The sequence below is a fragment of the Phaseolus vulgaris genome, chromosome 6 (assembly GCF_051622355.1).
Source record: "Phaseolus vulgaris cultivar YP4 chromosome 6, ASM5162235v1, whole genome shotgun sequence".
Taxonomy (NCBI): Eukaryota; Viridiplantae; Streptophyta; class Magnoliopsida; order Fabales; family Fabaceae; genus Phaseolus; species Phaseolus vulgaris.
The window spans coordinates 30828872-30971360 of NC_143503.1; the positions used below are offsets into that span (position 1 = coordinate 30828872).

Genomic DNA, 142489 nt, shown 5'->3' on the forward strand with positions numbered 1-142489 from the left:
CTTTTGTTTGAGTACCAAAAATACATTGTTTTTTCACTTCGTTTCTTGTTTGTGTAAAAATACACTGAAAGTAGAAAGCAATACAAAATGTTTTTCTTGTTTCATATATAAACATTTAGAAACTAAAAAACAAAACAGAAGTCATGGTAACATCTTTGAAATAAGTAAAAACAACGGTTTCTTCCTTAAATCAAACTGCTAATAAACTTCACTTAACCATAATTGTGTTGTAGAAACTACTGAAGGTCGAACAAGGTATAACAAACAAAAGGAAGACTACTACTTAGAAGACAAGATGTTTTGAAAAAGGAAGCACAAAAGAGAAAAAAAAACTAACCTCTTCATTTCATTTACAAGTACAGTACAGTTAGCATTCTCTGCAGGTTTTTGAGTCCAAAAAATACCAATGTAAAATGGGAACACGTATACAGAAAGAATTGTAAAGCTTTAAAAAATAGAAGCTCTACAGAGATGGAATTGTAGACCTAAAAGGTGCACTTCAACTTTGCTGAGAAAACTTCTATGGTCAAGCAACTAAAAGAACACTCTCTCTATGGATTTATGTTGCATTCTCGCAAATACACATGATTGTAGTCCACATACTTTGTCCAATAACTTCGGAACTTCGGAATACTTATCTCAAGCCATGGTTTCATGTTCCCATTATAGTGTACAACAGCAGACTGCTCGATATCTTTTTGGCCAACATTGGGGTTGTAGCCAAGACCTAAGACATGCCAAGATCGGTTCAGCGGGAAAGTACGTTTCCAGAATGTTATGAGACCAGGCGGCAGCGTTCCTAACTTCCATAGTTGTCTATCACGATTCTGTAATTCAGTTTAATTAGAAAAGAAAAATCAGTTCAAATTTAAATCAGTAAGAAACACAATACATTGCAAAAACAACATGGACTAGAATGGAGATGTAAATGCAATTTGAATGGATGGATAATGAAATATTCACACTTTTCACAAACCAAATACAAATCAGGAACAAGCCAAAGCACACAAAATGAGTAGGCATATGACCAAATTATAATATATAAACGAGTGTAAACATTACCCTATAAGTCGTTTCACTTTTATAAAATAATACGAGAGCCTATCCTAACAAAGTTTAATGAGCCCATCATGCAAAGATCCCATATTAGCTAGAAATATGACCAAATCTCACTTTTAAAGTTAATACAAATCTCACATTACAAGTCAGTTTTGTGAGGTTAAGTTAGACTTAAAACTCTCTTTCTAAGACTTACTTAAGTAGTAACTCAATTTTAAAAGACAAAATATATGTTCCTAATACAACATGATTAATGCTACTGTCAATCACATGGGATACTCGCTGAAATGTAAATCAAAGTGTTACATACCAGATGCTGCCAGTTGTGGTACACCTCTGTGATTTTTTGCCTTTTCCATTGCACTAAATCAAATATATTCATTCCATATGCCCACCCGCAAGCATGTGGGTCAAAATTCTTTGCAATGAGAGGATGTGAGAAGTTGAGATATCGGTCAAATCGGTGAAAACTTTCACCACAAGTTTCTACTGCACCGTTTACATTGCCTTTCAAATCAATCGACCACAGATCAGTCAGATCCTTCTGCACAACTATGTCATCATCCAAAAACAGCACTTTGTTGAGCTTTGGAAAGATCTCAGGCAGATAGAATCGGAGGTGGTTCAAGATTGATAAATACTTTGGATTCCGAAACTTCAGATTTGAATCAGAGGTTGCTCGATGAGCCTTGAAGTAATAATCAATCATGGATTGAGAACCCAGCTGCTTAAGAACAGGACTGTAACTTGAATTCAACCATGTAAAGTCTTCAATGTTTTGTACTTGAATGGTTGCCTTGCCGGGTGGATTCACCAAAAACCACATTCTCATCGCTGCGTAATTGAGTCTATCAGTAACAACATGGAAAACATGTTTTGAGGCGTCCTGCAAATTCATTAAAATAATATCAATGTGAACAACTGCTTTCAATAGGAAATATAAGTAACATTGGCTTCAATGATATTAGAACTTCTAGTCTATTTATTTTGTTTGAATTCTTTATTTCATAAACTCGGGTCTAAAATGAAACCGAGACCAGTTTTTATTACTCAAACCATATAAAGTGTAGTTACACCACAGTACAGTTAGACCAAATTTCTTCGACGTTTCTCAATGATCTCGGCAGCAAATAGAATGTCAAGAGTATTCTAAAAGTGTAAAGAATTTACCTTAGCATTGGAAACAGTTGAGTTCACAACAACAGTTGTTGCTAATATGTTGTCCGAAAATATGGCATAATGGTATAACTGAGGGTCTTCTATATTCTCTTGATTGGGGAACTGTTGCTGAGAAGAATTCATGTTATAATACTCAGTTGTAAGACGCAAGGGAAGACAATGAAGACCTTTAGGCAGTGTTTTTGCTGTCAATTGTGTTAAGAACAAGGTCTGCTTCTTGAGAATGTGAAGCTGCTCCTCTGTCGAGTGGAGCATGGCCCTAAGTTTCTTCACAACAGCAGCACAATCATCTTGAGCTTGCTTTCCTTTCATCAGTGTCTGTTCCATCGCTTTCATTCTCTCATTTGCACTGCCATTATTACAAATTTAGATTAAGACAGCACGCATATGCAGCTTAGAGCAGAATATTCATCATGTTTATACCAGTAGCATAAGAAATTTAAAGAGGAAGTACACGGTCGAGAGTCATAACATAACAGGGAAACATGAAGGCAGATAACAGCATTCTTAAGGGTGAACTTACTTCCTAGGTAAATCAGAATCTTTGCTTGCATCCCCAAGTGTTCGTGTTACGTCTTTTACCCGTAATCGAAGCTCTCGAGTGAGATGAGGATTGCTTTTTACAACTGGAAGGGAAAGAAAGACCTTAGCTTGGATAAGCTGATCTTTTAGCTGCTTTACTCGATAATCAGATGGTGTTTGATCATTATGCTTATTGGTTTCAGACACTCTAGAACCTTTATGGTTGACTTTCCTAGAAGCTTCTGTTGCTTGTTCCTGCTTGGCAACATGAAAACAGATACATCAAATGTGAAAAAAAAACTCAAGATGCATTGAGGTTGGTTTTCCTAAATTAGAATGATGCAACTTTCTGAAAAAAAAAAACAGTTGGAAAAATATAATTATGAGTCTTGACAGGTAACACTATACTAGTAACTTGCTTGTTCCCTTTCATTGACTGTAAAAACAAAATTGCACTAATTGGACATGACTATGCAATTGTATTTGCAGCACAGGGTTGCGTTGCATTGGACCCTGCAAAAAATAGTTTCATGTCCTCTGCTACAAATGCACACAGTCTGATCTAAACAGATGCCTAAATCATGAAGACATAAACCTGTCTATATTTAAATTAACATGAATTCTGTTTATCAAACTACCAATTTGCCAGTTCCTTTTTGAAATTCAGAAGAAATTATGTCGAGCTACCAACGTATATAATAGAGGGTGAGCCTTGGCACAACAGTGAGGATGTTGCCTCGTGCAATGAACAACCCTTTTTCATCAGTGTACCTATTCAGTCTTAGACTTAAACACTTGATAAGATTACCAAATTCAGGCATCAGAAGCACTGAATATACAAAGTACTTTATTTGACAGATGATGGGCAACCCTCTACGGATATAAATATGCAAAACCTTTTTCAGCAAGACCAGAAGCCAAGATGAATTTTCTTACACAATTATCACTATTTATAACTTCGGAAAGAATGGGGCAGCAATACACAGAAAAAATGAACACAGAAGCATATAAAACAACAAAAGCACAATTTATCACCGACCTTAATTTCAGGATCTTGAGTAGAAACGCTGGTTGATGTAGCAAGTTTCCCATCATTGTCATCAACATCAATAGCAGCTTCCCCATTTACATTTTCACCAGTAGCACCTTTATCCAAGGACCCGCCCACTTGATTTCCTTGTCTAATTCCACCAGTAACCAATTTAATGGGGTTCTCCTTTTTAGTCTGATCTTCATCGGTTGTAGTTGACAGCACCCTGGCAGATAAATGCTCCATTGATTTCACTAATTGCAAGCCTAGCTCAACATGACAGTGAATGTCATTAATTAGATATGACAAAAAATATACAAGACCCAGAAAAGAAGGGGAAAAGGACCCAAAACCTCACTCAAGAACAGAGAAGCCCCAAAAAAAATACCTGGAGTGAAATCCCTTCTGTTAGTAGAATCCTCCTCAGTATACACAACCCTAACAGGTTCTTTAACGGTCGTTGAAGTTTCCTGTTTGTAAAATGAGATATTTCATCAATAAATAACAAATCACCACAGATTCAACACCAAAGAGAAGAAAAACAAGAACGGCACTATTAACAATACCTGCGGCAGCAGATTCAAGTGGCTAGAGTCTGCGGCACTGAAAGCCTGACACAACAAAATAAAACAAGATTCAGAAACTCAAAGATCTCTATCTCTCTGACCCTGACTAAAATAACTGAAGAATCTTTTTCAAGAACATCACTTACAAAAGCAGTAACATCTTCAACAAACTCCTGTTTGTCTGCATAATGAATAAAACCCAACCCAAAGAAACCAAAACCATTAGCAAATAGCCAAAGCAAACGAATTCAGAGGAAGAAAATCAATTGAAACTCACTCGAAGGAGGCTCAAACGTGCCAAGGCGATCAGTGTAGAGCACAATCGGAGCAACAACAGTGATGCACAGCAACAACAGCACAATGTTTCTCACTGCCACCATTTTTTTCTCTAGAGAGAGGAAATAAAAAGCAACGAGACCCTTTGGAGACAGAGATGAAGAAAACGAGGAGACAGGAAGCAAGAAGGAAACTTTCCGAGAGGAAAAGAAAACCCACTTTCCCTTTTCTTCCGGGTTTGTTGGAAATAGCCTCTGAGCGTTAAGGAAGAAATCAGTTACATTGAGCGAAGAAAAGAAGAAAAAAACGCGTTATGAAAGACTGCGATTTATCTTTGAATAGCTTATACGCATGGTGTGAATGTATAGAGAAATAGAGAAACGGTGTTAGAAGAAGATGAAGATGAGATAAAGAAGAAGAGCAAAGCAATGGAGGAGAAAGGAGAAAAGGGAAGAGAGAGAAGAAGAACAGTGAACGAGCGTACACCTTTCTTCTTTCTTCGCCAAGCCTATTATCACTATTTCTTAACGGAAACTTTTTCTCTTACAAACAATCTTAATCTAATGTAACCATTATTACAAAATATTATAAATAAAATATTACAAATTCATATAAAATTTCGTAATCATATAATAACATCCCCTTTTTTTAGCAAAAATGGTCAAGATTATGAAATGGAAAATATTTTTAAGTAGTCACAGTTTTACAAATAGCCACATTTATTCATTTTTAGTAATAAAATATTTTAGTCAAACAATATAATAGGATGTATCTTAAAATAGTTACAGAAAATGGATTAACACTAAAGTTCAATTTAAAAATTTAGAAATAATTACTATAAAAACAAATAAATTAATCATACAATATGATTTGTCAATAGTAAATTAATTAATTAATTATTATACGCGTGAGGTTGTGCAGCATGTGATGCTTGGTTGGCCACTCGGACGCGCCTATTTTAATATCAAAAAGTTTATTAATTATTTATTTTATTTTATTGCTTAAACTAATTAAACTTTATTATATTGTAGCAGATAAATCTGAATCATTATTAAGTTATGATATTCATTTCTTCTATTCAGACATGGTAGAAAAGTGGGTTTTAATAAGTTTTTCTATTTATATATGCAAATTTTCTTCTATAAACATTAAGTCGATCTTATAGTAAAGTTCCGAATTTAAGTTTTATAATAAATATTAAAATTTTGTTACTAAAAATATTAGTCAAAAAATATTTTTTAATAAAATTAATAAATACTTTCTTTATGACCTTAAATTTCTTCAGTATTAATTATTATGGTTCCTGTCAAAGTTTAGAACTTCACCGCATCCTTGAAAAATGTGTCAAAAAAAATAAGAAAGAACATATATTTAAATTATTTTTAGTTTTAATTTTCTGACGATGTACTTACCAAAATAAATTACATAAAAAAACTGGAAATAGTATTCTTTATATAATGTAATGATAAAAGAAAGAAAAACATTTAATTATATTTTTGCAGGCTATTTGTCAACACGAACCTCAAAATATTTAATTAAGTAGTTTTTAAACATTTTTACAATATGGTTGAAAATATTTTATACCTAACGTGCAGTCACTAGGTCGGTTTTCTTAATAAATAAATAAAAAGTAAACATAAATGTCGCAATAACAATTTAGTTTGAATCCAATTTGAAAAAAAATGCATTAAACCAAATAACTTTTATTAATTTATATTGATTCGCTTTATTTTTAAATTTACATAATCTAAATCAAACTGAGTCTATTAAAATTCCTTTCGGTTCAATAAGTATCTCACCTACAATTGTGCAGATATTTATTTTAGAATAATATTTTATTTAACAATTCTTACATAAGGTTATCATTAAAATATGCAACTTACTTATTTTATTATAATATTAGCTTATAGAACAAAAATTATATAATAAAACTTCGTGTATAATGCTTAGAATAAAAATTTAGGTTAAATATATTTTTCGTATTTAAACTATAATAATTTTTTTTATTACAGATTTTAGATCTATTAAATACTTATAGTATTTTTGTTACGTATAATATGAACTCTACTATAATAGATCTCTTCATACTTGTAGTATTTTTGTTATATATAATATGAATTGTGATGAGTGAAGTGAAATATTTTTGTTACTTTAGAAATTCATTTTAATAATTTTTTACTATATATACATATATTGTCATTGAATTTATTAGACTAAAAATTTAATATAACCTGATTTAAATTCCATCTTGCATCCTACTACTACAATGGTGAGATACTACTTTGAATATGGAAACATAAATACACTTAAATACAACAAAATCATGTATGTAGGTAATTTTATTACCAAGTATATTCCATAATTGAAACATTTTAGTGACACTGAAATAACAATATATGGATTTATTTCAAGAACATTTTGATTGTTGTGGGAATATGAAAACCACAAATTATTGCTCTATGAATAATAATGGAAACCCTAAGTGTCGGCACAATGAAAGATTGCAACTATTCACCAAAGTAACCCTTTTCAATTATTGATGCTCTTTTATTTTATTTTTCTTTCATTTTTTAGTTTTGAATTTGTGATGCATTTTAGTCTAAGAATAGGAAATGGGACCAAACAGAGTCATTCATAGAATATATCAAATGAAAAGGATTTAGTAATATAGTAACTTTGTGTTCTTTTTCTGTATTTTTCTTTGTCCTTACGACATGGCTGCAGCCACAAGTAAGTTTTCCAACATTATTTTCTTATAAGTTCAACCTTTCCTTTGTTGCCACATTTGAGATTTCAACTACCGTTTGCTAGAAATTGGTTTTAAAATATTGCAGGTATTGAATTTGGATGGTAACATCATCACAATAGAAAAAAAACAAACATGTTACATTATTATATACAAAACTTCCTCTTCAAGTCACATCTTTAACTTTCAACAAACACAAAGAATCATGCTTCTAAACCATAGTGCTAATTTTTTATCTTAAACTATGCAGCACTTTTTGTTTCTATCTTCTACTAAAAAATTATAGTATAAAATGTTATTTTTACTTCACATCTTTTTGTTAAGATATTCTCATAGTTTTATTATTAAAAATACTCATACTTTAATTTTTAAAATTTAAAATGAGTTTTTTTTTTTAATTTTTATAATACAAAGTGTTAAATTCCAATAAGATATATATAACTTAAATATCGTCATGGTCCAATACAAATATATTATAAACTCGGATCTTAGGTTTACGATTATGTATTAATAAAAAAATTTATCAAAAGATATGTTTTCCATTGTGACAACCAAAGTGCAATTCACCTAGTTAAAAATCCTACATTTCATTCTCGGACAAAGCACATTGATTATCGTTATCATTGGATACGAAATGCTTTGGAGGATGAAAGTTACAACTAGAGAAGGTTCATACAAATGACAACTGGTTTGACATGATGACCAAGGCAATTTCAGCTAAGAACCTAACAAACTGTTGTGGGGGAGCTGAAGATACCCCTCAAATAAGTAAGTCAGGAAGGGAAAGAATTGTTAGGGATCCCTCCTTAATTTAATGGGAGACTGTGACCAATGAATATTGATAACATTGTTGTGGGGGAGCTAAATTATTTATACCCCTCAATTAAGTCAGGAAGGGGGAGAATTGGAGGGATCCCTCCTTAGTTTAATGGGAGACCATGATCAATGAATATTGGTAACTGCTCCATTGAATATATTCAATGATGGTCATTCTAAAAGTTTTTTGAAATTGTAACTCTCTCTTGAGAATGTAATGAGCATTAATCTCTTTATAAAGAAGTCTTCATCTATTATCTGTATAAAGGGAACTTCCAAGGAAGAGAAAAACAAGCAAGTGAGAAGAGCAACATAGAGAGAAATGAGAGAATAGATAATCACCATAATGGTGAGATAAGAAATCCTAGTGAGATGTTAGAGAGACTTTGTATTTCATCATTCTTGGGTGAGATTAGAGTTCCTAGTAAGATACTAGAGAGACTTTGTATTCCATCATTCTTGGGTGAGATTAGAGAGTAAATGAGAGAATAGATATTCACCATAGTGTGAGAGTAGAAATCTTAGGCTGTGTTTGGATGAGAGAGTGGAAATGAGGGAGTGGATTTGAGATGATTTGAAGAGAAAGTGTAAAGAAAGTTATGGTGTTTGGATTAAGGTAAATAGAGTGGAAAGTGTGAGGAAAGTTTATGAAAGTTTGTGAGTGATGTGATGGATGTGATTGAAAATATATTTTTTTTAATTAATAAAAATGTAAATTTACTAATTTATCCTTATATTTAGAAATTTTTAATTAAATATTATTTAAATATTTATAATTATAAATATATAATAAAAACTTATTTTTCTATTAAATAATAATATTATTTTATTTTTACTCTTTTGTAATTAATATAATTATTATATAAATTTATTTTTTTATTATTAAAAAATATATTTATTTTTACTATTTTTTATATTTATAATTTATTATATATAAAATATAATTAATTATTTTTATTTTATAATAATAATTTTTTATAATTTTGATTATATTTTTAATATTTAAATTGTAATTTTATTTTAAATAAAATAATGATAATTTAAATATAAATAAAAAGGGTAAAAAAGTAAAATAAAATAAAATAATTAAATAAATATATATGTAGACAACTTTCAAAGTTTTGAAAGTAAAAATTGTCTCGATTTTTGTGTTTTTCAAAAAAAAAATTATTGATTTTCCAACTTTCTGCGCTGCCCATTAAATCTTCGTCTTTCCATCATGAGAAACAAACACAGCCTTAGTGAGATATTAGAGAGACTTTTTTTATTCCATTATTTTTTGGATGAGATTGAGTGTTATCCTCATAGGGTGGGAGAAACAAATATTGTAATCTTATTTTCATAGTGGAGACATTTTCTAGATTAAGTCTCGTGGGTTTTACATTTCAAGTTTTCCCACGTTAAAAATTCTCAATGTCATTATTCTATTTGCTCTATTTTTTATTATTTGTTTATTACTTCCGCAAGTGTCCATTTTGTATTTACAGCAGCAAATGGAAGAATTAGTTTTGAATTTTTCCCAACAATTTCTTATTTCTTACTTTAAATTAGTCATTCTTGATCTCTTTTGCCTCTTTTAAATGTACAATATTAGCAAAAAAAATAAAAATATTTGAACCATCTCAAATTACTTGTTAATTTTATTTTTATTTGATTTTCTAGAACATGTAAATGCTGTTTCAAATTTGCAAACCTTATCTGTTTACGTCGCATACAAGACCTTAGGCCGATTTTTTCATTAATTGTACTTTAATTTATATGGGTTTTTCAAATATCATTTTTCTTAAATAAGGAAAATAAAGCAGTGCATCAAATTTATCATCTTTTATTTCTATTTTTAAATTGAATTTCATTGGTGTTTTTTAAGAATTATCAATAATTAAAACTAACCCTATGTCATGATTTAATTTATTTAAGATATACTTTACATTAACATGTATTCAATTTCTCAAATCTCCCCACTTGATGAACAAAATCAGAAGTCTTAAACTCTGCTAAGAAATACCTTGTCCAAGGAAAGGTAGTGGTAGTGAGCTATTAATAGTTGAGTGTATAATTGGTGGTTAAAGTTGATATTTTCTAAAATGAAGAGTTTATCCACACATTTATGATTTCCATTTTCAAAATGTCTAAGCAAATTGTTCCACTTAAAAGGATCAGTGGTTTGCATAAATGAAAATCTACAGCAAGCCCCACTCAATCTTTTTTCACATAAATGCCTTTATAAACCACACAACAAATCAAACCAACATATTATGTCCACCACTAAACATATAATGGAAAACCAAGCAAGTTGTATATGTCATAATCATCAACCATTTTTCTTTCAAAATTTCACACAATCATGAAGTCATCAATTTCATATCCTCTCGGTCTTACATAACTAAGCAATCTTGATTAAATGATAACTACAAGTAATATCATAACATTAACCATGAAAATCATTACTATAAATATAGTTCCAAAAGATATAAAATTTTAATTCATCCCTATAATTAGGTTGATGTTAAAGTACACATTTATTAAGCATTTATTACTGAACACTAACTTGAGAGTCAGATATCTTTTTGTAGGTACCGACATTTTAACTGAAAACCAAAATCCCTGAACCAACAACACCACCGGCAATTACAAAAACAAACATGAAATTAACTTCTTTATAAAAAAAATTAACTTAAAGAAATTCCTAAAGAATGTTTAATATTAACTTTTTTTTTTTTCTAAATTTATCTTTTTATTCATATATAAACTAGTTTTATCACAGAGAAACTACATTAATTTTTTTCTTAGTACTTTTTTTTAAGATGTTTTTCCAAAGAAACCTATATAAAATATGAGTGTCTGATCTCCATGGTCTCAATCCTTTGGACACGTGAATGGATGAAAATCTCACTCTAGAACACACTTATGTGATCAAAAGACATAAAGAAGACAAATATTGCTTTTGATGATTCTAAAAAATGTTAACACAATCTTTGTGCCTCTATAACAGTCATTACACGTATTTTAATATAGAAACTCCTCAAAACTATAAATTTACTCTGTAATGAATATCACATTCACAAAATTCCCTTTTTTTTAACTGAATATGAAGTGTTTTTTCTCCCATGCTTAATTTGGACTGTAGTGTTTTCAGGACCATGTTATATGTTGTACCATCAACTGATCTACATACATCACTATGAGATTCTAAGTTTAAATTTTAATATTTTATATCAGAATACGTGGGTGGAATGCAAAGAATATGGAAGGTATACATGAATTCCACATATAAGGTATACATGCACAGACCAAATAGTACATGCATCTCATACTCATCAATGTTGCATAAATTCAATTTTCTGTAACAAAACGTTTTATAATTGATAACAATACAACTCTAGGTAATTTTATTTGGACAATCAAAAAAGGATGTAACAAAAATTGGTTTGGGACTGTAATTGATCAATAGGCACTACCATCTATGATGAATATTATAACTGTGAAGGAAGATATCCAATGTTGTTTGTCAATGGCAATCTAGCTTTGGGATTTGTTGACATTTTCAGATCATCAAAATGTGAGTTTTTCTACCATTGAATAGAACATATCTACAACATTTCTTATTCTAAATCTTGAGCATCAATCCCAATAACTTTTTGAATTATGGATACAAGATTCTGAATTCTGTCAAAGAGGCTTATTGAGAAGAGAACTCCAGATATAATCTCCATCTTCTGCTTCTAACTCTAACCAATTACTCTCAAATGGTTGCCACATATCATCTATCAACTTGGCTTCTTCAATATGAACCATTGGTAAATCTGGAGTTATGCATAAGCCATATTCCTCTGAGAAATCAACACTATGTTTGAATAAAGTGTCTTGGTGTTCTAGAGATGATGAGAAACTGTCTTCAAAATCCAAACATTGATCTAATTTGGACATGACACCATCTTTCAGCCAAGGGAAATCAAACACTCCCATAGCCAAGTGGGAATCCCATGCCCCAAAATAATCTTCCTCTTCCATTTCCTTCTTCTCCTTCGTGAAGCTTATGCCATATACATTTCTCTTCTTTACACTGTCGTTACTTTCAGCAGAAGATTCAATCTCAATCTCGTCATCTTCTCGTGCTCTCTTATTCTTCTCCCATTCCATTTATATATTTTCTGTAGAACCAAGATTTACCAAAAATCATTATCCAATACCCCTTTGTCACACTTGTAAATAATCAAACAAAAAGTGTAAAAAGACATCCAAAGGTTGTACTACTGAGATCAAAATTGTAATAAACAAAGGAAAACATGTTAAAAAAGTCGCAATAAACATAAACCAGAAGAAAAAACAGTTTAGTACCTGAGTGGATCGAGGGCTAAGGACGAATGAAAAGGTAGGTATATCTATGTTTCAATTTGAAAGATGGTAAGGTAATGCTGCAGAGAAAACTGATATAGACATGTTATGCTATTTTTAAGGTAAAAGTAAAACTGTATCTTCTAACTCATGGAATAGAACACCACACTCACAACACAATATTAATCAATCACACACTTGCACACATGCATGTACATTTGTTTCACCCTTAACTTGCGGTCCTATCTACAACACCAACAATATCAAGTGAGATAGAAGGTAATTCCCCATTTAGCGTTCCTAATTTTGGAAAAGGAAAGATCACAAACTCAATCAAACCAAATAAAAAAATGTGCATCTTGGTACCTTTCTTATTTCTCCCAGGACCACAACTAAACATGGGTAATGGTAATATGTTGCAACTTTAAACCCTAACAGCTACATGTTTCATGGTTTTGTGGTGGTGATTTCAAGCATGGCAAATGATTGGATCCATTATCATGAGTTTTGGTTTGAGTATAATTTTACACGATAAATTAAGTAAACAACATATCAAGTTTTAAAAAACTATTTCAGAGAAAGTTAATTAATCTTAGCATACATGACAGTATAAATGAAAAGTCACTGACTTATTTTATCTATTGCCACTGTAATAAAAAGTTTTATTCATGGTGAGATCTTGGAGGTGACTCTAAAATTAAAGCTTAGTTAAAAATTAATTTAACTACATACTCTTAATAAGGTATCAAGAAAACATTGTTACCAGAATATAACATTCCAACTATGTTGAGACAATTAGATGCTCTTCTAATAATATATGTAACCTATAAATTAAGAAAATGTATATTCTAAACCAAACCAATTTCTAAAAAAAGAAAAACTTATACAAGAAGAAAGAATAGTCAATCACACCAGCTTAATTTAAGACTCTACCACCAACTTAACAAGTTTATGACAAATTTATTTATCCCTTTATAAATGTGAGAAACTTTCAAATTAAATATATATATATATATATATATATATATATATTCTCAGACAACACTTTTATCTTTCATTTATGCACCAAAGAACCATAGAAGTGAACACCCAAATTTTTGTTGTCTTTGCTACACATCACATTGATAGTGCACTTTAAGTTAAAAAAATTGTTTTTCTCTGGATTCCCCCCCCCCCCCCCCCCCCCCCCCCCCTGAGGGGACCATTAACTCAAATGAGTTACGTTAACATTATAACATGGTATTTGGATTGGGGAAGAGCTAAAAATAACATAAAATGGGTGAAAAATCTGGCAGCAACAATGAGCTGCTTTGCTTTCAATGGAAAAATTAATTGATTCAACTTCCCCGTGCCACTATTCCAAACACACATCGAGACAATTGATATATTTGCGGTGCTAGCATGAGCAAGTTAAGCACATTTACACTTTGTAGCTAATGCTAAATATAGTAAGTTAACTCAAATTTAGAAGCTGAATTAAATACAAATCTTTAGTTAAATTGATTGCGACCCATTACAAGCTTAGTCCAAAACACCTATAAAAGTTCTATAATCCGAAAGTTCTATAAGCCTGCAACCTAATTAACATTGGGCCAGATAACTCGCTTTGCTAACTCACTACAGAATACAGAACAGTGCATCACTCAATAAAATGCTATTCTAAATGATAAAAAAAATAACCTTCTATAACACGTGTGTTTCTCTAAAAGCACTATACCAACTTTTCTTTTGAAAACGATAACCTGAAGCAACCCACATGAAATATCTTAGCAAAACAATGCAAGCTATGAAGCCACTCCCATGTTCTCAACTACTAAGAGGCTCAATCTTTTGCAAGGCCAACCCTGCTGTAGCAGGATGTAATGACCAGTCAGACCTTGCTACAGCCACTTCCAGCCTCAACTGCTACCTACCCTGGAGTTTGTTTACACTCCAATGGCAGCTTGGAAATTACAGTTATTGCAATGTTGACTTCTTTGCATGGGGATGTCAAAATTTTCCTTGTCCATCATGGTAAGGCTATAATGTCTCTAAAAATGATAAAGACGCCTGAAGGAGCCAGAGCAAAATGTAAAACAATAAGCATACAAAAATGTGAAACTATGTCACACAAATCAATTGTACCAAAACTCTAAGTACAGTAGTTCATTTAATTCCTTCCAAGCTATCTAAATATCTATACAGTTACAAACCAAAGTTGATACTTAACACTTTCTGCACATATGATAAAATAAAATACAACAATGTCATTTACAGCTCAACAACACCGAGTTTATGACATGCATGAGAAGGCGGATTGTGCTCGCTTCTGAAGGGGAGTTAGTTGGTAAATTCCGATGATGGCCTAGTGTGTGGGACACTTGATCCAATATTCGCCGCACATGTGCAGCAATCCTTGGATCTGCCGGGTTTATAGCAGCTGCCACATCTGTCATCCATGCCAATTTTCTGGGTGTGTCTGTACTGATGTCACAGGACAACTGCTGTAGAAGAGACAGAAGTACTCCTTGGCTTAATGGCAACGGCACCATTGCCAAAATGCCAGATAAATCAACCTGGATAGGAAAAGGTACAAAATTGATCATTAGATACATTGTCGTGGACTTTGTCTGATATAATCATGCACACTATAAAAGGTGTTTACCAATAATGATATGCAGAGGTCTGATTTGATTTTGCTTAGGGATATTTGGAGTGATCGGACTGGGTTTATGAGATGTGAATTCACTCTTAACTTAGTGTGTGCTTGGTTTGGTGCTTTAAGAATGTGAAAAATTGAAGTTATTCAAAGTAGTTTCTAGAGAGATGCCTTTTATTAAAAATAAAGTAGTTTCAATTTGAATGTATATCATGGAGCTACATTTGACTTGACCCAATGTCAAATCAATGCTTGAGGGTCCCACCTAATGCATGGTGGGAAAGAAAACGCTCAGTACATTTCCCTCTCAAGGAAAGGGCTATTTTCAAGATTTGAAGCCATGAGCTTTAGGTCACAAGGCAGCAATCTTTCCATCATGCCAAGGCTTATCCTCTTAAGGTTAGACAGAAAGTTGGACCCAAATTATTATAGGAACTGCAAATCCATTTCACATTTAAAATTTTGTTCTTATTTACTTTAGTAGGGACCCCCATCAAAATTTATTATCCTTTTCACCTTAGGGAAAACTCAAAAATGTCTACAGGTTAACAATGTTTCCCCAGAATCACTTAATATTGCTTGAAATATACAGAAGTTATCCTTTCCTCAGTTGAATTTAAGGGAGAAAAAAAAGGAAAAAGCTCCCCTTTTCACTTTGTTTCATTTTGACTAGTTCCTACACACCATTTCCAACAGAATGTAATTCTGAGTAGCAACTTAAGTCAACAGAAGAAAGATATCTCTATCATACCTGAGAACATAACCAAGAAACTATTGAAACGTCACTTCTATGAAGAGCTCCTGTAAATGCTTCCTCAAATTTTCTCTCACTAATCAACCTTGATAGTTCTTTGGTAGGATCCTCAGTCTGTCAAAACGAAAGTAATCTCAAAGTATTAAATAGAGTGAACACTCGTCAAAATAGAAAGATAAAGGAAATGACGAACTAACATACCATCTCATGCAAGCCATTGTTAATTTGTGCTACAAAGGGATCCACTGTTACTTTGGAGTTAGCTGCAATTTCTAACAGTTTACGTTGGCCATCAGCCAATTGTCCACTCAAAGTTTGAGTGATTGATGATGCTGAATTAATTGTATCCTGTGTAATCATAACACTACACATTTGAGTATTCAAACATGACAAACCAGACAATCAAAACATAGAGAGAGGAAAGGCCACTAATATATTTGACAAGGTAGTGAAGATCACCCACTGCATGACAGAATCTTGGTTTATAATTAATTAGCTTCTCATTCCCAAAAATGAGACAAGATTCAAACATCTTGTGGACATGTATACGTAACTTGAGAGAGAAATATGGAAAAAATGCTTAAGAGATATTATTTCATCTCTTTGCTAATTCATTCATTTATAGGAACCCTTAGATCAAAGATATACAAAAAGATAATGATCAACGGGGGGATTATATGGCAGGAAAAAGTCATTAAACGTAAAAAGTCGTAATAGCTGTTTTCAAAAATAACCATCCTACACATACCCTCAACGTCATGGCTAGAGGAGAATGAGTAGAATCAAATTGCTGTTGAATAGCAGTTGTGTGCTTCACAAGTCCATTTTGAAATGCGATATCAATTTGCTCAAACATAGACTTGCAAGACATCTCAAATGCCGGAACGACTGAAGCTTCCAAACTAGTCTTAAGTCCCTCCTACAAAGTGCAAACAAAACCGTAAGAAATTGATTAACCAAATCCACCTACAAGGACAGCAAATCCCAGACTTTTTTGAAGGCAAACATAAAAATAAACCAAAAATATGAAGAAGAAAAAAACAATTGTACTACCACGTGAAATTTTACCTACAGAATCTTCAGATTCATATTTTGTGACTATTAGTATTCCGAGGAGTTACATTTCACTACACTATCTAAGACATTGTTTCTCTTCCACTATCCTAGACATCAATTCTAAGATATAAACAGTTTCCATCAGACCATGATAGGGACTTGGATGTTATGGAGTTGTCTAGCCCACCACATTGAGTAATATAGAAGCTCGGTGGAGTATTTAAGTGTTTGGTTTTCTCCTTTTAACAACTAGATTCTAAGGATGGGTTCCCCAAAAGTGATGGGTATTTATCAATTGGTATTACGTACAGTTGGTTGTCCGTGTCTCAAAAAGGATTACCCATGGAAAATTGTCGCTAGTGGAGGATTCTAATTAACAAGTTGACTGAAATGTCATTGAATAAAGTGTTGAAGAATGAAAGCTACCAAGAAGTCAGCTCTCAAGGACAGTGCAATCATAGGGACTGGGGTATTATGGGTACCTAAGTCCCAAATCAAGTAACATGGGATGCTCAGTGGAGTATTTAAGTGATTGGACTCTTCCCCTTAACAGCTAGTTTTTAAGGGTGGGTTCCCAGAGTGCTTGCAAACTTATGACATATGCAGCAATGATAAGACACAGGAACCACAGGCAGACAGAAGTTCACACTCATCATGATAAAAATAAATCATGCAAAAAAAAAGCTTTAATAGATATTGTTGATGTTGGCCACAAACTGCTTACCTGAAGAGCTTGCTTGCCAGTTGTTTGAAATTGTGTCTGTATCTGCCTAGCCACAGTAGCTTCAAGTTTTGAACCAACTGATTTTTCTAGTTGATTCAATGCCTTGTCTCCCACCCCCTTCTGCAGAATTCATGGCACAACCTTAGTCAAACATATTCAAGCAAAAATGAGCAATTTTTTTTATTTAACATATGGGTTTTGGTCTAATCTCCCCATGTTTTTGTATTTTCTTTTAGCAACAGAAAAATTTGGATGGGAAATACCAATTGAAGAACTATAACTGGCACATAGATTTCTGAAAACATTTCAGTTTACCACATGACATGGCATCCAACTACTTGATAATGTAGTGTCCGAAAAGTTGCAAATTAACAAGAAAAAAACAAGCTAACATAAGCACAAACACATTTACCATTTGAGCAGTAGAACTTTCAAATGTTGAAATTGATTAACTTGAATTTGGGTTGGGCCTAACTCAAATCCAAAAGGTAGATCATGAGGTGAGGATAAATAAACCCAAGTCTTTATAAGCTCTACTTTTGTCATATTTATAGTTAATGTGTATCTCAAAACACACTTCACATGTCAAGGATTGGACTTCTAGAATATGGAGATTGTAGGATTGTGTTTTTCTTTTTTCATATTGCACTAGTAAAGTTGTATGACCAAGCACATTGCACTGGACAATCCGAGGGGCCAGATAGATTCATTGTATATTGCACTTCGAAAGGTGCAGTGTCAAGTGGATTTTTGAACAGTTGAAGGTGGCCCAATATGATATCTACGATAAGCTTTAATACTATCTTGAATTTGGGTTGGGCCTAGCTCAACCTCAAAAGCTAACACATGAGGTGAGAATTGTCCAAGACTTTAGTTCTACTTTAACCATATCTATAGTCAATGTGGGGTTACAACAAATACAAACCTGGAATGATTCTGTAATAGCTGAAGATATTGTTTTCTCTATAACTTGACTTAATGAACGAGTAATGGTTGTTCCAATCGAAGATATTTCCTTCTTAATGATTTTCTCCAATACAGACACCATATCTTTGTTTACATAATTGGAGATCAAATTTGTTATTTGCTGTGTGCGGTCTCGCTCTAACTTCTCTTGCTTTGCATTTTCTTCCTGCAATCGAGCCCACAAAGCATCAGTGTGAGCCTTGACAACTTTCTCCACGTTTCGACCCAAGGATCCTTCTAATCTTTTGCCTTCCTTAGTGACTGGAACAGAAACCATTGCATTCATCTGCTTTTGCATTTCTTTATGCATGCTTAACAACTGTAAAATAGGAAATGAAGGAGAATAAGAAACTGAGAAAACCTAAAAATATCTCATTTTGTGACATGAATATATGAGAAGCAAAACCATATTAAACACATAAAGATCCCCTCCTAGGAATGATATAGTTTCTATAAATGTTCTTTTGGATGGGTGTAAGGGGGAGTGGCATCATTACAAGAACTAGCAGTTCAAAATAAAACAACCTCATGCTATGATTATATTATATCATGAAGTCATAAAAAAGGTGGAGCATATAGTGCATGTATTGCTAATCAATCTTTCAGAATAAATCGAATGGAATAAAGCCAGGCGAGTTACATAAAAGGAAAATGACAAAAACAATCAGGGTTCACTACAGGACATGTATATATTCCACTAATCCATTCTACGGCTGCACATGCCACACATTACCTTTATCCCAAAAAAGATGTTTCACATTGTAGCTAAACTATATGCATATAGACACTTCCACAAAGTTTGATAGAAAAAATATTCTCTCCCAAATTTGATGATGATAAAGATAGTTAACAAAAATACCATGAGGTTACAATAGGAACAGACTATTAATCCAGTAAACAATTAAGTGTGATCTATTTGTAGCATACTGAATCCATACCACGCTACACACAATACTATAAAAATCATGAGTAAGATACAACTATAGAAAAATATAGTTCAAATGCAAATTACTAACCTGACCCATCATCTCCTGCATAGTAGATAACTGTGGTAAGACAACTTCCACGGATGGTCCTCCTGAATTTCCACCTTGATCATTTGATGAATCTGTTGAATTAAAAGGACTAGGAGAAGTGGAAGATGCACCAGACACGTGTGAAGCTTTCCCTTTTTGTCTTTTACCTTTCACAGAAGGTGCAGGTGATTGCACAGCAGTAGCCATGGTTTCTGATTCACTGATGTTTGCAGGTACATCCTTACTTGTGTCTTGAACTTCTTCCTCAACAGAGTTACAACTTTGATCAGGTGCATCAATGGTCTTAATATTATCAGCTTGACGAGCTGCCTCAATGTTATAAGTCTCTCTAGCCACCTGAATGCCTAGATCAGAGGCCTGAGAATAGAATAACTTCTCTTTCTTCTCAGCAACATTGGTGTGAGAGTCTCTGTCTCTTTCACACTCGGTACTTTCTTGATTAGAACCCATCTCCCCTATAACTTTAACATCTACTTCAAAGTTTTCTGTATCACTACGGGCAACCACATCTTGAACATTCATACCTTGAGAAGTATGGGAATTATCAGAAGATAAAGCAGTTTTAGAGAATATCTCAGATGGAGTTACCAAATGGGTTGGGTGTTTATAGGTTGCTGGGTTATTAGAAACCACAGAAACATCATTTGGAACAACTTTATCATCCTTTCTCAAATTGTCACCTGATCCAGGCACATCTGCCATATCTTTTTCAGACTCCGTTCTCCGTTCAGCTGAAGAATCAAGATTAGTCTGCTCACTGCTATGGTCAGCAGTTGTTGAACTAGTCTCTAAACTATTTGATGAATTTTTGAAACCAGATAACTTCTGGGACAATCTTGGACTCTGAGGAAGTGGAGGTGGAGCAGTTTGAATATGTTCAAAACCATTACGAGAAGGTAAATCGTTAGACTTGGGCTCTGCTTCTGATATAGAAGATATAGAAGCTTCAGGTAGAACTGAAATATCTGATGAAGGCAAATTTACAGAAAGGCTCACAACAGGAGCACTTTCAGAGCTGCTAGAATGAACTTGTGGCATATTTCCAGTTTCCAGATTTGTGGATCCATCCATAGCATCAAAAGAACGTGATAAATTGGATTCTGTTTTCTCAAGTTCAACATTGTCCATGGGTGGAGGCAAACATTGTGACAAATTGAGTCCATACTGTTGAATAGCTTGTGTTTGGACGCAATATATCTGCACAATATGCTCTCCATCTGGTAAATTATCACTGGTTCCCGTAAGACTTAATATAGGCATTGTGACTGTGAACTCGGCAATGTAATCCATGCGGGTAGCAGTTGGATTGGATCCATACTCTATGTGCACAGCATATATTGTATTTTTCTTGGCATTTGCAAGCAGAAACAGACCAGCACGGGGCAATGCTACAACTTGATTAAAGAATGCATCCTCTGGGTTGGATTCAGACGAACTTCTTATGTCTAAAGTCTGAATACAATGCCATGACTCAGAATCACTAGGCAATAGCCAGCCCTCCTCATTATCAGAGACCCATATCTTCACTTCCTGATTAAGTGGCCCCTGTGGAAAAAAAATAAATAAATACACACGCACACAGACAAAAGGAAATTGGTTTTGAAAGATGTGAGGGGAACCTAACGCGACTTCAAGCTGACAAGGCTGATCAGGGAAGGATCCACATTAAATAAATATTTTTTTGTAGTCTTTAACATAGAGAGAATTGCATTAATTCATCTTTCTAGACAAAATATTGAATACCATTTTAATAGTGCTTTCCTTATACAGTTCATTATTATTTTAAGGACTATAAATGATAGAATTTGCTATCAAATAACTTTATTAGTTTTCTTTTTGTACTAATTAGATTACAATTGATTGGACAATTAAAAGTTATTTATTAACTTTTAGTTACAGGGCAAACTTATTATGAACATAATATATAATGATTGACAACTTGACAAGAGATCCCGATAATTATTCTCTTTTCCTAACACAGTTATTGATGTATCAAAATAACACTTGTTATACTTATTCTTGTTTAGAAAAATAATTATTCTGCAAATAAATTTATTTAAAAGTTTAATTTAAATTCAATTATAAAGGATCTTTGCTAAGTGCAAGAGATATATTTCAAATCAAGGTTAAGACTAGAAGCATATACCGCTGTGATAAGACCAATGTGCTCAGGACGGTGAGGGGCAGTCAAGAACGTCACAGAATTTACTGGTTTACCATCATGTGGTCTTAAAACAGCAAGTGGTGTTGCCTTTCGTTCTTCCCATATCTTCACCTGTTGGCAAAAACAAGTTATTTAGAATTTCAAAATAGAAGAATGATTATAAATATTTCTTCATTCCCAACTTCAAGACTTAAAATAATGTCAACCATTCAGCATCTCCTCCCCTGTCCTATATAAAGCCAGGGAATTTGGGACTCCAAACTTTTCACTGACAAAACAACTCTAACATGGGATGAAAAACTAAAGGAAGCAACAAAACAAGGCAAGGACAGAGACAAATGCAGACCGTGCCATCAGCTGAAGCTGAAGCTAATCGACTCTTCATCCATTGGCACATTGACAACTCAGTCACATTGCCATCATGCTTACCAACAAGTTGCACCCCATCAATCAACTTATCAATGGAACATTTGAGAGGCTCCTCTGCAGAAAAAGTTTCACCTTTTCCAGCTTTCATATTATCAATTTTGAGGATACGGTTTCCAATAGCAACCATTAAAATCTCCTGTAAATCAAATTCCAAATGATAAAATAATTTTTTTAAAGGAGTTAACACCAATGGAATATAATAAACTTAAAGGCCAAAGTTATAAAGTCACTGTTACTTGTTTGTGGGGATGCCAGCATACTCTTGGATGAACAGACTCACTCTCTCCTAATATTTGAAGTGCTAGGATAACTTTTCCAGTAATTTGAGGCTTGTCATCCTCATCAGGGCCCTCATTGATTTTCCATACAAATATTCTTCCATCAGTGCTAGCACTGTGAACACAAGTATATTCAGGGGTAAAATAATCAATAAACTTAAAAATGAAATAATGACACTAGAAAATCAGACTTGAATATTCAGAAATGCCTGAACAGAAATACCCCTCAGCAACATCAGTTATGATGATGCAGTAATAAAAATTAAAAATTGCAAGATCCATTGATTGAAGGGATGGGAGATAAATCAGATACGAACCAAACAAGAACGAAAACATGGATATTATAATGGAGGAAACCAGGTAAGTAAATCAATCCCAACAATGACAAACAAGAAACAGAAAAGGTACATTTACCTAGCCAACAGGTGAAGATCCTCAGCAAAGAATGCCATGTCTGTCACTCTCTACATAAAAAGGAGATATGCATAAAATGGAGACCGGTACAAAGAGGAAATTGAATAAAAGGAAAAAAAACAGCATCTCAAATGTGAGTAACAACAGTGAATTCGCTATAACTTTTAAGAGGTAGTGCATGCTTTGCAAGTAGAAAGTTGCAATTATAAGAGTATTATCAACCCAATGGAACAGTTACCAAGAGTATGCACATCATATGATTCTAGATATCAATAAGTATATGATCCAAACCAATAAAAAGTAAAGACAAAGTCAAAAACAAAACTCCAAAACAGTCTTTCTCAGACATGAAGAAAGCTCACGTGTCATGTTTTCAGACAATATATCGCCATTCTCATAATCAGCTATTTAAAATTGGCATTATAAACTTACAGTCTTTTGCATTTTTTAGGTACACATTCCTAACAAATTTGAGGTAAAAACATAATCTCGTTCATTTATTTTCATGTGGCCACAGACAACAAAGGTGGATTATATGCAATCAGTGCTCAGTGCAAAAAGAATATAACTTCGTCATATAAAACCGAAGTTTATATTACCCAGCTGAAAGCACTAACAGACATCAAGCTTATTCAGTGTTAATGTCAAACAGGAAAAGGGCAAGCAACCCAATCAATCACAGAGCCAATTCATCAACTCCTTGCACCAAGAAGCCACATTTGACTAAACAAATACCAGAAGTACTGCATATTAATCATTACATAAACCCAAAAATTAGCATCGCATTCGCAATCAGGCCAAAAGTAACTGCAACACAACCCACCTGAGTATGACCTCGAAGCAAGTATCTCAATGCAGTATTGATATTAAGCACCCGGATGGCCCCAAGTTTGAGACCATAGCATATGTAAGACTTATTCACCGCGATTTGGCGTCCGAGTACAAGGCCAGGATCAGAGGCATACTTGGTGATTGGAGTGACTTCAAGCTGAGGCTGCACCTCACCAGGCATCCTAACATCAATGTCATACACAGCATGCTCTCCAATCAAATGGCGCCCCTTGGGCAGCTTGCTGCTGAGCATCCTGGTAGGAGTGGACTGAACACTAGCCAGATTCACAGGAGAGCCTGAGGGCTGTGTGGAGGGCAACCCTGAAGGGTTTGGTGGCACTGAAAAATCAGAAACCATAGGTGATGAAGATGTGCCAGAAGGAGATGAGTACACAACCGATGGTTCCTGATTGGAGGGAGGGTTTTGGGTGCCCAACAAGGCCATGAGGCGTGCACCAGTGGTGGGATTGGGGGATGAAGGAAGGTGTGGTGAGGAGGGAGAAGGAGAAGGGGGTTGGAAAATAGGTCTTTGAGGGGCGTGCATTTGAGGGAGGTGGTGAAGGATAAGAGGGTGTTCTTGGTGTTGTTGATGGTGGTGAAGGGCTGGATAGGGGAGAAAGTGAGGGTGGTGATAAGGGTATGTGCCAGTCGGTGGGGGGTAGGAGGAAGAAGGGGTAGGGTAGGAAGAAGGAGGGGGTGTGGAAGGAGAAGGAGCAGGGAATGATGGAGAAGAGTTCAAATTTGAAGGATTAGGGATAGGGAGTGATGCTGCTGATACTGCTGCTGCTGGTGTCTTGAAAAGCTTATTGAAATCAAAATGGGTTGTTTGTTGTTGTTGAGGTTGCTGCTGCTGCTGTTGATTTGGATTCCCAGATGAAGCCATAAACTTTGACCAAAAATTAAGGCAAAAAATCCAAACTTTTGAATGAACAAACAATCAGATGGGATCTGGGAGGAGCTGATTGTGAGATCTGAGATTGATTTATGTGCCTCCTCTTTCTTCCTCACACTGCTACTTTGTCCTCTGTGTTTCCTCGTACCAGCTTAGTATTCCCAGAGAAATAAATAAATTTAGGAAAAAAAATGAGAGAGAGAAACAGAAAATGGTGGTTTTTAACACAGACCTGCTTCTCGGTTTTGCTATGTTTTTCTGTGTTTTTTTTTTTCTGGTTTTCGTGTGTTGTTCTTGTCCTGGTCTCCTCTTCTCCTCTGGTGTGACCAGAATTGGACGAGTGCTAGAGGAAATTGGTGTGAAGAGAAGAAGGTTTAATCAACAATTTGCGTTTTTGCATCGTCCAATTTAAAAAATAGCAGCCAAAGGATGGGGATTTGGGAACAATGGCAAGCATCACAGCACTACAAAGATGGTAAAAATGGTGATGATAGGGAGCAAAATCTAATAAAAAAAAGGTTTTTTGCTATCTAGAATTTAGTATATGAATTGTTTATTGCGCATAAAATCAGTGAAAAAAAATGTAGTTTATCATTATTCATTATTTTATTCTATACGCAGCTCATACTAAATTCCAGATACATCAACTTATTTTTTACCTCAACCCCAGTTATTTTAATCATTTTTCAAATAATGTAATTTTTAGTACTTTTAAGATTAAGTAGTATATAATTAATGGTGCAAACCAATTTATTGCATTTTTTGTTCATTTTTCAGTAATGTTCAAAGAACATATATTATAACAAACTTGAGAAAAAATGATACAAGTATACATATATATTCTGCAATTATTTATACAAGTATACATAATAATTTAAAAATATTGCAGTGATAACAAAATAATTTCTAACTTTAGATATATCATTTGGTCTTAAGAGATACATATTCTTCCCCTCTACATATACATTATAAATAAAGTTGCTGATTAAGAGTCTCATTATCATATATTATACTACAATTTCAACCATATAAATTAAACAGTGTGTACCTCAACTTTTAGCAAACTCCATGTCCTAAAAGACAAAAGACTAAATAGAAAATTTATGACTAGTTTTTGGCTTTTTAAATTTAAGTGTGTAGACTCTATTGGTGTGGGTACTATTCTAGTTATTTAAAAAGAAATTAAACAGCAAGTGTGCAAGATTTTTACATCTCATTACTGTAAAAAGGCAGCAAGAAATTGGAAGATCATTAACTATGTGCATAAACAAATGATGAACCTCAGACATGTATGATCACCAGTTCTGGTTTTTTGAAATTGATTACTGCATGTTAGGTTCTGTAAACTCCTTTGATCAACCTCAAAAAATATAGTTGCAGAGGTTCTCTGGTGTTGTGCAGAGGAAATGGTACTCTGAAGGTCTTTCAGCACATGCATTGGAAAGAAACATTAGAAGCTAATGGAACATTGTGATGGCACTATCAAAAGTCCCCTTCCCTTATGGCATTGTCATAGGTTGTCTTTGTCATACAGTTTCATGCATAAAGGATTGACGGCTAGGGCATTACCAACCATGACCCACATTTGTTTCTCACAGGATTTCATGGATCCATCTTTTCTTCGGTTTAAAACCCAGAATAGTGATACTTCATTGTTTCCGACTAATTATTCAAACTTTCATTGTGTGAGTATTTTTTAAACAAAATGTCACTGCATTATTAGTTTGCTAGTTATCTACTTATTTGAGGTGTACAAAATAATTTCAAATATAGTTTTTTATGAAGCATAAGTTTTAAATATTTTTTTATTTTTATTTTTAGACGACTTTAGATCTCAACACCTATCAACTTGTGCGTGATAACTATATATTATTATCTGATAACAAATGAATTGATAAATCTAATAAATTTTTCCTCTAAATAAATTTAATATTATAATAAAAAAATTTAAACATAATTTAACTACTGATTTATAATGTAAGATTTGCACTCACGTATTCATATTCTTATATTAAATAAATATTCTTATCCCTAATAGATCTGACATTTTAAATGATAATTTTTTCTTTAGACTCCCAACAACATAATCACTTTTCTTTATATTTATTGGAATTTTTACTTTTTTTTGTAGGTTTTAACTTTTGTGTATTCTATTTCACTTTAAAGTCAACTAGTCATTAATTTTAATCAAATAGATGATCTCTTAATATAAAAATTTTCACCGTTTAAAATAATTTTAATGAAATTAATTATCTCACAACGTATCGTCTCTCGCCAGATTTAAAGAATATTAGTCATTAATTTCAATGAAATAAATTTTTTTTAATATATCAATTCTCATGTATTTTAAAATCATTTAGTTATTACTTTGAATTATATAAATTTAAAAATAAATAAACTATCCTCGTTATTGAACTAATAAGTCTTCTTTTTTTCCTTTAAAATATGAGATGTTTGTCAAACCTTAGGAAAAGATGCAGACAGACAAATGCCAACAAAATGACAGAGTTATACCAACAAAATATAAAATGTTAAGCATGTTAATAGAATTAGGAATGCCAAGGCCATCCATATATTTTATCGTGGATATAGTTGTTCTTATTTCTTTACTATTTTTTACAATAATAAATATAATACATCATCTCAACAAAGTTATATAAAGACAAATTATTAATTGTTTTATTTAATATTTATAAAGTTCACTCAGATTTATAAAGTTATTTTTTCTCTTAAACCTTAAGTTTTTTTTTTGTGATTTTATTTAAATGATGTACTGCATTTGAGAAATACAAACTTTAATTTGATTAAATCAAATAAACATTTATAAATTTGATTATTTATATCATTTTTTTAATTTATTGTTTATTGTTTCACATAAAAATATTCCAATGACAAGTGTTTAATCTTGTAAACTTCTACCGTGTATTTTTTTAATATTGAATCATTAATAATATTATATATATATTTTAAATTATTTAGTTAATATTTAAAATAATAAGATAAGAAATATATCTAAATTGAATAAAGATGAAAGAAAGAATCATAGGAGTTGAAGATGGCGGTTGAGTATGAAAATGAAAATGAGGTTTTACTTTAAAATACTGATGAGATAGTTACCATCCCTGGGAGCAAATCTAGTTTTACACTCCTCTCAGTTTTAAAATTATATATTTTGTTTATACTTGAGTCCAGAGATAGAAAAGAGTGTCTATATAAATTTAGATTGCAGATTTAGCAGCTTGAAATTGGCCCCTGGTGACTCTTTAATTTATCTTACAACTTTTACACTCAAAAGTTTTATAAAATTCATATTTTAATACTTTTATTTTTACTTTTATGATTCGGAATTTTAAAGTTCATATTATATTTCTCTAATGAAAAATGAAAATTCTTATAAAACTTATATCTCACCCTCCGTTAGATAATATTCCGTTTTACCTTCAATGTGACGTGACACGCAACATCTGAAGCAATATATACTAGATTTTGCGTGTTAGACGTGGTAATTAATAAGTATATCAAAAACAGATCCAAACAAACCAAGAAGAATGAAACAACAGATCAATTAACTATGCACACAAATATAGACAAATAATCAATTCAAGTCAAAGAACACAGACAAGATTAAAAAGAAAACATTATACAATTATCTGATTTTATCAATGGACAGAACATTTAATCTTTCATATCCAAACCCAAAATATAGAAAAGAAGAGAATACATAAAGGACTATATTGATGCAAATTGGTTCTGATATGTTCCATTCAACTGCAGCAACCTCCAGCAGCAGCAGAAGGGCCGTCCCTACCTCCAGAAGGTCCAGGAATTCCACCATATCCTACTTTAATTCCATAAGACTGAAACCAAACAAAAATTTCACTGCCGTAAGTAGTTGCTCTTTGAATAAAAAAGAATGTTTTTCGTTTTAGAATAGTTCCCCCTAAATGCATTCGCAGATTGTAAAAACACAAGATAGACAGTAATTAAATACCCCAGTGGCTCTTCACATTCCATTGGTGAGAATTTGATATAAAAGTGATAAACAGATGAAGTAAAGAATGACATAAAGCTGGAGAGAGATAAACTAACCTCATTCGATACATCAAACACTCCATCTTGAATCTTTTTGTATATGGTTGCAGCTGTTTTGATGAATGCCTGCAGAAGAATGGCTATATATTAAAACTTCCATCTAGATGATAAATTTTCAATATATTTTTGGTTTGTTTGGATATACGTCCCCGTTTCATGATAATTTTGAAAAAAAAAACACACAGAAGCAAACTCTCTGTAGCTTCTTCAACTGGATGGAAGTGGATTCATTATTAAACGAGTTACCAAACACGCAGTTAACATACGAGCTTAGATATGTTGAAAATCAGACTTTTCTCTTGAGAGTGGGGCTGGGAGGGATAGGTGAACAAAATTCAAGATGCTATATGATGTGATTTTTTACCTCTTCAACATTCTGAGCAGTTTTTGCTGAGGCCTCCATGAATATCAACCCATGCTCCTTCGCAAATTGCTCGCCTTCCTCTGTGCTTACTGCCCGTCTATGAGCAAGATCACACTTGTTGCCAATCAGCATAATTGTCATATTTGCATTTGCATGCTGCCTTGCATCTTCCAACCAGCTAGCCAAGTGATTAAATGTCTCCCTCCTATTGGTAAACACAGTTCAACATCATTTATTTCTTTATTCAAGATAAAAAAAAACTCCTTATACAACAAAGCATGGATGTACCAAATTGTCACGCATATTTTGTTGCCCAATCATATCGAATAAGCACAAAACATTCTCCTAAGCAAATAACTACTCATAAAATACTGTTTTCTATCAATATATAGATATTTGTTCATATCTCCATATAACTATGTTTAAACTTCACTTAAATTGTGTTTAATTTATAGAAATGAAAAGAACTCACTTTGATTAAAATGATTTACAAATCATCTGAGGTGACGGGATACATAATATACAGTTTCTTTTTAAAGACTACAGATTCCTAAAACAAAGTAATTACTTTACAAATGAAACAATTATTTAATTTTACGATTTCAAACATATATTGTAAAAGTGAAAATTAGAGGATACCTGGTTATATCATAAACAAGAAGTGCACCAGCAGCCCCTCTATAATAAGACCTTGTAATAGACCTGAATGATTCTTGACCAGCCTGCAATATTACAAGGAAACTCAGTGTCTTGAGGACAAATTATATAACTCAAAAACTAACGCAAAATATTTTCCACCAGCAAAATCTGAATAATGAACCTAAGCTGAAGATATATAAAATGAAATCCAAATTTTAAGCTTGCAGGATGATTATAACGGCCAGCCAAAGGCCATGTCCTACCCACCACTCCCCACTAGCCGCTAAAAGTGTTTTCGTTCCACCCATATCTCATATCATAAGTCATAATTTGTCACCACTAGATAAAAAGCATTCAACCTCCTAAACCAAAAATATTATTATCTCATGCATAAACTAACATGGAAGGTTTCTCACTATGAAAAGATATGAGGGAGGGTTATTGTACACAGCCTTAACCACTTGCATATGAAAAGAGTTGTTCCCGGATTTGAACCCATGAGCAACAGGTAACCAAAGGCAACTTTCCTGCTAGGCCAAGGCTCAGCCTCATGAATATAGGAACTTTTTTCTTAATTGGATAAGCTCATGAATAAAAAAGGCTTTAACCCCAAATTTATTAGGTTTTCCAAGTTCAAGAATAGCAATGTGTCAGTATGCGAGTACACTCCATACCATGCTCAGCAAAATGTTCTTTGGAACAAAGAAGGCATGGATTTGTATGATATTATCATCTTCAAACATGTAAAACTATTTTGAGTGGACACACAAGCTAAGGGTGAACTGCACCCAAAAATAAAAGGCCGTGGAGCGCGAACAATTACCAGCTCCCACAAATTAGACAATAATTGTCGTATTTTACTAAGTCAATTTGGATACATGCATCATAAAAAAAATTGTTTCACAAATTCCAAAAATTTAAACTGATTGGATAAATAGCAAAGCTCTGTGGAAGTGAGGTATAACAAACCGTATCCCATATTTGCAACTTGATTGGCTTGTTATCAATTGTGATCATCCTGGCACCGAATTCAACACCGATGGTCAAGTCATGGACAGGTTGAAAGCGCTTGTCTGTGAATTGAAGTAGAAGACAAGACTTTCCAACTCCTACAGAAACCAAAGTTAAATAATTAAGCCACAGACCCAGTCAGTCCTCTCCACACAAACAGCTACTACTGTTTAATACATGGTAAACAAAATACACAGATAAAACTAAAGAAGACACGAACATTTAATATTTCATATTTTCAGTTAAAAAGACGCGAGTAGCAACGAAGAGTAAATAAATCACAAAAACCTCTTTCCAAATTAAAAAACGTAGCTCCAACACAGAGCCCACTATAGTTAAAGCAGGTGAAGCAGAGGAGTGTTAGAAGCAGGTACAACACAACCACACATAATAAAAAGTATCAACAGTTTCATAATTCTTTCAAAAGTTAACTCAATTGAATACAGTAATAAACATATTTTGCGAAAAATATAACTGCGAGCACACGAAATAAAAATATTAGAATCAGAATCCCTTCATCAAATCCACTATCCTATTACGCATAAATTCATCCATCAAAACATTGTCACAAAACCCCAAATAGGTAAATCCGATCATAAATTGAGCGCAGAATCGAGATCAGAGAGGGCAATTGAGATTACCAGTGTCGCCGATGATGATGTATTTGAAGAGGTAAGCGTAAGACATTACGAGGAGTTAAGGTTGGAATCTGTAAGGAGAATTGTTGTGAAAGGAAACAGAAGAGAAGAGAAGAAGAAGATGATGATGATTAAGAAGCAATCACGGAGAGAGAAAATAAGAGAGAGAAAGAGAGAGTCAAATGAAATTAATAACAGTTCTGTTGTGTTCTGTTCAGTTCCAGCGATGCGATCCAATGCAATGCAAGATAATAACGTTTGGTTCTTCTACACTATACCTTCCTTCTCCCTTCTCACTTTCTTTCTTCTCTCTTAAGATTATACCATAACTATACGCGTGCGATACGTATTTATGGCCCAAGCTATTGGGCCTTCTAGGCCCATCTGTTATCGTGGAGTAAGAGATAAAGAATTCGATAAGAGAAAAATCCGATTCTGTTTTATTGTTTACTCATATTTCATTATGGGTCTGAAAGACCTAATCTTTTAGATTATATAATATATTTATTAATTAGATAACAACAACATCATATGATATAAAGGTTAAATATTACAGAGTCTGTTTTTTATTTTTTTTAAATTTTGATAATTTATCTGTTAAATTTGAATCAATTTCATATTGTTGTGATACTGATTATTTTATATTTTGAAACGTAATTTAAATTTTTTTTTGCCTACTTAAAACGTGTATCATTGAATTTATTCATGTGAGAAATTTCCCAACCAATGTTGGAATTAAAATTGTGAAAATCTTATAAAAAATGAATCCATTGAGTAACGAGAATATTAAATAACTTAACGTCACACTCTTTTTATTCTTTGTATGCCTATTTTTTTACACAAATTTCAATGTGTTTAATCTGTTTTTTTTTTGTGTTTGTTTAAATACGAGTTGAGTGTCATCTTTTGTATATATGCGAATCTAATTGTGAAAATTTAACATTTTTAATGAATTAGAGGCAAATATTAAAATAAAATATAGTTATGGTTCATGAATATTAAATTAATTTAAAATGAAAACAAAAAATTTAAATATCAAATATAAAATCAAATCTCATAATAAATAAGATAAATAACAAAAGAAAATATAGTATATAGCTATTTATAGTATACAAGAAAATAATTAAATTGAAACTAATTTTAAAGATAAAAAATAATTAGTTATTATATAGAATAAAAATAATTAGTTATTATATTGATTAAATTAGATAATATTTTATAAATAAAAAATAAATAATATCTAAAATAGTTATGAAGATTTTAGCTATCAAATGTTTATATTAGTTGATTAAATATTAATTTTGAAACTGATTTATAAATTTAAAAACTAGTATAGATAGCAATATTTTTTTAATATATAAAGTAATATCAAATTTAGTCAAGTAACTAATTATTTTTTATCTCTAAAATTAGTTTTTATTTAATGATTCTAATGTAGTGATATAGAGAGAAAAAATATATAAAAAAAATCATTAAATATAAGCTAATTTTAGAGAAAAATAATAATTAGTTACTATAATAACTAAATTGGATACTATTTTATAAACTAAAAATGATTGATATCTAAAATAATTTCTACTATTAATAAAAAAAATTAAATTAATTTCTAAATTGGTATTTAATAATTTATCAAGATTTTAGCTTCAAACTTTATAATCTAAAGTAATTGATAGCTAAAATTTTAGTAGTTAATTAAATATCAGTTTAGAATTGAATAATAACAAATTATTTTTTTAAAATTATATGATTTTTTTAATAATATTATTTTGATATAAAGAATTTATATGTTTAATTTTTTATAATTAGTTTTTTCACATTCTCTAAATTACTTATATCCATAGATAATATACTATACAATAAATCATCCACTATTTATTATTAATTATTATTATTAAAAATATAGAGACTTTATTAATTTTTATTTTCGAGTAGTTTAACATGATTTTAAAAAATTACATAATTTTTTTTATAATTTTATCATCAAGTAATTACATGGTGCAATAAAAAAAATTGGTTTGAGAAGTTTGATGGTGATGGACACATAGAAACGCTCTTAATATTCAAATCAATAATAAAATATAGAGAATGAATTATGAGATTTATATAGTTGCATTCTTATTCTTATGATTGATGTCATAACATATTTGTGATAGGAAGATGGGTAGATTGAAATGCAACGATAAAGAATGCAAAATAATTCATGAATGCTCATCAAAAAAGGGATTGTGCCTTGTCATGAAAAACAAGGCCTCAGTAGCTGATGGTGATGTCCCATGAAGTGGTTTTAGCTGGAATTGTTACTACAAAAAGTTTATCTTCCTCTCTAAATTTGAACTCCAAATCTTCAGAATTTACACAGCAAGACTTTGGTCTTAAGTTGGAGTAAGCTCCAAAGTCACCTCCTCCTCTACCCCTTATGTGTATTTTAGATTCAGAAGAATCACTGGATTCAACTGCTTCAACAGCTCCACCAGAGTTATACATATTTGTTAGTCCTATTGGTGCAAATTGGATTGCTTGATCATAAACCTGTGTATATGACATAAAAAGATGCAGTTCAGTTTTGGTAGATTTTAAACAGAATGAACGATGTGTAGGTCCTACCTTTATAGGAGATACTGTGAATACTTCACACTGCAATACTTTTAATGTGACATCAAATGATTCTTCCTTTGATAGTCGTGTAAGAGATCCTGAAATTGCAAACCGAAACATGTAGTCCATTAACCATTCCTAAGTGGTTAACATGAAACATAGTTGTTGGTGATCTCTCTACAAAATTGCAAAAGGAACACCATATCATGTTGCATCTGCGACTGTGAAAACTATATGATCCAAACCTGTATTGAAGCGAAAAACTGCACAATCTTGAGTCCATGGCCCTCCTGAAACCTCTTCAAAATACTCAATATCCGAGGGAGATACCTTGCCAGATAGCTCAAAAGTGTCTTCCTCAGACTTAGTTTCAAGACCAGGCCAGGAACCTGCTCCTTGGCAATTAAAGATGCCTATGACTCCCCCACATTTGTTCAAGTTCCAAATCTTGAGAAGGCTGTGATTGGAAATCATAAAATGTGACAAGAAGAACTTAAATGTTTCAAACTCTATTGCAGCATAAATTTAGTACATATATACCTCTTCTTATCCATGACTGGATCAGTAAATAAGCAATCACGCGATGGTCTCCCAGGATATCTGGCTCTGAGAACTGATCCATCAGGAAGTACAAGCTTTTTCAATACATTGAAATCATGTTGGCCAGGTTTGTCACTGTTTGTCACAGTGCCATGTTGTGGTTAGTTGATGCTAAAACACTACAGAAAATGGATAATAGAGATAACAAGTATACTTCTGCAGTGAACTAGACCAAACTGACTGAGTAATGATTCAACTGCTGCATTCTCATTTCTTTAACATATCCAACCCATTTGATCAGTAGTCAGTATTATAAGCCATCCATGAATATAGCAAAATGAGCAAATATATAATCTTCACATTCTATATTTCTTTCTCTTGAAGTGAAACAAGATTTCGTGTCATTATTATACTTTGACTACTATCTGTCATTTGAGAGATTCTATACTTACATATTACATTTTTTTTTACCTTACATATACTCCACATCCTCCAACCGCTCTAGCAGCTGCATGGAACTCAGCTGCATCGTGGAGACTCTAGACAATGAAGTTAAAGAATTTAATCAGATTCTGGATACAAGTTTATAAACTGGGTAAAATAATTGAGGATTCCATAGCATACATAGAACATGTCCCAGTCCGGTACAACAATTTCACCAAGGAATATGCTGTTGAAAGCTACAGCAGCTATATGAAGAGACTGAGTTGTGGGGTTTTGAGGATAATAATCATCAGATGCTCGCGTAATTGCACTTTGTTTTGAGCTGTCAAACTCAAGACGGGGCAACATTATTATCTAGGGGAATAATGCATTAATGTATTAGAAATTGAGATAATACTGAAAAAGTATGCCAGAGGATTCCCACCCAAAGTACTAAAGGCCAAATTTCTTGAACTTGTGCTACCTTTTTTTCTCTTTTTTACCCCATTTCAATGAACAATATTTAAGCACTTACTAGAACACTTGACATGAAAAAATGCATGCTCACAAAAAGTGGTTCTTAGAAGTGCTATAGTTCCTGATAAAATTACAACAGAAGTAGTATGGAGATGCAACTTTTAAGAATAATAGATAGTGCAAATTCAAATACTGCCAGCATAAAAATATGCATAATTCATTTCTTAGTATGCAAAGCAGATTCTGAATTCCTAATTATTGATATAATTTGTCAGAAGACAAATTAGTATGCAAAGCAGTGTTTAATGTATGTACTGGTAAATGGAGTCTGTGTTATGACCCATGCAGCAGATTATGCTATTGTCCTGAAAATTGGTTGATATGGACTTTTCAAGCTCCTGTTGAAAATGTCTAGTGAGAAAAACACGTCCTCCTTGATCACTTGAAATTGTTTCCAGTATGTTCTGAACATCAACCTTAACTCCATCAATGTTTTGAGAGACAAGATAACTGTGTAGATCATCGTAAAACTCTGAAATTTTTGCTGGATCAATGACACCAATACCATACTTCTCCATGGCATCAATAGATAAATCCCTTGTATTTGCTAAATTCCCTGGTGACTGTACTGGGTATCTAAGTTTTGGATCATACTTCTTAGTTCCAGATGCATTTGGATCTAACCCTCCCCAGTAACCCAATAGGGCATGCCATACGTAGACGTATCTGAAGATTAACAAAAGGAAAAGGAAGGTCAATTTTCCTAATTGGAAGGATAAATCCTAACAAAAGGAAAAGGATAATTGATGTGTTTTTTTGTTAAATATCACCAGGGTCAGTTTGGATAGAAGTATTTAGAGTTTTTCGACTGGAAAACTCTCAAAAAAACTTAAGCTTTGTATACAAACAGCTCATGTATGTTAAAAAAAACATCTAAGTACAGGAACCTGACTTGAGACCAAAAGTGCTCTTGATTTCTGAAACAAAATCCCTTAGACTAATTGGTGCCCCATTTTCAGTTACATTTCCTACTGCTCGGAATTTATTGTTTTCTTTGATGCTGATTAATCTGCCACCAAATCTACAGTTTCAAAGAAATCAGAAAGTAAGTGTTCGATTTCCTCAAGGAATAAAGATAATGAACAGAAACTCACTGTGATCCTTCAATAAATGGCTCCCCATCTTTTTGAAACTCATTCACAGTGTCTTGCCATCCATCATCTATTATCAAGAATTTTGCTGGTGTGCTTCCTTCAGATAAACTGTGATTCAGATTTAATTTAGAAGGTTTTCCACAAACAGAAAGAACTCAAAGAAGTAATGAAACAGGATGACGGGTAGAATAGGAGTGCATTTAAGCTATATAATATGATAAACAAAAATTGAATGGACAATAACTCTCTTGTTACTCAAATATCACTTCTTCCCTAGAGTTATATTTAAGATACTTCATGGTGTGAGCCTGTAAGAGAAATTTAGTTTATTAACTATCTTAAATTTCATTTACAACGAACAGATGAAAAGTAGCTGAAGTAACCTCTTGAGTCCATCCCTGATTCCCTGAGGATTAACACTGTGATAAAAAGCATCCCAAGTGCACCAACCAAAGCAATCTAACATGCCTGGCATCTGCACCAAAAAAGTGGTTTGAAATAAGTCTGTGAAAGAGTTCCAGGTTTTCACTTTACTGTCTTTACGGCAACAGACTAACCTGTTTGGTTTCCCTCTGTGAAAAGGTACCACTGTGTTCTGATAAGAACCTGCATATTGTTTGAAACACGTAGATGAAGTATAAATTCACTGGTGTAGCAATGGTATTTGTAGGTGTAAATTTGTTGTCTCGTATATATATTTCAATTGCTGACCTACTTGATAGATTCCTTCACTAGATCAAATGGGTGGTCTCCATAATTTATGAAAACAGCATTTAGGGATTGGGATGTTACTACTGCTGGGTCTCCTACAAAATTCAAAGAGCACTCTATTTGATAGACAAAGAATATGAATAATAAAGAAAGCATAACTAATTTTCTCAGGTACAATTGGGTTCATGTTTTCTTTTTATTTCATTTCTATTTCTTGGCTGAGTTGATTTATATATAGAGAGAGAGGTTTTGCTACATACTATTCAGTGCAATCATTTGACCTGACACTTCACCTCACTTATATCAGAAAATGGTAGAAAAGAAAAATCACTTTATCACTTCCATTGAAGAGTTTTTAAGGAAAAAAAAAAAGATGATATTTAAATATACTGAAATCTTTACCACTTTCAACACAAAGCTCAAGTTCATTAAGTGAATTTCCTTGCAAACTGCTTCTAAATTCACCATCTAGAACTGGCAGGAAAATGATGTATGAATTCTGTTCCTTGGATGATTGTGAATCCCTTCCACCTCTTGCTTCCAAGAGCAACATCTGAGTTTCAATAGGAATGTCCCTCCCCGAGTTCCCCACACGTGGTATCATCCACCAAATTTTGAATCTGTACAGGCACAATAATCTGACATCCCTGCATCACTCAAGACGAATTATGATTACTTTTTTCTTCGCATTATAAGAATTTTCATAGGCAGACTTAGCAGAATAATTTATCAAGAATTCTGGCTGACGTACAAATTGCCAGAGATTATAGTGATTATTGGATTCATCATACAATGTAGCTGAACAGTTTTAAGATAGACATTGATTTTTTTTCATTTACTGTCAGAAACAACAGAAGAGAAAAATGAATACTGGATAACTCCAAGCTTGAACACAAGGCGTGAACTAGCATCAGCACAAGAGGCCCCTATGAAAGCAGATGAAGCAGTGAATGGCGTGACCACCACATTTTCAGGCACACCCCTTAATGCATCCTTGCCATCAACACTGAGAGTTCCATCTTTGAGAAAGGGTTTTGCATTCACAGACATGGAATGCCTCCATTGTCTGCACCCTTTTGAGAGGAGCCTCTGGGGTGGCGCAAGGAACGTGGGAAATGGTGGAAAAGTGAGTTGTGGAGTTTTCGTAGGTGAAGAGAACATTCTGGTTTGGAACAAAGTGATGTCGTTGACAGTTAAAGAAACGTTATAACTGTTTACCTTCCTCCACTATATGAGAGAGAGACTTTGAGATCAGACTACTGTTCCTGCTCACCACATGTTGATTTTTTTTTCTTATATATTTTCATTAGTAAAATTAATTTATTTTAATTCATGTTAATTTAATTCGTACTGTTCCTTTGAATACTTGCATATGAAGTGATCAAAATTAATCATATGAAAATAAGTATAGTGCATTAAGAATATAGATAACAAAAATAAAAAAAACTAAAAAATAATTAAAATATTGCGATAAGAAAATTAATAAAAAACAATTCGCTAGAAGGAGGGGTTGAACCTCCGACCTTGTGGTTAACAGCCACACACTTTAACCAACTGAGCTATTCCAGCTTGATGACAATTATTTCTACCATGTATTAATTAATATTATAATAATAAAAAAATTCCTTTTATAACAAGTACTATATTATTGGGTAAGTTTAACAATTTCAAAATTTAAATGCGATACTTAACGAAATTATGTAAAAATTAGTTACACAACACAAAATTTTTATATACACAACACATTTACCTTCTATTTTGAAGAGAAATTTCATAAGATATTTAAATAGATTTCATTTTAATATATTTTATTCAAATTAAAAAATTATTTATTAATTTTTATTTTTTGGTTTAGAAAGAGTATTTTAATCACTGTCAATTTTTTTACAAAAAATAAATAAATAATTAGTAATAATTCAAAAACATCCATATTAATGACATTTTGAATATTTTTTTATTGATATTATTTTTCAGTAAACATTTGTCAAAAATAATTCAATTGAAATTGATAAAACTTTTTCTCGATGTTGGCTATAATTATTTAAGTGAAATCCATCAGATTTATTTTTGTGACATTGTTAATTGGGATAGTTTTATCTTTTTTATTGATGTCGACGACAAAATTTATTCAAATAACATAAGAAAAAATAATTATTACAGACATTGACAAAAAGATCATTACAAAACAGACATCAATGGAAAATTATAGATTGCATATGAAAAAAAAGAGTTTTTACAACATTTTTTTTTTATCAGCGAGTTTTTACAACATTAATTTAGAAAATTCTAACAAATAATAATGATCTAAAATAACAATAAAATAATTCTAAAAAAGAAAATAAAAATAAATCCTATTAAGATCAATAAAAAATATATAACTTGAAATCACTCAAAAAAAATACTTCTTCCAATATTAGCTAGAATTTTGTTAATTAACATTGATAGAAAAAAACATCGACATATGTTGTTTAGGGTTTTTTAATTACATTAAATATCAATTACATTAAATAATTAAAAGAAATATTTTATTACTTATGATAATGCTAACTTGAAAATTTTCTACAATTTAGAATTGTTATCATATTATCTGGCTAAAAAAAATTAGAACCTAATTTAAACTGATCACTTTTTTGTCGGCCGTTGTAAACAGAATCGACATGTAGGTTTTAGAATTAGTTCTCTTTTAAAATAATTGGAAACAATATTTTATTAATATATACGTATATATTACAATTTAAATATTAAATTACTATGTTTAAAAATTGATCATATTTACATTATTTAAATTTTAAAATTACATATTTTAATTTTTAATTTTTCACATTTATAATTACTTTTTTTTTATGTAATGAAGAGTTTAACTTATTTCATTTACTTTTTTTTTCTATTTGAACTGTTAAGTCATTATATAATATTTTAATTGATTTTTTGTTTAGCCCCATAAATTGTTATACCTTATTCATAATTTTTACTAACTTTAATTAATATGTAATTATTAATAATTTTATGATTTAAAAATATTTTTCTTATTATAATTTAAAGTCTTAAATTTTATGTTATATCAATCTGTTATAATATATTTTATAAGATAATATCTTAAATTGTATATATCTTTATAATAAATATACTCTTAAACATTACTAAATTAAACTAAATTAAAGGAGTAGACGAGTCAATAAAAATTAAGATTTAGTTAATTAAAATTTTCATAAGTATTTCTAATAGAAAAAAATTAGTCCATGGTGTAAAGTTTTTATAAATTATCCTAATTTTTTTTAGTTTATAACAAATAATTTTATTTTTATTTTTGATATTCTAAAATTATTTAAGAAAAACACCATGTATCTCTTCAACTGAATTAATAATATGAAATAAAGTTGGTAATGTTAAAGTAGTATGAGTGGTAGGAGTAGATATAAATGATTTTTTTTTTTACCTAAAAGTATGTCTTTTACATCTTACTTTTCATTTGGGTTAATTTAACAACCCATATTATTATTATTTTAATAATTTTTATATATTTTTTTTTATTGTTTCAGTTATAAGAGATTTCTTATTATAACATACACTTAATTATAAAGAATATTCATCTTTTTCTGTTTCTTTTATTTTTTTTTATTTTTTTTTCAATCTTCATAATTAATGTTCTTTATTCTCTATGAGAAATAAAGAAGATTCTATTCATTAATTCGAGAAATTGACATCATCATCACCTCACAATTATAAATATATATATATATATATATATATTAAACAATAATATCAGAGATTTTTCTCCTTGTTGTCAATATATTTTTTTCACCTAAGATGATTTTTTTCCGCACCTAATTAATAATTTATTGATTTATGTGTTCATACCATAGAAAAAATATTATCTGGGACGTTCTGGAGACGTCGTCTTGGTCAAAGCGATCACACCTTATCCTACATTTTCTTCCATCAATTTGACTGAAATGAAATTTAAAAAAATTATAAAACAATTCTCCATTATTATCGAATTACAGAACACCATCCATTAATACATTTATTGGATCCTAGAATAATTATCTTAATTATCGTACTAATATTTTATTTATTTATTTATTTTACAATATAATACTTTATGTTGATGATAGAGTCACCAATAGAATTGATGAAAATATTTTTTAATGTTTTAACACGCGTTCAATCCATTCCAACGACTGACATAAACATCAACGTGACAACATCAAAATTTCAACTCATTTTGTTTTATATGAAAATATTCACTTCAAATGTTTTTAAAAAGAACATGTTTAAAATCCCGTCATTCTTTAATTAAAATAATAAAAAATATTTTATAAAAAACTTATTCAGTTATAGAAAAAAATAAATATATATATATATATATATATATATATAACTTAAAAGTAGCAACGCACAAATACAATTTCTCTGATTTTTTTTTAAATTTTATACATTATTATTATTTTTAATTAAAAATGTATATTTCATATAGAAACCGTATATGAAATATTCGAATTTTAATTTTTTTAATTGGAAATATTATTATATTTTTAAATTGAAAACGTATATTTCATATATGATTTTAGACTGAAATATACGAGTTTTTTTTTAAAGTAAACTAGATTGACCATTTTGTTTTGAATAAATTGTATATATACAATTTATTCATATATGGATTTTTTTTCATTTCAATAATTTGCTTTTAAAATTGCACTATATTGAGAAAAAAAATCGAGAAAAAAAAGAGAAAACATACGAAAGTCGAAAGATGATATAGTACTCCTGCAAATGTAAGAGAGTAAGACAATCCAATACATGTTATAATACACTATATATAACATCCCAGTTAAATTTATGTTTTGGTTAAAAACAATGATAAGTTTATGTTCGAAGTAAGATAAAAAGCTCTAGAAATGGTGTTTTTTTGCAACATCAAACTTAAATTTTAAAATTAGTTTATATTTAATAATTTTCTTATTCCGTTTTAAAGAGAAAACATGTAGAAAAAATATTAAACGTAAAACAAAACACATGTTATATACATGCTACTTAACATAAGTAGAATGAATAGAGTAATATATATATATATATATATATATATATATATATATATATATATATAAAGAATTAGAAATATACTGCATCCATAAAATATAATAAAAATAAATAGATGCAAAATAAGAACGCAATAAAAATAAATAAATAAACGAAAAGAATAGTTCTGTTATTTTGTTCTTAGCTTCTCTTTCTTAAATTAAATAATTAATATATTTTTTTTCTCTAACCAAACAAGGCTAAGTTAAGAAGAAAATTTGAAAACAACAGTGACGAATTCCTCGAAGGCTCTATCTTGCGAGTGTGTAGAACTAGAAATAGAGGATACACGGTTTAGACTTTTTCATGCACTCAATAATTAAATATTGTTGGAAAGCAGATATGTATTCAATTAGTACAATGATTTCATTTTCAACTAATGTTAATTGACTTGACTTGGCTTTGCTTTGCTTTGCTTGCAACATACCCTACTTGCTTGCATATAAAATGTCAACACAACTGCTTCTCCTTCCATAGTTATTTCTAAGGTACAAGAGGAGCTTAACAAAATGAAGGTATATATACATTTATGAAAATGCAATCATATGCTATGCTTTCTTCTTTTTCTTTTCAATACTCAACCTTTTTCTGTGTTCTCTTAGACCAAACCAACTAACAGCACTTTTTCATTTGGCAGCAAAAGATTATGATGAAGGTGCACATGACTTGCCAAAAATGCCGCACCAAGGCACTCAAAGTTGCTGCTGCTGCAAAAGGTTGGTCTAACATTTTTCTTCTATAGTTATCTCTTTACATTGTTTATGTGAAAGTGGTAAAAAATGATGTTATACAAGTTGATGTATATATGTTTTTTTCAAACATAAGAACTCGAAAACTTGGATGAATGCAGGTGTGAACTTTGTGGGGTTAGAAGGAGAATCGAAAGACAGATTGGTGGTGATTGGAGAAGGTGTAGATGCTGTGAAGTTAACTTATTCATTGAGGAAAAAGGTTGGACAAACCGATATCATAAGCTTAGCAGAGGTGAAAGCAAGTTAGAGGGGTGAAACCATGATCAAGAGAGTGAAAAACCATGTTCATTTACTGTACTTTTCATTTTTGTTCAGCTTTTGTGTTAAGAGGAATTAGGCATTTTCATTACTGGTTTGGTGTATCATGCATGGTGCTGCATGACCTAAAGTTGTAAAGGCAGAGAGAAACAGAGAGCGTTTTTGGAGTTCAATAATAAAGATATTATAAATAGAAAAATTATACTTTCCCAGCTCTTTACTCTTTTAAGTTAAGTTGTATATAATTTTTGAGTAATGGTTTAGAAATAAATATATATAATAAAAAGTATATTTATAATTAAATAATATAAAAATATATATTAAAATAATAATATTGAGAATTGTAATGTGGTTATATAAAAAATTGGGGTTGTCATTAATGTATCCCTTATAAATAAAGGGTTTTCTTCCTGCACTTCTATATATTTTTCTCTCACCTTCATAATTTTTTATGTTTCTAAAAATATCCATCTGTAATATTTTGGATTACGTAACCTATAAGTTTTTTTTCAAATTCGTAATTAACTTTCGGATTACATAATCCATATGCATGATTAGTTTTCAAATTATGTAATTTGGAAGTGTTTTTTAGCTTCCGGATTACATAATCCAAAAAAACTTTTTAAACTTTTTTCAAATGCGTGTCCGAATTACATAATACAGAAGGATAAAAATGTATTTTCACCTTGTAGATGAGATAGACAAAATAATCTCAATAAAAGAAAGCATGTTTTTTTTTCAAGCATTTTTAACTGTTTGCTTAGCCTTGTTTATTTTTAAGAATGGGATAATTAAATCTAAAATATTAAGATAATTAGGAGTAATCATTTATACACATTCATAGATCCCAATTTATATAACTATCCCTAAATACTAAATTATACAGTGCATTAAATATATTACCATACACATACATCCATATACATAATTAAGATCAAAATTACCTGATAAATACAAGGGAATTATATATAAATAAATTTCATAAATAAATTAGTTATATATATATATATATGATAAACAAAATGATATTTCATTAATTATTTAATCTATTTATTTAATTCGGTATCAACATACGAACATCTTTAATCAATTATGATAAATTTAAGAATCAAATATTCAATATCTATGCAATCACACATGTATTTATTTAATTCGGTATCAACATAGAACATCTTTAATCAAATTGTGATAAATTTAAGAATCAAATATTTAATATCTATGCAATCACACGTGTATTTATTTAATTCGGTATCAACATATGAACATCTTTAATCAAATTATGATAAATTTATGAATCAAATATTTAATATCTATGCAATCACACATGTATTTTAAATATGCAATAAATTTTGCACACTACTTAACCGTCTTAATATTAATCTAGATGACTTAGAGGAAGATACAATTTGAATTTATTGAATGAAAATAAAATAAAAAATGAAACTATTAAATCAACTTGAAGTCTTTTCCTTAGTCACACGCAAGAAGTCGAAATAAGAAACACAAGTCATTCATAAAGGTAATGAACTTTGAGAATATAAAGCCATGTATACTTGCATAGGAAGCTTAGGTTATTTGTCTTCTGTTCACATCTTTGTAATCACGTTTTTATTGACTTGACTTATTTAGCATGTAAGAAGGGTCAGGGAATGTCTATTGCTGCACAAAGATTTTATAGTTATCAATTAAAAAAAAAACTAAAGTTTTAATCCACCACCTAACAATTAATAACTAATGTACTATTGAGAGGATCGAGTTATTCAAACAGAATTCTTAAAACGTCATTTAATTATAATTAAGTCAATTTATTTGTAGAATATAATTAAGGTACAATTGAATATTTTTTTGAAATTTACAAGCAAACCCATAATATATGAACTCATCCAAAAGGTATAAATATTAGAGATAGCGAAAAATCATATAATTTTTACTCTTTTCAATTTTTATTTGCATATTTTACTCAAACTAACTTAATCGTCGAAGTACCTTTAAAATTTTTTCCTACAATCATTTGGTGAAACAAAAGACTTGACTGAAAGACTACACAGTATAAAAACAAAAAAGACGGAAATAATGCATTTTTTTATCAAAGAATATTAAATAAATGCATAAATGATAATATTAAATGTTATATCAATAATATGCTATTTTTTAAAATTAATTACTCTGAAATGTATTTAATGAACAATAATAATTAAAAATAAAAAACTATATATATAGAGAGTTAACTCTAAATCAATTGTTATATTTTATTTCAATTAATAATTAAATATAAAAATAAAAATAAAACTATAAATTTACAAGATAAATTAGCAATACAAATAGTTTGATTAAGTATATTTTGTGTCCTACTATTTATTTTTAAGAAACAGAAATAAGAAAGGCATTATTGTAAGAATATGAAGAATCACCTTTTTGTTTAAGGTGTTTTGGTATGTTTAGCATCTAGAATTGCTGATACATAATTTTGGTCATGTTCATCTCCATAATTGAACTCTGGAGTTTTCAACAAGGAATTAGCAAAGGCACATTCCTTTTCATGTTCTTCTTTTCTTTCCTTGGCCTCTGAATGTTTCAAAAATGAATGAACTGCTTGTTGAATAAATGGATCAGACTCAATCTTCTTTCTAACTTCTTCAGTATCAACCACACCTGAAAATGGTTTAATCTCTTTTTTTTTGTCAGAGGTAGCAGTGTCACAAATGCTGTTATTCCCTGCCATACCCACACACTCACCAAGAACAATGTCCTTTCTTCATTATCAAATGCACAACTATATAAGGTAAAGTTGAGACAATAATGCAAATGGATTTTTTCATTATTTTAATTCATCACACATGATCTTTTTAATTAATGAGTAATTATGTTCTTCGTGATTTCAATGTTTATAACTGTATATTCTTGTTAATTAAAAATCATAAATGCTTTAATTAAAATTTATATTTTATTTAAATTAAGAAATCTTGAAAGATTTATTTTTTATTTTATAACATTTTCACCTATTTTGTAATTTAAATCCTAAATCTTAATCTTCTAAAAATTATGATATTTTATAGCATATAGGTGAGTGTAAACCTCATCTTATAAACCCCAGTTTATAAGATCGAGGTTTAAACTTCACTTCTTAATATGTTATCATAGTCATCTTAAATTTATCTTAACAAAAGTTTGTTCGACTTGTAAGTTACTCGCTGACAACACTCATACTATATAGTCTCAATCACGAGTTGATAATTTTAAAATAATTATAAATTACACTTCATTTATAATATATGACAACAAAAGTTTTCAGTTATATTTATTTGTTACAATTTATATCTACTTACCAAATACTAACATATATGATTAATTAAAAATATTATTAATAATTTAAAAGAGATAAAAAAAAGATAAAACCAACTGCAGAAAAAAAAAACTGACCCTTATTAAAATTTTAACTATCTTGATCTATGTTTAAAAGTGAGATTTAATTGTGAAAATGATATAAATGGTCCGTCCAAATACTTAAAAGAGAATTAATGCATAGAATTCATAATTTTAGAGAAATAAGGTCTATAATAAATAAAAATTAAATATTTTACATCTTTTGTAATTTTTTTTAAAGAACACTTAATGTCTACTTAATTTAAATTTTATTATTTAAACTTAGGTAAGCTGAGCCTTACACAAATTCATTAATATTAAAGTGTGAGGAGTCGGGTTTGGAAAAACCCATCATACAACCTAATAAAAAAAATCACAAATTAGGTATTAAATTAGGCTCACAAGTATCTCTTTTGCAAAAGTTTGTAATTTCATAATCTTTTTTACATTTTTAGAACATTTAAAAAAAAATATTATTTAATATTTGATTTTTTTAATAATTTAATATTTAAAAATACATATTTAGTAATAGAATAAAAAAATTAATAATAGTCATATTATTATTATTTAATAATTTTAGTCAAAATTGAATTAGATTTGGGCTCAACAAACATAAAGCCCTCGTCCAATCAATGATCCAGTCAAATTAAATTGAGTCAGATTTGAGTTAACTTTAAAAAAAAACTCAATCCAATTTTTTTGGGGGTTAGATTAATCTTCCAATTATCCAACCCAATCCCATTAACATATTATTTTCATAATTGTATTATGTTAGATTTATTTAATAAATTTATATATTTATATTAAAAAAAAAATATTAATATATTTATATATTTATATTAAAAAAATAAATTTAACTCAATTTTATAAAACTATCTTACAAAAAATAGTTTATAAAATAAGGTTTATATGGTAAAGTTTGCCTAATAGACGTGTGATTAGCAACAGTTTATTCAAAATTTTATATCTATTAGACAAATATCTTGAAAGAAAAGAGAACATTCCACTTTCTTTTATTAGTGTTTTGCTTAATTATGTGGTGTCATTTCCTCATCTTCTGATAAAGCATTGTGATTTTTTATCATCTTAACAAGGGATATAAAGGATCTCAGCACCTTTTGTTTTCATTTTTGGACAAACTTTTCAAAAGTTTGGATTGGATCACTCTGATGCACAAGAAAAATATCTGAAGATATACCTCAAATGCTAAATCATACTCAGTAACAGCAAGAAGATACAAAAAATGTAAGATAATATGATATGAATGACAGAAAGAGAGTGTTCAATTTGTGCTTATGAATTGTTTCTTTACCAAGTGATATAAAGATTCTTCTTTTACTAATTTCCTTTAGGTGTGACTAATAACACTGTGGTGGCAAAAAACTGCATCACAACATTTTCTGAAATGACACTAGTGGACCCCATTAACTTCCATACTTGGTTATCTTCTTTTTCATCAACTAGCTCTTTCAGTTTTCCTTTGGGGTTTGAAACTCCAAATTTCAGTCTATGCTCCCAATCAAAGGTGGAAGCTTATCTTATCTCCATTGCACACTGAAAAACCATCAAAATTATATACTAAAACTACTCCTACTGCTCTTGTGCTTCAACTCCTTGTAATTATTTTATACTAATATGAGCTTAGGCTATTGTGATCAAGTGATGGAAGAACTATTTTCACTTCAGACTTTCTCTTTAGGTTGAAAACTTTCTGGTTTTATTTATCCAGGATGAAAGCTGTTATTCATATGCCTTGATAACCATTTTTCTAAACATTGCAATGAAAAAATTGAGTTACACCTTATAAACTTAAGCAAGTATAGGCCACAGTGCTTCTAGTTGCTGATAGTGCTTGAAGGTAACAGATAATACACAGAAGGAGAGTGTTCAACACCAATCAAAAGTGTAATATTTGTACAGAATCTAGGTTTTCATAAGCCAAGCTTTGATAGTGTGAAGTAGTATGTGAAATGTCTCTGAAAGAAAACCTTTACAAATTTCATGACACAAGTTGTATCAGTGGTTTTGTATGATGTGAGCATCAACAGGACAATAAAGCAAGGTGGGAGTTACAATTTTATAGTGATAACTTAGTAGGCAATGATTCCTTTGAGAAAAATAAGGATTTGGTTGGTGTAATAATGATATGCAACCATCTTTCATCTAATTGTCCAAAGAAGATACATTGACTAAAGTGGGTAGTGATTGGATTCTGGGGCCATGATTATATCTGCATGATCATTGAATGAATGAAAAATTGCAGAGTCCTAAGTGCAAATGCAATGTTGATGCAAAAGCAAGCAGGAAGTGATAAGCATGTGGCACTATGACTTTACTCTTTCTCTCTACTCTTTTTTGGTGGCAGACAGAAGTACTCAACATTTAGTGTTAAATAAGTTTTCTATATTCTATAGAATCTATACCAACCTTCTCAATTGATGCTTGGATTCCCTCAAAGTGGCAAGAAAGTTAAAAAGATGAGAGGGAGGATAAGGTGTTTCTGAATGAGGAATCATCCACGGCATTAGCTGAAGGAAGAATTTCCCATGATTTTCCTTTGCCCTGCTGATTTTTATTAAAGAACTCTGAAATGCTAGCAAATAGAAGCACTTTTTTTCTCTTTTGTGTTCCCTTTTTAGGCCTTTTTTTTGCTTGAAAAGTGTCAATGTTTATCAAAAAGCTTGGAAAGGGGTGTCGAATATATAATAAAACGTACACTGAACCATCTTTTTGATCCCCACATGTAGGAAGGGCAATCTGTTTATTATTCCTCAAACCTATAACTATGGATATAACATTTTTCAACAACATTTTGCAATGAAATTTGGGGTGGCAGAAATGAAAATAAGAGCTGAAAAGTATAACATGACTAAAGGAGTTGGGGACTATAAGCATTCATTAATGTGAATGCAATCACGTTAAGGGAATACACACAAGGGAGGTAAGAGACACTTCCCTTTTTGTATATTATGTTAACTTTAGTTTTTATACGAATAAATTCGCTATTTTCTTTTTTTCGGATTCTTTGGAAAAACAACATTTCTTTTTGTCCTTTTTTTCAACAATTTTTTTATCTTTAGTAAATCTATAAGTAGGATTTGAATCTAGATGAAGTTCTGACTATCTGTCAGAGAAAAAAGAACGAGTAACTCTTGTAGAATTCTCAAGAAATTCTTCAATTTCATTCGAAAGTAGACGATTATTCATCTGCTTCTCACGTGTTTCATGAATAGTCGACACATGGAGAAATATCCGGAAAGGTTTTTAAGGAATCACAATGATTCTATATCTATTCGTTCTGTTTGAAAAAAAGGATCCCAACAAAAAATCGATGCATCATAATTTATAATTTTGTTAAAATATATTTATTTGGTTTTTTTAATGATTAAGATATCTTAATTTATTAGATAAATTATTGGCTTTATAAATGTTAAATTTGATATAAAAAATTACCATCAATAATTCAGTTTTTTGCTGCCCGTCTACATGACCGAATATAGTGACCCAGCAGACGGCACTATGAGAAGCCATTCACAAAGAGAATAATTATAATTTCTATTATCTTTTAAATGTATGTTTAATCAAATTATTGAATCTTTTAAAGAAAGTAATAAAAAATTGAAGAAGTTTTTGGTTACTATTATTATAGTTGTTATTTTACGAAAGTTGAGAAAACCAAACACGTGCCTATTTTATTAGCGTTGATTTCGAATGAATCTTCTTCAATAGTGAGCTATAAAAATGATAAGTATTTTATCGTGCTTAGTATGACTTAGAATGCAAGATACATATATAAATGTGATTGAAAATAAACAATATTAGTCACATACTTTTATATGGTGTTCATTACAATGTTATGAATCATAGTTATTCCTTTTAACAAATTTTATGGAATAAAAATTGCATAAATTTAATTGTTGAATCATAATTTGTGTCTTTTTCGTTGGTAATTTGTGAGGAGAGAATAAATTGACACTGCCTATATATAAGGCCAAATTCATTTTCTGAAAACACAAGCAACATCAAAATGAAATGCTTCAAAGGGTGAGAAATAGAGTTTATGAGAAGATCCATCAATGTAGTAATTGTTTATAAATATAGATTTGTGGATAATGGAACCTAAACCTAAATCCTAAACCCTAAACTTTACTTATTCATACTGATATGTGGATAATTAACTTATAGGTAACACTGAATTTACTTACGGATTCAAATTCATGGATAATAAAATAATGTTATACTTATCTACGATTTTAAATTTGTGGGTAATATCTATAAATAATGCAGAATTTATTTATGAATTTAAATATGTGGGTAAAAAATTTGTCGATAAATCTTTTTTTGCAGTATATACCTAAGACATTTCTTTACATCGAGATTATCCAACTTGTACGTAAAACTAGGTAATCCGATAATAGATGGTTTGATAATACCAACAAATACTCGTAAATAGATTATAAATGACTTTAATATTATATAAAAAAAAATGAATTTTAAGTTTAACTAAACTTTATAAAATTAATTCATAAAAATATAATTTATATTTCCTTATATACTATAAAATATCTATCTATATAGATTAGAGATCACCATATAACTACATAATTTACTAACTAATTGATTTATTAAGGAGAAATAGAAATATGATTGAGAGGAAGAAATAAGTACTTAATGAATCAATTAGAGGAATAAGCAATGAAGTTGGACACCCTCTTCATGAGATGCCAATGCCATGTTACCAATAACATACATTAATTAAACTTTTGGGACACTTTTTTTACTATATACTATTCATTAACTTCTAAATCATAATTACGCCCCCGCTTTTTGCTAAGCCCTATTTCAACAAAACAGCCACTTTTACGGCAAATTGTGTCTTATTTTGGATTTTTTCTCCTAAAATTTAAGTTATTTAACATTTATTAAAAATAAACACATATTTTTGTTAAATATTGAATACGTTTATTTGTACTAACTAAAGCTAACAAAAAAGATTCTGTGAGATAAAGGATGCTATATTTCTTAATATAAGATGGAAAATCTCTCAATAGCAATATTTCCATGTTATACTCTCGTTTTAAAAGTGTTACTATTAAGTATTAATCCTAATTGGTTCACTATTTGGTTAAGATTCAATCTTAAATTAGTCCAATATACAAATAATTAATGAAAACACATGGCCTACTCTGAACTTTTTTTTCACAATGATAAAAAATAGTTAATACAATTAAAAGAATTAATTTATTGTAACCGTTTTTATAATAAAAGAGCATTATTAAAATATTAAAACAAATTATATTAAAAATAATTTAATTTAATTTTTATTTATTTATTATTATAAATAAATTATAAAATCACGTAATTTGATTTCTTCAATTTTTTATCAAATAATACACCTTAGTAATCATCCAATTACGAAAAATAAATATACTCTTCAAGATTATAAAAATAGCATTCAGTTTATAGAATAATCAAATAACACTATTCTATTAAATAATAGTAATTTGTTCCGTGATAAAAAGAATTCTTTAATTTTAATGTTTTATAAAAAAATATTTAAATTTAAAAAATTTAGGAGAAATGAAAAAGTTATTTATACTTTTTTTAAAAATAGGTTAATTGATTAGTTATCTTTCGGTCTATTAATGTTAGAGTGGCAACATCTGCGGCCGACATGAAGGAAAAAACAAAGAGAAGGTGAGGGCATTATGGTAATTCCAAAAACCTTGGAGCTGTTAGCATTAGTAGCAAATCACTAACCGCACTCTCTATCTTGAGTTTTACTCAAGTGACCAACATCAACTATGATGCAACAACATTAACTCATTCACATCTCTTGTCTTTTCTTTGTTGTCCTTCATCCTCCAACTCCAAACATTCACACCACCCTCTCTCTCTCTTCCCAAAGGTAAAGTGTGTGTCTCGCTTTGTTTGGGATCAGCATTTTGTGTGGCATGTTAGAGCCAAGATTCAGTGGTGTCCTTTACCTGTGGCTTCTGTGTGGGACTGTGGTTCCAATGGTGGAATCAGCCATAGGGGTCAACTGGGGTACCATTTCTTCTCACAGGCTGAAGCCAACCACTGTGGTTGATCTGCTGAGGGAAAACAAGATCTCAAAAGTGAAGCTCTTTGAGGCAGACTCTGATGTGTTGAGGGCTCTCATGGGGAGTGGCATTCAAGTGATGGTGGGGATCCCCAATGAGATGCTGCCCCTTTTGAGTTCCTCCCCTTCTGCTGCTGATTTGTGGGTTAGACAGAATGTTTCTGCTTATGTGGGTAGAGGGGGTGCTGATATCAGGTGCATATCCAATCCCTTTCTGTTTCAAAATCTCAACTTTTGTTTGTTAGTTACCTTCAGAATGTCTGAGATTTATTTCCAAGTGGTGATTGTTTAAACGGGAATAACCCAATATTTTATTTTGATAAAAAAAAATGCTGATAAGGAATGTTTTCTATTGACTGTTATATTTTTAAAAGAGATAGTGGCTGGATTAAGTATCTGGTAGACTAGTCCTTAATAATACATGGCAACCATTGAATATTTTTTGGCAAGTCTTGTTCAAACAATAATAATATGTTGATTTTTAATTATTATATTGAAAGTCATATCTATGTGATTTTCAATTGGTTCACAATGTAATTGTATCAAAATTAAAGTCTTGTTCAAAGAATTTGTTTTTGCCATTAGGGTGACAAAAAGGCAACATTGGAGGTTGTCCAGAGAGATCTTATGCTAAATAATATTTTTGAACCTTTTGTTTTTAATTTCTACTAGCTTTTCAACTTTTGTACCCTGTGTATTACAGGTATGTTGCTGTTGGAAACGAGCCTTTCCTTTCAGGTTATAATGGTCAATATCAGAACTTAGTGATGCCCGTAATACTCAATATACAACAGTCTCTAGTGAAGGCAAATCTTGGTGGTTATGTAAAACTAGTTGTCCCTTGCAATGCAGATGCTTATCAGTCCTCAGCACTTCCTTCCCAAGGGGCATTCCGGCCTGAACTGACCCAAATCATGACTCAACTTGTTCAGTTCCTCAACTCAAATGGTTCCCCATTTGTTGTTAATATCTACCCCTTTCTTAGTCTTTATGACAATAAAGATTTCCCACAAGAGTATGCATTTTTTGAGGGAACCACTCATGCTGTTCAAGATGGTTCCAATGTTTACACTAATGCATTTGATGGAAACTATGACACTTTAGTTGCTGCCCTCATTAAGCTTGGATATGGTCAGATGCCTATAGTCATTGGAGAAATCGGTTGGCCCTCTGATGGAGCCATTGGTGCAAATACCACTGCTGCAAAGGTTTTCAATCAAGGCTTTATCAATCACGTTGCAAGTAACAAAGGGACCCCCTTGAGGCCAAATGCTCCACCTATGGATGCTTATCTTTTCAGTCTGTTTGATGAAGGAGCTAAGAGCACACTTCCTGGAAACTTTGAAAGACACTGGGGGATATTCTCTTTTGATGGACAGGCAAAGTATCCGCTAAACCTTTTACTTGGGAACAAGGAATTGAAAAATGCAAGGAATGTTGAGTATCTTCCATCTAGATGGTGTGTGGCAAACCCCTCCAGTGATTTGACAAATGTAGTAAACCATATGAGACTAGCCTGTAGTGTTGCAGACTGCACTACCCTTAACTATGGTGGTTCATGTAATGAAATTGGTGAGAAGGGAAATGTATCATATGCTTTTAACAGCTATTATCAGCTACAAATGCAAGATTCACGTAGCTGCGAGTTTGATGGGCTTGGTATCGTTACTTTCCTAGATCCTTCAATCGGTGATTGTCGTTTTCTTGTAGGCGTTACAGATAAAGGCACAGATTCATCTTCGTCTCAAACAACATATCAGTGGTGGATTCTGTTGTTAGTTCTGATTTTACATGGGATTTTTCTGCTTCCAATGTGACATAGGTTTCATTAGTGGGTTTTTGATGGTCCCCTCTTCTTAGACTATTAGAACTAGAATAGCTGATATACTATTTAACCTAAGAAATATTCAAAAGATTCATGGTTTGTAGCCCAGCATATGATTAAGTCATTGTATCATATCAGAGACGGTATAAACACTATCACTTTGTATTGAATATTACACATATTTATTTTATATATGTTCTGGTGATTCCTATTCAATTAATTGAATGGATCATAATATAATTTTTTTAATTCACCTCTTCTGGAAGAGCAAGAGCATCATGCATTACAGTTTGCATTTCTGGCAAGCACTGAATTCAAATCTTTCTGACATTTAGTATCTATCTGCCATTAAATTGTTTAGTTTATAGGATATACTTTAATTCAATCTAGGGATGGATAAGCTTTTACCTTTTCCCTTTACATACTTTCTCACTTTGGAGTCATCCATCCTTTTTATTTCAGTTTAAAGGAAGTACTGTACTGTGTCAATAAGTTATACCACGAAATCATTCTACAACGCATAGGAAGGAATAAGACTATTAGTACCCTTTGAAAATTCCTTGGATAGATGATGAAGATATCTGTAAAAAAGAAAAATTACTAGCTTTATTTGTAGTTTTTATCACAATTTATTGTTATAAAACCAATATCTCCCCATTTATATTTTTCCTCTTTCACAAAGGGGATCAGTGAAAGTTAATCTTCCAAATAAATACATTTGAAATCTTTCAGTTAATTTTAGTGCAGGAAGCAATTCTCCTTTCTGTGTTACATGAATCTCCCCATCGTCCTTCTTTAATAGAGCCTTGGCATTTGCCAAAAATCCCTTCAGCAACCTTTTGTTCAACCTGTAGTAATCCATGTCCATTCTCAATAGATGAAGAACAAATTCTACTTAAAGCAAACGTGTCTCCATTGTCCTTGCGATGGTGTACTAGACAAGAATACATGCACCAATAAACTCCCGTGTTATCTTAATTTTGTCAAAATTAAACACAACTACATGATGACCAAGGTCAAGCATCGGTTCCAATAAATCCACTCTTGAAAGGAAAACCAAAGGGTTCACTTGGTTTAGTTGGCTATTTTTCTTCTTTTATTTTGTTCAAATAACTCACCAAGGTCAAGCATCGGTTCCAATAAATTCCCACTTTCTGCATACTATTTTTTGTTATTTTAATTAACAAAACAGCTTCAAGAGAGAATATCCTCCTACTTGCTAACTTTAGAGGAGGAGCCTTGTCTAAAATTTGTGTCACCATACACATTTGCCTGAATTTAGGAAGTAGAGAAGCAAACTATACAGTACAATGAATAATAAACATGAAAAGAGTAGAAATATGTTTCAATTTTTTCACAGATTATTCTCTTTTCCTTTTTCAAGCAAAGCTCCGACACAATTACCAAAACAGCTGCATGGCTGGAAGTTGCTGCTAGCAATGACAATAAGTTGACACTCATACTCTTTTGTCTCTGTTACAGTCATAGAATGAAGTTATTGATGAACAAAACCAAATATTTGAAACTAATAACAACCTCAATCAAGCCTGCATGTAGAAGGAATATGATCACTAACAAAATCTAATAACTAAAAAGAAAAAGCTACTGAGAAAGGAAACATAACTGGATCTCGCAGTGGCTTTCTCTGGGTATATAAAGCCAGCATGTGGGAAGTTATACACAATGGGATTGAACCTCTGGTCTAGAGAAGAAAATGCTGACACATTTCCTTGAACCTCTTTCTTCAAGTTCCAGCACATTGCTGAGTCCATTACAGTACTTCTTCCCAAAGTCATCTGCAAAAACAAAAACAAAAAAACAAAAGACTATGAAAAGGGTATGATGGAAAAGGGTCCAAGATTGAATCTTTCCATGTCCATGGGTGAAAAGAGACGGAAAAGTGAATAGTTTGTTTGATGGGGTTGACCGTGGGAATCGAGGGAAGTGGCAACGAGGTTGTGGGCAGAACCAAAAGCCCTGGCCAAACAAAGAGAAAAAGAAAAGTCACCCTCCCCAACAAAGAGAATCATATATGCTTTGATGAGTAATGCTTTTTCCATTTCTCTGCCTTTGCTGATTCTTCATCCTTTAACTGTGAGTCTTGATCATAATCATCAGCATAAAGATTATCATCATAAACCCTCTCTATATGTATGCAGCCTGCAATAACAAATTCTCCCCCAAAAAATCAAGACAATTCCCTGCTTCATCACAACTTACTACGATACATGCATAAAAATTACTATAATATAGTTTTTTAAGGGATAAAATACGTTTCTATTTTTTTTCTTCATTTTTCTAAATTTAAATATATTATTTTATCTAAAGATATTGTAATTTTTTATAAAAAAATAAAATAAATTTCAAAAATTTTAGAAATAACGAAATCATATGACAATTACTTATTTAAAAAAAGTTTTTCATGATTTTTAAACATGAACTAGCCTAAAAAAATAGGTCCCTCGAGACATAAAACTAATCATGCATATAATAGGTATAAAAAAAAGTCAAAAGCCTTTCCAAAAATAAATCATAATTATAATTTTTTTTCGTAACAAAATATAAAGTAAACTAAAATATTGATTATTTTTATTTTTTTAATTTTACACATATAGTTATTATTAATAATAAATGTTGATATTCATTATTAAAATTTCAAATTGAAGTATAATATACAAATTTTATAAAAAAAAATAATATTAGTGTATTTTAAATACTAAAAATAATTTTATAAATACCAGTTTAACCTCAATTAAACCATTAAATCTTAATTACACTTTTTGACAGGTTTATGGTTTAATTTTAAAACCATTTTTTTAGATTGGAATTAAACTTTTCATGGGAAGACCTATTACATAAAAATAAATTATTATTTTCATAAAAAGAAAAATCTACTTTGCATCTTCTAACCCAACAACAAATTTAAATTTTCACAATTTCTAGTCCCGAATCGAGCTCATTTGTATTAATTTGGTTCAAATAATTTTAGAATTAGTTATTATCAATACCATTAATGGAATTTATTTGAAAAATCCTTCTGCATAAACATTTAATTCATAAAAATTAAAAAAATAAATCTCCATATTGTTGAAATCCAATTTTAGAGAAGCTAATAGAAAATAAGTTCTACAAATTAATTCATGCAGATAATTATGCTTAGTAGTTCCGTATTAGAGTGTCTATTCCATAGAAACTTTCTCAATGAATCTATAGCCTCTTTCTGTCAAACCATAGGCATATACAAGATCCATCCATGGTCTTGAGCATGCAAAATTCATCCATAAGTTCTACAGTACACCACCTCTGTACAGCCAAGTAGGAAATATGACTAGAAACTGATAACCAATATAAACATGGATTCATTAAAGTTTTACACAAGTTGTAAAGTTTGAAAACTGTTCCACGTGCTACATATCTCCTACACGCCAAACCTGCCCCAAAACATGAAAATGCCCATGAGAAGTATACCAGTTACTGCATCAATGCATAAAACGAGAATACTCACTCATAAGTTCTTGCATTATTAGGCTCTACATTGGCTGTCTAAGCTTCGCAAGCTCACTCAATGAATCTTCAAGAACTTCCCTCTGAACGTTTCTCTTACCCTGAAATACATACATACCATGAGATGGCATCTTCATTGATACCCAGTTGACATAATATTCTTTATAAGAAGTAGTACTGAAAACACAGTCTCTAATACACTCTGTTGAACATTCTTAATTGGTTGAAATTTAAGAAAAAATAATGTATTACTAGCAATTTTCGCTTGGTCACCAATGTAGCTTTGGATTAAAAATCAGTCAGTGACATTCTATCAACACTGGGCTAAAACAGCCAAACTCCTTATGACTTCCTACATATATTTAGTTAAATTATCATCAATGTATCCAAAATCAAAATGACACCTACCCTATTCGAAGATTGTTGGTCTAAAATGAAATCAATTTTTCAACTACTGTTTCTTATTCAAAGAAGACCTCTTTTTTTTTCTTAATAAACACTTATCCATGAGTAGTGAAAAAACCTTATTACATGATTAAGAAAAACAACCTTAGCCTTCGTCCACTAATGATTTCAATGAAAGAAACAGAAAATGCTCCATGCCATACCTTCAATGGTGGGAGAAGAGCAAAAACTTCATCAATAGTTTCTGGGCATACATTACCAATCACACATATCTGCAGTGGGTAGTGATGTCAAGAAAGTTAGATAGCACATAAGAACAAAGAAACAGTAATAAGATGGTCTATATCATACCTCACTGTCAGTGAGACCATTATTTGCAAGAGGTCTGATATTTGAGTCAAGAGATGAACATCAACATTTGTGGAGAAAAGAGAGCAGAGTGACACAAAGCATAACAGCAATTAATTACATATATCCACGTGAATAAAGTAAAAAAAAAAAAACACAGCCGGCAGTCATATAACAATAGATGCATAGACAAACGCCAGAGTGGAAAATTAAGGATACTCAAGAACGTGTCTAACAGACTGTGCATTTGTATACTTGCTATTGTTTTTGGCATACTGCAATCCCTTTTCAAATGGCCTATACAGGACAAAAAAGAGATTCAGATCACTTAAATAGATTTTCTACTCTAATGATCACGATCATTTTCAATAAAAAAAAAGCTTGTGTCTCCCTCACGTGGGCATTTTGATATTTGAATCTCTAGATAACATGATCATTTGGTCCTGAATTCCTTGTAAAACATCCGCAGCCTCACAGTCCATAAGGCACTTGATATTTTCTGGTAGTTCTGCATGTCACCCAAGAAATAATACTGTTGATAATTAAACAGAGGAAAAGTATGGTTTCATGCAATACAGAATAAGTTCATATGGTCGCTTAACCTAGATGGTTAAATCACAAGGTGAGTGTAATACAAGTACAAATTAATAATATATTGATTCAAAAAAATTAACAGAAGAAACACATAAGGTGAAGAAAAGCACCAACTTTGATCCACTCTTTGTTCTGATGATTGCGAGTCTTTTGACTGAGAGCTCTTCCCACCATTTGCAACCTTATCGCCCTTTCCTCCTTCAATAAAATCACCATGAAAAAAAAAACAGCAGTCCAGTAAAAGGGAGCATGATTAAGAGAGTAAAAGAATAACCAGCAATAAATTTAAAGATTATGTTGAAGATGTGCTCAAGATGCAACGTTACCAAACTGATGAATACAATAAGAACTTCAGGAATTACACTCTCACCTTTTCCACCAGATTTTAGTGAAGAGTGTGAACTACTACTTATTCCAGATTCATATGGACCTATAATAGAAAATCAAGCAATAATTTCAGTAAGGCGATTGCACAAAGAAGCTTTAGTATTTCCATCACTGAGAAGCAATACAACGATGTAGAATAATGAAGCTAACCATCTTTAGAAAACTGAACCCTCCTTCCCTTCGCTGATTTTGTTGCACTGTCATCTTTCCCTTTCATGGATCCTAGTCCTAGCAGGGAAAAAGCAGAAAAAAAAAATCATCAGTTAAGTGTTTAAATCACAAACTGGTTTTAAACATTACCACCCATCATGTGCTTCTGATTAATGAAGGCAAAATGAACACAGGTGTTAAGTTATCCAAACAGAATCCCATATCAATAATCAAAAGAAACTAAAATATTTAGGGTCATTTGGTTTCAAAACACGTTTTCTGTTTTCATCTTGTATCTTCCTTTTCTTAATTATAAAAATAACCCCCATTGAATTATTTGGTCCTACTCGGTATCAATGGGATCAGGGATACTTCCAGCAAGAAATATATCGAAGAGTTGGTGCCTTAATTTCATTTTGTCCTCTATTTTCAAAAATTTGTATACGAAATAATGAAATCAACTTCTTATTATTGTCATTTGTCTGTTTTCACTGTTTCCTTAAACAACCTTTTCAATACAAAACCAAAGTGGAAACAGCACAGCATTTTTGTAATCAAACAAAAACTGAAGACACAACTTCTGTTTTCCAAACCATATATGAACCCTGAGATATAAGGGCACAAAACAACTTTTGCAAAATCAAAGGATAACGTATCAAAGACATCAACAAAAGGGGTGGGAGAAAACCCCAAGGGGTTGGGCATGCGGAGCAAACCCAAATTTTGCATCTAACAATTCACATATTCGAACCCCTCTCATCTCTCCCAAATAAGGTAAATGTAAGTATGATTGTAAGCTCTTTAAACCCCATCTCTCTCCCTAAATTTTATTAATAAAAAAAGAAGCGTGGGCACAGATACATTTCAATAAAAAAAATCAGTTCCACCATATGATATCTGACAACCGATTAAACATCATAATTTTCCAAGAGACCACCAGCATCAACATCAGTCCTAGGTGTCAAAAGACCCAAAATCCGACCCTATATTTGTGCATGTCAACCCAATACACCAGTCAGAAAATTCAAAACTCCAGGGAGAAAACCAAATACCCAGAAGAAAAAAAGACAAAAAAGAAAATCAAAACTTCAATTGAGGGTAAAACAGAAAGCAATGGAATGTCTAATCCAATACATACCCCCTTTGCTTAACAGAGAACCGCCCTTTCCTCCTTTCTCCGACATCGCAAAGACTCGCTTCACCTACAAAATTTCAAGCAGAGAACAATGCAGGTAAAACAAACAGCCCAATGATCGGAAAAGAAAGTGCTGTTGGAGGGTTCAGTGTAACTGGGAACGTTACTGAATTCCGATTTTGAAAAAGAAAGGATTTTGGCAACATGTAAGACAGTTTTACTCGGAACATAAACATGGGTTAGTCACGAAAGTTATGGTAAGCTTCACTTACCACAGAATGGGCAAAGATGGTGAGGGAGGAGAAATGGGAACAGGGGATGAAGAAGAAGAATAAAATGAGAATTTGACTAAAGCCTCAATGTATTATAAAAGGGCATGTAGGTCTTTTCAAACTTGCTTCTACAGTTCCAGGTGGCACTATTTTTATATCAATTTTATCTCTAATTTATTTTATTTAAGTCTCACTCTATTATTTGTAAATTGTAATGAAACCTTTTCAATGGTTTTATGAGATTTATATCTTAATAATTTTTATTTACATTTAAATTTTTCATAACTTAATAATTTTTATTATTATAACTTATAATTTAAAATTCCATGTCAATCAGCGTAATTTTAATAAAACTTCTTATCAGCTCTACATAAATATTATAGAATATATTATGAAAATTTAGTCATTTGATTTATACAATTTTTTTTCTAAATTATCTTGTATATTACTATTTCATCCAAAAATAAATCACATAATCGTTAACTTTTGCACACATACTTGGTACAACTTTTTTTTTTAATATCTCATGCATTAAATTACTATATAAAAGACAAATTAAAATATATTTTAAAGAAATTTTTGTTTTTTTTTTAATTTTGTAATTACAATAGTAATAATAACTCGTATTATTTATTGATTTAGTCTATTTTATTTATTATTAATTGATGATGTGGCATAAAATATCTTGTTATTAAAAATATATGCCATAATGACATGTAATTTTATATATCATCTTATTATTTTAAGACAAGATGCGATAGAGAAAATCATAATAGTAAAATTATTTGAATGATAAAATAAAAATATTGTATAAACCATTTACTTATTTAATATAAAAATATTTTTACAAATTAGTATTGATTATTTTTATGGTGTTTTGGAATATTATGTCATTTATACAAATGAATATTTAAAATAATCATAATTTATAATTTCTGAATTTATAACTGGTTTATAAAGTAAAATATGCAAAAACATTATAATGTAATGTATGGATTCACAACCTATCTTACATATATCATATTTACAACACATAAACTAATAAAAGAAATACAAATGAGTTGGAAAACTAGATGAAAAATCAATCGATAAATAAACTTATAATAAAATGAATATCCTATATTTTTATAGAAATAGAAGGTGTAAATTAGAGTGTTCATTATTATATAATTTATAAATATTACAAATAGAATTCATTTATATATATACTTTATATTTTTAGTTGAGTGTAATGTTTGACTTATTTACTCTTCCGCGGGCTTTCCATCGCCAATATAGAAGAGTTTTTCACCTCATGATAAAGTGTATGAAAGTTTTAATAGGTTTAAAATAAAATCTTTTAAGGACTATTTGTCCTGTGTCAGAGTGTTCCAGAAATGTTTGCGATCAAATAAATAGCTCCACGAACGAATGAATCGTATCGAATTAGAAAATGGAAAGGTTTGTATAAATTATACCCTTCATTATCACTTTGCGAAAAATCGTTAGGTATCAATATGTTAGATACCTGTAACTCGATTGGTGAAATAGTATCTCTCTTCGATGATTAAGAATATCATTTTCTATCTGATACCTTTGAATTCCATATTCAAAGTTGCAATTGAATAGATTTAATACATTTCTTATATGTAAACATGGGTGTTATATTGGATTTGAATCAGATTTCGAATCTAAGAGACTTATATGCGGAATATCTAAATAATATCTAATTAATAGATTTATTTTTAATTACTTTTAATCTTTAGTTAATTGCTTACTTGATGCATTCAACGGTAGCCATTATAGAGGTGAGTGATTATTTTTCTTGAAATGCACGTGTTGCTAATCATTATTTAGGAACAACAACAGAGAATTATTATATTTGTTATTGATGTTTATTTTTATTCTTGTTATTATTTTTATTGTTATCATTATTTAAAATAATAATAATAATAATAATAATATATTACTAAGATTTTTCTTTATTATTACCTATATAAAAAAAACTACCATTCAAGAAGATTAAAAAAAAACCTATATAAAATCCAAAGAGAGATAATAGAAAGTGAAATGTTGGTTTTAACAGTTGAAGAGAGAGGAGCTAGAACCTGCAATATTTTGAAGCAAAAGTTCTTAACTCTGTATCTAAGCTAAGTGATGTCTTTCTAGCTCACCAGAACCATCTACATAGCCATAATGGCAAATATATTTCTATCCAAAATTTCCTGTTGCTATCTATCAAAATATTCTCTACCTTCTATCCTCTTCTGCTTTCCTTCCTAATCAATAATAGTTCATTTATTCCATATACAAACCTTATCTGCCCAAAATGGAAGGCAAAGTTCAATTCAATGATAACAAAAAAACAACTCAGTTCCATTTCAACCATATCTCTTCCACCCCTCTCAAGGGAAGCATCAGCATTTTCAGTAAGACCAAATAATTTGACACAGATGTTGTAGCTGCCTCAAACATCATCAACTTGTGAGTGAAATACAAAACTGGGAAAAGTAGTTGTAATATCTCTGCAAAGAAACAATTTGAGAGATGTTAGATGCTTAAGCTTTGTAACACAATGTTAATCAATGTTCAACCAAACACTGTATGCATAGTGTGGATAGCAAGATTTGATTCTATTAGTAAGAAGAAGAAACTCACTTAAGATACTGAAGAGTCATATTTCTAAGAAGGGAAGGATGTCGCAAGACAAGGTTTCGCCACTCTTCCTTGTCAATCTTCCCATCATGTTTTGTATCAGCTTCCTCAAATGTCTGAATAGTTTTAGCAATGTTAGTGACAGCTGAATGGAGAAGATTGTAACAGCAAAAGAATGACTTGGTATGCCATAATCATCAACGTCAACAATAACATGTTTAATGTGCTTTATCTAGCAACGAAATGAAGTACAAACTTGAAACTTTTGGCCATACATTATTTTCATATACGCTTATTTTCAAAAGCATGCATGCACTAAGTATAACTGATATGTTTTATAAAGAGGGAAAGAGATAATAAATTTCACACACACTAACAAAGGGCCAAGCATAAATTGAAACGAAAGAAATATCAAAAGAAGAACTTATTACTGCTTCAATATTCCTAGACTTATGAATACAAGATTAGAAATATACATTGAAGTTATCAGATAAAGAAGTACCTTGTCAATAATGCTTTCAATCACATCATCTGCAAGATTCATGCCAGCTTCAGATAGAGTAGCCACCACCATTTGTTTTAACTATACATAAAAAATGAGCATATCTTATACATGCACATGTTGATTCCAAAAGCATGTTGGAACAAACAAACTCCAAGGAACAATGAAACAAATTACAAAAACTTAATCTTTGATTCAAAAACATAATTTTATTTTCCTTTGTAATTAATTTCTAGGAAGACCTTTCAAGTTTGAGCTTATGCAAAAAAAAGAAATAGTAGTCCTACATGGTGAGTGACCAAAACTCCGTTTATTCAAACCTCATAAGAATAAATTAAATTACCTCCTGTCTCTGAATAAATCCTTGGTGTTTGAGATCATACAATTGGAATGAAACTGCAAAAAGGGGAAGTTAGGAATCCCCAACAAGCATATAAATACCAATAACAGATAACTATAATTCTACAAATATACTATTTCCTTTCTAATCCTTAATAACTGTTGCTGGCTAGAAGATATTTAAAATCTTAATAAATATTAGTTGCTTACACTCAATCTTATCATTAACTGATGCATTGGGATGAAAGACAGAGAGAGCAAGTGCAAACTCTTTGAAATCAAGTATCCCATGGTGCTTTGTGTCAAACAAGTCAAACACCTGCAAAATTTAAACAATAAAAAATCATGAATGGGGGAAAATACATTTCTAAAAAGGGGTCATATCAAATGTATATGACATGTAACTAAGTTCAAAGTAACTGGATCATGACATCACCCAAATAACAAACTATAGCTAAACTGTATTGGAACAGTTGAATTTTTCCAAAAAATCATCAAACTACTTTATTAGTTTTGTATAATTTTTATTCTCTTCCTTGAATTGGAAAGGTTAAAAGAATTTAAAGACAACACCACAGGAAATTAAAGCTTTTACATACCCTATCCGCAAATAAGCTCTCTTTCTTTGTTGTCTTGAATAAGGCCAACTGAAATTCATCCTGCCATGTAGAACACAGCACTTGTTATTTTATGGATATGACAGAAATAATTCCATTGTTCAAAGAGGTTGAAAAGACAAATATAATTATAAAAACATTATGGAAGCACTGAGCATAATACGAGATTACCAACCTTAGTAATTAGTCCATCATCAATTACTGCACTGCTGATCTTCTTGAATAGTTCATACAGTGCTTCAATCTCACTTACACTAACTGCATTGAAAATAAAACAAGTTAGGTTCTAAGTCTTAATAAAAGCATTAGTAGAATACTAAAGGTTATACAGATCCATTTCAATATAACATCCGAGTCTTTAAAGGCCTCTTCTTTATTATCACTCATACATCCTAAAATCTTACTGTATACTAGAAACTTCTAAGAACTGATTTGATGCTCAATAATCTAAGACCACCCTTTAGTGTTTACAGCCAAAACTATGTAACCAATCAAATATTTTCTGTCAATGCCTTCTACATGAAAGCCAAGAAAGAAAAATCCACAACAAGATTCAAGGATAATAGGAGAGATAAGAGAGCAAATAGATGCAGGATAATAATGATAGCTAGTATTTTAGCTCGTGCATGGCACCTCCCAAGGAGGGAGGGAATAATTTTTTGCTACTTGTGAAAATAGTGTGTGAAATGCACCTCCAAGGAGAGAGAAGAGAGTGTTAAAATGCTTAATCTAGTGAGTGAGACTTTCACTCTCAAGTTGAAACACTATGTAGAATAGGAATAGATTGGAGCAAATCCAATTATCCAATTTCTGCTAATTTGCAAATACTATATACGAAGTTGAAGCAAGATGATTCGCTAGTTTGTTTTGTTGTGAACCAAAGTCCAAATATCATAAAATGGAGAAAAATAGGGCGACAATAACATACACACTGTTTCTCTAGCAAGTGCTTCTGGATGTTGTAAGCCTCTAGGCTGCTGCTGGATCAAATCAGCATTACAAAAGTTTATCACAGCAGTATACAAATGCTTTAATCCATCAAAGCACTGCGCCATGATCTTCTCCAGACGTCAAAACATTCCATTGCTAGAAATCCCCACAAAAAAAAAATAACATCAATAAAATATGCTTGTATCATGAAAGAAAAACAACATAGCACTTAATAAAGAAAACAAGTTAACTTTTTCAACTAAAATAACCAAACACACAGAAAGATAGAAACAAAGGGAATAACTGTACAAAAACTTATGGTGAACTTTTCATATTATCACCTACATTTTCTCAATCCAGGTTGTCTCTCCACATGCTCATGGACAAAGGATTTAGGGTGAAAGAATTGATTAATTAAAATGAGAAGTAAAATGAAAAGTTATTTCATATTAGTCACGTCATAAAAAAATTATTTGTTGAATTTTAATAATCATATTTTAGATACGATTTCAGGAATGAAAAGGATGGAATTTTTCTACAGTACTAGGCTTCATAAAAATATTGAAGGGCATTGATATACACATAATGATTAAAAAAGAAACAAGGAATGCTCCTTTATGCAGGTGAGAGAAAGAAGCAGAGGAAGTGCCACACTACTCCTCGCCAAGGTTTTATAGTTTCATCTCAAGCACTACCATACCACCAATTCACTATGTTTATGAGTACACATAGGAATGCAAACAAAATGTCACAGAAAACAATTACCAATAATATATTCAAACATCATTGCAAATAACCTAAGCATAAACATGGTATCTAACCTTACAAAACGACAAGCAATAGAATAGAAGAACTAAACACTGTAATATATAATGTTTTAATACTTAAAGCTCACATATATAATTTTCCTCTGAAATGTCCCCTTTATTCCATCACCACTTGCACACTAAGACAAGAGGCATGGACAAAGAGAAGGCATATAAGATAGACAACTTCGAGGGTTTCCTTCCATCTAAGAGGAGAAGACAATCATATAGTAAAACAACAAATGCATCTATAATTGGTATAACTACAAGTAAATGTTTGCTCAAATCCTGAAATACCAGCCAAAACCAATAGAATCATAAATTATCTAATTCACATTCCATTTCAGCAATCATTCAAGGAAGCCTTCCACCTACCTTCAATCATCACATGAATTATTGAATTTAGTATGCAATTACTCATACAGTCAATCCGAGAAACAAAAAAAAAATGTCATTCCATATATCGAAAAATTGATGTGCATAATATTTCCATAGAACAAATTTCTGGTTTCACCATCCAGAAAGTTATTAGTCAAGGAGCGTACTCATTTTCTTTCTTGATAATTCAAGAAGTGAAGAAAGCATCTTTGTGCCAGACCTACCATAGACACAGTAGATAGTAGGAAAACAGTCCCATATTCCACCCTTTTAAAAGACAAATAGTTTAGCAATACTTAGCTTTCATTACTTAAAGCTTCCACACCCATCAAACAGATTCACCCAATTCCCCTTTAAACGAATATTCTACAACCACATCATGTAAAGAAGAAATCTCGATAAACTAAGCCAAAAAACTAGGTGATCACAGTTATTGAAAAAAAAACTAGAAACGACTAATCAGAAAACCAGATAAATGGAAAATCACAGTTTCAATAAGACAGCACAAAATTCAAAATTCACGTTTCTTTACATGCATAAACAAGGCAAGAAAGACAAAAACATCGTGAAACTACACGAGGCCCTGAATTGAATCCACTGAAATTTCAAAATGGCATTTTTGAAAAGCATTTTTTTTAAAAAAGAGTGACACGAATACTGTAAAATTAAACAGAATCGTCTTCTTCTTGGATTACTGAATAAACAACACACAATTAACCAACAAAATAAAAATAAAACTTGCAAATGATGGAGAAGAAATACTGCATAAGTGAGTGAAAATGGAGTACTGGTTTACCTTTGAGAAAAAACAGAGAAAAGAGAAGGAGTAGACATGTTTTTTCTTTAGGTGCTATACTATGAAAACTAAATTAGAGGAGTGTGTATACTTATATTTATTTGACCGGTTGTTTCAGGTTTTTTTTTTTTTTTTTTTATGGTTTTTTAATAGTAACCACCTTTCCAACTACTAAATGTTTCTGGTAACAGTAATCATTCTCTAATATATTCGATCGATGTATTAATTACTATGAAATAATTTTGAGTTCATAATTTCAGTATATATTTGTATAAATTTATTTTAAATTAGAAAATAATACATTTTTACATTATTTGTATAAAAAATATAATCAACAAAAAATCACATTATAAGAATGATTATTATTTATACCAAGGATTCCTACTATTTTTATAATTTTTTTTTCTATTTTATCTTTATATTAATATTTTACATATTATTTTATTTTTAATTATTTTACTATTTTATAATTACTTATATTAAAATTAAAAAAAATATATTAAATTTGAATATTTTTTTACCGTTTGTAACCACTATTTTAGACAATTAATTACTGATTTTAGCAAATCGGTAAATACTAATATAAAACTAAAAAAATATAAATAATAAATTTTGAATAGGAAAAAATTGTGTTTTTTTTCTTTTGATAACTGTTTTTTTTAAATTAATATACTGTCAAAATTTTTTTTTTCATGTCTTCATCTCTTAGAAATTATAATTTTTATCTTTTCTTATTATTCTGTTTACGGTTACTAAATCCCATGCTATATATTACATTTTTATTATTTGTATATAGTAGAGATTTAAGTAAAATTTCATAAATATAATTTATTTTTTTATAAAATTAGTAAATTTAAAATTTAGTTTTATTAATATAAATAATTAAATTGCATTATTTTTACTTAAAAATTCAAAGAATTTAGATTCTGTCAATAATCTGAATAAACGACAAATTGTAAGTAAATTAATATTTAAAATCAAATAAAATATTATTATGTGTATTTATAATTTATTTTAATAAATACGAATATATTATATTCATATATAAAAATGATTCATTTTTATAAATAAATTTTAAGGATGATATTATAGTTTAGTTTTGTTTTAAAAATTGATTTTCCAAAACAAAATTATATAAATAAACATATATAAATTATTTAGCTTTTCTGTATCTCTTACTGAAAATCTGTGATTCCAAACAACTTTTTGTTTTTTCTCCACTTTCATTATGCCTTTTTATTTATTTTATTTTACGTTGTAATTCAATTTTTATTTTTCTCATGAAAATCAAATAATACCTAATAATTTACTTTTTTAATCTTGATAAAAATATGCAAATAAAAAAATAATAAAAAATTTTTGTAAATTTTTAAAATTAAAATAATTATTAATGATATGTTTTATATAATTTAATTATTGTTTTAATTTAATTAATAAAGATATTCGTTAACAATATTTTTTTTTAATTATACCCTTAAAAATATTTCAAATATTAATCTTTATTTTTATTTGGTCTTTCCTGTAAAAAATAATTTAATATTTTTATCTTAAAAAAGAATATATACATATATATAATTTAATATTAAAAAATACAAATATACATATATTTATATTTTATTTAAATAAATATTGATAATATATATAATAATAATAAAAATATAAAAAATGGGATACATGTGAAACTTTCTGCTATTATTATTATTATAAAGAAAGTTATTTCTTTGAGATGAGTTGTGTTTGTAGATAACTAAATTTTGTAATCCACCAACTTGACAGAGTGACACAATTGTAAGTGAACTATTTTCTGAGAAAATAAAATAATTAAAAATGTATTAGTAACTTGTGTGGTGGAACTACCTTATTTTATATTTATATTTTATTAGTTATTTATGCACAAAATATTAAATGAGAATAAAAATAGTTAATGTCTTAATATTGTCTGTTTTTACATTTTTTAAATTTGTCAATAACAAACATTAAATTGTATAAAGGATAATAAATATATATCAAATGAAAGTGTAAAAATTATGCAATGCCCTGAAAATGATTTTAAAGTATTTAATATTTTAGAATGTAGTCAAATTAAAATAATATTAATATAATTTGTTATAAATGTATGAAATATTAATTTAATGTGACAGTTATCTTACATTACTGATAGTATTTATTAATGTGTAAGTACTATATATGCAGGGGGGGAAATAGGACTAGTCTCATTTGTTTTAAATAATTTTAAAGTAAAAAATAACACAAAAATATATAAAAAAAAATACATTTAATTTTTTTTTAAAAATCATAACAAATAATTAATTATTTAAAAAAAGTAATGATTAGATGGTTAAAATCTGAAGTGATTTGACTTCTCTCTTTTTAACTAAGTATGCTTCTGACTGATTAAAACGTCTATGTATTATTAAATCGAGTATGAAATTTAAAAATGAGATCCATCATTAAATTTATAAGAAAATTATAGTATTTCTTTAATATAACCATTGTTGAATTAGGGTTTTAAACAGTATTAATTAATAAATATACATTTAATAATATATTAAATATTTACTGATAAAAATATTAAATATTAAATAACACAAAAATGTTTTAATTAAATTAATATATTTTAAATTAGTTAAAAATGCTCTGATATGTTAGTTACAGTTAGGAACTGATTTGACTTTTCTAAAATTAATATATTACGCTTTAGGGTTTAATATGTTGTCATTTTACGCTTCAATAATAAAATAAGAACTTCTATATATTCCAAGCAACAAAATAAAAAAAAATTAGATCATTATTAAATAGGTAAAAATACTGATTAATATTCATTAATAAAGCACTTGTTGAATTAGGTTTTAAAAATATTAATTAAATATATTTTAATGATAATATATTTAGTGAGATACTAACATAAAACTAATTCAGTTTTATCTTTTGATAATGTTGACTATAAGTATTTTTTGTGAAATATAAATTGTGAATTTCATAATATAGCTATCGACAACATAACTCTATTATTTTTCATAACAAAATAATGAGATAATTTTGTAAATAAAAAGTCAATACAGATTAATATAATTAATTATGATAATACTCAATTTTTAAAATTTTAACCAATTACAATAATTCTGTTTGACTTTTCTATGGACTAACTAATTCGTGATTAACCTGTTTTATTTGTAAACAAATTTTAAAATAAAGTATTATAAAAAAGTTAATATAATGATTTATCTATTTTACACCGTCGACATGATATATTCTTAAGTATTAAAAAGAAATATTTAAAATGCAAACAACCAACTAAAATACGTAATTGCTATAACACCGAAATAGTAGTTGCACATTTTTAAAGCAATCAAACTAAATTTCTCATCTTTATCTTCTTATATGCATTTATTACACACATATATAATATACCAAATTATTTATTATATATAAAGATATATACTAAATTGTTTAAGTACAAGTCTATATCTTACATTTATTAAACATTGAAAAGTTAGACAATATATAAAAAAAAATCACAAATATATTATTTTAAGATTTTAAATTAAAAGTAATATCTTATTTTCTTATACGCGTCTATTCACTAATTATTGACCTAAACTCTTTTAACATCTTTTTAAAAAAATAATAGTGATATTAATGTCAAGTTATAAAAAATATTAGAGGAGGAAAGTCTCACTAAAAAAAATACGAGTTTTGATTTGACAAAATTTAGTAATTAATATAAATTTTCATTATTTATAAATTATTTTTTGTTAATCTTTTTGTCACAAATATTACTCATAATAGTAATAAAATAAAAAAATGTGATAATAATTATATTTAAAATTAAAATATATATGTCATAAATAATTACTAAAAAATATTATATAAATAAAATTATTTTTCTTATGATAATAATATAATTAATATAAAATTTATTAAATATTTCCATATTAATGTTTATTTATTATTAGTGACAAAGTATTAATTATTACAATGTTAAAGTAGTGTAGTGTGTCACAAATTCATTCTTATATAATAAATAAAAAATTACATGTATATATCTATATTAGTGGGAAAATTATTAAATTTATATTATTTTATATTTAAAATTACAATTTTTATTTTATAAATACTATTATTTTTATTTTATGACAATACAATTAATAATAATAATAAATATAAATTATTCATTATTTACATATTATTTGTGATTATTTTTTAATTTGTCACAAAACTATCACACTGCTTTTTTTGTCAATACTAAAACCCAAACATAATTTTACTATAATATTAAATAAAATTATCCTAAGTTAAGAAAAAATATTAAAAATAAATTTATATCACATAAATATAATATATCCTAAATCCTAAACTCTAAATCATAAACCTTAAACTTACTCATATATATAATTCTAAAAAAATTATATTTAAATAATATCATAAAAAAATCATCAACAATGTATGAGTGAGAATGTCAAAGTAAGGGACCATAATAACAAATTTCACATGGAGTCCAAGTAATCCTCGGCAATAATTGTGCTTTATTATGAATAAACACAAAAGATATTTCTTCAACATTCAAATTGTGAAAACATAACATTTCACACACAACAATAACAAAACACTTGCTATTGCCAGCAAAGGAAACAAAATTTCTCTCCTTAAAAAATAATAATAATAATGTATCTGGAGGGAATGTTGAAACTAAAGATTTTTTTTTTTAAATTACAAACATTTTTATATATTTTTAAAATAAAATAACTGTAACATTTTATTTAATACTTTTTAGATTTTTTTTTTCAAATTAAGGAAAAATGTATTGTTATTATAGAAATATATTTTTTAATTTACCTTTTTCTTAAATATATTTCAGTATTTTTTAAAAAAATTATAATTTTTTTGTGTGTCTTTTTTTTTTTAAAAATCAGTTGCACTTTATTTCATTCAACATTTTTAATTATCTATTGACACTAAACATAAGAAAAAAAAATCTGACTGTATTCCAAGAAATCCGAAGGAAATTTGAATGCATGGTTAGCTTAGTTTGAGTCGACAGATAATTTGTATAAATAAAGTTAAGTAAAATGGATAATAATAAGAAAGAAGATTACAATTTTATGCCCTCTCAACCCTTGATGTTTTAGTATTTATATTTTTAGTTCTATTGTTAGTTATAATAATTTTTTGTAAAAGTTTAATGATAAACTATAAAATCACTGAAACAACTTGGAGATGTTCCTTTTTCTCTTCTCACAGATGGAGAGAAACAAATACCATTGGAGAGCAGCTTTTTGATCCAAGACTATTTCAGAGGAGGGATGCAAAATACAGAAGCTGCACAAACTTAAAGATGCTAGGTTACACAGTAAATATGAAGAAAGAAAATGACAAACTATGCAAGACAACTGATTTTACCCATCAAACAAGTTGTTCTATTTTTTAGTTTTTAAAAATTAAAATCAGTTTTTGAAAATGGAAATCATGCATACTGCAATTTTTATTTTTTGGTATAAGCATAACTATGGCCAATAATAACATTACTTTTAAGGCTAAAGTTGTTTTATTCTTTTCATAAGACAATTGAAATGTAATGAAAACAGTAGTATCAATCTGAGAGAAGTCAACTGCATTTGTTGCAGTGACCTCTTTGATAAATACAACTCTTGAACAGTGACAGAAAGTGGAAAGGAGAATACCTTGCTTACATTTATGACACATGTAAAAAAGAAATGATAAGAATAGAGGCTACTAAGTTCATATGTAGGGAAATGATGATTGCTCTGAATGTTTCAATTTCAAAGACTGTAATTACTTTAGCTCTATCTTCCCTTTTGACGGCCATGTTCTGATTTCTTGCTTCTTGCCCTTTGTATGTTATTCTTAGAATCCAAGTCCAACTTGCTGCTTGACATTCTCCCTTCTTTGGCTACCCTTAACTTTTCTGACCCTATCTCTTCACTGTCTTCTCTTATAACCATCTTTCTTTCCAAGTCCAATGCTAACTTAGCATCTGATTGTTTAGCTTTGTGTTGACCCTTTTCTCTATCTTCAGCATGAGAGGTTCTTCTTGTGACTTCTTCTCTGTTGAATTCTTCTTTGTTTATTAAAGACCGTTTGCCATGACCATCTCTAGTTGCTGGTCTCTTTTTTGCTCCTAGAAGTAGATCATGTGATTTTTGCAGCTTGGAACTAGTGGTTTCCATAGAATCTTTTTCTTGTTCAAAGTAGAGGAGCTGAACCACAGTTCTTAATGGCAGAAATTCATTTTTTACTGCATGTGCACGCACTTCTGGGGTCAGTCTTTGGCACTCCAGAATCCCACACAAACGCTTTTTGTCTGCCTTACTCAGGTCAGGATGCACCTGTGTATGCATTGAACATAACTCACATTATGCATGCACCATAATAAGAACCAAATCCCCCAAAATATAAAAGTTGATCCTTAAATTAAAATTAACTTATATATAAACCAACATAAACTTTTGAAAAATCAAAATCAGATAGTTTTTATAAATTAGTTTGCACATAAACTAATTTTAGCTAATGAGATAAACTTAATTCATTTTACTATTTATTTTTTCTGTAAGTGTTGATTGATAAATTTATCCAAACTTAACCTATATGTTTAAAGCTAATTTAGTAATTTTAGTGTTTTGATGTGAAAAGTCTGTGTTAGTGTATAAAGTTGGCATCTAAAGGTGAGTACTGAAATGTTGAGCATTTGTATCGTATCAAATAAAAAAAAGCTTAGACATTGTTATCTATGGCATGGAAATTCACCTTCAGATAGATGTTGATAGCCTGGTAAAGATCATCATGCTCTAATCGGCCAATAGCTGGCACAGTTTCAGCCAGAGAGACAAACTTTGAAACTGGCATATTATCATCCCTTGCCACCACTTGAAGATAGGAATCAATGAGCTTACCAACATTTCTGATTGATTTTAACAGGTGCCTGTTATCCACAGCACCAGGGTAGATTCTTTTCCAAAATTTCAAGAAACTTTCCAACACTGCTAGAACTAACTCAGTGTCATAAAATTTTTGGTCCAATGAGGATGTTGAAGGATAAAGCAGGTCACTCACTGTTGCCTCCTCAAACTGTATACTGGCTCTCTTCACCAGTTCAGTTTTTGTCACAGGAGAGACACCAAGAGGGCTTGAAATGCTGAGGAGCCTTAACAAGAAGCCAGCTGAAACTGACCCTCTATCTGCTGGAATCATGCTCACAATTGCCTCCAGAATTTTTCGGTTACTCGCTTTGGATTCTTCTGTTATAGCTGCAGAGCCGAGTGAATTTTTAAGCTTTGTGATGCCAGGAAGCCACTTACAAGCATAGACATGCAAAGCTTCACCAATAAGCTGTGATGGGAGCACATATGTTGATCTAATAGCCATTATTATGCATCTGAAAAGATCTATGTTAAGATCAGACACATCCTCAGTCCACCAATCCTTTGGGACTGAATGATGCTGCTTTCTAGTATAACCAGGCCTTGTGTAGGTGTAGGACCATTGGACCTGCACATATTCATCCTTGTTAAACAAAAAAAAATGTATCGAGTATCAATCATGTGAAAATAAAATATGGTCTCAGTTCTTGACCTGTGGAGGGGGTGTAAGAATTTTCTCAATAATTGAATCAATGCATTTTCTTGTTATGCCAAGATTCTCGGACCACTCCGGTAACTTGTCAGTGGCCTGCAGTGCTGCAATAGAGTCCTTCCATCCTTCAAGAATGCATGAACTGAAGAAAGCCTCAAGTTTGCCTACAAAGTTTCCCTTCTCTAAGGACTCATTCATTTGTAGGAGCTTAGCGGCACAGAGTGAAGGTACAAAGTTATGAGCACTGATGTTGATTGAAACTCCATAGCAGAACTTAGCACAGAGTTCAAAAGCATCTGCACCTCCAGGCATATCATGAAGCTCTAGCGGAACATTCTCAGAATCACTAGAATCTGAGCAAAGTCTTTGTAGAAGGCCACATTTTGGAAGAAGCGAAGACTGCAGCCAGCAAAAATAGAATTGTAGATTAACAAATATTGAGTTACTATTATCTTTTTTCACACATCGCACTCAATCTAATTCTTATACCTTGTGTAGCAGATAAGTAGTTTCATTGATTTTTATTACAAGGTCAGCTTGCACATCTGAAACCACACTCCTGCATTTATGACATGTTAATACATGTTAGTTTGTGCAAACATAAATAGAGGGAGAATAGGTTGTATGCCACTCTTGGACCAAAGCTCGATAAAAATACCTGGTAGCTTGTTCAGTGTAGAAAGTATCAGGCCTTGTACCAAGTTTCATGAACTTCATATCTACTTATTGTGATCTATACCCAATGGTCAAGAAAAATCTCTACTTGAAAGCCTGATCAAGTTCTGAATACCACAACTTTACTACAGATCCCATAAAGTAAAGGATAAGATACCGTGCTTAATTAATTGAACATAAAGAGAGAGAGAGAGAGAGAGAGAGAACAACAACACGTATTTTATAAGAAATCCCTTTTCGTTGCATGAGTCAAAAGGGTCATGTAGTAGTTGCAAACTTGAAGACATGGTGAACAAATATGCTTACTCGAATTATATCATGGTTCTGGTTCATGATTATGCGACACTCATACTAAGAGGTGGAGGAGAGGGTGAAGAAATCACTATAGATGAAGGTTATAAAGATCGGGACACGAACTCACTTGATACCATGTCCTCTCCATACTACTATGTGAAGAAAAATCCAGAAAATACATGACGAGAAAAGATATGCAAGAAACCTTACCTCAACTTTCATATAACAATGCCCTCACAACCTCATTTATTTGCGTATAACTCTGCAAGAACTTCAAGTTATAGATGTGGTGTCCTCATCTACAGATTAAAGGAAAGAAGAAACAATCAAATCCATTTTTTTCCTACATGCACTGAGAAAGAGTATGCAGAACAGTAACTGTATAGAGAAGTACTTATGCTAGCTAGATGCGATGCATTGATGCAGAACAGTAACAGTGAGAGAAGTACTTATGCTAGATGACATGCATTGATGCAAATTTGTCTCTACTCTAGTGCCTTTGGAAACTACTTCCAAATTCATGCTAAATTAAGCAGGTGAAACTAATGATTAAAATTAGGTGGGTGTCGATACTCTACATGAGTTAAACCAGATTTCAAATTTTTATGCTCACCGCGCCAGGTCCAGACATGCAACAACTGATAAGAAACTGAAGAACTTTAAAATTTGAGTACTGATGAATGCGTGATGACTTATTATTACGCTATGCAACTCCTCTGAAGAGTGTTGTTCAAATTTTGAGAAAGGAAAACCTATATCAGCAAGAGAAGAACAAGGAAACTAATATTGGAAAATACTAATATCAATGTCCCAATGACTGCTACTTAAGCCCCTGTACTTGCAGCTGTGCTAACAAAGTAGTATCCATTTGATTTTGATTAGAAGTGAAGTTTCTTTGTCCTGTTTCTACCTTAATAGTTATAGCACATGGTTGTTCAAGAGCTTTGTCTCTAAGGTGATAACTTGATATGTTAAAAAGCCACCCTCTATTATAAGTTATACATTCCATTTGGGCAAATATTCAAAGATCTTAAAGGGATTTGTACCAAACTCTTTAATTATGTCTGCATATATTATTTTCTGAGAAATCATATTGGACAAAGCAACAACATGATTTAAACTTGACTTAAATTATTGCACATATCAGCATCTTTTTCCTACTGAAAATATCTCCAATGCTTATTGGAAAAGGTAAAAAGTAAAAACTCAGTAACTACTCTAAAGTATAATGCAGCGAACAGCATAAATTTCGAACTTTCCTACAAATGCAGAGCTGTATTACATGTATAGCTTAGAAAACAAGTGTGGATAAATATCTAGAACAAATACTTGGTTGCACTGCTCCATTTGATTTTGGAGAAGAAAATCACCCTTACATCCAAAACCAACTTTAGGAGTTTCTTGTTGGACAAATCCGCAAGGTGAATCTCCTAACTGATGCATACCAACTTTTATTTTGGTGTCAGACCCTGGTATGACACTTTGGATACCGACCTATCCGAATCAAGCTACATTGAATCTCCCAACTGATGCATAACCATTTCATTACCTTACTAATGTTCCTAGACTTTTTCTTTTCTGGTATTCTAGAGGAAATCTGGCACGAGTAGTTTGTAATCGTATGGTAAACATTGGTAAGCAATAACAAAAACATAAGTAACAAAGTAAAGATATAAAATTATTGCCTTTTAGACTCCTCTTAACAGTACATATTGCCCCCATTCTCAAATAAATCTCACTTCAGCAAAAAAAAATTGTTCCAAATGATCTTTTGTTTTTCACTGCCAAGAAAACATTTGTTTCCTTTTTTTTCTCACCAAAATTTCCTTTTCCCTCCAAGAGCATAAATTAACAGCACATGCTTTCAAGAAAATGACAATTCTGTCCTGTTTTGCCTTTTTATGTAGTTTTTAGAACAATTATTCGTTTCCTTGATCCTTGTACAGTACTCTAAAGTGACACTAACTTGAAAATGGGGGAGTATAATAAATCCAATCTCATTGGTAAAAAAGTTAGTAATTGTGCGAATCCACAATGAAAAAAATGACAGAAGCAATTACATATAATATGCTGAGAGACTCTTCTAGTTGGATATTTTCATTATTTTGTGTACTGAATGAATACTAAACCAACCCACCCAAAAATTATATATGAAGAAAAAAGCAGCAGCATCGAAAAAGACAACTTTATACAACAAAACATACATGTTTTACGGTGATAGATGGCGCCTGTGTTTTATAGTTAAAAATTAACTAGTACGTGAGACCAAAAAAAATATACAACAGCTTTAAAAGTGCCTCCCTGTTGGATCGTAAGGGTAAATAAATCCAAAGCAAATATGGACCAATACACACAGCTACCTTTTCAGAAAAAAACTTTTGATTCCATATATACAAGGATGCATGATTATGTTAAGAAAATACTGGTATGGAAATCCGAGAGACTGATGCATCAATCAAATGTGACCACTGACCAATAGCTTCCTAAGATAATACAAATGATCCATGCATAATTTTTGTGAGGCTACCTTGCTCAGTCGCTTTCATTGTGCATCCAAAGAACTTACATATATATAAACTATCATAGACCTTTTTTTTCTATTGAAAATTATAATTGTTCAGCATTGGTCCTTATCCAAAGTTCGGTCTTCTCAATTATCCTACCCTTTATAAAGTACATATGAACCAAGAAAGAAGGACGACAACTTTTTCTTTCTTCCATTATTTCTCTATTTCTTCCAACTTTGTTCATATAATGGCTGAAAGAGCTCAGCATTATTAATTTCATAAAGGTAACTCTTTAGGCAGGTTTCATATAATATAAGGGAATTAAAGAAGAACTTATATACAATGCTTCTCAAAGTTGAGGATATGATACATTAGTGCTATTTCTGTGAGGCCTTTTTCCACCGTTCATTTGTTAAAATCTGGCATAGAATTTGGTCTGTGCTTTCGCAGACAAGTGGAGGCAAAGCAAAAAGCACGGTGTTTGTAGAACAGCACCTATTGCTTTCAACAAGACACAAAAAAAAGGGCTTCATGTTTTTTTCTTCCAAATAATATGGCATCAGAATCTCACAAGGCACTATTTTCTTAGAGGTAATAACTCTCACAGATCCCAATTTCATGATCACCGCCAAAATTCAGAAAGTGTATAGTTCATTTCAGCTACCTTTGCTCAACACAGAACCAATGACATCCCCTATTTGATTCTTGGGTGGCATTTAGCTAATTATGTGGCTCTTCTCATCTCCAATTGATAAAATCTCTCTCTACCAGTCACTCTCCTCTCACCCTTCACAAGAAGATTTTACCACTTCCTTTTTGTCTTTTTTCTCTTGGAATTTTTTAAGCAAACAGAACCTAATGCATGCTGCTTTTTCAGAAAAACAAATTTCTGTCTGACAAAAGTGCTCTTCATCTGTATATATAACAGAATGAAAAAGGCTTTTAACTGGTTGTGAAGTGGTAAGTCAAACAGAAATGCTTTAATCAAAATTGCTCCCTACTCCCTAGTTATCTTCCTATGCTTTCACAATTAGGCCTCTCATCACAGTACTAAACAAATGCATTGGAAATGTTCAAAGAAATTTAAAAAGTAAAGAAAGCAGAAAACATACCCGTGAACACATCATTGATGTTACTTGAATGATAGGAACCAGAGAAAAGCATTCACAACTGAAAAAGCTGCTGTTCCGAAGTAACTGTACAAAATGAAGAAAGTAGATGATGCAGAAGCATCAGTTTTTGAAGTAAAGGCAGAGTAGAGATATGTGGTGGCCTAAAGTCAGAAACAAGCATATATGCATGGACATGTGAAGCAGGAAAGCGAATGCTTTACTAGTTTCATGCAAGTAATCCTCAGAGACAAAGAAATAGAGAGAGGGTTAGGCTATAGCTGAAAAGCCTCGTGTAGAACCAACCAGGGAAGGCACCAACACCAACAGCAAGTGAAGAAAAACGAGTACCACAATGTCTCCTTACCAAGAGTGCTATAGAGTACAACATTGAAAAGAGAGAGATGGAGTGGTTCGTTGGAATTAGTCAACATAGTAATGCATCAAAAGCATGGCATGATATAGTCCTTTGAATAGCAAATAGAATGCAATAGAGAGAAGGAAAATTGAAAAAGAAGTCTTTCAGTCTTCACCTCAACAGCTTCAAAATTGGTGCTGTATGATTAAACCACAAAAAGCATGCAATGCAAGTGGGTTATGGCATTGGAGTGCTCTCCTATACTAATTGAAAAAGAAGCTTGTGTGGGGCCTAGTCTCAACATAGGTGAAAGATACACTGTGCATTCATCATCATGCTTCCCCCCACTAAACCTTTGGATATTCTTCTTCGATTAGGCCTATGCTTGGGCCACCCTTGTGTGCATGTTGCCCACGTGTCCATTTCTGTGCCGTTGTTACATCAACCCTGGTCAGATATTGCTCTGACTTCTCTCTTTTGCCTTCTTTTCAAGCCCAAACACAGACAAACGTTTCTCTATCTCATCCCTATTCCCTATTCCCTGTCACTGCTGCATCATTTTATTTTGGAAAAAACTTGCATCCATTTTTCTATCTCTTTAATTAGAATTCAAGTTTTATTTTAGTAATCTATCAATCTCTATGTTGGACTTGAGGCTGCTATAAGATATTAATGCATTAGGAAAAAACGCGTGTTCATTACTTTTTCACCATGCATTTAGATATGTATTATATAAATCCTTATTACACGTATTACTAAAATAAAATTACAATCTTAAATGAAAACTACAAACAACTTGTTAGATACGTTAACTGCACATGACCTTTATTTTTTCAGTTGAATAAATATTTTTAAGTAAATCTTCATAAATTTTAGGCAAAAACATTTAAGAGTAATTGTTAGTAAAGATAATCACTATAAGAAAAATTCATTTTAGCTGTGAACAAAAAGTGAGGGCTATAAAAAAAGAAGTCAATAGCAAGGGTGAAATCTACTCAAGTTGGATACAAAAATAAATATCAAATATTGCGTTCACACTAGAAACCTTTAACTCACACTAAAAATTATTAAAATAATAATAATAAGTTAGCGTCTAAAATGGGAACACAAAGTAGAGGCAATGAAAAAAATTAAGTGACAGAATAATATTAAGTCTAGAATGGAGACATAAAATGTCTGATAATGGTAAGGAGTACACTTCATAACCTTTCAATTATTTTTGTGAGGAAGTAGGAATTGAGCATCAATTAACAGCCCCATACACTCCACGAAAAATTGGAGTTAGTGAGAGAAGAAATAGATTTATAATGGAAATTAAGCAAAGTCAGGATGAAGTATTCATATGTTAGAAAAAATATGTAAAAGAAATACTTAAAAAGTTTCAGATGGAAGATTGCAAGGCAATGAGTGCCTATGAATCAAAAGGAGAAGTTGGTCAAAGAAGATGGATTTGCCAATGAAGTTGAATTCAGAAGCTTGATAGGATGTCTAACGTATTTTGACAACAACCAGACCTGACATTCTAAATGCAGTAAGCATTATAACCAGATTCATGCAATGTCCAAATGAGACTCACATGAGGACTGCAAAGAGAGTCATCAGATACATCAAGGGAATTTGAAACTTTGGAGTTAAGTTCTTGAAACATAAGGAGTTCAAGTTAAGTGATTTCTACGACAGTGATTGGGGAGGTTCAATTGATGACATGAAAAGTACACATGGATATTGTTTTAGCCTTGGATTAGGGATGTTTTCATGGAGCTCAAAGAAGCAAGAAAAAGTAGCTCAATCCACTGCTAAGGCAGAGTTTGTTGTTGTATTGACTATTGTGAATCAAGCTCTCTGGTTAAGGAAGATCCTGACTGATTTAAATCCTGACTAATTTAAGATAGAAGATTGGAGTTTGCAGTTCAAAAATCAAGAAGGAAGGTTAAATAATGTATTTTTTTGTAATTGCACGTAAATGCACGTAACTACATGTGACTTTTTATTTATTCTATTTCAATTGTTGAATAAATATTGTTAAGTAACTGCTCATAAACTTTAGGCAAAAACATTTAAGAGAAAGTTACTGCAAGTATTATAAATATAATTGTTAGCAAAGATAATGGATATCTTCTTCTGCTTTGTTCCACTTAATATATTTTTCGCCTCTGTTTTATTCCTTTTATTTTGTTGTCTACCTTTTATTCCTCGAGTGTTGATATATTAACAAAGTTAAAAGTAAAAACATACATTTCACATCTCAATAAATTAATATTTTATTCATTTCCATTTTATTTTTTAATTCAAAATATTATTATATTAATATAAGTATTTGTGAAATATATATGTTTTTCACTAGTCTTAAAAGAAATATTTTCCTTATTCCTCAACACCAACACAACTATTAAAAAACTTGTCCTTTTATATTTGGTTAATCATTCATGTGTGAAAGCTTCTTCTTTCTGGTCCTGTTCATTCACTCGTGCATGGAGTGTTGAGCTCCTCCATGGCCCCAGATGATTTTATTTCATGTCATGGACAAGGACAAGGGACCCCTCACCAATCCCTTCAGCTCAAAGAAGATGGGCTAACCATTATCAAAAAGTCTCTAATTACCACTAAGAAACACCAAGATAGAGGACACAAAAAAATTAATGCTTTGCTTTTGCTGTCAATCTTAACAGCTAGCAAGCAGAAGATGTATACCAACAACTGGGTTTAGCCAAACAAAACTAGTATTTATCAACATAGCCAATTAAGGACTGAACTTTTACTTCAAAAAATACAATATAAACCAACTTTTCTATAAACAAGAAACTCTTTATATGTTAATCAGAGAAACTCTTTTATATATTTGTTTCTTTACCTGCATAAACTAGTTTAAAAGTGCTAATGAAAATATCTTTAAAGAAGTAATTTCATTGTATGTATTTAGCTTTAAACATGTTTTTAGGTGTAATCTATTGAATGCGTCTGAAAGTAATGAAAAAGATAGATGTGGAGGAAAAAAGCTGAGGAATATCAGAAGAAAATGTATAAAGATGATGTGAAAGCAATATATTTGGTTGATTAATTGTTGGTCAAATCCAACCCAAATGATGGTATGACTAAGGGATCATGTTGATTGGCATGATGAAGTTGATGATCTGAATAACACATGATCATGATAATGGTGATCATTATCCTCAATTTCTTTTGAGTTTGTAAATAAGATGTTGTTATTGTCATACAATGTCCAAACCAATTTAAGAACCGACCATGTGACTTTCCATGAAGATTGTCAGTAATTTTTGTTTCTTTATTATGCATGCACCACTTTAATTGATGTGCTTTTCTTTTCTTTCTAAACTTCCTCAGATTATATATACATACACTTTTCATTTTCATTTGTAAAATACGCATTACAAACAAATTATCAAATAGAAGAAAAAAATATTTTTAAATTAGTTTTTATTATTGTTAAATAATTTTTAAATTGATATGTAATTAACTATCAAGGTTTTAACTACCAATTATTTAGATTCTAAGTTTGGTACCAAAAACTTTTGATTGTTAATTAAATATCAATTTAGAAACTATTTAATAATAATATAAACTAATTTAAAATCCAAAAAATTATTTAGTTCCTAAAATAGTCTCTAATTTAGTCACTATAGCAATTAATTATTTTTTGTCTGTGTAAAATTGATTTCTATTATATGATGTTCTTGTAGTGAGTGTTTAGGATTTAGAATTTAAGATTTCTAACTGGTTAAATGTTTTTTTCTATTTTTTTAATTTATAATAAATGCTCAAACTTCTTAAATTAGTGAAATAGTGAGGTTTAGATTTACACTTTAATTAGTACGTTAATAATACTAATGCAGTTCCAGCTGTCTTCCTCTCACATCTTTCATTTTTTTATCCTTCATGTTTTGAGAAAACCCTTCTTTTATTCAAAAAGATTTTCTCAAGAAGAACTTCGTTATAAATTGTTTTAAACAGAAAATAAATTAATCTAAACCCTTATTAAAGTAATTTATGCACAGTCCTCAGCACTGGTTTTTGAAATTGACAATTATTATTATTATATATTCACTAAAAGGAAACTTATAACTTTTTTGTTACATCAATTATTGTTGTTATTATGAGATGTTAAAACAAATCGATGAGATCGAATGCTTTTAGCCTTTTAGAACAGCTTCATGCTTCCATATCTTCTGGTTTAGGTCTCTTTTTTTTCATTTTTTTTTTTGGATTCATTATCTCATTTTATATCACCATTTCCCACTTCATTATTTTTTATTTTACCCACGCGGCTTCTCTAACGTATAATAACTTTCATAATCATCATTCTTATTATTATTATTATTTAAATAAGTGATAATTGATTATAAATATACTATAACTCATTAAATAAAAATAAATGTTAAAAGAGAAAAAATAATTAATTATCATAATGAACTAAATTATATAATATTTTAAAAATTAAAAAAGTTATTTGTATATAAAATAGTTTCAAATAAATTAATTTTAAAATTATTATCTAATTAGTTATCAAGATTTTAGATATCAGCCACTTTATATTCAAATTTGCTAGTTAAAATTTGGTAGTTAATTAGATACCAATATAAAAATTATTTATTAATAATATAAATTACTTTAGATATTAATAATTTTTTTAGTTTCTATAATAATATTTAATTTAGTTAATATACTAATTAATTATTATTAATTATTTTTTCTAAATTTGATTTCTAGTTAATCATCTGCTTCGTTAATGCATAATGGTGGGGAAATAGATAGCTTAAAAATGATTATTTTCTATAATGATGCTATAGACATGTGTTTGACGCTTAAAAAATCTGATTATAGCAATTAATTATTGATTATTATGTGTATTTATGTGAAGTATGAATTTGAAACTTGACATTTAATTAATGGGTTGCTTTGGTAATTTGTGAAGATAGATATGGTGAGACATGGAAGAAGAATTAATATGAATAAGTGTGGTGAAGCTTTAGATAGATGCATGGTAGTAGTCAAATTCTACTTCATCATAATGGGTCCCACTACTTTTAACCAAATTAGGGTTCTTTTGATACCCATTTCAGCAGACAAGTACTTTAGTGCATAATAGAATGTTTGACAAGCTACAAACTAACTAATTATATTTTTTATTTATAAATAACTATTTCTTCAGACAATCACATCTTGTGCTTCTTTCAATGCTTCTATTTCAATTTATTCTAAATCTTGTGTTAGGTTTCATTTTTATTTATTTTTTTTATCAGTCTGAAATAATAAATAAAAAAAATAAGAATCACTTTAAGGGTGATTCAACCCTTATACATACAACTCCAAACAAAAAGAATATCTCATAACTCACTAAAGACTACTATAAGCAACATCACAATACCACCTACTCAAGCTAACAGTTGTTCATAATAAAAAACAGACAAGTTCTCAAGACACCAGCCAAAATAAGAAAAACAAGTATAATCACATTTGAAAGTTAACCAAGACCAAACTTTTAGTTGAACAAAGGAGAATATCTCTATATGATCAACCACTCCTCCTTTAAAGATGTACTTGTTCCGATGTCTCCAGATCTCTCCAATAACCGCAATCCAAATACTTCCCCAAGCACCATTAACATTTGTGTTAGGTTTCATGAGATGCTATTTTTAAAGAATTTCGTCATTTTAGTAGTTGGTTTCTTTTACGAAACTGTTTAACCTTTGATTACTTTTAGAATACATATAAATTAAGCCATTGAAAAAGTGGATAAAGTTTCTCAGAATTTTGTTCCATAGTAAAAGATCTCCGAAACATTTTATCTTAATTTGAATGTTATTAAGTAAATCAATTTTTTGAGTCATAAAAGTTATTTATCCAAATATAATGTTATTATAGAAAATCCATAAAGTACTCAATCTTTGATTTCAAAATCTATCAACACTTTAAAATTTTCAAATTTAAACGAAAATAAGTTACGTGAGATTTCTATGTCTTTTAAGTTTTAATATTGTTCTTAGAATTCTTTTGAACGTAGTCTATAGTAGTCCACAAACAAATAAAACAATTAGAGATATCACTACTACAAAAAATCATTAAATATATTTTTTATGACTAAATCACAAAAATAAATTCATATATTACAGAAATAAAAGTATTTACATGAAAATATGTTAAAATATAAATTATATTAACAAAATAAAGTGATCATTAACAATCAAAGATGAACACAATTTATATGTAGGTGTATAGTTATTTCATATGTATAATTTTATTAATTGTAATTTAATATATTAGAATTATTATTTTCTCATATTTATTACAAAAAAATACATTGCTGTTTAGCAAAAAAAATATATATGTTAAAATAAATAAATTAATAAAAAATTATATGAAAGTAGGGATGACAAAACGGGTTGGACCTGACGGGCCGGGCTGGTGGCCCACCATCATTTATGCGAGGATTCACTTTTTGAACCCGTCAACCCGAATGAGTCCAGCCCACCAATCCATATTTTTTATTTTTGACACTTTTAAAGAGGAATCTCAAGTTTTTAGAATAAAAATTTGTGGTGGTCAATGTTTTATATAGAACTTTATTTACATTAATTTCATTAGAATATTAAAAATTGATTTAATTTTATTACTTTTTCTTATATTTTTATTGTCCAAAAAGTGATATCAATTATTATAACCAAATAAATAAATTTAAAATAAAACAATTACAAAAAAAGAAAAAAAAAAGTGATGAATCAATTTGCTAGCCCGTCAACATGCTTTATGACATGACCAATTATTATTTTCGACTCGCACGACGGACCAATGATAAGTCGGGACTAAACAGGTCAAACGGGTTGGATGACCCATTTTACTACCAGTAAAAGAAAGTCAAGGACATAAATGATAAAAGAGTAACTAATTTTATTTTAAACTTCAAAAATATGTTAAATATAAACAAAAATATGATATTAAAAAATAGAAATTTATCTATGTTAGCACATTAGATGTAAAATATATGATCTTAATAAGTAGTTTGACCAAAATAGTAAGTATAAGGGTAAAAAAAGTGGATGTAAAATACCTTAAATGTTTGGGTAAACTTAATTTTTTATTTCAATGAGATAAAGTAAGCTAGGCATTGGCTAAAATTTAGTAAAAGAAGTTTCTTAAAAATAAATTATATATATGAAAATAGTTATCTTAAAATTGTTTTAAAAAAAGTTAAAAGTAGCTACAATTGTAATTAATTATTAAATAATTTAACTTTTGCAATGATCCCAGATAGCCTGCGTGTTGGTCTAAAAGTTGGACACAGAAAAGTTGTGTTGAACCATGTCACCCTCACCTCTGTATTAGGCTATAAGCGCTGTTTGTTTCAATGATTATAAAAAAGTGCTTATCTATTCCGCTGCTTCTCCATATCGCTTCTCTTTTTTAATCTATTCACTCTTCTGCTTCTTCTGCTCTATTTGAGGATTAACATTATCAACCATATTAATTATAAACTTACTCAAGGATTATTTCAAATCAATTTTAAAATTTAAAACTAATTACTTTTTTCTGTCATTGAACAAGATTCATCACTGTTTCAGTGCTTAATGCATAAGAAAATTGACCAGAAATTATTTTTGACAGAAAAACAAATTTAACCTTTAGTAAATTAACCCGAACTTTTTAAAAGATAAAACTCGAAACTTAACTCCAAAATAAGATAAGGCAAAGTACAATTCTCCCTCCACCTCCATATCTCTTCTCCCAACGCCTCCATATCAATTATAAAAAAAGTTAGTTTTAATCTTTTTAAATAATTTCACATTTTTAAATAATCTCAGTTACATCCTATACCCTCATACATTCCTTTCAGTCGCAACACTTTCATTATTTTTCATCATTTTCCATCCCTAACGTTTGAGAGAGCGGTTTCATCATTTGTTGGCAAAAAGATTCATTGTATTTGACGTTCCCCAACACAAATATATTTCTCTTTAATTTTTTATTCCATTTTTGCATCTCACTAATTTTTTTCTAGGTTTTGTGACTTCCAAAAAATGAAAAAATAAAAATAAGTCAACGAAAACGCAGTCACCACTTGTAAAAACACCACAAACTTACTTAAACCACCAATCACTACCACTTGAAAATGAAGAATGCATCACACTTTCCACCATACTCAAAAGGACATTATTGAAATTAAAAAAAAAAAAGTAAAGAGGTGCGGGAGGTATGGAGGTGCAAGGGCAAATTCTCCCTGCACCTCCATATCTTTTCTCTGCACCTCTATACTTTTTTATAATTCTAACAATATATTGTTTAGTATAGTGAAGAGTGTGATGTCTTCTTCATTTTTAAGTAGTGATGATTGATGGTGAACATTGGTGATTGAAGTAAGTTTATGATGTTTTTACTAGTGGTGACTATGTTTTTATTCACTTATTTTATTTTATTTTTTTAGAAGATACAAAACCCAGAAAAAAAAATTCAACGAGATTAAAATATGGAGTTAAAACTCAAAAAATAATTATCTTAAGGAACAAAATTTTAATTAGGAAAGAATGAAAATGTTGCATTAGAAAACGAAGTATAAAAGTGCAAGGTTATTTACAAAAAGGAGATTTCGTTTTATTTAAGGTTATTTAAAAAATTTAAAACCGACTTTTGATAGGAAATGTTAAGAGGAGGGAGAATTTGACATAAGATAAACAAGATAAATGAATGAAAGTGAATTTAGCCTATTACGATCAATTTTACTGGTTAATATACTTTTATTCACGTGAAGAAGTGAAATTAACAAAATGTCAGCGAAGAGAAAAAAGTTAAATGCAGACATGAGGTACAAAGAAAGAAGCAAAAGTAACGTACACATTCAACATGTCCCATATAGAAGTTGTGACTAGATTTTTAAATTAAAATTTAAGTCTTACAACAGATTTACATTAAAATATACTATAAAATGGAGATGATTTTAAATTTAAAACTTTAGTTAAAAAATATTTTTCCAATTTCAACATAATTCAATTAAATTTTTAAGTTGTAAAAAATTGAAATACAAATAAAAAAATTACAAGAGTGCAAATTTTATAAAAAATTTAAATGGAAACAAAACTCATAAAAATGATGTGATAAGATGAGACCCATTTAAAGTAAAATAAGATCTCATGAGAGCATATAAAATGCTCTTAGAAAGAAAGAAAGCTAACAAGTAAGAGACTCATGATGGCTAGGAAACCTTTACTCATTAAAATAGATGGAAGAGAGAAAGGTTAGATAAGAGGAAAAGACCACAGCTAAATCATGTTTGCCATGTGCTGCTTTCACCGCAAGATTTTCTCTAAATGCAAGCCAAAGATGAATGCTTGAAGCTAGACAAAAACACCAAAGCGTGGGAACATCGAGTTTAAGACAAAACAACACAAGATGTGGCTTTCTGGTCAATCCTTATTAGTGATGGCATGTCAGTATATGCACAGTAGAAAGAAAATACTGACAAACCACTACTTAATGTCTCCATACAAAGTTAACACACCATTTAGCATGAACCTGCTGTCTTTTAGAGTAAATGGGGGAATGCAATCCAAATAATCAATAGCTCTCTGTGGCTATGCATTAAAACAATTAACTCCAGAAGACAAAAGAAGCATACAACATAATCTTTGCATGTTTTCAACTCCCTATGATGTCATACTCGTACAGAGCTACTACAAAAGTATCTCACAACCCAGTCTGTGTAAGTTCAATGATCACCCAAACAAGTCGTCATCATCATCATCATCTCCAACAATGTTAGGATTACTGTCTGACTTCCCACTCCCTTCATCGTCCTCCTTATCTGGTACTCGTTCACCAGTACTGAGTGCAGGTGAATATGCCCAGGAAGATCCAACTTTCATAGATAATGATTCTCCATAAAGGTCATCATAAATGCCGGTTTTAACTGGGGTTTTGATCTTTTTTAAGACTTCTTGTAGTTTATCAGTCACACCTTTTGGGGACGAATCTGCCTCCTTGGCAGAGGTCTGCTCTTTCCCTTTTGGTATTACAGTTATCTGTACAAGAGATTCATATTTACCGACTAGACTTCCTTCTTTGACACCAACTGGACCAGGTTCTGTTTCTACGTCTGCACCATCTGAAATTCCAACAACCTCAACTAACTCTCCCCCAACTTGATCCCTGAAGGCAACTCTTGTTTTCTTAATTCTCTTAGCCGGTCTTTCAGATTGATAATCTTTAGTTCTGACACTTGCTGAGCTAACAGACTCACCAGATTTGGACACTAGATCAGCCTTGTTGATACCATAACGATTCAGTAGCGTATTATAAGCTACAACAGCTTCTTCATCAGATGGATCAGGTGGCGGTGGGAAATTAATCTCTGCTGGTGGTGGAGGACGAGGGAAAAGAGCTGCATCATTCTTTCTTAATATGTACGCTCTTGTTGATGCAGCAAACCGCAAAGATTGTCCCACTTCAAGCTCAACTGGTGAATCCTTAGTCAGCCTCTCATTTGCAACAAATGTACCATGTGCAGACCCCAAATCAATTACATATACGCTGTAATTAAAAGAAATTGTTAATACCAATGAATCACAATTTGCAAGGGATTTTCACTTTTCACAGAACTTAATTAAATCCAAAAAGAGAACAACTAATCCATGAACTCCAAAACATGGCATGTGTCAGCCACTTAACGGTGAAAGATAATGATTTATTTTCCTTTCAAGGTCCCCTGAGGTTCAGACATCACTCCTAAATTTTACAAGAACTGTAATTACCTTCATTTTTTGGAATAACTAGTTGACAAAAATTAACTTGTTTGAACAAGGTTTGAGACAGTTTATTCAGAATATGCAATTCACAAGAATGTCAATGATATTTATATCCCAAAGTTAGTGCATCCATTCTAGTAAGGTTAAATTTGCAGGAGCAATTTTCTAACCTCCCACTCTTGTGAGGAATAACGGCAGCATGTTGGCGAGAGACAGATTGATGATCTAGCACAAAATCACAAGTCTGGATTTGCCTCCCAAAGATATTCCTCCGTCTGTCCAGATTAATCCGGTCTAGCACCTGACCATCCTTCAAAACTTCCAGGTAAAAGACACCTGGCCGTGGCTCAATCGCCCAATCTGGTGGCTGCCATGTTGACTGCCCTCCCCCGACCTGAGTGGCCTGCTGATTCTGCCCCAACAAGGGGGCTGCCTCCACTCCTACAGTCTTCTGAGAAACCTGAGACTGTGGAGGCCAAGCAGAGCCAACTACTTTACTAGGGGGTTGGGCACCATTTCTGGAAGCTGATGAGTTGACAGAAACAGAGAACGGTTCCAATGTCTGAGCCTTCTTAAATCTATCAAGACCCGACGTAGCCCTTCCATACATTCTCTTCAAATGGACTTAGCACATGAGCTCCTTCAGCTCCTTCTCAGTATGAGCTCAAAAACATGTTGCATCACAATGCCACCATGACATCAAAAGGAACCAATAAAACAAGCAACGTTTAAAACATACCTTGAGAAAATGCAACAAAGCTCTCTTTGCACATATCCTAAAAGGTTGTTGAGGGAAAAAAAACATCAAAAACACACCTTGTGTGTAAGGGGACCAAGAAATGACAACACAGAGAATCGTTGAAAGGATAAAAAATGGCACATGGTGATTATAAGCCAAATGGGTAACTGAAAGCAAGATCGCTTGAATGAATCTATCCTAAGACAATAACATAGTATTAATCTGCTATAAAATTGGGGATAAATCTAACAATAATTGTAGTCATTCAAAAGCAAATTGAAGTTTAAGTACGAAAGTGTAATCGAAATCCAGAAAAAAGGAATAATTTTGGTGGTTTCCTTGGTGAGATGGGGAGTTGGAGAATCTTACCGATTAGGGTTTTAGAACGCTGCGTCTTTGAGGAGTGGACAGAGAATGAGAGACTAGGAGAAATTGTGAATTTTCCATAGAACATAACAATCAACTGTTTTTTTTTTTCTACAAAAATTGCTCAATTAACATATTTATAAATTTTAATTAGAATTTAATTAGCACTATTTTTAAGAGTTTAATTTTTATATATTTATAATATAATTATTTTAATCCATGATAGATTGATATATCCATGAAATCATGTGACCAATACAAATAATTGGTGAGAACTTATTAAACTACTACTAGTAAAAACCAATTACAAACAGGTAGAAAATAAGTTTGGATCATTATAGTTTTATTTTTATTGAAAAAAATTAATTTAATTTAAAATGTTTTAAAAAGAAATCATATACATATTAATAAAAATTATAAATCAATAAAAAATATTATTATTATTATAAAATTATGTAATTTTATTATTTATATTCATATAAAGCTTTTTATATCTTTATATTATAATTTATTTGTTTATTTTATATGTAAATTTCTTATTATTAATGCATACTAAGTATTATTATATATTTGATTTGAATTTTATGTTGATTTTCAACATCGAAAACCGATATTCTATTCTACTTTTTTAATATTAGGAAGTCTTATGGAATATTTATTTTATATATTATTTAATTATTAATAGTTTATTAATTATTTGAACCAGTAGAGAGAAAATAATTATGTAATGGATGTGATAACAGAAGAAAGAATAGAAAATTTTACGTTGACAGAAGAATCAAGAAAGGTTTTCATTATCTCTCTTTTATTTTCTTGGGTTGCAGTCATATAACATTAAGTCTATACTTCTGATATAGATAGTTCTTGTTTTTATTAATAGCATTTTTGTATTCATTCTGGCTTGTTCAACATTAACATTACTTCAGTCTTATCATTCCCATTTTGGTTCTGAACACTAGCACACCAAGAATATAACAAACTGGTGTGACATCTTAATAAATTTATGGCAAGTTTAGTATATTTAATTAACACTATAAATAAACAAAATGTAACACTCTACCTTTAAAACATTATTGTTACAGTCATCTGTGATCCAGTTAAATATTTTAATCAATAAAGTGTCATTACAAGCAAGTGATTTGTTGACCCGTCTAAACAACAAACTGTCTAAAAAATTTAATTTTCTGTAAATAATTCAGAGGATTTAATAGCAATATAAACGACTGAAAGATCAGTATCTCAGTGTACCAAAAGTAAATAATGCAAGTAAATGTTATATTTATGATTTCATATCATACAAGAGTTCTTTCTCTTAGTCTTATTAATTGATTGTTTTCCAACAATTTTCTACAAGTTTAGAATATACTTTCTTGTGTGTTTTATTAAACTTTATACACTCTTCTCAAACCAGAGTAGATGAATGCTCCCTAAGAAAATCAGCAATCAACAAATTCTATATGACATAGTCAGAAGGCCACAATATAATGAATATTTTCCAATTCTAACAAATGAATCTCTACAAGGAATAAAGGACCCGAGCTTCGTGTTATGACAGTCTCAGGCTTACAACATTTCCTATATGACCAAACTGCAACAACAAAATCTAAAATTTGAATATTTGAATTGCTAGCAACTGTAGTTGGAAATCTGGGTGAGTATCTTCTGCCAGAGTCAAACTAGTCATGTACAGTGGAACAACTGGTAGCCTTTTCTGTTGGTATCTAGTTATCTGGTTCAAAGAATAGAGTTGTTAGCAAGTCAGCATATGACAGTAATTTTCAGCATCAATATAAAAGTTCCCCCAACACTAGAAGGTACTTTTTTTTCAACTGATATTTTCAATGAAGTTAGGATAGTGACGGGAACCAACTCCAAACAGCACAACACGAACCTTATGGTCTGATGCGTCATATATTCTAGTGCAAGCCCACTAACTGATATAACATTTTTGGTAACAGAATTTCATCTAGCTCCAATACTTGTTTAAGCCAAAATCCAGGAAGATTCATTTGCTATTTTGGTGAAGCTCCTTCTCAGCAAGAGCAAAGGTCACATTTAAACGTTCCTGCACATTTTGTAGGATGTTCTTTGTAAGTCTTTTCTGATTCTTTGAGCTTTTCAGCCATTCCATTCCAAATAATACTTGCACTCTGCATCCCTTTGCTTTTGGCGGTAAATCCTCAATTTGGTACCGAAGGTGTATCTGTGTGACATATAGGAGACAATTAGGTAAAAACAAATAGAAGGATAACAAGAACAGGAAATCACGAAAAACAAAGATATAACAAACAAGCACTGAAAGTCTAGAAATATGCTACACTTGGCTAACTCACATTGAAATAATCACCAAGAGGAACTCCATGAAGGTTCATAAGCTCTTCCACAAGCCAACCTTTTCCATCTGGAAGGGGAGATCTCTGCTGAGTACTTGTCACTTCACCTTTATAACTTGAAATACGCTTCTCAAATTTGTAATATACAGCTCTCTCGGAGATAAGACTGTTCTCCGATACCCACGGAGTATAAGAATAATTAAGATAACCAAGCTTTTCCATGACCCGACGGTCCAACTCACCCCCACTAAATATCTCCATGAGGTAACTTGCCTATATTGATGAAAGGAACAGAACTATAATCAAACATGAACATTTGAAAAGTTGTAAAGAAATGATGAATAAAGATCCAATAATTTGCAGTTATGGAAATAATACACAACATGCACGGATTAGTGCATGTTTTGTGTGTTGTGAGAGAGAGAGAGAGAGATTACAGGAATTGAAAGAGAGCAAGAATATATCTCAGACATGCTAACATCATCCAGACCAAGGAATGAGCCACTCTCTTCACTTATAAGGCTTTTGCTATCAGATTGTTCTTCAACAAACTCAACCTTCTGTTCAGGACTCAAAGATCTGGCCTTCCACAGAGCCATGATGGTCCTACATCACCCAAATATCTTCTTAGTAACATGTGATATCTTCTATTCTATTTTAATTTTTATTACTACACCTTAATTTTTTCTATATGCCACCATCTATAAACAAGAATCTCATGAGTAGATGACCAAAAATATAAGCCTCTCAAAACAAAGGTATTATTTTTTGGTGGTTAAGAAAACTTTCACACCGAAATCTATGTGGAGATTAGGACAGTTGAAAAGCAACTAGATTTGGTGAAAGATAACTTGGAAGGAAACACCTCCAGATATTTCCAAATTACAAGCTCTCATTTCCATTATTCATGTACTGTACAAAAAAGTTACCAGAACTTTGTCACCATTAGACAAAATCATCATAATGACATGGTTCTTCATCATATTTCATTACTACTTAACATGATCTTCTATTATGACTGAGTAATACAAGAAATGAAAATTACAGACAAACAAATGCAATTTACTTCCACACTTTACTCTTTCAACTACATGAAATTACCATTTATATAAATTTGATTGTTAGGTAAGCTCTAAACAAAAAGAGTTGAAATTCTGAATTTCCAATTCTCACACTTCAACACCATACATTGTTCAAATCAAACAGCCTCACTGCATTAGATTCAAAACACACAAATAAATCAACAAAAAGAAAAAATTGTAAACTCAGGGCAAATAAAAAGGAGAGACTGAACACAGAATAAGAGAGGTTTTCATAAAAGTTGCAGATATTTAGGAAATAAGTTATCTGTCAGATGTTATATAATTCCCCTTTTCTACCTGTGTGCAACATTGAAAGACACAAATGACTGAAAATAGAACTTCAGCCTGCCATTTTCATCTTGTGTTTTTGCACCATGCCTTGCATCCACACCTCTACCCTTCCGGAGAGTTATGACGATTATTGGACTCCCCATTGAAGAAAATGTAGGAGGAATGACCTGAATGTCTTCAATATCTTCCCAAAGGAAAAAGAATCTTGTCTTCGTTCCAAACAAATTTGCATGAAATCCAATAATTCTTGCTGAAAGAAATAGGCGGCCCTGCAGAAAAATATTCACAATTTGATGAGATGATAATAAAGAAGCACGTACCAGTAAAATCCAGAGTAGAAAAATAGACCATGAATTTCAACATCACACCTGCAGGGGCATTTTTCTTTTCAAATGACAGGTGAAATCATTGATGAGAAATTCCTCAATTGGAAGCCCAAAGAGTTTCTGAAATGCTGAATTTGTTTGAGGAGACCGCAAATTAATCTACAATTTTTAAAATAAAAGAATAAGCCGAAAAGAAAGGTGACAAAACAGGAGTACAATACAATAGGGACAAAGTGTTTGTCGTACCTTCTTCCCGACTTCTTTCTCCATTTTACTTAAATATTCCTTTGCAACATTGCCACCTTTAGTGTTGTCTAAAAAAATTCTTAGGTGCAACTTAGACTGACATGCCAAAGACAACTTTCCTTCAAGGGGAAGCCATATATCAGCAAGATCAGCTATGTTTGCTTTCAGAAAATTAATTTCAGCATGTCCTAGAGATTCGGCGTCATCAAAAGGTCCATCAAAGTCATAAACAACGACATCCATCACAGAAGGAGGATCATCCATCGCATCAAACTCAAATATTTCTGCAAAGATAGACAGTGTTCTTAACGGATAAAAAAATCATATATAACATATCCCATGTGAAAACTAGAGTTACGTATTACACTACTAGATCACTGGATTCAGATCAGGTAATTACTCACCATTCCATATAGGATTAGATTTCTGGAACTTGATTGAACTAGTTCTTGTTTTCCCATTGCAAGTAAACACTACATATGGATCAGACAACCCACTAGAATCAACAGAAGCTAAATTGCTTCCTTCAATTAAGGCAACAGTTAGCAACCACCCATTTCCTTGTGCTTTTATTCCATGATCACTACCTAATATTGGAGTATCAAGAAAAGTCAATATAATCACAGACACATGGGCATTAAATGAAGCAAATAGGCAATAAACAGTTAAAAGACATGAGTGACAAACTCAGGGTCACTTGATTAAAGAGCCACACTAAGTGAAAAAAAAAAAAAAAAAAAACCAAATTGATGAAATGTGGAGTATCTTAACACTGAGATTACCCTTTTGAGCTCTGGCCTTTATGAAGCGTGAGATTATACCCAACATGCGTTCACCTTGAAGAACGAAGACAGCACAGAAAACAAATTCACCAATTGAATCTGGCAAGTCCAACCCACCAAACTCAAGCCCTTGAATGGTGCTGGGTGCAGCCAGCCAAATGTGAACAAGAACATATAACCCCATGAAAACTGTCGTGAATACTGTGAAATTAGCAAAATACTGCACTGCAAGCCTCCAATCAGATTCAGGTTCTGCATGTAATGACGCCAAAGCTTGCTCCTTATTGGAACTAAGGTCAGCAGGTTTAACAGTTTGGGATAACAAAGTGGCATATTGATCAAAGCTTTCTTTAACACCTTGCCGAGCCCCATTTTCTATCATTCCTTTCATCATGGTGCTCTGTAAAAAATTCATTCGCCATGATACAATCAGACGTGAGCATTGTTCTCCTGTAGGCAACTCCAGTCCGGGTGTGACTACATAGAGTATTTCTACCCTAAAGGTACTCCCGTATATAACATCAGGAGTGCTGACACTGGCTAGAACAGCAAAGTTCTTGCCATCGGCTTTTAAATATGTGTGTTCCTCATAGGCTTTGACAGCCTTAATTAATTTACTAGGAGCCTTGACATAAGAAACTAATCTTTTGAAGATCTTCCCATCATTTTCAAACTTCCAAGGTCCTATTTCCAGTTCTGTACTACCCTGTACCTCTGCCAATGACTTGAGAAAATTTGAATCTGATGAAAATAGCAACTCATTCAAGTCTTCTGGTGCAATAACATATTGTTGATCAATAAACAATCCCGCTGGTAAATTGTTAGGAATTCCATTGCCTTGATCTAAAGACTGTATTTTTTTCATTGTTTCTTCAAAAGTCACATTAGAGGACTGATCTTCATCATTCATCTCACTAACTTCAACTTTGTTAATTTCAGATTGATCAAAGTCTATGCTTCTGTGGGTTGAATACACATCAGAACTCTTATTAAAAATTTGAGCAATTCTACCTGTTATTGTTTTTTGTGTACCAGATTTTTCATCCTTAGCAGATGTAATTTCTTCGCTAGAAGGGGAGGACGGGATTGAATGGCCCGGGGATGATCTTGAAGGTGATTCTTTTGTTCTTGAATGTGATAATAGATCATCACTACTACCATTTGACTCCATGGATGCATTCTTTTGTGAAAAATATATGCTCAAACGAATCTCACCTGCCAGGAAAAGGTAAAAAGAAGCCGAAATTTAAGTTCAAGGTAAACAACAATGTTTCATATATTCATGTTCATATATTCATGTTCGAAGTTAGTGAGCAGATTATTTTCCAGATGGTGTTTAGGTGGATAATATTTCAAGTATGATCCATATTCCATAGTCTCAAAATAGACATAATGCAATTTACACCATTTTATCAGTCCAACTTTACCCACAAAACCAATAAAACAATAGTATAAGTAGTTTCTGTGAAATTATTAAACACGTATCATTTCATCTTAGGAAGAGTTTGAAATATTACTACGTCAATTTGGTCCTACAATGATACTTTTTTTCAAAATCAAGATAGTCTAAAAGTAGATGCTCACTAGCAACAAATTGATGTCACGCAATGACATAAAATTGTTTGCGTAGAATAGTGCCAATATAAAATAATCAAACAACAAAACTGCTAGTTGAGAGGGAGAGAGAACAAACATAGTCCCTCAAAAGTTAGGTAAAGAGCAAACTATTGGATAAGGTAGAGGAAAGTACTGTTCAACAGCTTAACACACCAGATTCCTTGTTCTTGGACTTCTTGCTTTTGGGTTGCAAAGAATACCAAGCAGTACCAAGGGACTTGATCTCCTCCTCAAAAACAACTGAAATTGGCAACTTAAGTTGACCCACAAAGTCATCATTGAAGAACTTATCTTCATCCATAACCGATAAAACCAGCTCCTCATTAAGGTCATCCACCCTAAAGCTATACTCCTCATTCCACTTTGGATTCAAATTCTTCTTGATCACTTTGGTCCGGAACCTCTGCTTTCCCAGCTGCAGCCTCACGTACGGATCACTCAACCCATTAGGATCCGTCGGTGGCAAGTTCTTTGCTTCGATCACACGAACCACAAGCTTCATTACCAAGTTCAAGAACTCAAAAGGGAACCAGAATCAAGAATCTTAGGTAAAAAAAGTCAACTTTTTTAACCACCCCGAAAACTGCGGGGCACCCTAGAAAGATCTTCCAAAAGGGTAATGCAGTTTATGACAAAGCTGTAGAAAGAATCAACTGAAAGTCGAAAATTATGAATCAAACTGTTCCACACAACTATAATTCTTCAGCCAACAGAATAAAAACCAAGCCATGAATCAGACACAAACATATGGAAAAACAGAAATCTTGGTTGGGCCAAAAGAATCGTTGATCTGTGTTGGAAGGAATTCAGAATTAAATTTCTGCGACGAATTAAGCGTGAACAGCTGGAACAGTTGAGAAAGAATCAGAAGACTTCGTGAACTACCAAAGCAATAAGGGTATGGAAAAAGGAACAAAGATTTTGAGAGAGGATAATCACGAAGTTACTGATGGAATGAGTGATCGAGACTGGAAGAGAAATGGGATTTTACATAAAAAGGAAATCAAGTTTGGAATTGTTATACTTTTCTCGTATTAAATTGACAAATTCTGTTCAACTGCTAGCCACGGCGCGTGCGATGTTTTGTACCTTACGGTAGTATCTACGTATCTACTGCTAATCATATCTACACTGTTATTAAATTATTTTTACTTTTATACAAAGTAAGTTTTTTCTTTCCTTTTTCTTTTTCACCAACTTATCAAGTATATTTTATTTTAAAACATCTTGAAATCTGACTTGATAGACTGTTAATAACTTTATTTAAATATAAAGTATTATTTATACTAAATTATGCTAAAACTTCTGCGTCTTAAAAACGTGGTAATCAAGAAAATTGAGATAAAGATAATAGATGCTTGTGATATTATTTTTCCCCACTTTCTGTTTCGTGCTGAAATGGGTTATGGATTTAATATTGAGTGGAAGAGTTCCCATCCTTTTGTTAAATGACACCACATGCTTCTGGGTCCAATTTGGAGGGCACCCACAAGTAGTAGCCCCCCCTAAGGGCAAAGGCTTAAATGATTACTATTTATTCTTAAAGAAAAGTCAATATAGACTCAGTAAGGTATATAATTTATACATACAAAAAGTATGGGTATACATCAATTGCGTATTTCCTTAACCTTTGTTGGTTATGATATGGTTGAAGCAAAAAAAAGGCTTGCAACAAAGTGGTTATGGAGGTGTCTTTGGGTATTCTGAATTCTTCATGAAATGCGTTGGCATTGCATGTGAGGGGCCGTCGATGGTGATTGAAAACGAGTGAAAATTGTAAATGTCCTTTACACGTTTTTTCATTCAATTATCCACTTCTTTCTCTAGGGTTGTGGTGAATACTATTGAAATTAACAAAATACTGCAGTGCAATCTTCCAATCATAGTTTCTATTCATGGTGTTTTGGAAAAAAATTATTGGCCATGATACAATAACATTGTTCTCACTTGTATGAAACTCTAGTCCAGTGTGATTATTAATTGTACCTCTCGTACATAACATCGGGAGTGCCGATACTGTCTAGAACATCAAAGTTTTTGTCATCATATGTGTTTCAAACTTTCAAGATTTAAGTCTTTTGATGCAATAACATTAGAAAATTTCATTGCATGTCTTGATCTTTAGATACTGTACTTTTTTCATAGTTTCTTCAAATGTCACATTAGAGACTGATCTTCATCATTTTTCATCTCACTAACTTCAAAATTTCAAATTGGACCAAATAGATGATTCTGTGGTTGAATACATATCAGAGTTCTTAATAAAAATTTGAGCAATTCTAACAATTAATTGTTTTAATTTTTACCAGATTTTTCATCTTAGCAAATGTAATTTCTTCACTGCTAGAACGAGAAGACAAATTTGAATGACATGAGAATGATGTTGAAGGTGATTCTTTTGTTTTAGAATGTGATAATAGATCGTCACCTTCAAGAACAAAAGAATCACCTTCAAGATCATCCCATGTCATTTAAACTCGTATTCTCGTTGTAGTAGTGAATGAATTACATATGTTAGGATGAAAACTCTGGTAAAAATAAAAACAATTAACAGTTATAATAGCTCAAATTTTTAATAGGAACCCTGATGTATATTGAACCATATAATCATCTACTTGGATCAACCTGACATTTTGAAGTTTACACGAAGAATGATGAAGATGAGTCTATAATGTGGCATTTAAAGAAACTATGAAAAAAATACAGTATCTGAAGATCAAGGCAGGTAATGAAATTCTCTAATGTTATTGCATCAAAAGACTTAAATCTTGAAAGTTTGAAACACACATATGATGGCAAGAACTTTGATGTTCTAGATAGTGTCGGCACTCCCGATATTATGTACGGGAGGTACAAATAATAATCATACCAGACCAGAATTGTGTACAGGAGAGAACAATGTTATTGTATCATGGTCAATGATTTTTTTACAGAACACCATGATGAAAGGAATGATAGAAACTGAGGTCGACAAAGTGTTATTACATACAACAAAACTTGAATTTGATTGGAAGCTTGCAATGCAATATTTTGCTAATTTCATAGTATTCACCACAGTTTTCAACTATTAATGCCCATGTGTCTAATTATATTGATTTTTCTTTAATAAAAGCACAAGGAGATGCCGTAACTCAACTCCTTACACATGTTTTATATAATTTCTTTCTCGTTAACAACATTGTGTTTTGCAAAAATATTTGAATTTGATGCTAAGATGATCCTTTTGCTTTGTCACATTAAAGGTGACAATGTTGCAAAAGAATATTTAAGTAAATTCCTTTTTCAAATTTGTATCTTTCAAAGTTGCACACAGGTAGAAAACCATAATCATATAACATCTCACAAATAACTTATCTTCTCTATATCCACAACTTGTATGAAAATATCTCTTATTCTGTGTTCAGTTTCTCTTCTTTCTTTGTCCTGAGTTTAAAAAGAAAACAGCAAAAAGTAAATCATCCATCAAAACCAGGAAACGTCGCAATGAATTGTAGTCAAATAAAAAATTCAAATACCGATCAAAATCAATTCTTCCTATATTTATACTTTCTTTATTCAAAGATATATTTAAATTAATTAATAATTAGTAATAACATACATATTAAATGTAATACTCTGTTCGTCTTTCTCTTCCCTTCAAACCAAAGCTGATATTTCCTCAGTAGAGTCTCCTCGCGCGCAACACCTCTTCCATGTAATATAAATAGTTAAATATGGTTTAAAAATTGGTTCGAATTTTCAAATTTTCATGTCAAATTTCAAATTTCAAATTTTAAATTTTAAATTTTAAATTCCAATTTTTATTCCTAAGTTTAGAACGGTAGAGATGAAAGTGAAATAATTTATGCTCCTTCCAACTACCATTCCATACCTAAGTGTGTTTTATGGGCTGTGACTTTGACAGAAAACAAAAATCCAAAACTTTATTTACAAAATCACTAAACTCACTACTATTTATACATCATTAGATTTCAAAATCATTTAATATGAGAACAAAAAATATCTAAATTAGTTATTTTTTTTTGTACAAATCTCAAGAGGTAACCTTTAGCTGCCAACTTATTAATATTTTATCACTAATTAGTAAAACAAAAACTACTTTCATGTTCAAATTAATTTTGAAACATTAATTGAGTATTATTAAAATGTGATCTCTAAATTAATTATAAAAAATCAACCATATTTCACATTTAAATTGTAAGTATAATAAATATATAATTATATTTATAATATGACTGTGTAGTAATACTCAACTTAAACTATAAAATATATATTATATAAATGAATAGTTATATAGTTGTATTAAACATGTTTATATAACTTTAAAAGAGCATATTAAAAAGTTTATTCGATTATTTTTCATGTTATCGTTTATTATTCAATTATATATATAATAATATTACACAATATGTAACAAAATTATAATATCACATTGAACCTAAAATTGTAACACGATATGTTTATGAATTTTTTTATTATATGTTGATTTGAAATTGAACTTTGTATAATTAAATTTAAATTTTAAAGGGTATGAAATATGATACCCACCGTAACTTTTGTACTATATTTGTACTTGTTGTGTGACGAGCAGTGTATAAATATTTTTGTTTTTTCAATATTTATAAAACATATTTCTGATAATATAAATATTAGTATAATTGTTATGTTTTTATTTCTATACCATACAAATATATTTTTTATTCATTATTAATATTTTCATTTACATTGCATTTATTTAATATACATGGTTACGGAGGACATATATTTGAAGATTGTAATTTCAATATAAATATAAGGTTTATATGATAGATATTAATCAACAATTTTATCATATATAGTATATATTAAATATTTGTAGGAACATTATTTGCACTGTGATTATTTTTCTATTCTAGATCATTTAAAATTTAAAACTATTTAATGTTAATTTAAATATAGTTTTAAAGTTTTTAAAAATTCATTTAGCTATCGGGTCAGGTTTCGTTACGAATGAGAGCTATTTAATGTTAATTTAAATTTAGTTTTAAAGTTTTCAAAAATTTATTTAGTTGTCGTGGTTCATGTTTGATTACGAATGAATGAAAAAAAAATTAATTATGTTGAAAAATAAATAAGAAATAAATTAAATATTAAATTATTTGGTAGAGTAAAACTGATGAGAAATAGAGATAAAATATTTTGAAGGTTATGTAATGTAATTTATTTGATATAAAATAAGAAGAGAGAGAAATTAATACAAATAAATGAGATTAATTGCTTTTTAGAAATTTTTTCATAAAATATGTAATATTTTTTTTTCTACATCTTTACTTTACAAAAATAAGGATTAAAATGTTCAGCTATGGTAGTATGAATCAACTCGAATTGACCACTAAAAATTAACTTAGAAAATAAATTAATTCAATTCTATTTAACTCGTTTTGAATTTTTATAATCCAACTTTAATAGATTATTAAGGTAAATTCACTAAATTTTAATTTTTTTAAAAATATTTAAATAATTTAAGATTGGAGATGCTAGTTTTAAACATTTTATAAGAATATATTCAATGCATAGTAATGATCATGATTCTAAGTTTAATATATGAATTATGGAAAAAAAATTACAAAAGTTATATTTATAATAAAGTATAAATAAAAATAAATAAAACTTACAAGAAAATTTTAAAAATATTATAACTTATTAGAATTCTTTAATATATAGATTTTGGTTTAGTCCCATATTTTTTATTATTATTATTATTATTTTAATAATATTTTTTTATGTGATAGTAAATGATTATTGTTACTTAAGGTGTGAGTTGAGATGTAAAGTAGCATAGTGAAAGTTTTTTATAAAAAAAAAAATATTATAATTAACTCATACTCAAATCATACATTAAAAACACATAGAAAATTTGAAACAAAATCAACATTTAACTCATTCAACAAAATTAAGAATATAAGTAAACAACACTGCAAATTTCTCATTTTTTTATATTTAATTTAGTCACATTTACATATGATAGAGCATTTCATGTTTGTCAAAAAAGTGGTTAAGCAATAATAATTTCTCTCTTTTCCCGTTCTCACAGTGTTAATGTGTATTTGGACAGATCTTTTTCTCCTTCCAGTGTGGTAATCAGATCTATCATCTATCCTGAAGCAGTCTGGAACTCAACCTAAAAGAAAGAAAAAAAAAAAAAAAAGCAAGATAGTCACATTTAAGCACATTAAATAGAATAAACCCACATAATTTAAACTTGGACACTTTAACTACCTCATTGAACAAATCAAGAAGATCAACATAATATGATTTTTCCCTGAAATGATTCTTAAGAATGCGTGGCATATAGTTTGTGGAACTTGATTGAACTATCTTTTTGTGCACCCCAGTTTCTATCCTTCCTTTTCATCAAGGTATTTTCTAAAAAAAATCATTAACCATAATACAATAACATTGTTTTTACCTGTATGTAACTTTGGTTCGGTATAATTATTATTTATACCTTCGTACATAACATCAGGACTATCTAGAATATCAAAGTTTTTGCTTTCATGTGTTTTAAACTTTCAAAATTTAAGTTTATGGTACAATAATATTAAAGAATTTCCTTGTCTGCCTTGATCTTTAGATGCTGTATTTTATTCATGGGTTCTTTAAATGTCACATTAGAGACTCATCATCTTCATCATTCTTCATGTCACTAACTCTAAAATTTCAGGTTGGTTACTTCTGTAGGTTAAATACACATCAGAACTCTTATTAAAAATTTGAGTAATTATAATTGTTAATTGTTTTTATTTTTACCAAAGTTTTCATTTTAACATATATAATTTCTTCACTGCTGGAACGAGAATATGAGTTTGATTGGCCTGGGGATAATCTTGAAGAAATTATATATGTTAAAATGGAAACTCTGGTAAAAATAAAAACAATTAACAGTTATAATTGCTCAAATTTTTAATAAGAGTTCTGATGTGTATTCAACTTACAGAAGTAACCAACATAAAATTTTAAAGTTAATTACATGAAAAATGACGAAGATGATGAAGCTCTAATGTGACATTTAAAGAAACTATGAAAAAAATACAGTATGTCAAGATCAAAGCACGCAATGAAATTCTCTAATGTTAATGCAGCATAAGACTTGAATCTTAAAAGTTTGAAACACATATATGATTAAAAAAAACTTTGATATTCTAGACTGAGTTAGCATAACTGATGTTATGTACGGAAAATACAAATAATAATCATACGTACCAGAATTATGATATTGAAACTTGTATTAAAATCTTTCTTGTTCTCTCTTTAGTCTTTCTTCTTTCTTTATCCTGAGTTTGAAAAGAAAACAACAAAAAGTAAATCATCCATCAAACCCAATAAATTGTACCATCAAAATCAATTCTTCCTATATTTACACTTTCTTTATTCAAATATATATAAATTAATTAATAACATACCTATTATATTTTCCGAGGAGAGTCCCATCTTCCTCCTCCAACGGACACGGAGGAGTCGCGAACGCAGCTTGTTATACGCCGCGCGCTGCACCTCCTCAACTCCGACGAGCCCCACCTCTTCCGACTCCGACTCAGACGTGCAAGCGTTGTTGGCGTCAACTATCTCCGGTTGTCGCTCTGGCCGAGACACAGGAACTTGCTCTCCTCGCCTTGCTCAATCTCGCCTTCAATGACCGCGCTAATCTTTGTATAATCTTTGTATAAAGCTGTTTCCGCACATATAATAGTTATATATAGTTCAAAAATTGGTTCGAATTTTAAAATTTTAAAATTTCAGCAAATTTTCATTTCAAATTTTAAATTCGAAATTTTAATTCAAAGTTTAGAGCGGTAGAGATGAAAGTGAAATAATTTATGCTCCTCCAACCACCATTCCATTCCTAACTGCGTTTTATGGGCTGTGATTTTGACAGTAAACAAAAATCCAAAACTCTATTTACCAAATCACTAAACTCACTACTATTTATACATGATTAGATTTCAAAAATTATTTAATATGAGAACATTATGTTATATGAGAAAAAAAAATATAAAAACTAAGTTAGTTATTTTTTTGGTACATATTTAAATTTATAGTAAGAGGTTACCTTTATCTGCCAACTTATTAATATTTTATCACTAATTAGTAAAACAAAAACTACTTTAATGTTCAAATTAATTTTGAAACATTAGTTGAGTAGTATTAAAATGTGATCTCTAAATTAATTATAAAAAATCCAACCATATATTCACATTTAGATTGTAAGTATAATAAATATATAATTATTTTTATCATATGACTGTGTCACATGTTCAACTTAAACTATAAAATATATATTATATAAATTAATAGATAGTTATATAGTTGCAATAAAGATGTTATATTTCATCACATAAATCGAACTATATAATTTGTTTATTCGATTATTTTTCAATGTTATTGTTTATTATTCAATTATATACATAGTAATATTACAAGTCAAAATATAATAAGCAAAAATGTTAAAAAAAATTTCGATTTTTTGAATGCTTCTGTTAGACAATTTAGAATATAAAATTTAGATTTCAGATATGCAAAATTTATATTTCGAATTATAGAATTTAAAATTCAAAAATAAAAAATGTTAACTTTCAAGTTTTATAAACTATGAAGTATCTAGATTTTATATTTTGGAAGTAAAAAACCAAGAAGGATAATTTTGACATTTTCAAAAATATGGTGTGCATGAGGAAAATATGGGAGTGCATGAGAAAAATAGGGGTGCAAGAAGAAGAGCTATGCTTTAAGTTATAATATACCATCTAATTGGATTAATTTACTGTTTTATTAGGCCTTAGCTCAATGTTTCTTTTAATATATTTATTTATCCTTTATTTGTAAATTTGTGCATAAATAAATGATAATATTTTTATATTTTTACAGTTTACGATTTTCTTCTTCTTGCATCTGTTTCATTCCTTGTGGATATGTCTCAAGTTAATATTGATAAGACATTTAAACAATTTTAATACAAATTAAAAAGACTTAATTAATAAAAATTATGACCTAGAATCTGACTTAGGATCCAATATTTGTAGAACAGAAAGGAAAAAAAAAAACCATTACTAGATAGATTGTCGTGTTTCAAGCCATTTTGAGACTTTCACCCCATCTTCACACTCGTATATATACATGTCTTTCATGAACTTGATTTGACCCAAACCAACCCAAATCAATTTTCTGTTGAATTTTTGTAGTGTTTAGATCAAAACTAACCTCATTCATTTAGACCATTCAAGTACAAATTGGATCATCTATTCTTTTAATATTATAAAACTAACTTCCAAGATGAAAATGGTTTTCTAGTCATGTACATTAATTTTACTATATCAACTGGTGATATGAGATTTTAAATGTAAAATAATTTATAAAAAACAAAATAATAATACTTAAAATAGATTATATAAATAATATAACTAATGATAATGAGCAAAAGGATGAAGAGATTATTAATAGTCAAACTGGTATCCCAATACAGCTTACAAGAAAAAATACAAGATCTTATCAATGGAAAAATTAAAAAAAAAAAAGAAAAAAAGACAAGAAGAACACTTTTGAAAAAAATTTCTAGGCCACCGAACATTATTCGGCTCCAAATAGAAATCAGAACTCTAGTTTCTATTGCACGTTCACAACAATTTTGGTCCTAGCCTTACATTCTACTTCTTCCTTTTATAAATCTTAGCCAAAAAGGACTTCAATACAGCTTGAACTGCTTTGCTAGGATGAGCTTCAATGGAGGTTACAAGCGTCACATAGCTCCCACTCTCATACTCCTCAAATGCACCCTTGGGAGTAAATAAACAAAGTAAAATCAACATCAATCATGATGTTCACAGGTATTTGGAACTAAATTTGTATGACCTATCGTTTGGCTAATAGTCTCTTAGTAAGTTGATATGGCAAAGATGCATCATGCATTTTAAGGGTAGAGTTTTCCAATAAATTATTAATGAGCTACATAGATGAAGCTCAAACCTGAAGATTAAGCTCGTTATACAGGGCCTTTACTTTAGCAACATTTTCTGGATTGGCATTCCCATAATTGTCCTGCATACCGCAAAAAAATTCATTCAGTGTAGTCTAATCATAAGAAAAATGCGGGATATATTAAGATAATCACTTACATATAGAACTTTCTTTTGTTGTTCATTGCTAAGTTCCAAAGCTTTCGCAACTAACCAAGAGCATTTAAAATCTTCAATATCTGTACCTATCTGGTCCCATAGATAACTAGAATGAGATTAAAGTGAAATTGATGTTTCCAGTATCCATTAATTGTCCACGATGCTCACCTTTCCAATTGTTTCAGGATCCCCATAGCAATCCAAATAATCATCCTAAAATTAGAGGGGAAGAGATAGGTTAAAGTACAGTTTTTATAAAATATTTTAAGCTGATAGTGAAAATATACGGTAGAGACACATCATTCTAGAGTCTAAATGGCCTCAAGAGAAGAGGTCAAATATACCAGCAAAGATATTACCTGTACTTGAAAGTATGTTCCCATCTCAACAAGAATGTTCTTTACATCAACATGGTTATCCAAATTCTCACCCGCCATGAGCAATGCGCATGCAACCTGAATAAGAAGAAGATATATACTTAGATAAATAACAGATCATACATTCGAGTGGCCTACAGAACTTTTGGAAATTAATCAAATAGATAATAGAAAGACAACTTCTTTTAAGTGACACTCATTAAAAACATATCAAACTTTATATTCAGTTGCATGATAGCCTATAGGACCATTTTAAATGAATCAAATAGATAATAATAAAAAAAAAAAAACTTCTTTAAAGTAATAACTCTTTAGAAACATATCGAACTGAATAACATCACATGTATTTTATTTTCTGTTTCCTAGTTTAATCAGAAAAGTATTAAAGATTATAGCAGTGTAAAGTACTGGGCGACTGATAGCTATTTGGCACTAGTATTTCTAAGAAACTGACAAGGAGGAAACCAAAAATAGCAAGGTTATACCAAAAAGGGATAATAATACTTACTGGGAGGTAAAACGAGTAATAAGCAGTCTTGTACTGAACAATACGCCGATGCCTGCAGAAGATGATATCCATATGTTATCATTAGTATTGATTTCTCAAGACAGAAAAGAATAATGGCCAAGAAACGGAAGGGAAAATACATAGTTTGCATTGAAACATAGCACATTGCTAGCTAGCAATAAGAGAAGGAACTAGTAACAAGCAAATTTCACATCATATTCTTCACCATGCCCAGCCAAAAAAAGAGTTGGCTTTATTCATTTTGGAAATTTCAAGCAGTGCTCACAAAATTTCACGTCTATATCTAATGGGCATGTGCAGAGACAAATAGGGAAAGCAAGCAGTTATCTCTCTTCTGGCGTTAGCTTCCCGTCGTTTTACATAATACTCTTGATTGTACACTATAGAAAAGGATGCGATATTGCTCTCTGGCAGAATAATTTCTCCTTTTTTTATATTTAATTTAGTCACATTTACATATGATACAGCATTTCATGTTTGTCAAAAAAGTGGTTAAGCAATAATAATTTCTCTCTTTTCCCATTCTCACAGTGTTAATGTGTATTTGGACAGGTCTTTTTCTCCTTCCAGTGTGGTAATCAGATCTATCATCTGTCCTGAAGCAGTCTGGAACTCAACCTAAAAGAAAAAAAAAAAGCAAGATAGTCACATTTAAGCATATTAAATAGAATAAACCCACATAATTTAAACTTGGACACTTTAACTACCTCATTGAACAAATCAAGAAGATCAACATAATATGGTTTTCCCCTGAAATGTTTCTTAAGAATGCGTGGAATATGGTTTCTTAGTAAAACTCCATCATTTGCTGCAATTATCCCAACCTACACGATACATTAATCAGAGATTAATAGATTATCGGTTATAATTACTTATAATCAGAACAGCAGCACAAAGATGGCATAATGACTCGTGTTTATTTTTCTACAAACCTTGGGCACTCTAAACCAGCATGGCTGACCCCTACGTGTGTGAGAATTGTCCATAATGTCATCAAGAACAAGAAAATACGCCTGAAGCTGCAAAACTCAACAACATACAACCTTAAGACCCTCCAATGTCATCACAGTCAACTCTGAAACCATTAGAACTAGTTTAATCATTTAAAACAAGAAAAAGCAAAAGATTTCAATTGTCATACCCATTCAATACACCAACCAAGAGCACTAGCAAGGAAAATCTCGTCATCATTTAATTCATGTCCTTCTTTCAACAATCTGTAGCTGTCAATGACTGAGAGTCCCCGGTTCAATTTTCCTGCAGTTATAGTCCATATTTCTATCAACACTCTTTTTCTCTTTTTAACAATGCTTCAGAACAGAACCCGCTCTCCCCTCAGTTCTTTCCTAGCAAGGAATGCAACAACAGACCAACAAATAAACTAAAGAATCACTCAACACAGACACAAAATAAATTCTCAAGCCACACCTCCTGGCACATTGTAGTCCAGCATCTGCAATAAATTGTAATACATAACACTGTAAGTAACACAACAAAATTAATAACATACATTTCAATTAAATAGCAAACACCTGCAAAGTAACAGACACAAGTAATGGTATAACTTAAATATCCCACAACAACAAAACCTCTAAAGAGTAACTTAACTCCATTGAATGTGAGAAATTTTTAGACCCACATCACATCAACCTCAAATTAATCCAAATGAAACATTTTTCTAAACCACATATAATTCTTCAATAAATATAATTCTACTTGAACCAGATAAAAATAACTATGGCCGTAAAGCTCTTTTAAAATTTAATTCGAGATTACTGATTAAGTTGACTAAACTTATATTCTATCGGCTGATCTACTACTATGGCCTTTTAATAATAAACTCCTTTGAATATGAGAAATTTTTAGACCATCATCACATCAACCTCAAATTAATCCAAATGAAACATTTTTCTAAACCCCATATATTCTTCACTAAATATAATTCTACTAGAACCAGATAAAAAAATTACTACGGCCGTAAAGCTCTTTTAGAATCTAACTAGAGATCACTGATTAAGTTGATTAAATTTATGTCAGCTGATTTACTACTATGGCCTTTTAATATTAAACTTCCGATTAGTGGTTAAGCTAATCAAGATTATGTCTCTTGATCTACTCACTCAGTAATTAAACCAAATCCACTCTCTTTTTTTGCATGTTTATCTACTCACTCAGTAATTAAACCAAATCCGCTCTCCTTTTTTGCAATATAAATAACATAACTCTTCTCCATCAACCAAGATTAAACAAGAATGCGAAAACTCAAAAATCTAAAATGGGAAAAAAAAAATGCATACCCGGTCGACCCATTGGCGAGCGTCATCGGAGAATTCGAAAGCAGGGTCGTGAAGGAGTTCGGCTTTTAAAACGGAATAGACGTTGAGGAATGTAGACTTGAGATCCGCCATGGATCAGAAGAAGAATTAATGAGTTAATGGAGGTTTAAAATCAGAACGCAGAAATTCGGGTAGGTGTTTCAAAATTTGGTCTTGGAATTTTGAGATAATATAAATAGAACTGTGAGAAGATAGGAAGAGAGGACTTTAAGGAAGGAGGCGCTATTCGCCCTGCATGTGACTGTCTTCTGTCACACGTGTGTAATGCAACTATATAACCCACAACCAAACCACCAAAAATTATTTCTTTATTTTTTAAAATACAAAACTAATTGGTGTTAAAATGACCTTTGTTTTGCTTTATTTAATTATTTTCTATAAATAAAAAATTATAGCTTAAATTTCCATAGTTTCATTGTTCCTCCTAACTCTCTTTCGTCTTTTTTGCCAACTACAACTACTTTGTTTTCTTCAATTCACTGTACCATAATTAAATCGCATTAAATTTTCCTTAATTAAGGAAGTTGCTAATGTGTTAGGTATAATATTTATCAAAAACAGGAATACCTCTCTTAAGAATAGCTATATATCCGTCTTTCAAATTTATGATTAAAAATATTAATTCAAATAGATAAAACAATTAACATAATCTATATATTCTATTTTTAGAGTATATTATCATAATCTATATTTTCAGTGTTTAATAACGCATTTTTTAATAGTGTTTTATATTAAAATTTCAAAATTATCTCCTTAAAACAATAATGGAGTTCTTGCTCTGTATTGAAAACAATTTTATTGCCCACGACGCCCTCGTTTGTTCCAACGTGAACCCCACGAGAACGGTGCGCGAATTGCGAGATGTGGTCCACTGCATCTCTAGAATTCTAAACCCTTAGATCCAACGCTGGAAATTAAGCTAATTCGTTAACGTTGGTGAGGTCAAGATGAATCTGGTGGTTGAGATCAAACCTGAGATATCTGTATTATTATATGATGAATATACTTTTTTACAACTGTTTTCGTGTTCTTTTTAGTTAGATAATTTTTTTCTTCTTATATTTAAATTTAAATTGTTTTATAATTTGATAAAATATATATAATTGTACTTTTGTAATTAAAAGTAATTTCATAATCTTAATTAAAATTAAAAATAATATACACTTTGAAAAGAATATGGAGAACACAGTATTAACTAATTTTTTAATATTTAATCTCTCTGCGTATGGTTCACGTGGTATATTTATTAAATATATCTTTGCTGTGTATCCCGTGGCAATATCAATAGTTTTATATTCTGCCTATTTTGTTAAAAAAAACATTAACTAGTGCCTACGGATACAGATTAAAAAGTTGAAAAATAGCTATTTTATTAAAATGCATATAAATGTCCGCTTATATGACTTTTAATATATCTTCATAAAATATTATTAGCATAAATAGAACTGGTTCATATTAAATAAAAAAAACGTAATTAAAAAATCCAATAAAAATATAAGTCATATTCTCTTCACTATAAAATCTATACTTGGAATTTGTTTCATAACAAAAAAATATTTATTAATGTTAATTCTTCAAAGATTACGTAATATTGTAAGTGGACTATTTCTCTAATAACCCTGTATTTTTTTTTTTACATTGTGAGTTAAATGCTGTTATATTGACGTTGTTGGAATATTTATTTTGTTCGAGTAACTTTTCAAGTTGGAACTTAGATAGTAAATAGAATACAAGAAACAAAGAGTTCACAATAAAGTTTAACATTCTCTTTAAGTAATGAAGGCTTTAAACCAGACCAAAAGTTAAAATTAACAAAATTAGGAAGAAAAAAAAAATTTATGACTACTATAAGGAAAAAAAATATAGAAAATAATTTATTTTAAAATAATGTGGAGGTAAAACTTCTATGAAAGTGGAATTAAAACGTTATTACACTAGCAACAAACTATATTCCTAAAGAACATACAAAATACTTGTCATAATAATATACTAGTTTTTAACTTATTTAATTTTCATTTTTTTACATTTTCTTATGTTTTTTATAATTTGTATATTTTTATTATTATTTTCCAATTTCAGCTTACAGTGACAATTTTTTATAATATAAATATTTATTTTAATTATTACCCATTTTTAATATTTATTGTACTATTTTCAACTTTTTTTATGTAGTTCGAATTTTAAAAAATCGAAGTAATTATGCAATGATTCATTATATAATGCTACCAATGATCACCCACTAAAAACTGTAAAAAAAAGCTCGGTATAATATTAGTTAATTAGAATATAAAAAAAAATAATTTAAATTCGATTTGTCATTACATTAACTAATTTAAATAAAATAATGTATACAAATAAAAAAATACATATAAATTTATAAAAATACTAAAGAGTTTAATAATTTACTTTAAAAAAATCTAAATTATAATTAAATAATAATATATTTTTCAAAAAAAATAAAAATTTGATTCATATAATAAATTTGTATTAATATAAATTAATTCAACTGAACTGATAAAAACATAACTTATGAAAATAGAATCTAATTGGAATAGTTCTTTATGCAGAAAATTTGTGGTATTAATTGTTGAGAATAAATTAATTATAGATAATACTTATGTAAAAGAAACATGATGTCGAAAATGTACTAACATGGATTCAATATTATTGAAATGTAAAAAAAATATTAATGTTTAATATTTTATCTTAATTGAATTATTGATGTTTCACTGTATTTGAAATGGAAAAAAAAGTATGGATAAGAAACATAATTACTCAATTTTTTTAATAACAATAAAAAAAATAATAAATATTTTGATTGAATTATTTTATATTTAATTTTCAGTAACAAATTATTAAATTAAAAAAAAAAACTGTACAGGCAAAACAGAGGTATGCGGAACGAAGCAACCGGCATGGTCATCCCATTAAAAACTACAACATGTTTAAAGAAATGTAGAAATTAAAATATTATTAAGGAAATTTTATATTATTAATCATCATCAAAATTCAAATAATTATACTCATTATTTTTTGTTAGTGAGACTTTAAACTGTATTAAGAATGAATCACATTCCAAAATCCAATTAAAGAGAGAACCAATCTTTTTTGTAATAAATAGAATAGTAAATATAAAATCTATAATTATATTGGATCAACTTAGATTTTAGTTGACATTACAAATCGTTTAATCTTAACTTCAAACTCCTTGTGATCAAAAAAATTTGTCATTTTAATACTTATTTTGTTTTTTATCCTAAAAAAGTTTAGGATTTGACTTGTAATAAGAAATATAGTAATATCTCATTTGAATAATGTACATTTTAAATGGAGTTTGTGTCACATTTTTCATATGATATATAGAAAAAAAAATAGGGGTGTAGATTCGTTCTGGTTCGACTCATTTTGATCTGGTCCGATTTGTTGTGGCCCGTTAAAAGTGGGACGAGTCGAATTGAGCCATTTACATCGTACTAATTGGAATTGGTTATTCATTCTTATACAATAAGTTGGTGTGTTGACTCCGTTTTTCAAATGTTTTTTTATTTATTTTTCTTTTCTTTGTAATTTTTTGTTTTGTCCCAAAACTATTTATTTGCTTGTATTCATTGATATCAATTTTTAACAATAAAAATGCAAAAGGAGAGTAATAAAATTGACATTCTATTCAAATAATGTTTAATGCCTAACAAAATAAAGTAAATATCAAGCATATGTATAACACAAAAAAAGTTTTATATAAAACATTAACAACCACTAATTCTAAAAAACATGATATTCTTATTTAAAAAATATAAAAAAATAAATGAGGGTGGACTGGTTAATCACCACACTATTTATAGCTTAATGAATTGACGAGTTAGGCCATTCGAACCAATACAAACTGACAAATTTAAAAGATTGACCCATCCATTGTGACGAGTCAGTTCATGAGACTCAGTCCGCTTTATCATCATAAGAAATCATGGTTTGCATTTGACTACTCCTAGACTTCAATTTTGAATTTTGAAACCATGTAATTAGGTAACAATGATACTCTGATCACTTGAAAGATCATTTTACTTAAACTGAGCTGAGAAGTATTACAACATAAAAAAAGTTAGAGAATTAAAAAAAAAACATAAGAATAATACTTTGCCTCACAACCTAAAATTTCAAGATATTAAGTATCTCAGCACCTTGATTATGAAACCTAAAATTTCAAGATATTAAGTATCTTAGCATCTTGATTATGAACATGAACATTTAAACTATATAATTATAAAATTATATATACAAATGTTTATTTCAAGTACAAATCCACGTCAATTTAACATCACAGTAACACAACTTGAGTAGAGTTAAATAGAATACATTCTCTCACAATCTTTTATTCCACAATAAATGATAATATTCTCTTAGTCTCACATATTTGGAGTAAATTTCCTATCTAGAACCATTTACACTTTTATTTTCCTAACTAACACCCTTTTGTTTTTATTTCCCTATCTAGCACTCTTTTGTTTTTATTTCCCTATTTAGCACCCTTTTATTTTTTATTTCCCTATCTAACACCATTTCAAAAATAAATCAAAAAATAATAAATTAATTTTTTTTTTGATAATTTTAATTTTGAATGCATTAAAAAATAAATATTTGTAATGTTTAAAATAGTTAGAAAAATAATTAATGAATAAAGAAATGTGTTTTTACAAAATAAAAATAAAAAGTAATAAATTTAAAATGTTTAGTTTAAAAATTATTTTTTAAGAATGAATCAAATAAAAAATTAAACTCTACAACAACATAAAAATTGAATATATAAACATAAATTAGTATTTATTTTTATTATTATTGATAATGTAATTATGTTAATTTCAAGTAAAAAAATACAGGACATAATTATAAAAAAACAAAGTTAAATAAGGACTGTTATGGACATAAAAGAATAACATAATCGGAAAAAAAAATGTTCATATTGTTAAACACCAAAACACACATAAAAAATATGTCCCAACATTACTGGATTGTGCACTTCTCGTCATTAATTATGTTTCATTTCGCACAAACTATTTAATGTACCATTAAAGAAAATATTAAATGAATTATCATCTTTAATTTATTTTCATTTTTATAATCAACTATCGTCTTATATCTCTACTATTTATCTTATTTGGATTTATTTTTATATCTTTTATCTTTATCTTATTTTGTTTTGCCTTTATTTTATATCTTTTATGTTTTTAGTTATTATTTTTTTTCTACCATTATTTTTTTTTTATTGTTGCTGTTTTTATTTTCTAGACTTTTTTTTTTCATTTTTTGCTTCTCATTTTTAAGCATTAAGTGTAACATTTGCATTAGTTTTTTTTAGGATTTTGCATTTATGATAGACACTTCAATATTACTTGTTTATCCACTATTAATTAATACTAATTGATTTTGGTTTTTTTGTAATCATGTCATGTATTTTTTATTTGAAATTAACATGATTACATCATCAATAATAATAAAAATAAATAGTAATTTATGTTTATAGATTCAACTTTTATGTTTTGTAGGGTTTAATTTTTTATTTTCTTTATTCTTAAAAAAATTAATTTTAAACTAAACATTTTTTATTTTATTTTATAAAAACTCATTTCTTTATTCATTAATTATATTTCTAACTATTTTAAACATTAAAAATATTTAGTTTTTAATGCATTCAAAATTAAAATTATAAAAAAATAAATAAATTATTATTTATTTATTTATTTTTAAAATTGTGCTAGATAGGGAAATAAAAAATAAAAGGGTGCTAGATAGGGAAATAAAAACAAATGGGTGTTAGATAGGGAAATAAAAACAAAAGGGTGTTAGATAGGGAAATAAAAACAAAAGGGTGCTAGTTAGGGAAATAAAAGTCTAAATGGTGTTAGATAAGGAATTTGCCCACATATATGTTCTTTTACTTTTCTAGTATATTTATTGAATATTGAATTTTTTCCTTCTTGAACTTTATATATTTTTTTATGGAATCTTTAATCATCTTCTTGAATTTTTTTCTCTTACATTTTTTAAATTATTTTAACTGTTCTTGAATTCTTGTTCTTGAATTTTTTTCTTCTTCTTGAATCATGTATTCTTTAATCTTCTCGTTCTTGAATATTTTCCTCTTGAAACTTCTTTGGATGTTTTGTTCTTGAATTTTCTTTTCTTGAATCATCTCTTATTACACTCTTTCGTGAAATATTTAATCGTCTTATTAAATTCTTTCTCTTAAATTCTTTTAATTATTTTGTTTGAGTTATCTTTTTTCTTGAATTATTTCTTCAAGAACTTGTTCTTGCTCTTGAATTCTATTTCGCTAGAATATTTATAATTTATTTTTTAATCTTCTTAATTCTTCTATTTCTTGAATCTTATTTTTCTTGAATTCTTCTTCATCTTGTTGAATGTTTTTCCGCTTGAATCTTTAATCATCTTCTTGGATTCTTCCGCTTAAATTCTTTTAATTATTTTTCTTGATTTTATTTTTATTTTTCTTCTTGAATCTTGTCTTTTTGAATCTTATAAACTGCTAAGAAAAGAGTTTACTTGAAGCTGTTGTGGTTTGATTCCTTCATTATAATTGTACTAAAAAGTTTAAATTGAAGCCATGGTTAGCCAAACCTCACACTACCAGCATCCTTTTATCAGGTTCACTATATTTATCACATTTTCTCTCTTTTTCCCCTTATTTTATTTTATCATCTAACTTCTTAATTTATTTTATACTAGTTTTGCGAAATAGTTATTACTTGTATCATTTTTTTCATTTGGACAAGTGCCTGAGAGACACGCATTGTTGTTGGCGTTTGAACTGGCAAAGCCACGAATTGCGCCTTTTTTTCATTCTCCATCTTCTTCTTCTGCTATGAGTTCCCAACCTCTGTCACCAAACAATTTCAGCGATCTCTTCGATTCCGTGGAAGCTTTTCTCTTCGATTGCGACGGTTGGTATTCTTTTACTTTCAATTCACATGTATGGAATCATTCCAATTCGCCCTCTTGCATGCGTTAGGTGTGATTTGGAAGGGCGATGAACTCATCCAAGGCGTTCCGCAAACTCTCCAAATGCTTCGCTCCAAGGGCAAGAAGATCGTTTTCGTCACCAACAATTCCTGGAAGTCGCGTTCTCAGTACGCTCAAAAGTTCCAATCCTTGGGAATTTCCGTTTCGCAGGTTCGCTCGTCTTCTTCTTTCGCTTACGATTTCAACTTCGATGTTCGCTGAAATCTTCTTGTAATCTTGTTCTTTTTGCGTTTCGCAGGACGAGATATTCTCCTCGTCGTTTGCGGCTGCTATGTACTTGAAGGTCAAGGATTTCCCTTCACAAAACAAGGTTCCTAAGTCATACTTTGTTTTATTTAATATCTTTCCGCGTGATTATTAGTTACTCGTGAATGGAGAATTTTACTGATGCTACTGTGTGCTACACATAGAGAGTCCTACATTGATTAGGAATTGACGTCAAGGTAGTTTATAGGCCTTTGTTTCTTAACTCACCAAGGTACTTTTTACGGAGGTTTAAAAAACTGTAAGGCACACACAAGAGTTAAAGTTTACAATATGTTGCAGACTTGACATCACACCATTAAAACTACAAGGAGACAGGCCATACACGTGTGGGCCTCAAGGCCTCTACCCCTGACTGGGGGCTCTATTGTTTTTTTTCACAGAAACAGTCTTACATTACTTAAGTATCGAGACTTGACCAAGGGTCATTGCTAAACACTTCTGTTCCCTAAACAACGGGGCTCTTTTCAAGAACAAGACCATGAGCTCTACGTAACACACAGTTGATTCTGTTAACTTATATGTAGAAACTCTCTCAGATTAATATCTCCAAAAATTGTTTTTTTACTTCTTTAATAAGATAAACACGCTAAGCACCGCCGTGGAATAATGAGATCCCAACTAAGTTGGCATCTTGTATTGAATTAACTTACTGACCAGCTAATTTCAGTTTCTGGAGAAACCTTTTTTCATTTTTTTTATTATTCTCTTCTCTTATTAAATACTTGTAGAAAATTTTATCCAAGCATTACCTCTGATGTAGTGATTGCTGAGTATGACAATGTTGCAGACTTAAAGCTGGAGCATCAAGATCTGTAATAGAACTTATGCTTGATAGAAAGATTATTATCATATAGAGTTGACTAATGAGATGGAAACATTCATTCCCTTTTTATACCTTAAATAGCATATTTGTTCAGGTGTATCTCTTTCACAATTAATAAAAGTTTGGAATCCTGACTTGTTAATTGGTACAATACTCGGCAATTTGAATTTTTCTTGAATGATATTCAAGAAAATAGTATTCTAAAAAAGTCATAGAATTTAAGGAACTGTTTTTCTTAGTTGGAATAATAGATGATGCATTGTTTTATTCTGTTTCCCGATTTTCAAATATGGTTTCAAATCAGGGATGATGGGAAACTGAGTCCAAGTTGAATGATCAACAAGCTTTACATACACTGCACATTTGGCGGTGACTGGTGACTGGGTAACAGCTAGGCTAACTGAAATAACGCTAAACTGACTTGACATTGTATGCTTTCCGATTAATTAAAATAAATAAGTTATAATTACCTTATTCATTTAGTATAATAGTTTTAAAAAAAATTAATTTGGTTCCTATGTTTTTTAAAATGTATCTAAATTGGTCTTTTCTGTTAAGTCGCACCTTATGGCGTCAAGTGTTGCTTATGTGGTAGAGAGAGGTGAGATTGAGAGATGTGAGGTGTCAAGTGGCGGCGTCCCCTAAAGTTGTTTGTGGCTTCTGCTCCAGTGACCAAGCCTCCAACAACGTCTCCTCTGGCTGCGGTGCCAATGAGCTCCCCACTGGCTCCATTTCCGGAGAGCTCTCCTCCTGTACTTGTGTCTACAACTGCTCCCGTGGTGGCGCCCATCACCCCAGAGCCCATGGAATCATTATTGTTCAGATTTAGTTTAATTTTCCAAAGTAAGTGGATGGGCTTAGATTCTAAGCTTAAGAGGCATTGCCTTTTGAGTAAGAAGCTCCATCTTTCCGAATGCACATATGATAACATCTAGGCACTTCAAAATGGATCAAGTGGGTTCTCCATAACTTCTATCAGTGGGTCCCCCTCAGTCAAGGTACTTGTTCCCCTTTTTCCTATATATCTTGATGGGTAACTTCATCTTTAACCCTCATTTTAAGATTTATTTGCCATGTTTAATGGGTACTTAGAATTCTTCACTCCAGAGAAATTATAGAACTCAAAAACAATCACATGAAGACCAGAAAACTTGAATCCAATAGATGTACATGGAAATTGCTAGTCAACATACTTCCCTCGGCAGGCAGGTTGATGAAAGACCCTAAGGACAAAAAAGACAAAGGCTACAGCCATGTTCAAGCAGCCTTCAAATAATAGAAATCTCAACCCAATCACATTTTCATCGAAAAGCATCTCCAAACAAACTCTGGGCCACTTTGTCATAACTGTACCTTAGCAAAAAAAGGGGACAAAGCAGCCACAAATTTTCAGATTGAAAACAATCATTCAACATGAAACACTTTGGAAAATTAAAGCCAAATCTGAACAATAATGATTCCATGGGCTTCGGGGTGATGGCGCCACCATCGGAGCAGCTGTAGGCATAGGCGCAGGGGGAGAGCTCACCGTAATTGGAGCCAGTGGGGAGCTCACTGGCGCTGCAGCCGGAGGAGACGTTGCCGGAGGCTTGGTTGCAGGAGCCACAACGGTGGGAGGAGATGCTGCCGGTGACAATACGGGGGTTACGGCCTTAGGGGACGCTGTCACTTAACACATCACATCTCTCAATCCTACCTCTCCCTGCCACATAAGCAACACTTAACACGGTAAGGTGCGACTTAATGGAAAAGACCAATTTGGATACATATTAAAAAAACATTGGAATCAAATTGAATTTTTAAAAAATCACTGTACTAAATTGAATATTGACCTTAAATATAAGGATGAATAAGGTAATTATACCTTAAAATAAAATCAGGCTGACCATTTTGTAATTTGCAGTGAAAACAAAGAATATTTTCTTTACATTACATTTTCACTTTCCTCTCATTTGATGAGACTTTTGCCGTCATTGTAAATCACCCATTTGCATACAGTTATGTGATACAATTTCCATTGGTGTTCTTTATTTTCAGGTTTATGTGATTGGTGGGGAGGGTATACTGGAGGAGTTGCGACTTGCTGGCATTACAGCTTTTGGTGGACCGGTAAGTTGTGCTCATTTATAAGTTATAACCTGTCTCCCTCTTTTTCTTTTTCCCTCATTGAAATTGAAATTCATGTTGTCCAAAGAGTTTTTTAGGAGGCTCGCACTGCTGTTCTACTAGATTAGTTTTCCTGTTCATGTTCTCTTTTGATTATAAAGTTTGTTGGTTTGGATGATTATTCACCTTGATCGAGTAGAAAACAACTTGGGGATAAACAAGCACTTGTGCTTGTGTTATTATTAAAAAGGAAACCCTTACACTAATGTTTGGTTCAAGTGATCATAGTCAACTCTATTATTAGCCTACATTTTCTTAAAGGCAATGTAAATTTCAAGCAACACAATAACAGAGTGATGTGAATCACATGATCGTCACTGAAGTTATTCTCACTAAAGCATTCATTGGTGCAGGAAGATGCAAATAAAACAATAGACCTGAAGCAGAACTGCTTTGTTGAACATGATAAGAGTGTAATGACACCTTTCTCATTGTTAATTTTTTACTTTGAATATCTTCATTGAGATCAGTGCTTGTAGTTAACTAATGGGTTCCTTTCAGGTTGGAGCTGTAGTGGTTGGTATAGATCCAAACATTAACTATTACAAGCTTCAGTAAGAGCATCTATTCCTTTCCTTTTTATTTAAAATGTTACCTCCTGGTTCATATGTCCTCTGACTCGTGCCTCCAAACAATTTTGAAATTAGAACCTTCAATGACTTTCATATATAGGAGTTGTGTATATTATGGGCATACACACACTTGTCTAATTATAATTTATGTACAGGATAATTAAAGGTAACAAAAAAAAATCCCTACATATCTGCTAAATATATCTTATATCCCTTTACGTTCAACCTAATCAATCAGATCATATCTTCAACATTTCCCCTCTAGCTAGAGCATATATGTCATATGTGCCAAACTTGTTACAAATACGATTAATGTGAGACCACATGAGAGATTTTTGGAACATATCTGCTAGCTGGTTACTAGAGTTAACAACATCAATAGTGATTTTTCCTGGGAGCACTTCCTCTCACAAAAGGACAGTCTATCTCAACGTATTTAGTCTGTTCATGGAAGACTGAATTAGAAGATGCAATACGATGAACATCTAGATCGCATATAAGCTTAGTGCCCTGAATCTCCCCCAATCGGGGCTGCTGAAGGAGTTGTCATTGCCATGTAATTTCACTTGCAGATGCTGCCGTGGCACAATATTTGGCTTTAACACCTGATTTGACAACTATATTCTGGTACTTGCTCCTCCATGAGATTAAATTACTTCCAATGAGAACTCATTAACCTAGAGTGGATTGTCTGTATGATTGTGATTCTGCCTAATTTGCATTAGAGTAACAATCAATTTAGGAATTGCCTTTGTTCTCATATAAGCATTCAGGACCTGGTGCATTCTTGATGTAACAGAGGATGCACATCACGACATTCCAATAACTATCACAATGGGCATTGAGGAATTGACTTACTTACTGTTGATGTGATATTGGGCCTAGATCCTGAGGTAATTGAGTCTGCAAGTGACTACGATATCTTTTCGGGTCTTCCAAAAGGTTTCCTTTGCACGAAAGAAGTTTAAGGTGATGATCCATAGGGGTACCACTAGGACGACACTCAAGCATGCCAGTCTCGATGAGGATATCCAAAGCCTATGTCCATTGGGAAATGACAATACCTGAAGTAGATTGAGCAACCTCAATGACCAAAGAATATTTGAGCGATCCAAAATCCTTTGTTTGGAACTCATTTTGAATGAAGACTTTAGTCGGTTGATACACCTCAAAATCATATGAAGATATACCACCAAATAAAACCATAGGCCAAAAATGAAGAATGAAGGAAGAAAATCAAGTGATCAACTTTGTAAAAGGTCATACCAAACTGAACTAGAGCCGAGCTAAAATAGCCAAACTAGGCACAAGGAGATTGCTTCAAGCCATAAAGGAGTGTCAGAAGTGAAATGACAAACAAAATGAGAGCCAATAGAAGCAATAGATATTGGGGTTGATCCATGTAAACCATTTCCTGTAGCTCACCATGTAAGAATGCATTTTTAGTATCTAATTGGTGAAACAACCAATGACAAATAACAACCATGACTAGAAATAGACTAACCAAAGTAATTTGAGCATAGCCTTTTTCCACCAAACAACCTTTGAATGTAAGAATGCATTTTTAGTATCTAATTGGTGAAACAACCAATGACTGACAAATAACAACCAGGACTAGAAATAGACTAACCAAAGTAATTTGAGTATAGCCTTTCTCCACCAAACAACCTTTGAACTGATCAATATTACCATCCGATCCAACCTTCTTTGACCCGATGAAAACCAATAATAGTCTTATTTGGAGGTAATTGGACTAGTTCCCATATGCCACTGGTATGTAAAACAATCATGTCATATAATACCATTTTTTGCCAACAAGGATTAGCCATACCTTCACTTATAGACATAGGAATAAACATAGGATTAGCCATTTTTTGATCCTTTGTTCTCTCTTTTTTCTTGTGCAATTATTGTCCTTTGTGGTGAATAATATAGTGATTGTTTCTTTCAATCAAACAACATATGTATAGTTGCCATTTCATCGCCCCACCCCTCTCATCAAACAACATATGTATTGCTCATTCATATGCTGCCCCATGCACCACTACGTGAACCAGTCTTTGTGCACTTGAGGTACATGCGCATGTCCTTATTCGTGCAGAATGATTTCTGGAGTGATCCACCGTTTGACTACCATGTCCCCCTTGCTCCAACGAACCCTTGTTTGTGTTCATTTGGATGTTGTTTGATTTCCATTGCCCAATAGATATATGGGCCACACTGTAAGAATTGAGATAGTGATAAAATAGGTAATTACCGCACATGTTTGTCAAGCTAGGCGAGCTTACCAGAATAGGTAAATATTACCAATATGAATTATTAGCTCTAATACCATGTAGGTTTACAATAATTATGTGTTATGGGCATACACACACTGACCTATTTATAATCATATGTATTGGATGAAAGGTAACAAAGTAAAATAAAATCCCTACTTATTTGCTAAATATATCTTATATTCCTATTTACATTCAACCTAATCAGATAATATATTCAATATCATATCATATTTTCAACATATAGTATCAAAAGAACTATATTGTATTTGTTAGTATGATCTGAAGTATCCATGACATTGCATGAAATTTTGAAGTTTCTTTTAGATGTTTGAGTTGTTATGTAAATCTTCATATGGGTCTTGAAGCCCAAATCTTGATGATATTGTCTTTGACATCAACATAGTTGCAGATTACCTACAAAGAACTGTGGTGCTTAAGTTAACAAAGGTATTGCAAGTGAGATCCTACATGGGTGGGCGGGTTGCCCCTTTATATAAAGTGAAATCCTTGTGAAACAAAAAGTTAGGATCTTCTATAGTTACAAATAGTTATCCTCTAAGTGAGGGAAGTATGTGATTTTATCCTCTTAAGAGTGGTAAGATCTTTGTGGTCAGATCTTTAGAGGACTTTAGTTGACAACAATTTGTTTGCATTAAAGCTTTGTCTTACAATTTGGACTTAGGGCCTAACTTTAGAGGTGAATAGTGTCCAAACTTTATAAGCTCTATTTAAGTCATATCCCTAGTTGATATTAAACTACCTCAAAACAACTTCTAAAGAAGGTGAACTAAGACAAACTAGGGGTGATTGCAATTAAAGTGGCCTTGCATCACTCCTCCTCATGTCCATGGCTACTATCCTAATGCAAGCTATCCAACAATAGTTCTAAGATAATATTTGATAACGTTTTGGAATTTGGATTAAAGGTCCAATTCAACTCCACAAAATTAGCATGTAAGGACGATTGTCTTAGCTTTATCAGCTCTATTAAGCAATATCTCAAGTCAATGTGAGATTAAACTACCACTGCTACAATTAAGGTATCCTAAAGAAGCTGCAACTAAGGCAAACTGGTGTACTAGGTGTGACTGTAATTAAGGAAGTTTTCCAACTATTTGTATGGATGCATTTGTAGACTGTTGAAATGACTAATAAGTTCATAATGCTGTGAGAATGATTTAATAAACAACTACATTTGTTGAGAACATTAATGGTGTGGTAAGTGGTTTTTTAGTTAATTAACCCAAAGCAGAATAACTAAAATTAGGCTCTGCATATTAATTTTATTATGCTTTAGGTGAATGGCATATATTTTTTGTTTATGTTATTACAAAATAGGTGGATAAAATCATCAAAGTCTTAGTTATATATGCCAACATTATCTTATATTCTAGCCATATATATTTAATTACTTGCCTTTTTAGTTGTTTCATATTTTGTTATTTCAATGTCATCTGATAGGTACGGAACACTTTGCATACGAGAAAATCCAGGATGCCTTTTTATTGCCACCAACCGTGATGCAGTTGGACATATGACAGCTTTGCAAGAATGGCCTGGTCCTTTATTCAACTCCAATTTACTCTTAAACAGTGTAGAATTAGTATGCAACTTGATTTTATGTCCTCATAAGAAATCTTGGATTTCAGGTGCGGGATGTATGGTTGCTGCTATATGTGGATCAACCCAGAAGGAGCCTGTTGTGGTGGGGAAACCATCAACCTTTATGATGGAGTTTTTACTTAAGAAGTAAGAAAGTTAAATGCTTAACTCTTTGGTCTTTCCGTAAGGTTTTGTCTTTTATGTTATAGTTTTGTCAGCATATATAACTTACTCTTTTTTGGGAAGATTCAACGTAAGTTGCTCCAAGATGTGTATGGTGGGTGATAGACTAGATACGGATATTTTGTTTGGACAAAATGCTGGTTGCAAAACACTTCTAGTTCTTTCAGGTAACGGGCCTTGTCTTTTTCTTTATCATATATGTTACTAGAGAAGTCGTTCATAACATATTGCGATTATTTGTATTGTGCAAACAGGTGTCACAACTCAGTCAGATCTACAGGACCCTTCAAATAATATTCAACCTGATTACTATACAAATAAAATTTCTGACATGCTTGACTTATCATAAGCATGAATGGGTTCTTTCCAATTTAGACACACTGTTCTTCTATTTAATTTTTTCACAATCTAATTAAGCTTATATCTGAATCTCTGTTACATCACTTCGTTGTGAGGTGTTTTTCTCCAAGCATTAATAGAAGCGATATTGGTTCTCCTTTGTGAATCAGAATTATTTTATAATTGCACTGTATGCTCATCTCGTTACAGAATATAAAGTCACGACGAGGGGAAATTACTCGTTCTGGCATTTCAATAAAGGAGGCATGCAATTTTTTATATTTCTAATGCTGCTGTACTTCATTTAATTTTTTTTGGCTATTTGTATAACACTAGCTCGAGTGCTTCATAAAGTATGTTTTTGCTGCAGGGGTTCTTAGAACATATAATTTTGCTCAGAATTTGCAGCGCCTATTATTTATCTCATGTATTAATTGCAGTTTAAGCAGCACTTGCAAGTATACAATTTTCATGAGTGCCTGATGATATGAAAAAGGAGAGGAAAAAAGATGAAAATGAGAGAAGGTTGGGTTGGTAAACTTCCTTGAGAATACATAGGTCACCTTTCTTTGATGATTGTGTTATACTAGTCCTGTACCCGTGCACAGCACGGTAATTTTATAAAGAAAAAAGAATTACAATAATTCCTCTAAGTATATGTGAATATGAATGAATAGTATGTAAATGATTATTGATTTTTTTCCCGATGCATTCTTTTAAGAAAATAAATAAATAAATTAAATATTATTATATAAAAAATAAACATCAATGTATACGAATAAATAATTATAAATAATACACATAAAAAAATAAATTATTTAAGTATTAAAAAATTGACATAAATTTATATTGAGGATAAAAAAATGATTTATTTTAAAAGGCAAGCAATTTGAATTTTATTATTTGGTATGTTAATATCTCTTTTAAAAATAATTTTATCGTGTTCTTTGAAGTTATTTAACCTACAGAAATTCTTCTTCCATCCCATTCTAAGTTTTGTTAGTTTTATATAACTAAATATATGTGTATATATATAAATGTAAATGAATATGATAAAATAAATAAAAAAATAAAAAAAATATTAATATATAAGAAATAAACATTGGCATTAGAAATAAGTAATTTTAGAAATTTATTTCTTTAAGATTATTATTTAACTATGAAATAAAATAATTTAAGATTTTTATTTATTTAGGATTTTAAAAAACTTAAAAATTTATTAATTTTAGATTTTTATGTAAGAATGAAATTAAATAATTTAGGATATGGATTTATTTAAAATTTTGATTAATTTAAAAATTTTATTGATTTTCGATGTGTATCTACGAATGAAATTACAAATTTTTGGATTTTTGTTTATTTTAGAATTTTGAAAAACATAAATTTTTTATTTATTTTATATTTTTATTTAAGTAGGAAATAATATAATTTTTGATTTTGTATTTATTTAAGATTTTTAAAAACTTTTGAAATTTTATTTATGTATGACAAAATAAGTTATGATTTGTGTTTTTTTAGGATTTGGAGCTTTTAGAAATTTTATTTCATTTCAAATTTTCATTTAAGTAGGGCATTAAATAATTTAAAATTATTATTTAATATTATTTTAAATAATTTAAGAATTTTATTTATTTCAAATATTTTATTTAAGCAGAACATTAAATGATGTATGATTTTTATTTGTTTAAAATTTTAAATAATTTAGAATTTTTATTTTGAATAATTTAGGAAATTTATGTATTTGTAAAATTTTTATTTAAGTATGACACTCAATAATTTAGGATTTGTATTTATTTATAATTTTAAATAATTTATGTATTTTATTTATTGCAAATTTTCATTATAATTTAGGGTTTGTATTTGTTTAGAATTTTAAATAATTTAAGAAATTTTTATTGCGATTTTTTATTTTAGTATGACATTAAAAAAATTAGGATTTCTATTTATTTAGGATTTTGAATAATCTATGAATTTCATTATTTGGTATGTTAACATCTGCTTCAAGGAGTATGTTAAATGACTTTTTTTTAAAAGTAATTTAACATACAATTTTTTTTCATCGCGCTCTAAGTTTTGTTTATTTATTTTATGCATTTTCTTACACTATTTTGTATAAAAATATAATTTACATAATTAAATATTAAATATATATATATAAGTGTAAATGTAAATAAGAAATTAAATAAAAAATTACAAAACAATGTTAGTATATAAGAAATAAACATCAACATATCTAAATAAATAAAATAACTAATCATACTAAAATTAATATAAACAATGCATAATTATAAATAATACACCATAAATAATAAATTGTTCAACTATCAACAAATTAACACAAAGTTTGAGGAAAATAAGTAACAATAAACAATTATGTATCGCATTTTTTGAAATCATTTCACATACTTAAATTATTTCTTCCCGCTCCAAGTGTTTTTAATTTATTTGACGTGTTTTTTTAACTATTTTGTATAAAAATATAATGTATATAATTATATATATATATATATAAATGTAAATGTGAATAAAAAAATAAAAAAAATACAAATCAAATATTAATATATAAGAAATAAACATTAATATATGCGAATAAATAAAAAAATTAATATTACTAATAAAAAAACTAAAATTAATATAAATAATATATAAAAATAAATAATATAAGTAAATAACAGAAGACTGGATAGGGCTTTATGTAATGGAGTGTTTCTGGATGAATGAGAATCTTGTTCTTATCAGGTTCTTGTTAAAAATTGTTCTGATCATTCCCCTATTCTTGCTAGTCTTGCTAGTAATTCTTTGCGGAAGGTTAGCAATTTTCGTTTCTTTTCGATGTGGCTTCAGGACACTTCGTGTCTAAAGCTTATTCATGATTCTTGGGCTAATCAGGTTGTTGGTTGTCTTATGTTTATCTTGCAACATAAGTTAAAAAGGTTGAAACTTGAGCTCCGAGACTGGAATAAAAATTCTTTTGGTAATGTTCATAATGGAGTTCTTCTTAAGCAGGACATCCTTCTTGGTATTCAAAAAAGCTTAGAGACTGCTAGTTTGTCTGATAGTGATGGACTTCTCTGTCAAGAAAAGATTGCTAAGGAGGAGCTTGATCATGCTCTTCACTGTCAATATTTGTTTTGGAAAGAAAGGGCTAGGATGTTATGGTTCAAGGATGGAGATCGAAATACTGCTTTTTTCCATGCGGTGATCAAAATGAGATATAATTCTAGTGGGATTCATCGTCTACGGATTGATAATGAGGTTACGGAGGATCCTAAAATCATTGAGGATCATATTTTGGACTTTTATAAAAATCTTTATGCTGAGTCTATTTCTAATGTTCTGGATACTGATAATATGGAAGATTTTATTGGTACTTATATTCCTGCGATGGTTTCCTTTGAGGAGAATATGATGTTGATTAAGTGTCCAGATTTCTCTGAAATTAAAAATGTTGTTTTTAATCTTAACGGTAATAGTGCTCCTGGTCCTGATGGTTTTGGTGGTGTTTTCTATCATTCTTGCTGGGAAATTATTGGGACAGATGTTTGCAATGTTGTTCAACAGTTTTTTAAACAAAATTGGGTTCTCCCTGGAATGAATAGTAATGTGGTATCTCTTATTCCAAAGGTTCAGGGTGCTGATTCCATTAAAGATTACAGGCCAATTGCTGTTGCTAATTTCAAGTTTAAGATTATTTCCAAGATACTGCGGATAGGCTTGCACTTGTGGCTGCTAGAATCATTTCTCCTAATCAATATGGATTTGTGCAGGGTAGACAGATTCAGGATTGCATTGGTATTGCTTCTGAAACTATTAACCTGCTTTCTAAAAAGGTTAGAGGAGGTAATGTGGCTTACAAAGTTGATATTCATAAAGCTTTTGACACTCTAAGTTGGAAGTTCTTATTATTAGTTTTAAAACGCTTTGGTTTTCACCCCTCATTTGTCGGTTGGATTAGTACAATTCTCCGTTCAGCTATGCTTTCTATAAGAATAAGTGGTAGTTTGATGGGTTTTTTTCCTTGCAGTCGAGGGGTAAGACAAGGTGATCCATTGTCTCCTTTACTTTTCTGTCTTGCAGAGGAAGTTCTTAGTAGAGGTCTCTCTAAGCTTGTGAATGATAAGAAGATTTTAAATATGGCCAGTCCGCACGGTTATCTCACTCCCTCTCATATTTTGTATGCTGATGACATATTTATTTTTTGTAGGGGGGATATTAAGTCTCTTAGAAATTTGAGTTCTTTTCTTAAAACATATGGTGATTTTTCTGGTCAATATATTAATAACTCTAAAAGTAGTTTCTTCACCATGGATAATTCTCCAAGATTTGTCACCAAAATTCAAAATATTCTTTCTTGTAGTCATGGTTGTTTGCCTTTCCATTATTTAGGAGTGCCTATCTTTGTTGGTGCTCCAAAGTGTCGGTTTCTTCAACCTTTGGCTGATAAAGTTAAATTGAAGCTCGCATCTTGGAAAGGTAAATCTCTTAGCATGATGGGTCGAATTCAGCTGGTCAATACAGTGATTACTGGATCTCTAGCTTATAGTTTTAATATGTATAAGTGGCCTGTTTCACTTATTAAGCAAGTTGAGCAGTGGTGTCGGAATTTTATTTGGACTGGTGATATTCTGAAAAAAGGTATTGCTACCGTTAATTGGGGGAAAATTTGTTCACCTCTTGAGGATGGAGGCTTGAATATCATTAATCTTCATCATGAAAATAATGCATATCTTCTTAAGCTTGCTTGGAACTTTGCTTATAGCGACAAACCTTGGTCTTTACTCTTGAAAGCCAGAGTTCTTAAATCAAAATATGAATTTCGAACGGTTTATAGATCTTCCTCTCTTTGGCCTGGAATTAAGCAATTTTATTCTACCATACTTGACTATACTTATTGGACTGTTGGTACAGGTTCTTTTATTAATTTCTGGAATGATAAATGGTGCTCTACTACTTCTTTAGCAAATATTGCAGGGTTATCTGATGGTGTTAGCATTCCGGATACAGTCTCTCAATTTTGGACAGGTTGTGATTGGAATATTCCCTTCTCTTTACAGCAGATGCCTCTTTTTTTTAATCATATCATGATTAGAGAGGAACAGGATATTCCTAATTGGATTCTAAATGAGTCTGGTCGTTTCACTCTTAAATCGGCTAGGACTTTTTTCTTGGAACCAGGAGTTGCAGGTGGTTGGGGTAAATTCATTTGGTCTGCATCTATTCCGCCTTCCAAAACTCTAGTACTCTGGAAAATTTTTCATGGGCGACTTCCTACATATCAACATATTCAGAATAAGGGTTTGCATATATGTTCTATGTGTTCGCTTTGTGAAAAGCAAGAGGAATCTATTCAACATCTATTTTTTGAATGTTCTAACGCATAGCATATTTGGAGTTGGGTACGACAAATTTTTCTTACTTCTCATTTCTCTAATAAGGATGATATACTTTCTTTTATTAAGAGTGATGGTAGTCCTTTGGTTAAATTGATTAAGCTTGCGGTGATAACCTTTTCTATATGGATGATATGGCGTATGAGGAATTATGCTAGATTTCAGGATAAGATTGGGGTTTCTAAGGCTATTTCGATAATTAAAGATTTAACTTGTCTAGTGGGAAATTCGTCTAAAGCTTCAATGAAGAATGATATGTTGGACTTCAACGTGATTAAGTTTTTCGGTATTAAGACTCGTAGTGGTAAAGTTCTTCGTCCTCTTCCTATTAGATGGGAATTTCCTTCACCAGGCTGGGTCAAAATTAATACTGATGGGGCTGCTAGGGGGTATCCTGGTCTTGCTACTTGTGGAGGTATTTTTCGTGGGAGTATGAGAGAATTTATTGGTGCTTTTTCAGCGTTTCTTGAAGTTCAAACTGCTTTGGTTGCTGAGTTTTATGGAGTTATACATGCTATGAAGGAAGCTCAAAAAATGGGACTTACTAATGTCTGGCTTGAATGTGATTCTGCCTTGGTTTGTGCTGCGTTTACTGCTAGGACTAATGTTCCGTGGATGCTTCAAAATCGATGGAATACTTGTCTTAATTTTTGTGGGACAATCAGGTTTAGGGTAACTCATATTTTTCGTGAAGGAAATGCGTGTGCTGATAAGTTGGCTAATTTAGGATTTATTCATAGAGAATCTTTTCATTGGTATAATAGACTCCCAACTAGTCTGTTCTTAGAATTCTTTATGAATAGGTATAATCTACCTATGTATCGTTTGTGTTAACATATGAGTTTTGGTCTAGTCCCCCCATATTTTTGTATTTTCTTTCTTTTTTCTTTTTTTAATAATATTTTTTCATGTGATGGCAGATGATTGTTGTTACTTGAGGTGTCAGCTTAGCTGAGATGTCAAGTTGCATAGTGATGCCTAACACAAAAACTTTATAAAAATAAAAATAAAAAATAAATAAATAATAAATAAATAAATGATTAAGTATCAATCAATAAATATAACATCTCCACCATGCTCCACTTACATTATTTAAAAAAAAAATTCAAAAGTTCGGTAACCGTGAAACTTTAGAAGTATCACGTGATAAAAAAACCTTACTTCCACAACGTGGTTAAGGGGAGTGTTTTTACCTTTTGGGCATCGCTAAATGCACCTCTTTTTCTTTTATAAAGGAAAGTCCTGATTGCCTCATGACCACAATGGGAAAGATAATGCACAATTTGAGGTATTGGCACCAGAACAATATCATAAACTAAAAATATTTCACTTCCTCCACCTCCCATTTTTTAATTTGCACCCCTATAATTTTCAAAATGACTATTTTATTCTTTTAAAGTTTATTTTATTTTCAAAAGGTAGGAGGGTGCAGTGCGGGAGAAGTGGACGGATCAATTGAGTCATTTTTACCCAATTTTAGACTCTTTCTTCCTACACCTTCATATGTTCTTCTCTCACCTCTATAAGTTTTTTGTATTTTTAAAAATATCTCTATGTAATATTTTGGATTACATAATTTGGAAGTCTTTTTCAAATTCGTAATTAGTTTTTGAATTACATAAACTGAAAATATTTTTTCAGATGCATAATTAGTCTTCAGATTACATAATCGAGAAGTCTTTTTAGCTTCTAGATTATGTAATTTAGAAGTTTTTTTTCAAATACATGTCTAGATTAGATAATCCGAAAGTTATTTTATGAGGTGACAAAAAATAAAAAAAAATACATTTTGTATTGAGGTGATGGTAAGAACATAGAACTAAAAGTCCAATTGCAGGGTGCAGGGATTAAAAGCCTAAAAAATTATCCAAGCTTATCCATTACAAATATCCATTATTGTTAGAAAAATATAAGCAGGATAAGAATTCTTGCAAAGCCGTATAGAAGAGGGGAGAAGGACTAAATAAGCAATCATACATCCGCAGAAAACGGATTATGCTATTAAGTATCACTGACAAGATGTTCTGTTCTGTCCCACAGGAACACTTCATTATGACATGTCTCTTTTAAAAGTGCCAACCTCGAACTATAGAAGTTTCCAAATGAACAAACACAAAGTCATCTCCTCTGGCTGGTCTACCATCATGAATAGTCTCCGGATTCAATTTCCAAGCTCCATACCTTGCCAATTCAGGTGGAACAGGACTATTACTTTGAACAGGCATGTGATATTTTGGTCTTGATGGAGGCAAGTTACGTGAAGTCTTATCAGAAAGATGACCCTTCAGGTTTCAACCCCTGAATTTTTGGTAAAATTAACTTGCATACACTCCACCGTCACAAAAACATCAGTTTCCTAAAGAATTAAGAATGTAGAAGCCACCTTGATACGATGTGTGTGTGATCATTTCAACATTCACATGCTTGTCATGGTTTGGTTTTATGGTATGAGCCACATCAGAAACGGCAACATAAGTTGTAACATCTCTTGCTACTAAATCCTTCGACATTAATCTCCTCTTATTCGTGAGCATGAATCACGTGTTACCCTTAATCCAAAGCAGAGGCAACCATATCTGAATTTTTTCATTTTTTCATTTTGTTCAGTGTTCATCAATGCAATAGCTGTCATTTCATTTAGTTCATAAACCAAACACTCCTTTCCTTTGTTCATATTAAACCAATAACTTTACCATAAGTCATTTCTTACCTTTCTTGGATGCACATATTGGGCCTTGGGCCCTCTGTGTGATATTGTATCCAAATGGGATCCTAGCCACATTAAACTTTTTCAACACAGAGAAGTGTCTTGTGGATGAAAAAAGAAAAAAGAAAAGAGAAGAAGGGTGTTGTGTTTTGTCTCATTTTGAGGAATATTCTCACGCTGTGCTCTGTCATAATAATTGACTTCTTACACTCCCGCATCCCTCGGCTGTGGCACCAATCAATAATCATGCAGGTTTGATGCCGTTCTACCCTTACTTACTTCACATGCTGTCAAACTATATTTTACATGCCATATCTTATACTAACAACTTTCAACTTGACTCCTCCATCACTCAACCTTGCTGTTAAAATTCCATCATTCCAATGTAAAAGATAAGAACACCTATAAACTCACTAATCAACTTTCATCATAATTGGTCCACATATTTTTCTCTGTCCAGACAGTTTACAGGTCAAATAGGATGTGAGTGATGATAAGTGTGAGAAAGGGGCTCCAAGGAAAAAGTTGGACCGTTTAGCCATGCCAAAACCTTGAGTTGTGCCTTGTTAATAGGTTACAGGCTCACAGTAGCAGTCAAATTTTTATCCAACCAATGGAGAAAGCCAAAAATTTTAACACTTCCTTTGGTGTTGTAGATTTTGACATCAAAAGAAACTAAAAAGTAAAGCTAAAAGTGAAGCTAGCAGCCAAATCCTACATATCCAATGCTTTTCTTAAATGCTTTTTCTGCTAGGTGAGACTATCAAACTCTGAATCATCAGAGTCTCCGCTTGAAGGAATATATTCCTTCTACCAGTAAAACAAAAAACAATTCAAACTTTGTAGTGACCCAATTTCTTTTTTTTTTAAATAACTATATATGTAAATTATGTTGAGGGGCCCAAGACTCACATGCATGCCACATGTCAAAATCTGATTGTACTGCTGCTTCCATTTGGTAGCTGCTCTTATAATATCAGTGTCTCAGTAATATTTAATCATAGAAAGTATAATAATGAGTTTAATATGAGTGAGGAGTTGTGAGGACCACTGCATCAAACTGCTAGTTTTGATTCAAAATACAGATAGAGCTGCATGTGGGCATGTAGCTCGCAACTCTATGCATGGGGACTCAGATCTGCTTTGTTTTTTCTCTTATACTTAATTTTTCAGCTTATGCATTCTTTGTATTATTCCCATATATTGTTTCATTGCCTCAAGGGAAAATTGAAAGCAGTGTAAGTAGAAACTTATGCAAAGATTTCCTCAACTGGTTTAGAAGGTCACAAATATTGCCCTAAAAAGGTCAAAAAGTGTTATATAGTTGTTTACAGTGTTATCTCTAAAGACCATGTATGTTTCTGAGGTTGTGATCGATTCCGTGGATTGATTGTTAATTCTCAATTAAGAACAAGTCTTAACCTGTTACTCATAATTTCATTGTAGGAACAATTAAAGCTTTATTTATTTTTTTTGGTTGAATTTGACTGAAATTTCAATTCCTATGAATAAAAGAGAAAGATGACTACTGCCTAAGTTTCACTACTATTCATTCTTCAGTCTCTACATTGAAATTCATGAACTTGTTATACAGCAACCAAGTTTCAAAACTTTCTAGAACAGTGAGTTAATATAGATTTCTGTAGCTGAAGTTGATAACTTTGACTAGAATAAACAAAACCAAATAGTTCAATCAATCAATATTACCTTTTATTAAAGGAAAAGAAAGAATAGGGTAAATCCCTTGTGTATATTGAACACATAGGGTTATGTTTATATAGGAAAAAGAAACATATGGGCTAAGCCCATTACATAAATATGAGATATCTAACAATATCTATAATATCTCATAATATCAAATAATATCTAATTATATCTAATAATATCTAACACTCCCCCTCAAGCTGGTGCATATAGATCATATGTACCCAGCTTGTTACAAATGTAATCAATCCTAGGTCCTCGTAAGGGTTTAGTAAAAATATCTGCTAATTGATTATTTGAATTAACAAACTCAGTCTTGATATCTCCTGATATAATCTTTTCTCGAATGAAATGACAATCAATCTCAATATGTTTTGTCCTTTCATGAAAAACTGGATTTGAGCTAATATGAAGAGCAGCCTGATTATCACATATCAGTGTCATTTGAGTAACCTCTCCAAATTGCAATTCTTTAAGTAACTGTTTAAGCCAAATAAGCTCACAAGTAGCCGAGGCCATAGCTCTATATTCTGCTTCTGCACTAGATCTTGCCACAACACTTTGTTTCTTGCTCTTCCAAGAGATCAAGTTATCACCAATGGAGACACAATAACCAGAAGTTGACCTTCTATCAGATGGAGATCCTGCCCAATCAGCATCTGAATAACAAACGACTTTAGTATGGTTATTATGACCATATAACAAACCTTTTCCAGGAGAGCCTTTAATGTACTTCACTATACGAATGACTGCATTCCAATGATCTTCACATGGAGAATTAAGAAATTGACTCACCACACTGACTGCAAAGGAAATATCAGGACGAGTAACAGTGAGATAGTTCAATCTTCCAACTAATCTCCTGTACTTCTCAGGATCTGAAAGAGGTTCCCCCTGATTGGGTAGAAGCTTGACGTTGGGATCCATGGGAGTATCAACAGATTTCGAATTCATCAACCCAGTTTCCTCCAAAATATCTAATGCGTATTTTCTTTGAGAGATAACAATACCAGTATTGGATTGTGCTACCTCAATCCCCAAGAAATATCTGAGTTTGCCAAGATCTTTGGTCTGAAAGTGTTGACAAAGGTGTTGTTTTACTTGTGAGATGCCATGGTGATCACTGCCTGTAAGAACAATGTCATCAACATATACTACAAGATAGATACACCCAGCACTCGAGTGACGATAAAAAACTGAATGATCGCCTTCACTGCGAGTCATACCAAATTGTTGAACAACATTGCTAAATTTTCCAAACCAAGCCCTAGGAGACTGCTTGAGGCCATATAAGGATTTGCGAAGACGACATACCAATCCAGAAGACTCCCCCTGAGCAACAAAACCGGGAGGTTGCTCCATATAAATTTCTTCCTGCAAATCCCCATTAAGAAAAGCATTTTTAACATCCAGTTGATAAAGAGGCCATTGTTGAAGAGCAGCCATAGCTATGAATAAGCGAACAGAGGCCATCTTTGCTACTGGAGAAAAAGTATCACCATAGTCTAAACCAAAAATTTGGGTATAACCCTTAGCCACAAGACGAGCTTTGAGACGATCAATAGTACCATCAGGACCAACTTTGATAGCAAAAATCCACCTGCAACCAACAACAGATTTCCTAGATGGTAAAGGAACAAGTTCCCAAGTTCCATTATTCTGAAGCGCATTCATTTCATCAAGCATGGCCTGACGCCAACCAGGATGGGCTAAGGCATCACCTACAGATTTTGGAATTGATACAGAAGAAATAGACGAAAGGCAGGTATAAAAGGGTTGAGATAGTCTATGGTAACTCAAAGCAGTATAATGTGGAGAGGGATTACGAGTAGAACGTATACCTTTACGGATAGCAATAGGAAGATCAGGTTCAACAGTCGGAGGTTCAACTATAGGAGCCGGAGGGGGATGAGGTGTTGGCACCAAAATAGAGTCTGCTGATGGACGATGAGACGGTTGACGACGACTATACACCTGAAGAGTTGGCGGCGGTGGTGAATTGTTAGATGCACTAGGCACAACAAGAGGAATATTAACTTGATTAGATGAAGAAATGGAAGGAGAAGGACAAGACTTAAAGTAAAGGGAAGATTCACTGAAGGTGACATCTGCTGAAATAAAATAACGGTTTAAAGATGGTGAGAAACATTTATATCCTTTTTGTGATCTAGTGAACCCTAAAAAGACACATTTGTGTGACTTAGGAGATAATTTATCAAGACCAGGACTAAAATTATGAACAAAACATGTGGACCCAAAAACTTTGGGAGGTAAAGAGTGGAGAGGGTCATGTGGAAATAAAATAGAATGAGGAATTTTGTTATCTAAAACTGAAGATGGCATGCGATTAATGAGATAACATGCACTAAGAACAGCATCACCCCAAAAACGCTGAGGAACATCACCATGGATTAAAATAGTACGAGTTGTTTCAACAAGATGTCTATTCTTGCGCTCAGCTACCCCATTTTGTTGAGGTGTATAAGCACATGAAGTTTGATGAAGAATACCATGAGAAGCCATAAAATTTTTAAAAGAATGAGAAAGATACTCACGTCCATTATCACTGCGCAAAATTCGGATGGAAATTCCAAATTGATTTTTAATTTCATTGTAAAATATTTGAAATATAGAAAACAACTCAGAACGGTTTTTCATTAAAAATACCCAAGTACATCTTGAATAATCATCAATAAAAGTAACAAAATACTGAAATCCTAAATTAGACTTAATACGACTTGGTCCCCAAATGTCAGAGTGAACTAAGGCAAAAGGAGATGAAGCACGTTGTGAGACACTACGAGGAAAAGAACTACGAATGTGTTTCCCTAACTGACACGACTCACACGATAAAGTAGACACATTAGACAAACTTGGAACAAGCTGTTGCATCTTGGCAAGACTAGGATGACCCAACCGAGCATGAATGAGAGATGGAGAATCCATAATTGCGCCAACATGTGCAGAGATCTGTAGTTGATAAAGTCCATGAGACTCACATCCGGTGCCAATCATCCGTCCCGAACTCCGGTCCTGTAAAGTAACAGAATCTTTGGTAAAAGAAATAACACAGTCAAGGGAACGAGTGAGACGACTAATGGATAATAAGTTAAATGGAGACCCAGGGACATAAAGAACATTATCAATAGATAAAGATGAAAAAAGATTAATAGTACCAACACCATGTGATGGTACCCTATATCCATTGGCCATGGTAACTGAAGGTAAATAACCCGTAGTAGATAAGGAAGAGAAAAAAGATTTATTACCAGTAATGTGATCAGTGGCACCTGAATCTAGAACCCAAGGGCCATGGGAAGTGGAGTGAGTGAGGCCAACAAAAGATGTACCTGAATGTGCAACAGAAGCCGTGGAACTAGGGTTCTGACGATCCTCATACCATTTAAGAAATTCATTGAAAATAGCAGGCTGGCTTGGGGTATCAATTGAAGTATGGTCCATGGTAGAAGGTTGCACAGGGGCAATTTGAGCAACCGCAACAGATCTAGGAGGACGACCATGTAAGGCATAACATCTGTCAATTTTGTGGCCAAGTTTGCCACAATGGTCACACTTGTGACGCCCTTTGCCCGGCTTGTGAGGGCGAGTACGATCATTATGCTGAGATACTAAAGCAGAAGAGTCATCAACATGAGACGTTATATCAGCGGTGTGTTTACCTGGCACGCGCAAAAGGGTAGAACAAGTGGAAGTAAAATTGGGCACAATAGGAGATCCCAAAATTTGATCACGAACGTGAGAATAATCATCAGGAAGACCATGTAAACCCAATAACATGAAGAACTTGGATCTTTGTTCTAGTTCTTGAGAAGGAGTAGAAGCAGGAGGTAATAACTCATTAAAATCATGAAGAAGAGCATGAATTTTACCTAGATATTCTGCCATTGTACCATCAAGACGTTTGGGAGCAACAATTGTGAGAAGATTTTGACACACACCATAAAGACATTGAGTATCATTGGTGTATAATAATTTTGCTTGTTCCCAAACTTCTGAACATGTTTCATAGGTACGAAAAATTTGTTTTAAAGATGAGTGAATGGTCGATTTGATAACAATGCATAATTGAGCATCAATTTTCGACCAACGAACAACCTCATTTTCAGCAAGAGTAGGATGAGTAAGATGATCAACATAACCTTGACTCTTAAGCCATAATTTAATATCTGATGCCCAAGTGTCATAATTGGTTCCATCCAATTTGTCAATGGAAAGATGAACATTGACGTAATTAGTATAAATAGATGAATCCGGCATAATGACTAAAGAAGAAGCCATAGTGGCAGCGGAAGCAGAAGAAGCCATAAAAGATAAGGACAAATCCAGTCACCGGTTAATTGGCGGGAGCAACAAAGATGAAGGCTCCGACAGCGATTCCGGCGAGATTCCGGCGAAGGTCCGGCGAAGGTCCGGCG

The 142489-nt window shown here is 31.0% G+C and overlaps 14 protein-coding genes, 1 long non-coding RNA gene, 1 other non-coding gene and 1 pseudogene across 32 annotated transcripts; 3 read left to right on the forward strand and 14 right to left on the reverse strand.

Annotated features, from left to right (window-relative positions):
* Positions 1-322: 322 nt before the first annotated feature.
* LOC137832102 (putative galacturonosyltransferase 4) lies at positions 323-5331 on the reverse strand. The gene is made up of 9 exons (XM_068640100.1): positions 4634-5331; positions 4503-4537; positions 4357-4401; positions 4179-4260; positions 3800-4056; positions 2762-3015; positions 2230-2587; positions 1370-1945; positions 323-827 (listed from the first exon to the last, which is right to left on the reverse strand). The coding sequence occupies exons 1-9, from the start codon at positions 4734-4736 to the stop codon at positions 552-554; spliced, it is 1986 nt and encodes a 661-aa protein (XP_068496201.1). The 5' UTR covers positions 4737-5331; the 3' UTR covers positions 323-551.
* A 6286-nt stretch (positions 5332-11617) lies between these two features.
* Positions 11618-12337, reverse strand: LOC150027356 (uncharacterized). The gene has a single exon (XM_090303859.1). It carries the CDS (start codon positions 12332-12334, stop codon positions 11864-11866), a length of 471 nt encoding a protein of 156 aa, XP_090159985.1. The 5' UTR covers positions 12335-12337; the 3' UTR covers positions 11618-11863.
* Positions 12338-14614: 2277 nt separating this feature from the next.
* Positions 14615-25251, reverse strand: LOC137832104 (enhancer of mRNA-decapping protein 4). 2 transcript variants are annotated; one of them, XM_068640101.2, is made up of 13 exons: positions 24945-25251; positions 23813-24863; positions 22990-23039; positions 22534-22690; positions 22215-22433; positions 21851-21979; positions 19684-21249; positions 18627-18986; positions 17702-17821; positions 16670-16840; positions 16123-16269; positions 15919-16035; positions 14615-15084 (listed from the first exon to the last, which is right to left on the reverse strand). In XM_068640101.2, exons 2-13 carry the CDS (start codon positions 24701-24703, stop codon positions 14776-14778), a joined length of 4236 nt encoding a protein of 1411 aa, XP_068496202.2. In that variant the 5' UTR covers positions 24704-24863; positions 24945-25251; the 3' UTR covers positions 14615-14775. The 2 variants fall into 2 exon arrangements, with proteins under 2 accessions (XP_068496202.2, XP_068496203.2); XM_068640102.2 differs by having other exon boundaries at positions 23813-24844; positions 24945-25221.
* Positions 25252-28257: 3006 nt separating this feature from the next.
* LOC137832105 (ras-related protein RABB1c) lies at positions 28258-31785 on the reverse strand. The gene is made up of 6 exons (XM_068640103.1): positions 31460-31785; positions 30777-30916; positions 29808-29890; positions 29169-29373; positions 28802-28870; positions 28258-28569 (listed from the first exon to the last, which is right to left on the reverse strand). The coding sequence occupies exons 1-6, from the start codon at positions 31503-31505 to the stop codon at positions 28477-28479; spliced, it is 636 nt and encodes a 211-aa protein (XP_068496204.1). The 5' UTR covers positions 31506-31785; the 3' UTR covers positions 28258-28476.
* A 1750-nt stretch (positions 31786-33535) lies between these two features.
* Positions 33536-38576, reverse strand: LOC137832106 (putative galactinol--sucrose galactosyltransferase 2). 3 transcript variants are annotated; one of them, XM_068640104.2, is made up of 14 exons: positions 38228-38576; positions 37759-38003; positions 37361-37451; positions 37203-37251; positions 37029-37120; positions 36646-36753; positions 36444-36572; positions 35807-36217; positions 35216-35357; positions 35063-35130; positions 34592-34726; positions 34297-34508; positions 34061-34149; positions 33536-33985 (listed from the first exon to the last, which is right to left on the reverse strand). In XM_068640104.2, exons 1-14 carry the CDS (start codon positions 38515-38517, stop codon positions 33707-33709), a joined length of 2340 nt encoding a protein of 779 aa, XP_068496205.1. In that variant the 5' UTR covers positions 38518-38576; the 3' UTR covers positions 33536-33706. The 3 variants fall into 3 exon arrangements, with proteins under 3 accessions (XP_068496205.1, XP_090160170.1, XP_090160171.1); XM_090304044.1 differs by lacking the exon at positions 37361-37451 and having other exon boundaries at positions 38228-38559; XM_090304045.1 differs by lacking the exons at positions 37759-38003; positions 38228-38576 and having other exon boundaries at positions 37357-37444.
* A 275-nt stretch (positions 38577-38851) lies between these two features.
* TRNAN-GUU (transfer RNA asparagine (anticodon GUU)) lies at positions 38852-38925 on the reverse strand. Its single transcript has one exon. It is a non-coding gene; the product is annotated as a tRNA-Asn (tRNA).
* A 3905-nt stretch (positions 38926-42830) lies between these two features.
* On the forward strand, positions 42831-43657 carry LOC137833137 (heavy metal-associated isoprenylated plant protein 47). Its single transcript, XM_068641507.2, has 3 exons — positions 42831-42950; positions 43073-43151; positions 43286-43657. The coding sequence occupies exons 1-3, from the start codon at positions 42945-42947 to the stop codon at positions 43432-43434; spliced, it is 234 nt and encodes a 77-aa protein (XP_068497608.1). The 5' UTR covers positions 42831-42944; the 3' UTR covers positions 43435-43657.
* An 8888-nt stretch (positions 43658-52545) lies between these two features.
* LOC137832107 (glucan endo-1,3-beta-glucosidase 5) lies at positions 52546-54956 on the forward strand. Its single transcript, XM_068640106.1, has 2 exons — positions 52546-53106; positions 53615-54956. Exons 1-2 carry the CDS (start codon positions 52763-52765, stop codon positions 54726-54728), a joined length of 1458 nt encoding a protein of 485 aa, XP_068496207.1. The 5' UTR covers positions 52546-52762; the 3' UTR covers positions 54729-54956.
* Positions 54957-55394: 438 nt separating this feature from the next.
* LOC137833138 (uncharacterized protein At4g26485-like) lies at positions 55395-56966 on the reverse strand (annotated as a pseudogene). The gene is made up of 4 exons (XR_016521760.1): positions 56957-56966; positions 56664-56911; positions 56361-56532; positions 55395-55584 (listed from the first exon to the last, which is right to left on the reverse strand). The product of XR_016521760.1 is annotated as an uncharacterized protein At4g26485-like (transcript).
* A 952-nt stretch (positions 56967-57918) lies between these two features.
* Positions 57919-61607, reverse strand: LOC137832108 (DNA-directed RNA polymerases IV and V subunit 4). The gene is made up of 11 exons (XM_068640107.2): positions 61532-61607; positions 61263-61326; positions 60125-60202; positions 59958-60017; positions 59702-59785; positions 59390-59501; positions 59213-59290; positions 58997-59030; positions 58849-58917; positions 58242-58341; positions 57919-58167 (listed from the first exon to the last, which is right to left on the reverse strand). Exons 2-10 carry the CDS (start codon positions 61306-61308, stop codon positions 58267-58269), a joined length of 636 nt encoding a protein of 211 aa, XP_068496208.1. The 5' UTR covers positions 61309-61326; positions 61532-61607; the 3' UTR covers positions 57919-58167; positions 58242-58266.
* A 1927-nt stretch (positions 61608-63534) lies between these two features.
* On the reverse strand, positions 63535-68596 carry LOC137832109 (calcineurin B-like protein 3). The gene is made up of 9 exons (XM_068640108.2): positions 68534-68596; positions 66552-66709; positions 65799-65881; positions 65606-65665; positions 65217-65325; positions 65011-65063; positions 64668-64748; positions 64169-64281; positions 63535-64035 (listed from the first exon to the last, which is right to left on the reverse strand). Exons 2-9 carry the CDS (start codon positions 66676-66678, stop codon positions 63978-63980), a joined length of 684 nt encoding a protein of 227 aa, XP_068496209.2. The 5' UTR covers positions 66679-66709; positions 68534-68596; the 3' UTR covers positions 63535-63977.
* Positions 68597-74059: 5463 nt separating this feature from the next.
* LOC137832110 (BTB/POZ domain-containing protein At5g47800) lies at positions 74060-81394 on the reverse strand. 8 transcript variants are annotated; one of them, XM_068640111.2, is made up of 8 exons: positions 81242-81394; positions 80712-80795; positions 77303-77391; positions 76782-76923; positions 76613-76682; positions 76124-76522; positions 75299-76039; positions 74060-74880 (listed from the first exon to the last, which is right to left on the reverse strand). In XM_068640111.2, the coding sequence occupies exons 4-8, from the start codon at positions 76838-76840 to the stop codon at positions 74338-74340; spliced, it is 1812 nt and encodes a 603-aa protein (XP_068496212.1). In that variant the 5' UTR covers positions 76841-76923; positions 77303-77391; positions 80712-80795; positions 81242-81394; the 3' UTR covers positions 74060-74337. The 8 variants fall into 8 exon arrangements, with proteins under 8 accessions (XP_068496212.1, XP_068496210.1, XP_068496216.1 ...); XM_068640109.2 differs by having other exon boundaries at positions 81076-81276; XM_068640115.2 differs by having other exon boundaries at positions 76782-76905; positions 81076-81244.
* A 9047-nt stretch (positions 81395-90441) lies between these two features.
* On the reverse strand, positions 90442-93038 carry LOC137832111 (SMAD/FHA domain-containing protein). Its single transcript, XM_068640117.2, has 3 exons — positions 92923-93038; positions 91985-92590; positions 90442-91599 (listed from the first exon to the last, which is right to left on the reverse strand). The coding sequence occupies exons 2-3, from the start codon at positions 92422-92424 to the stop codon at positions 90786-90788; spliced, it is 1254 nt and encodes a 417-aa protein (XP_068496218.1). The 5' UTR covers positions 92425-92590; positions 92923-93038; the 3' UTR covers positions 90442-90785.
* A 1314-nt stretch (positions 93039-94352) lies between these two features.
* Positions 94353-100704, reverse strand: LOC137832112 (C2 calcium/lipid-binding and GRAM domain containing protein). 5 transcript variants are annotated; one of them, XM_090304123.1, is made up of 11 exons: positions 99750-100704; positions 97980-99194; positions 97602-97784; positions 97198-97481; positions 96994-97110; positions 96632-96894; positions 96354-96463; positions 95690-95858; positions 95253-95525; positions 94811-95122; positions 94353-94648 (listed from the first exon to the last, which is right to left on the reverse strand). In XM_090304123.1, exons 1-7 carry the CDS (start codon positions 100096-100098, stop codon positions 96451-96453), a joined length of 2424 nt encoding a protein of 807 aa, XP_090160249.1. In that variant the 5' UTR covers positions 100099-100704; the 3' UTR covers positions 94353-94648; positions 94811-95122; positions 95253-95525; positions 95690-95858; positions 96354-96450. The 5 variants fall into 5 exon arrangements, with proteins under 5 accessions (XP_090160249.1, XP_090160251.1, XP_068496219.1 ...); XM_090304125.1 differs by having other exon boundaries at positions 99730-100651; XM_068640118.2 differs by lacking the exon at positions 96354-96463.
* A 4836-nt stretch (positions 100705-105540) lies between these two features.
* LOC137833139 (uncharacterized) lies at positions 105541-107405 on the reverse strand. The gene is made up of 2 exons (XR_016521570.1): positions 107039-107405; positions 105541-105756 (listed from the first exon to the last, which is right to left on the reverse strand). It is a non-coding gene; the product is annotated as an uncharacterized LOC137833139 (long non-coding RNA).
* Positions 107406-109043: 1638 nt separating this feature from the next.
* Positions 109044-113235, reverse strand: LOC137832113 (farnesyl pyrophosphate synthase 1). Its single transcript, XM_068640120.2, has 12 exons — positions 112948-113235; positions 112079-112103; positions 111792-111907; positions 111583-111669; positions 111358-111474; positions 111180-111268; positions 110630-110681; positions 110104-110199; positions 109913-109957; positions 109745-109834; positions 109596-109667; positions 109044-109405 (listed from the first exon to the last, which is right to left on the reverse strand). The coding sequence occupies exons 1-12, from the start codon at positions 113056-113058 to the stop codon at positions 109277-109279; spliced, it is 1029 nt and encodes a 342-aa protein (XP_068496221.1). The 5' UTR covers positions 113059-113235; the 3' UTR covers positions 109044-109276.
* Positions 113236-118960: 5725 nt separating this feature from the next.
* On the forward strand, positions 118961-128540 carry PGLP2 (2-phosphoglycolate phosphatase 2). Of its 2 annotated transcripts, none has more exons than XM_068640121.1 (11): positions 118961-119646; positions 119775-119942; positions 120011-120171; positions 120260-120331; positions 123149-123220; positions 123631-123690; positions 123779-123831; positions 127590-127687; positions 127778-127877; positions 127977-128080; positions 128168-128540. In XM_068640121.1, the coding sequence occupies exons 2-11, from the start codon at positions 119864-119866 to the stop codon at positions 128260-128262; spliced, it is 894 nt and encodes a 297-aa protein (XP_068496222.1). In that variant the 5' UTR covers positions 118961-119646; positions 119775-119863; the 3' UTR covers positions 128263-128540. The 2 variants fall into 2 exon arrangements, with proteins under 2 accessions (XP_068496222.1, XP_090159593.1); XM_090303467.1 differs by having other exon boundaries at positions 119604-119646; positions 119728-119942.
* The last annotated feature ends 13949 nt before the right edge of the window (positions 128541-142489 follow it).

What these genes read in the sequence shown, in the direction of transcription:
- LOC137832102 (XM_068640100.1), bottom strand. Translation starts at nt 4,736, where the DNA reads ATGGTGGCAGTGAGAAACATTGTGCTGTTGTTGCTGTGCATCACTGTT. An exon ending in TTGAAGATGTTACTGCTTTT is followed by an intron (nt 4,402 to 4,502) that starts GTAAGTGATGTT and finishes TTGTTGTGTCAG; the next exon opens with GCTTTCAGTGCCGCAGACTC. An exon ending in ACCACAACTGGCAGCATCTG is followed by an intron (nt 828 to 1,369) that starts GTATGTAACACT and finishes ACTGAATTACAG; the next exon opens with AATCGTGATAGACAACTATG.
- LOC150027356 (XM_090303859.1), bottom strand. Translation starts at nt 12,334, where the DNA reads ATGGAATGGGAGAAGAATAAGAGAGCACGAGAAGATGACGAGATTGAG.
- LOC137832104 (XM_068640101.2), bottom strand. Translation starts at nt 24,703, where the DNA reads ATGGCTTCATCTGGGAATCCAAATCAACAGCAGCAGCAGCAACCTCAA. An exon ending in ACATTGGTCTTATCACAGCG is followed by an intron (nt 21,250 to 21,850) that starts GTATATGCTTCT and finishes TTTTTTCCACAG; the next exon opens with GGGCCACTTAATCAGGAAGT. An exon ending in CTATTACAGAATCATTCCAG is followed by an intron (nt 17,822 to 18,626) that starts GTTTGTATTTGT and finishes TGAATTCTGCAG; the next exon opens with AAGGGGGTGGGAGACAAGGC.
- LOC137832105 (XM_068640103.1), bottom strand. Translation starts at nt 31,505, where the DNA reads ATGTCTTACGCTTACCTCTTCAAATACATCATCATCGGCGACACTG. An exon ending in CTGCTCAGAATGTTGAAGAG is followed by an intron (nt 28,871 to 29,168) that starts GTAAAAAATCAC and finishes ATTCTTCTGCAG; the next exon opens with GCATTCATCAAAACAGCTGC. An exon ending in TGTTTGATGTATCGAATGAG is followed by an intron (nt 28,570 to 28,801) that starts GTTAGTTTATCT and finishes GTTTGGTTTCAG; the next exon opens with TCTTATGGAATTAAAGTAGG.
- LOC137832106 (XM_068640104.2), bottom strand. Translation starts at nt 38,517, where the DNA reads ATGTTCTCTTCACCTACGAAAACTCCACAACTCACTTTTCCACCATTT. An exon ending in TGAGCTTTGTGTTGAAAGTG is followed by an intron (nt 37,452 to 37,758) that starts GTAAAGATTTCA and finishes TGAATTTTGTAG; the next exon opens with GAGACCCAGCAGTAGTAACA. An exon ending in GGATGTGGAGTATATGTAAG is followed by an intron (nt 34,727 to 35,062) that starts GTAAAAAAAAAT and finishes TGTGACAAACAG; the next exon opens with TGACAAACCTGGCCAACATG.
- LOC137833137 (XM_068641507.2), top strand. An exon ending in AGTTGCTGCTGCTGCAAAAG is followed by an intron (nt 43,152 to 43,285) that starts GTTGGTCTAACA and finishes GGATGAATGCAG; the next exon opens with GTGTGAACTTTGTGGGGTTA.
- LOC137832107 (XM_068640106.1), top strand. Translation starts at nt 52,763, where the DNA reads ATGTTAGAGCCAAGATTCAGTGGTGTCCTTTACCTGTGGCTTCTGTGT. An exon ending in AGAGGGGGTGCTGATATCAG is followed by an intron (nt 53,107 to 53,614) that starts GTGCATATCCAA and finishes TGTGTATTACAG; the next exon opens with GTATGTTGCTGTTGGAAACG.
- LOC137832108 (XM_068640107.2), bottom strand. Translation starts at nt 61,308, where the DNA reads ATGTCGGAGAAAGGAGGAAAGGGCGGTTCTCTGTTAAGCAAAGGGG. An exon ending in ATGGTCTCACTGACAGTGAG is followed by an intron (nt 58,918 to 58,996) that starts GTATGATATAGA and finishes TACCCACTGCAG; the next exon opens with ATATGTGTGATTGGTAATGT. An exon ending in CTCTTCTCCCACCATTGAAG is followed by an intron (nt 58,342 to 58,848) that starts GTATGGCATGGA and finishes TATGTATTTCAG; the next exon opens with GGTAAGAGAAACGTTCAGAG.
- LOC137832109 (XM_068640108.2), bottom strand. Translation starts at nt 66,678, where the DNA reads ATGGCGCAGTGCTTTGATGGATTAAAGCATTTGTATACTGCTGTGATA. An exon ending in AGAGCTTATTTGCGGATAGG is followed by an intron (nt 65,326 to 65,605) that starts GTATGTAAAAGC and finishes TAAATTTTGCAG; the next exon opens with GTGTTTGACTTGTTTGACAC. An exon ending in TTGAAAGCATTATTGACAAG is followed by an intron (nt 64,282 to 64,667) that starts GTACTTCTTTAT and finishes AAAACTATTCAG; the next exon opens with ACATTTGAGGAAGCTGATAC.
- LOC137832110 (XM_068640111.2), bottom strand. Translation starts at nt 76,840, where the DNA reads ATGAAGTTCATGAAACTTGGTACAAGGCCTGATACTTTCTACACTGAA. An exon ending in CTACTTATCTGCTACACAAG is followed by an intron (nt 76,523 to 76,612) that starts GTATAAGAATTA and finishes TGCTGGCTGCAG; the next exon opens with TCTTCGCTTCTTCCAAAATG. An exon ending in TTCTTACACCCCCTCCACAG is followed by an intron (nt 76,040 to 76,123) that starts GTCAAGAACTGA and finishes GAATATGTGCAG; the next exon opens with GTCCAATGGTCCTACACCTA.
- LOC137832111 (XM_068640117.2), bottom strand. Translation starts at nt 92,424, where the DNA reads ATGTATGGAAGGGCTACGTCGGGTCTTGATAGATTTAAGAAGGCTCAG. An exon ending in ATTCCTCACAAGAGTGGGAG is followed by an intron (nt 91,600 to 91,984) that starts GTTAGAAAATTG and finishes TTTTAATTACAG; the next exon opens with CGTATATGTAATTGATTTGG.
- LOC137832112 (XM_068640118.2), bottom strand. Translation starts at nt 100,098, where the DNA reads ATGAAGCTTGTGGTTCGTGTGATCGAAGCAAAGAACTTGCCACCGACG. An exon ending in AGAAAGAAGTCGGGAAGAAG is followed by an intron (nt 97,111 to 97,197) that starts GTACGACAAACA and finishes TAAAAATTGTAG; the next exon opens with ATTAATTTGCGGTCTCCTCA. An exon ending in CTCTTGGTGATTATTTCAAT is followed by an intron (nt 95,123 to 95,252) that starts GTGAGTTAGCCA and finishes TATGTCACACAG; the next exon opens with ATACACCTTCGGTACCAAAT.
- LOC137832113 (XM_068640120.2), bottom strand. Translation starts at nt 113,058, where the DNA reads ATGGCGGATCTCAAGTCTACATTCCTCAACGTCTATTCCGTTTTAAAA. An exon ending in CTCGCCAATGGGTCGACCGG is followed by an intron (nt 112,104 to 112,947) that starts GTATGCATTTTT and finishes AATTTATTGCAG; the next exon opens with ATGCTGGACTACAATGTGCC. An exon ending in ATAACGAGCTTAATCTTCAG is followed by an intron (nt 109,406 to 109,595) that starts GTTTGAGCTTCA and finishes TTTACTCCCAAG; the next exon opens with GGTGCATTTGAGGAGTATGA.
- PGLP2 (XM_068640121.1), top strand. Translation starts at nt 119,864, where the DNA reads ATGAGTTCCCAACCTCTGTCACCAAACAATTTCAGCGATCTCTTCGAT. An exon ending in TTTTCTCTTCGATTGCGACG is followed by an intron (nt 119,943 to 120,010) that starts GTTGGTATTCTT and finishes TGCATGCGTTAG; the next exon opens with GTGTGATTTGGAAGGGCGAT. An exon ending in ATGGAGTTTTTACTTAAGAA is followed by an intron (nt 127,878 to 127,976) that starts GTAAGAAAGTTA and finishes TTTTTTGGGAAG; the next exon opens with ATTCAACGTAAGTTGCTCCA.